The 144,179-nt window shown below is 45.9% G+C and overlaps 4 protein-coding genes across 4 annotated transcripts in view; 2 read left to right on the plus strand and 2 right to left on the minus strand.

Moving 5' to 3' along the window:
• Positions 1 to 1,787: 1,787 nt before the first annotated feature.
• On the plus strand, positions 1,788 to 59,276 carry LOC143989935 (uncharacterized). Its single transcript, XM_077490206.1, has 9 exons — positions 1,788 to 1,847; positions 3,952 to 4,071; positions 4,160 to 4,283; positions 4,400 to 4,497; positions 4,587 to 4,808; positions 4,928 to 5,069; positions 6,316 to 7,375; positions 58,031 to 58,084; positions 58,253 to 59,276. Exons 3-9 carry the CDS (start codon positions 4,199 to 4,201, stop codon positions 58,971 to 58,973), a joined length of 2,382 nt encoding a protein of 793 aa, XP_077346332.1. The 5' UTR covers positions 1,788 to 1,847; positions 3,952 to 4,071; positions 4,160 to 4,198; the 3' UTR covers positions 58,974 to 59,276.
• LOC143989749 (uncharacterized) lies at positions 43,710 to 52,515 on the plus strand. Its single transcript, XM_077490021.1, has 8 exons — positions 43,710 to 43,803; positions 50,509 to 50,637; positions 50,765 to 50,899; positions 50,988 to 51,111; positions 51,228 to 51,325; positions 51,415 to 51,642; positions 51,728 to 51,922; positions 52,012 to 52,515. Exons 1-8 carry the CDS (start codon positions 43,717 to 43,719, stop codon positions 52,213 to 52,215), a joined length of 1,200 nt encoding a protein of 399 aa, XP_077346147.1. The 5' UTR covers positions 43,710 to 43,716; the 3' UTR covers positions 52,216 to 52,515.
• An 18,076-nt stretch (positions 59,277 to 77,352) lies between the features above and the next one.
• On the minus strand, positions 77,353 to 114,543 carry LOC143989727 (uncharacterized). Its single transcript, XM_077490000.1, has 3 exons — positions 114,298 to 114,543; positions 113,975 to 114,110; positions 77,353 to 80,286 (listed from the first exon to the last, which is right to left on the minus strand). The coding sequence occupies exons 1-3, from the start codon at positions 114,526 to 114,528 to the stop codon at positions 79,379 to 79,381; spliced, it is 1,275 nt and encodes a 424-aa protein (XP_077346126.1). The 5' UTR covers positions 114,529 to 114,543; the 3' UTR covers positions 77,353 to 79,378.
• Positions 114,541 to 144,179, minus strand: part of LOC143986894 (gastrula zinc finger protein XlCGF66.1-like) — a 373,036-nt gene continuing 343,397 nt past the window's right edge. Inside the window, exons 2-5 of the mRNA XM_077485300.1 lie at positions 115,275 to 115,384; positions 115,013 to 115,147; positions 114,801 to 114,924; positions 114,541 to 114,683 (exon numbers count right to left, since the gene is read on the minus strand). Coding sequence (XP_077341426.1) covers positions 114,541 to 114,683; positions 114,801 to 114,924; positions 115,013 to 115,147; positions 115,275 to 115,370 — 498 coding nt within the window. The 5' untranslated portion in view covers positions 115,371 to 115,384. The remainder of the gene's footprint in view (positions 114,684 to 114,800; positions 114,925 to 115,012; positions 115,148 to 115,274; positions 115,385 to 144,179) is intronic.

Raw genomic sequence — 144,179 nt, forward strand, 5'->3', positions numbered from 1 at the left:
GGACAGCCCGGGAGTAGAAGCCTCAGCCGTTTGCTCCTGAGGAGGGGATGCTGGTTGTTGCGTCGGCATTGTGGCTACCAATTCCGCAAGGGAATCTTTTACTGCTTTTTGAGTAGGTCCACCACTTGCAGACCTTCAGATTCTCTGTCCGCTGCATAGTCCCTAAGGCAATTCCGAAGAATCAGTTTGTCTGGAAGTGGGGTGGCTCCAAAGGCCTGACATCCTGGAGATCTAGGTCTCGGGGAGGTCTTGCCGTTGAATGACGGCGCTTTTTGGCCGATGCTTTCCTGCCACTTCTATAATCCCCATGCCTGGACGACCTGTCTCTGCTGTGACTTGAGTCATCGTCATCTTCATGACGCCTTGAGGTCCTCTTAGACGTCTTCTGGCGTATAGGACTGAAGTACATAAAAGTACCAGCCTCAGTGCACTCTTTTTTTTATATAAACTTACCTGGACGTAGGGCCTTACCTTGGGAGTAGAGTAGGATCTTGTGCGGGTGGCGAATGGCTCATGCTAGGCAGAGGCAGCAGCTAAGAAAAGAGTTAGGAGAAGCATCAACTGGCCATGTCCCGACTTGAAGAAAAAGGGATTACCTCTAAAAATAAAGAGTTGTCTCTTTTTTTTTTCCTGGGACCCCAAATAAACATTTATTTAATTTATTTATTTTATTTATATTAATAATTTTATATATGTATTATTTTATTTATTTATTTTATATTATTTAATTACATTTTTTATTTATTTATTTGCCTTACCTGAAGTGAATGGGTTTCCTTGCCTGGAGCTCTCTAAATGCAGTTCTCCCTGCAGCCACAAGCGTCCCACTGAGGCCGCCAGGGAGATAAATAGGAACAGGAGACCCTGGAACAATGTCCCTGATGCTTTGAGGGCTCAGCCCTCAACCAAAATGGCCGCCGTGGCCTCCGGATTTACCGCACATGCGCCGACCGGCGGAACGAGCCCCCGGAGGACCTGCCCTGCCGGCGCATGCGCAAAACACGGCAGGGAATGCCGAAAGTGCAGAAAAAGCCGACGCTGAGCATGCGCGGCTCCTGGGGAGCCTGGAGGGCGACAGGGGCTAGGAGGGGGGTTTTCTTTGACAAGGAGCGAAGAGGGAGAAAAAAAAAAGAGAGACCAAGAGAAAAAAATGGAAAGTTGGGGAGAGGAGGGGAGGAAAAGAGAGAGAGAAGAGGAAAGAGAAAGGAGGGAGAGAGAGAGGGGAGAAAAAAAAAGGAATGCAGAAATACCTGCTGCCTCTGTAACCATAAGTGAGCTAATGCCTAAATGACCAATTTGCAGATAAAGCTCTTACTTAAGAGACAAACTGCTTGTCCCAAAAGATCCTACAGAAGGGACTTCCAACCTTATAAGCGCGTTTAGCTGCCCAAGAGAAGGAACTGCGTCCGGGAGAGGCTTGAACCCGGACAGAGGCTGCCGAATGCAGAAGGTAAGGACGCTTGACCAGAATTCACTGCCATGAGGTATGAGGGAAAAAAAGGAGAATGCTGGGGCTGCGCTAACCATTTCTTTTATAATATTCACTAGTCCTGAGGGAGGAGCCAAGGCGGAGCTTGTCACAGGTACTGTATGCTGCCATGGATAGGCACCAGGAAATTATTGTTTCTAATGTCTATTGAATGTTTGTTACATTAAAGTTCATTTAAAAAAAAAGTGAAGTGGAGGACACACGTTTCCTGTCAAATATGGAGCTCCACTCTCAGAAGACAGGAAGTGATGTCAGGTACAGACAGGAAGTGATGTCAAGTACAGACAGGAAGTTCCGGGTGAGAGGTGAGTCAGGAGGAAGTACAAAGTAGACGTTGCTGGAAGAGGCAGCAGAGGAGGTAATAAGATATTATTTACACCCAGTAACCCCCCCCGTCATGTTTGTCCTCTTCCTCCATAGTCACTGTGATGTCTTTTATCTCCAGCAGATGATGATACACACATATATAGTGTGTAAATGTAGATTAACCCCTTCAGGGGGATCAGTTGATGATGAATAGTGATGGGCTCCAGTGTGTTGGAAACCCCACATTCCCGATCCCACCAGGAAGCCGACACTGCACAGTGCTAATCACAGACAGTGAGACATTTCCTGATCTGTGCAGCTGGAGACCAGGAAATGTCTCCCTGCCTGTGATTAGCACTGCCGTGTCGGCTTCCTGGTGGGATCGGGAATGTGGGTTTTCCAACACACCCGAGCTCATCACTAATGATTAATATATCTTCCTTCCAAAGCTGGCCATACATGGTTCAGTTTTATCATTCATCCAGCGGGATGAGAGGAAAAAACGGAAGTGATTTCCCCCATCCACACATTGGAGGGGGATGGGGGAATCCTCCCCGCTGCACTATTGTATTCTGACAATGGGGGGCGCTCCTCCGCTCTCAGAATACACAGATCAGTGATGAAGCTATTGGCTGCAGCCACTGATGGAGTGACTTTTATCTGGCAGTGACCACACATGGATGGAAATGTGACCGATCCCTGCTGAACCAGCTGAATTTCCATGTCTCTATGGTCACCATAAGTTAGGGCCCAACAAATCCCAGGTCACCATGGTGTCCTGGCCCCTGGGCTCTTGTCAGTCCATTCTCACTGTTGGTCTGAATAATGTTTCTGCCTGAAACCCGGACACGTTATTCAGACAGGAATGTGGCTCGGAGCGGGGCCAGGCGGGAGAGTGAGGGGAGGAGGAGGAGATGATGGCACCCGACCTGTGAAGTGAGGGGTGGACTGGACAGGACAGCGGCATGAGAGGACTCATCTCACTGAGCTCCCGCTGCCGATCTTTCTTCCACCCTGTCAGGGACTCACCAGGGCCGAATTGCTGAGAGTGGCTTCCCTTGCAGCTGAGTGTAAGATACCCCTGGAGGTGGTACAGTGGGTATTTGGCACAGAGAGGCACGGGTCGTCAGCAGGTAGGAGAAGCTTGCAGGATGGCCTTCTGGCAGAGAGAAGATCCGTGCAGGGCGGACTTGACACTGGACTGAAGAGAAGCCCGGCTGGGGCTCAACAACTAGATCCGGAGATGGAGGCAGGAGCAGAATCAAGTGAGGAGGCCGTGGGTCAAACAAAGAGGTCGAGGCAGAGAGGAAGTCCTGAAGCAAGCCGGGGTCATACACGATGGTCAAGCAGTAGAGGTGTCTATGGAGCAGGCCGAGGATCAAACACAAGGGTCAGGCAGAAGCAGAGTCCAGGAGAAGGCCGGGAGTCAAACATGGGGATCAAGCAAGTAGAGAAGTCCTTAAGCAAGCTCAGATACTGGAGAGATTCAGGAGTGGTCAAGTCAATCTGGGTCATAACAGGTAGGCACAGGTACACAAGCTAGGAACACTAGAAGCTGAGAAGACAAACCAGCAACGAAATAAGGCTCCCTTTTATAGGCCCGCCAGGGGGAACCACGCTGTGCGCGCAATTGCGCCGCATCGCGCACCCACATGAGCCGGCCCACAGTATCACGCACCCGTATGTGCAGACCCGGTGAATTGCGCAACCGTATGCGCAGCTGTGCTACTCTACCCCACAGGGAAGCGCCTATTCTGGCAAGTAGGATTTTTATTATTCCTCTGACACACCCCCCAGCTGCCTGTGTACCTGCAGAGTTCTCCGGCAGAACAGAGAGGAAGTAGCGGGACCGAATCTCCAACATGGTGCCACCTCGGCACTGCCACAAAGATCCCCACAAGGTGCTGAGAAACAGGACTACAGAGTCCTTACAGGAGGAACCAGGACAAGCCTGCAAAGCAGGTGGGACTGCATTGTATGTAATGAACCCATAATGCTTGCAACAAGCTTTTAACCTGTGTAGTGTGGGGGTCCTGTGTGGGTAAATTATACCTCAGTCTTAAATGGGGCTTTAATAAAATGGAGACCTGAATGGACAGATGAGGAGGATTCTGGGAATATCATTTTATTTTACTATTTGTGTTTATATTTTAAAGTTTTTCTCCTGTGAAGTCTGGAGATCATATGACCATCACATTGCCTCCACCTCCCTCCCTGATAGAATAGAGAAATACAAAGAAGATTCTAGAAGTCACCAGAGAGATGATGGAGGAGAGGTGAGGAGGATTCTGGGAATTGTGGGACATTATCCAGTAACAGACAAGGGATGTGTCTGGATGGTGACTGTATCATTGTGTGTGTCAGGTTCCTATAAGGTGTCAGGATGTCACTGTCTATTTCTCCATGGAGGAGTGGGAGTATTTAGAAGGACACAAGGATCTCTACAAGGACGTCATGATGGACAATCAGCCGCCCCTCACATCACCGGGTAAGAGGAGACTTTATTGTAAAGGAGAGAGCAGTACGGAGGCTCCACCTAGATCCCCCATCATCTGATAAACACATAGAAACAATGTATTCAGTCAGTGTGTGTGTTTCCTACAGATGGATCCAGTAATGGGAACCCACCAGAGAGATGTCCCCGTCCTCTGTATTCCCGGGATTCCACACAGGAAGATCACACCATCCCCCACCATCATCAGGTAGATGAGGAACAATCACTGATAGTATCATTAGGATCTGTACATTATCTGCATTGTTACCATTGATGTCATTTATATTATATATTCAGAGTGGAAACCTGAGAGATTCTAAAGTTGAAGTTAAAGAAGAAATAAAAGAGGAGGATGATGAGGATGGGGTGATGGAGGAGTCTCTAAAAGAACACAAAGATCTGTACCAGGACACCATGGTGGAGTCATCCAGCTACAGAAACCCACCAGAGAGATGTCCCCGTCCTCTGTATTCCCGGGATTCCACACAGGAAGGTCACACCATCCCCCACTGTTACAAGGTTGGTGGGACGCAGGATATAAAACACACTTAGAGAGACAAGTGTGGATTTTTATGTGATGTCACAATAATAAAGATTATAGTTTACAGATGATATTTTCTCTCATTTTCTTGGTTTAGAGTGGAGATCCAATGGATATAGAATTTGAGGTGAAATCAGAAGAAGAAGAGAGGTATGTGAGGGATGATCAGCAGTCTATGGAGGAGGATGGAATAACGGGGACATTTATAGAGGAGGACACTCCTACAGAGATCAGCACAGGTGGGTCATTAACACTAAATACATTCCTCCACCCATACTGCTCACTGATTGGTCCAGAGTAGGGCGGGGGCTGGGTGATATCAGCCTGTAATCCCCTGGTCACTTTCCTGAGCTGTGTTCCCCATCCTGTATTCCTGGATTTCTCTCCGATAATCTTCCTTCTCTGTGCTGCCGACACAATTTATGTAACTAGACTGGATTTATGGAGATTCTGGGGATCAGCTGACAGCAAAATACATGTTTGTTTTCACCATAGATGTTAATGGGAGTCTAGTAAGATCTCTGATAGACAATTCTCCCAGGCTCACATGCTCTGTTGTCTGCTGGCTGTGCCGGGTGGAGGGATATGTCTGTATAGTCTCAGACCCAAGTCACCGAGTGCAGTCTCAGGAGATGGGAGGAGCGGTGTGGGACCTCTGCAACTTGTCTCATGTAAACATTTCATCTTCCACTGATTACCAATATTATGAGTCCTGACCCTTACACTGTATACTTTATATTGTATATTACATACTCCTGACCCCTGCACTATATACTCTGGTGTACATTACATCATTCTATATAGTCCTATCTGTTGTATCCTATACAATATGTTGTATATTACATAGTCCTGACTTCTGCTCTCTCCCCTCCCCCCACTGCTATATATACACATAATATGTATTCTCTTTTGTTACACCCATTCTCTACCAGCTGGACATTTTATATCGGATGATGTGATTGGAGCACAGACTTTTACATGTTGATAATAATGTGATAACATCCTCAAACTCTGGAACCTTAAACAGAAGTGATAATGAGGGAGGAGTCAATAACCCAAAGATGGGGGTCTTCAGGATCAGTCCAGTCTTCATCTTGGTTGTTCTCCCATCCTCACTCTCTGACCTCTGGTGGGGCTCAGCCCCGCTGTTATTCATGACTAAATCATGGACTAAATAAGGAAGTGCAGGACTTCTTGTGTTGGGAAGATGGCAATGAGTGATAGAGGGGGAGGGGACACTCGTCCTATAATCCCCTCATCACTGTCACTCCTATAAAAGACAGTTCTCGTTGTTTCCTCACTCTCTGACTAAGGTCCATGAATAAAGAAATGATCTGGTAGGAGATCAGAGGACCCATTTACTAGTTACCTTGAGGGGGGAATTGTAAGATCCTCAGAGACAAAGCTGCCTGATGTGGGCGGAGTCCTGGTTTAGGGGAACCAATCAGCTCATGTCTAGTAATAATCTTTGTATTTCTATTTTAGTAGATGGACGGGAGATGAGGAAAACCTCAGAGGATTGTCTCACTTTGTCTCCAGACTGTAAAGTAGAAGATGAGGACATCACACAGTATAGTCCAGGAGAAAACCCGACTACCTCAAATGTCCATCCGGCACCACACAGTGTAGATGGACCATCGTATTCCTCTTATTCTGAGGAACCTCAGACTGTGCGGGACGGTGCCGTCCTTCCAACAGATAAGAGCTTTTCCTGTACTGAGTGCGGGAAGTGTTTCCATTATAGATCTCGTCTTAATGAGCATAAAAGATCTCACACTGGGGAGAAGCCACATTTCTGTCCTGAGTGTGGGAAATGTTTTTCAAGGAAGTCCAGTCTTTCAATACATCAGAGATCTCACATGGAGGAGAAGCCATTTTACTGTCGTGAGTGCGGGAAATGTTTTATACTAAAATCATATCTTGTCAAACATCAAAAACTTCACACGGGGGAAAAACCATTCTCCTGTACTGAGTGTGTGAAGCATTTCAATTCTAAATCTGAACTTAATGTGCATGAAAGATCTCACACAGGGGAGAAGCCGTATTCTTGTCCTGAGTGTGGGAAATGTTTTTCACAGATATCCCATCTGTACTCACATCAGAGATCTCACACAGGGGAAAAACCATATTCCTGTTCTGAATGCGGGAAATGTTTTGTACAAAAACGAGATCTTTTCACACATCACAGATCTCACACAGAAGAGAAGCCGTATTCCTGTCCTGAGTGCGGGAAATGTTTTTCAGCGAAGTTCCATCTTGACACACATCAAAAATTGCATTTGGGGAAGAAGCCGTATTCCTGTCCTGAGTGTGGAAAATGTTTTCCAATGAAGTCCCATCTTTACAGACATCAGAGTTCTCACACGGGGGAGAAGCCGTATTCCTGTCCTGAGTGCGGGAAATGTTTTTCACGCAAATCCAATCTTTACATACATCAGAGATCTCACACGGGGGAGAAGCCGTATTCCTGTCCTGAATGTGGGAAATGCTTTTCAGTGAAGTCCCATCTTTACAGACATCAGAGATCTCACACAGGAGAGAAGACGTATTCCTGTCCTGAGTGAGGGAATTGTTCCTCACTGAAGTCCTATCTTCCTGTACATCAGGGACCCCACACTACCCTTGAGGTGTATTAGTGCCTTGAGTGCGGGAAATGTCTTCTATATGAATGTTGCTGGACATCACAGCTCTCATGTGGGGAAGAAGCACACCCTGATATACACCTCAGATATACTCCATGGCTGATCTTCATCATGTAAGAAACAGTTGCTAAGGAGATCAGAGATCACCAAAGACATGGATGAAGTGTTGTACCGTGTTGACCATTGATAGCAGGAGAAAAATAAAATGGAGTCATTACTTTTCATTGGCTGAGTACATTGTGTGATGTAAGATTTCACAAACACTTAGCCCTTGTACACACAGTCGGAAATTCCGACGGAAAATGTCCGATCGGACCGTGTTGTCAGATAATCCGACCGTGTGTGGGCTCCATCGGACTTTTTCCGTTGGAATGCCTGGCCAACAAAGTTTGAGAGCTGGACATAAAATTTTCCGACAACATGATCTGATCGTTTGTAGAGAATTCCGATCGGACAAAGTGCCACACATGCTCAAATCAAATTACGAGACCAAAGCTATTGGCTACTAGCCTGAACGTAGTGCCGTCGTAACGAGCGAACATCATCACTTTCTGAACGATCGGATTTTCCGACAACTGTGTCTGACCATGTGTATGCAACACCAGTTTCGGACAAAATCTGTCGGAAAAAAACCGACGGATTTTGTTGTCGGAATGTCCGACCATGTGTACAAGGGCTTAGAGGTCTATTTCAAAACGTGTTGAATGAATGTGACCAGCCGTGACGATTGTTGATAATATTTTATTTCATATGATCATTTGCTCCATCTAGTAGTCATAATATCATATTGCACTATTTCTACTGATGGGGATATTTCAGGAAAATTACCCCATTATGGCCACTAGATGGAGCTGACAGTGATAGGAAATCACTGTGTTAAAATGGTTGTAAACCCTTACAGATCAATTTTACCCACAGGTAAGCCTAGATTAAGGCTTACCTGTAGGTGCATGAAATATCTCCTAAACCTAAACGGTTTAGGAGATATTTGCAAAAGACAGGCACCGCTGTCTACGGCGCATGCGCCATAGAGAGCAGCACGCAGGCGCACTGAGCGTGCCACTGTTAACGGCAATCATGCCGTTAGTGGCGGCCCCCCCGCACATGGGCAGGAGTGACTTCATTGCGGCTCCTGCCAATCACAGCGCCAGAGCCACGATACCCGGAAGGAAGATGGACGCTTCCTGGAAGAGGGGACAGCGGTGACATCGCTGGCTCCTGTGTCAGGTAAGTGACACATAATGGACTATTATGCGATGCATAGTAGCCCATTATGCTTTACCTTTGCAGGGAATCAAAGAGGCAGTAAAACATAGTTAGTAAGGTTGAATAAAGACACCAGTCCATCCAGTTCAACCTGAGTGAGTGTCTACAATTGTCCCTATCCCTGTACATTGCACACTCACATCAGCCCCTACCCTCGAAGAGCCCACAATCGAAGGTCCCCATTCATATACTAGGGCCAATTTTTGGACAGAAGCCAATTAACCTACCCGTGTGTCGCAGTGTGTGGTCTTTTCTCTGCATGTGTGTATATTGCAATGCTGATGTTTTTTGGCTCTCATTTGAACAATAAGAACATAAAAACATTGAAAAGCAGATTCTGAAGAAGCCCTCTATTAGGGCAAAACAGGTCGATACATATTTCCTTCGCTATCTACTAATGCAGAAATGGTTGTTTTATGCATCTAAAGTTATGAGATATTACCTTTTTATGGAGTCTTTACTCCTTCTTTTTTAATTTTGAATACAACTATTTGTCATTTTATACACTTTGCTACTTTGGTTACTAACTTTAGGTGCTTTAAAATGCCCATTCCATACAGTCTCCCTATGTGGAGAAACACGGGCATTATCTCTCTTTTGATTAAACCAGCCATTCATTTAAAACGTAAAATATCACAGCCAGTCGTTGTGGAGCTAGGTATAATAGGAACTAGCGCCATCTAGTGAACAAATGCAACAATTTCCATTTAAAATCAATGGAAAACTTTTGACCAGCTCATCAAATAGCCTAAGAACATTTGTTTAATACGCCATTCACACAGAAGGCATGTACATGCATTTTCACAGGGAAAACTGTTATGCAGTTTTTAATAGACTCCTAAATGTAAGGAATTGTTTATTTAAAAGTGGAAGGAATGTAGCAGCTAAATATTCCTCCTGGAAATGTTATGTACACCCTCATAGTTAGGTGCTAGGCTGTTAGGAAAATGTATTCCCTTTTTTGTTTTGCTCCTCTGTAATCAGTGGGGCTGCTGCTGGTTGCTTTGGACTGATCAGGCTGCACACTTGATTGCTTTTCCCTGCTTTCTGGAAGGCACCAGAACATAGGAGTGGAGCAGCCTGCATATATATGAGGTCCCAGACAATCCTTAAGGGGGTGTGTTCAGAGGATAGCTAGAGAGAACATCAACAGTCTGGGGCTGCATCAGTCTAGGTCTTTGTCCAGTAAGAGACCCTCTGAGGTCACCCTGCACCTTTACCAGGATCCCAGTGAGGCCCCCGCCTACTGAAAAAAGCTGGGGCCCTATCTTCAGAGTGACTGCAATCTAGAGAAGGGTGATTGACCGAGTCTGGAGACTCCACTACTCAGCTGTTTGCCTAATGCTGAAAATAGTCCCCATCACCCAAGGACTTATGAGTATAGACCTAAGAGCAGGGTCTGGGCGAATGTTAACCCTGCTGTTTCCCTAAGACTGAGGTTTGCCAGCCTGGGACATTGCTTTGGTGCCCAGAGCTGTCCACTTCCCAAGAACTGTGTCTAAGGGACTTTTCAAGAAGTATTAGTTGCAAAGAGATGGCGTTCCCCTACTTCTGATCAACATTATGGAATATCCCACCGCTCTGCCCTAACCAAGTTACACTGCAATAAATTCAGAAAAAGCAATCCCCTAGATTACTTATTGAGCCAGAAGTGTGGATAATCCATGTGCCTGGCTACACTTACAATGTGGATCTGGGACAAGGTAGTGAGACTAGCCAGAGTATTTGCACTACAGTTATTACCAGGCTCTCCTGAGTATGGGGATGCTACATATGTGAGGCTTTTTTGGAGCCTAGTGATTCAGGTATAACTTGCAGTGCCTGCTGTAAGCTGAGACAAAGACCTCCTCGCTGGTTCCAGTGAAGGGAGCAGGTACCTAAGCACCATTCAGGGGTGTAGAAGCAGAAGAAGAGAAAGGAACACCGCTTACCGAGCCAATGCATGAATATGTGAATATAGTGTGGCCTCAGCCAGTGCTGCTCCAGCCACGCCCCCTCTGACATGTTTTGCCCCGCACATCGGGAACCTGGTGCCATGCAGTTTGTATATGTGGAATTATACCCTAAAACACATTCTGCTACTTCCCTGAATATGGGGATGGTTCGATATCACGTACGGGACAGGAAATGTTGTAACTAGTTGCCATGTTGTTTGGAACGCAGCCATGACAGCTTGGCTAACCTTGTAACATTACAGAAGATTCTGAACTCCCTCCTCCCTCGTCTTAGGAATCCAAAGCTTTTAAAATTTCAAAAGGAAAGATAGGTTATCTCAGCAAAGGAAGCAGAACCAGGCTAGGTCAGTAAACAGGGCTCATGTTGCCTGGCAGGGTATTCAGTAGTGATGGACGAACTTCCGACGGGACGTTTCGCGAACGCGAAACGCGAACGGACACAAACGTTCGCGAAAACGACCGTTCGCCGCGGGCTCCATTGACTTCAATGGGAGGCGAATTTCGCAAACCTTTAGGTCGAATTTGCGGCCACGGGGTAATTATTAGGGGGTAGCACGTAGTCCCACCACCTGGACAATAGCATAATACATGTATGAGGTGAATTTGGGATCGATAACTACAAGCATTTTTTTTTTATTTGGGAAATTGTTCTGACAATTCAGGACTATGGAGCTAATGAAGGCAATGGAGGAGAGGGAAGGTCAGGGACCAGGGTAGGCAAACAAGAGGGTGCAGGAGATACAGAGCACTGACAGCAGCACCGTAATACAGAGCACTGACATCAGCACCGTGACATACAGCGCTGACAGCAGCTCCGTGACATACAGCGCTGACAGCAGCTCCGTGACATACAGCGCTGACAGCAGCTCCGTGACATACAGCGCTGACAGCAGCTCCGTGACATACAGCGCTGACAGCAGCTCCGTGACATACAGCGCTGACAGCAGCACCGTGACATACAGCGCTGACAGCAGCTCCGTGACATACAGCGCTGACAGCAGCTCCGTGACATACAGCGCTGACAGCAGCTCCGTGACATACAGCACTGACAGCAGCTCCGTGACATACAGCGCTGACAGCAGCTCCGTGACATACAGCGCTGACAGCAGCACCGTGACATACAGCGCTGACAGCAGCTCCGTGACATACAGCGCTGACAGCAGCTCCGTGACATACAGCGCTGACAGCAGCTCCGTGACATACAGCGCTGACAGCAGCTCCGTGACATACAGCGCTGACAGCAGCTCCGTGACATACAGCGCTGACAGCAGCTCCGTGACATACAGCGCTGACAGCAGCTCCGTGACATACAGCGCTGACAGCAGCTCCGTGACATACAGCGCTGACAGCAGCTCCGTGACATACAGCGCTGACAGCAGCTCCGTGACATACAGCGCTGACAGCAGCACCGTAAGCAGCCCCAGGAGGAAGTCAGCACAGCACAGGGATGGTGTGATCCCCTCATAATAAGAACCCCCAGGAGGAAGTCAGCACAGCACAGGGATGGTGGGAGCCCCTCATAATAAGAACACCCAGGAGGAAGTCAGCACAGCACAGGGATGGTGGGAACCCCTCATAATAAGCAGCCCCAGTAGAAATATGACACCGCTCAACCTCTTCAAAGAGGAGGGTAGGGGCATATAGTACGGTGTGCTTTTTTGGGTCAGGGAAGTGAGCCAAATGAATTAAGAAGGTCTGTGTGCTTGATTCCAAAAATTGTTTATAGACATATACATGGTCTACTGATCACATGTGTTGAATTCCTCCGAGATCCATGCCTCATTCATTTTTAGAAATGTGAGGTAGTTAACACTGTGGTGAGCTAGGCGAGTACGCTTATCGGTCACAATCCCCCCTGCTGCGCTGAACGTCCTTTCGGACAGGACACTGGATGAGGGGCAAGCCAACAGTTCGATTGCAAATTGGGCAAGCTCTGGCCAGAGGTCAAGCCTGCCCACCCAGTAGTCTAGGGGTTCATCACTCCTCAGAGCGTCCACATCGGCCGTTAACCCAATGTAGTCGGACACCTGACGGTCTAGGCGTTCCCTGATGCTGGATCCGGATGACACCTGTCGATGGGTCGGCTGAAAGAATGACCTCATATCCGAAGTCACCAACACATCTTCAAACCGGCCTCTTCTTGCAGGCGCTGTTGGATTGGTACCCGCAAATCCTTCTCTGGGAGTGGGAATTGCTCCTCTGCCAGCGCACGCAAAAGCAGAATGCAGCATTTCTCGAAGCAAGGCCTGGAAGTGCTGCATTCTGACAGCCCTCTGCGACGGCGGTAACATTTCCGCCATTTTGTGTTTGTACCGGGGGTCTAAGTACGTTGCCACCCAGTACTGGTCCTTGACCCTCATGCTTTTTATACGGGGGTCCCTATTAAAACACTGGAGCATGAAGGCCCCCATTTGCACTAAAGTGGAAGCGGTGTGGTGGCCTGGCTCCTGCTCATCATCCAGGATAATGTCGTCCTCTTCATTCTCCTCTCCCCATCCTCGCACAACAGGGATCCCAGAAAGGTTTAAAGCATGCTCTTCTTGCTCCTGCTCATCCGCCCCGGCACCATCCTCCTCTGACTCCTCATCAGACTCCTGTTGTTGACTTGTCTCAGATAGAGTAGCCCCCCCTGGGAATTCATCCAGCATTGCGACTTCCTCATCTTCCCGCTCCTGCTCCTCCACAGCCTGATCAATGACACGACGCAATGCACGCTCCAGAAAGAAGGCATAAGGTACCATGTCACTGATGGCGCCATGGCTGCGACTGACCAGTTTGGTGATCTCCTCAAATGGCCGCAGAAGTCTGCATGTGTCGCGCATGAGCAGCCACTGGCGCGGTGAAAAAAAACCCAGCTCCCCAGAACCGTTTCTTTCGCAGAGTTCATACAGGTAGACGTTAACTGCACGTTTCTGCTGGAGCAGCCTATCAAGCATATAGAAGGTTGAGTTCCATCGCGTCGGGCAATCGCAAATAAGACGTCTGACCGGCAGATGGTGTCGCCGCTGAATGTCAGCAAGGCGAGCCATGGCCGTGTAAGATCTTCTGAAATGGGCCGAGATTTTCCTTGCCTGCCGCAAGATGTCCTGGACCCCAGGGTATTTGACAAGGAATCGCTGCACGACCAAGTTTAAGACGTGTGCCATGCACGGCACGTGCGTGATTTTGCCCTGTTTCAATGCGCTAAGCAGATTGGCACCGTTGTCACACACCACTTTACCAACTGTCAAATTGAGCGGTGTTAGCCACTCATCTGCCTGTGAACGCAAAGCTGAAAGGAGTGCCGGGCCAGTGTGGCTCTTTGCTTCCAGGCACAACAGACGCAGCACGGCATGGCAACGTCTCACCTGGCATGTGGAATAGGTTCTGGGGAGCTTGGGCGGTGCAGTGGAAGAGACGCTAGCAGCGGAAAAGGAGGAGGCAGCTGAGGAGGAGAGGGAGGAGGATGGAGTAGGAGGAGGAGAAGAAGAGTCAGGCCTGCATGCAATCCGTGGCGGTAAAACCAAATCTACACGGGTGCCACGGGTTACATGCTTGACGGCCGTCAGAAGGTTCACCCAGTGGGCAGTAAAACTGATATACCTTCCCTGCCCGTGTTTGCTAGACCACGTGTCTGTGGTCAGATGTATCTTGGCACCGACACTGTGTGCCAGAGATACATTCACTTGCCGCTGAACATGGCCATATAGCTCTGGGATGCCCTTCTCTGAGAAATACTTCCTTCCTGGGACCTTCCATTGTGGTGTTCCAATGGCCACAAATTTGCGAAAGGCCTCCGAGTCCACCAGTTTATATGGCAGTAGTTGGCGGGCTATGAGTTCTGACAAGCCAGCCGCCAACCGTTGGGCAAGAGGGTTATCCGGCGTCATCATTTTTTTACGCTCAAACATTAGGCCCACGGAAGCCTGCCTTTTTGCAGAAAAATGTGAGCTTGGCGTGATGGAAGGTGGAGTGGAGGACAATTGTGAGGAGAGAGGAGAAGGAGAAGTAGAAGACGAGGCTGGACGGTGAGAGCCTGCAGTGTGGCTTTGTGTGTTCCGTTGCTCCCACTGGGCTCGGTGATGGCTGCTCATGTGCCTTCTTAAGGCGGTCGTCCCTAGGTGAGTATTGGGCTTACCGCGACTAACGCGTTGACTGCAAAGATTGCAGATGGCAACGCTATTGTCAGCAGCGGACACGTTAAAAAAAGCCCACACTGCGGAGCCATGTGCCGGTGTCCTGGGAGCGCCAGATGTGACCGTACATGGTCGATGACTCGCTCCTGATACATTTGCAGTCTGCTTTGTCCCTGCTGTGCAATGTAAGTCATTGCTGCTTCTCCTCCCTATCTGCTGGTCCATATCTCCCTCTGAACTCCCCTCCTCTTCCTCTCTTGTGGGCACCCACGTGACATCACTAGACACGTCATCATCAACGTCACCTTCCCCACCGCTATAAGTAGAGTAGGCAGCAACACCGGGGACCAACCTCCTCCTTGGGCTGATCTGGGTACTGGCGTCAGACTGCTGAGTAGCGCTTGTTGCTACCTCCTCTTCCTGATCCAATACCAAGAGTGGCTGCGCATCAGAAATGTCCTCTTGATATGGATCGGAAAATAATTCCAGTGACTCAAGCGGAAGGTATGTGGTGGTGGTGGTGGTGGTCGTGTTGTTGGTGGTAGTGTCTTTGGGGGTGCACATAGCAGAGAGTGAAGAAGAGGGTGCAGATCGAGAGGATGAGGAGGGTGCAGAAGAGTAAGGCTGAGCGAGCCACTCAACCAAGTCTGGTGCATCCTTTAAAGTAATTGAACGCACCTTCTGCAACTTCCCACTTTGGCTCAAGCCTGTTGCTCCTGCCCTACCCCTACCACCCCTGCGGAAGGGCCTGCCTCTTCCTCTGCATGTCATTTTTTAAATGACCCTGTGACAAAACTCTTAGTCCCTATACCGCTGAAGGACTGCTGCAGTATAGGTGAGCGGTCAGCAGTGGTGCACGTCAACCCTATCTATTGTGGACCTATAGCGGTCCTTACAGAACAGCAGACTGTACCGCACTCAAGCCTATGTACCGTAGCACCCTATACCAAGTTACCAGTCCTTATAAGAACTTTTGTGGACCAAGCAGGTTGTGTATTAGTGTTTAGCAGACTGTACGTCAGTCCCTATACCGCTGAAGGACTGCTGCAGTATAGGGCAGCGGTCAGCAGTGGTGCACGTCAACCCTATCTATTGTGGACCGATAGCGGTCCTTACAGAACAGCAGACTGTACCGCACTCAAGCCTATGTACCGTAGCACCCTATACCAAGTTACCAGTCCTTATAAGAACTTTTGTGGACCAAGCAGGTTGTGTATTAGTGTTTAGCAGACTGTACGTCAGTCCCTATACCGCTGAAGGACTGCTGCAGTATAGGGCAGCGGTCAGCAGTGGTGCACGTCAACCCTATCTATTGTGGACCGATAGCGGTCCTTACAGAACAGCAGACTGTACCGCACTCAAGCCTATGTACCGTAGCACCCTATACCAAGTTACCAGTCCTTATAAGAACTTTTGTGGAACAAGCAGGTTGTGTGTTAGTGATTAGCAGACTGTACGTCAGTCCCTATACCGCTGAAGGACTGCTGCAGTATAGGTGAGCGGTCAGCAGTGGTGCACGTCAACCCTATCTATTGTGGACCGATAGCGGTCCTTACAGAACAGCAGACTGTACCGCACTCAAGCCTATGTACCGTAGCACCCTATACCAAGTTACCAGTCCTTATAAGAACTTTTGTGGAACAAGCAGGTTGTGTGTTAGTGATTAGCAGACTGTACGTCAGTCCCTATACCGCTGAAGGACTGCTGCAGTATAGGTGAGCGGTCAGCAGTGGTGCACGTCAACCCTATCTATTGTGGACCGATAGCGGTCCTTACAGAACAGCAGACTGTACCGCACTCAAGCCTATGTACCGTAGCACCCTATACCAAGTTACCAGTCCTTATAAGAACTTTTGTGGACCAAGCAGGTTGTGTATTAGTGTTTAGCAGACTGTACGTCAGTCCCTATACCGCTGAAGGACTGCTGCAGTATAGGGCAGCGGTCAGCAGTGGTGCACGTCAACCCTATCTATTGTGGACCGATAGCGGTCCTTACAGAACAGCAGACTGTACCGCACTCAAGCCTATGTACCGTAGCACCCTATACCAAGTTACCAGTCCTTATAAGAACTTTTGTGGAACAAGCAGGTTGTGTGTTAGTGATTAGCAGACTGTACGTCAGTCCCTATACCGCTGAAGGACTGCTGCAGTATAGGGCAGCGGTCAGCAGTGGTGCACGTCAACCCTATCTATTGTGGACCGATAGCGGTCCTTACAGAACAGCAGACTGTACCGCACTCAAGCCTATGTACCGTAGCACCCTATACCAAGTTACCAGTCCTTATAAGAACTTTTGTGGAACAAGCAGGTTGTGTGTTAGTGATTAGCAGACTGTACGTCAGTCCCTATACCGCTGAAGGACTGCTGCAGTATAGGTGAGCGGTCAGCAGTGGTGCACGTCAACCCTATCTATTGTGGACCGATAGCGGTCCTTACAGAACAGCAGACTGTACCGCACTCAAGCCTATGTACCGTAGCACCCTATACCAAGTTACCAGTCCTTATAAGAACTTTTGTGGACCAAGCAGGTTGTGTATTAGTGTTTAGCAGACTGTACGTCAGTCCCTATACCGCTGAAGGACTGCTGCAGTATAGGGCAGCGGTCAGCAGTGGTGCACGTCAACCCTATCTATTGTGGACCGATAGCGGTCCTTACAGAACAGCAGACTGTACCGCACTCAAGCCTATGTACCGTAGCACCCTATACCAAGTTACCAGTCCTTATAAGAACTTTTGTGGAACAAGCAGGTTGTGTGTTAGTGATTAGCAGACTGTACGTCAGTCCCTATACCGCTGAAGGACTGCTGCAGTATAGGGCAGCGGTCAGCAGTGGTGCACGTCAACCCTATCTATTGTGGACCGATAGCGGTCCTTACAGAACAGCAGACTGTACCGCACTCAAGCCTATGTACCGTAGCACCCTATACCAAGTTACCAGTCCTTATAAGAACTTTTGTGGAACAAGCAGGTTGTGTGTTAGTGATTAGCAGACTGTACGTCAGTCCCTATACCGCTGAAGGACTGCTGCAGTATAGGTGAGCGGTCAGCAGTGGTGCACGTCAACCCTATCTATTGTGGACCGATAGCGGTCCTTACAGAACAGCAGACTGTACCGCACTCAAGCCTATGTACCGTAGCACCCTATACCAAGTTACCAGTCCTTATAAGAACTTTTGTGGACCAAGCAGGTTGTGTATTAGTGTTTAGCAGACTGTACGTCAGTCCCTATACCGCTGAAGGACTGCTGCAGTATAGGGCAGCGGTCAGCAGTGGTGCACGTCAACCCTATCTATTGTGGACCGATAGCGGTCCTTACAGAACAGCAGACTGTACCGCACTCAAGCCTATGTACCGTAGCACCCTATACCAAGTTACCAGTCCTTATAAGAACTTTTGTGGAACAAGCAGGTTGTGTGTTAGTGATTAGCAGACTGTACGTCAGTCCCTATACCGCTGAAGGACTGCTGCAGTATAGGGCAGCGGTCAGCAGTGGTGCACGTCAACCCTATCTATTGTGGACCGATAGCGGTCCTTACAGAACAGCAGACTGTACCGCACTCAAGCCTATGTACCGTAGCACCCTATACCAAGTTACCAGTCCTTATAAGAACTTTTGTGGAACAAGCAGGTTGTGTGTTAGTGATTAGCAGACTGTACGTCAGTCCCTATACCGCTGAAGGACTGCTGCAGTATAGGTGAGCGGTCAGCAGTGGTGCACGTCAACCCTATCTATTGTGGACCGATAGCGGTCCTTACAGAACAGCAGACTGTACCGCACTCAAGCCTATGTACCGTAGCACCCTATACCAAGTTACCAGTCCTTATAAGAACTTTTGTGGACCAAGCAGGTTGTGTATTAGTGTTTAGCAGACTGTACGTCAGTCCCTATACCGCTGAAGGACTGCTGCAGTATAGGGCAGCGGTCAGCAGTGGTGCACGTCAACCCTATCTATTGTGGACCGATAGCGGTCCTTACAGAACAGCAGACTGTACCGCACTCAAGCCTATGTACCGTAGCACCCTATACCAAGTTACCAGTCCTTATAAGAACTTTTGTGGACCAAGCAGGTTGTGTATTAGTGTTTAGCAGACTGTACGTCAGTCCCTATACCGCTGAAGGACTGCTGCAGTATAGGGCAGCGGTCAGCAGTGGTGCACGTCAACCCTATCTATTGTGGACCGATAGCGGTCCTTACAGAACAGCAGACTGTACCGCACTCAAGCCTATGTACCGTAGCACCCTATACCAAGTTACCAGTCCTTATAAGAACTTTTGTGGAACAAGCAGGTTGTGTGTTAGTGATTAGCAGACTGTACGTCAGTCCCTATACCGCTGAAGGACTGCTGCAGTATAGGGCAGCGGTCAGCAGTGGTGCACGTCAACCCTATCTATTGTGGACCGATAGCGGTCCTTACAGAACAGCAGACTGTACCGCACTCAAGCCTATGTACCGTAGCACCCTATACCAAGTTACCAGTCCTTATAAGAACTTTTGTGGAACAAGTGAGTTGTGAATGTTTAGCAGACTGCAGCAGAAGGGCAGCAGTCAAGTATAATATCCTTTCTATATTTGGAAGAAAGAATATTATACATGTACAAGCCTATTACTGTACCACTGATACCAGTCCTGAAAAGAACCTTTGTGGAACTAATAATAACAGCAAGTCTTTAAAATTACCCTCACTGCCTGACAACACTGCTTCCTTCCTGTCCCTATACAAATTGGCAAAAAAAGAGAACGATTAGTGGTTACTGGAACAGCTCTTTTGTGGACCTTGATAGTAACAGCTAATGATGATGATGATGATGATGATGATGAAAGACTAATCTGGCTGTCCCTGTAGCATACACCGTCCTTTCCCTTTCTCTAAACTAACAAAAGACACTCAGGCTGCTGCAAGAATCAGCAGCACAGCAAACCTATCAACACCTAACACCTATACCAGTCCTGAAAAGAACTTTTGTGTACCAAATAGCTAGTGGTTTATCTCTCCCTACTCCACACAGGAACCTGTCCCTATCTTAACAGAAGAAAGAATGTAAAATGGCCACCGGATCGGGTGTATTTATAGGTTAGGGGGAATGTACAAGTGTCCATGTGCTGTCATGTCTCAATTGGCTGTCCTGTATCACATGATAAACGTGTCACCAAAGGTTAAAGTTCTTGTATACATTAAACACGTAAGTCCGCCGCGGCGAACGACGGAAAAAGGCGTTCGAACGTGCGGACCGCGAATGTCGGAAATTCGCCGCGAAACGACCGCCGGGCGAACCGTTCGGCCATCACTAGTATTCAGGCCTGTCGTAAAACTGTCACCCTCTCCATTCAGAGAACCAACAGATACCTGTCGTAAATACCTCAAACCACATAGAGTGCAGACAGATTAGTATGGTTCTGAAACTTCAGCATGTTTCATAACTTCCAACGTAATCATAGCACAGCCATAATATGGACATATTTAGTTTCCTCAGATAATTTCTAACATTTCAAGTCCAGACACCCCTATGTCAGGTCATATGGGAAGCCACTGGGACCCCTTACTCCTCCTAGGTAACCCTGGAATGGGAAACCTGTCGTGTGTACTTGTTTTGAAGCAAATATCATGCTGATCACTAAAATGGATATCTGCAGTCTATAAACAGTAGAGAGGCAAAGATATGAATATGTATCAGAAAGTGTACCTGGGACAGGGTCATGAGTGTAGACACCTCCCAGCAACCAACCCCTAAACAAGATGACTAGACGATTGGTCGCTGTCAACACCCCCTTTCATTTGACAGAAAATAGGAGAGGCCAAGGCAATGGTCAGTTCTCCTTTTACCATCCAAGTAGGAACATCTGCCCAGCTTGAGACCCGATTACCTTTGCTCATCGATCAAACTCTGATCAACCCTCGGACATTAATTGCAAGTATTCTTCCTTCCCAGTTCTACCTTATTTCTTTGTGGCTGTATATTGTCTTTATTTTTTGAAACATCCCTTTTCTGTAAATGTTTTATTCGCACCAACCTTGACCTTTTCATAATAAACCCTTATGTTGAAAAGTGTTAACCTTGTCTTTAAAGCTCGTGATGCAAGCTATAAACGAAAAGGCGCTACTGTTGTAGAGTAAGGCTACTGAGCAGACCTGTGTGTGTTGCAGGCGCTTATTCTAAAATTATAATTGGTATTGCTAAAATGATGAGTCCTCCCAGCTCTGTCTTTTTAAACGGGGGTGGTGGCAGTTAAAGGGTTAATTGTGTAATTAGCCCAGTGACAATCGCTCTCAGGCTGCCTGCACCTAGATTGTGGTCCCGCAAGCTGGAAAATCTTTGTGCTGGGCGCAGCTGAGTGTGGCATTGTTACGTAAGTGACAGCGGGGTGTCAGGTTGGCCGATCCTTCGTCGCCAGTGTAATGGAAATTTGTAGGTTCTGTATATAATTGTATTCTATTTTATATGTATTGCACAATGCCCTCACTGTGCACACGGCACTAATAATGTTTTCAGTACCGGGCGGAAACACCACCTGAAATGGATATTTTGATGATAGGCAACTCCTATCCTCATATTGATTAGTGGTTCCAAATTAATAACTACTGCAGTAGGGAACAGACACAAAAGATACGCTCAGCATCTTTCCAATAACCGTTCTCCTTTATTATGACGCATGTGAAGGTTTTTATACACATGATTACGTAGGTATCACATTAATATTACAATTGTACGTTTATGGTAACAAGGGGCGTTACATAGGCAGGCTTATTCTAATCAAGACTCGAAAGAATGCAAAACGTACTGAAAACATTATTAGTGCCGTGTGCACAGTGAGGGCATTGTGCAATACATATAAAATAGAATACAATTATATACAGAACCTACAAATTTCCATTACAGTCTCCTCTCTTTTGATCAATATTTTGATCACTAACCATACCTGCTCTCACCTTTAACCTGGAACCTCCACACGCTTAGGTGGAGGTAGTCCTGGCCAAAGAGGCAAAAACTCCATTGTGGAGAAAATAATAGCTCAGCAGCTTTTTTCATTACAAAATGACTTTTCATTGTGAAAAACAAATGATTGATAAGACATATTTAAAGAGTACTGGCTGTACACTCCTATGGCCAGAATGGCCTTCTAGCTTAATTGTTGGTATGCTGACTTATCAGCACATGTAAACACAGACAATTCTACATAAAATGGAAGCGGTACAAAAGACAAATATGACTTCAACATGGCTAAACTACTTTTCAAATATATATATCCTTTACAATTAAAGTAATTGAATCAAAAAATACCCTAGACTGTGATCGCAAGAGGTAAACAAATCAAACACAGAGATTTCTTTAATGTAGGCATTTTTTCACTGTCTGGTGTGGATCCAGGTGACTTTTCCTTCAAGTTTTGCAAAACTGTACATGAAAATAGATGCTGTATTGAGTCTCCAAACATTTCCTTATATATAAATGTCTCTTAACAATCCACAAGTCAACTGGCTTTAGTTTTAGATCCTTCCAAACTTTTAGGATCTGGAATTGGGGGAGAAAACATATAAATAAGTTTGTCAAAAACCTTAAAAGATCAGCAACATTCTCTGTGAGATCCGAATGGAGGACTTCAGCTGCTGAGACAAAATATAATCAAGTGAGTAACACACTCCCAAACCAAATCCCATCGGGAGAGAGTCCAACATCCCCCTACGGGCTTGATAAAAAATAATAAAACATTCAGGCAAAAGTTTTCTAGTTTCTTACTCTACTTTGTCCGCTACATTGTAGACAATAGGGGGTGTAAAAATAAAACCTGAAAACTTCTAGTAAGGACTCCTATAAAAATGATTTCCTCTGTTACTCTCTATAGATTCTGCACTCTGTACTTAAAAACTACTTCTGATAACACTTTTTTTACTGTGGCCGTTGCAGTAGCATTTGCCACTGGACATCCAGAAAACATGTCCATACAGACTAAATGCATACTCGTAAGATCCTGACTTGGGCATTTGGATATATCTTTTTGTTATCTCTGGAAGGGATGTTCAGCTTTTGGTAACACCTTTGGTAACAGGTAAAACAAGAAGTGGTATGTTATAAAAACAACTGTGGAGAACCCTGGCTCTATCCCACGCTCATTTACTAAGGCAGCCATAACTACTTGTGACTGATGACACGGTCCATGTGTCAAGCTGGAGGGAAAAGAGTGTCTGGCAGACAAATGATCACCTTTTCCAAAGTCTTGTTTCGTAAGAAGTTGCCCTCTGTGGACCACTTGTGCTTCTCGTTCTGGGGTCCTTAAAGTTGAATTATTAATCCCAGCTATACTGGGCCAGAACTAGGGTGGAATCTGTGAGTTGCACAGACCCAGCAAGTGTCCAGGGCTGTAAATGCAGCATCCTTAGAGTCGCCTGGTCTGCTTCCATATGTGAGTTTTACTGTTAGTATGGCTACCTCAGCAAGAACCTGGAAGGCTGAAAACAGCCGATCAAATTAACTTGGCATGCTTGATTGGTTTACCCGCCGAAGTAAAAACAAACTTCTGGCCCTTCAAATGGAACCAAAAGCTCTCTATATCTTGACTATCTATATAAATATATACTCTCTTTATAGCTCACAGGCTTTTCTAAAACATGGAGCTCTGCTTCTTGAGATGGGGGGAAAAGGATCCATTGACTCTGAATACAGGGAATCATTCTGGGTGATAAACTTCATCCTCGGTATAAAACCAGGAATAACACTACAAAAAAGTAAATACTCGGGTCTTCAGGGAGTGTGTCCTGCACTGGGCTCACAGCAGCTGATTCCCACGTCATCAATTTAACACGTGTGCTTTTTCTTTGTTTCCAGCCTCCTCCAATAGAGGCAATAAGGTGGCTGGATTCAAATGTACACATTTCTCATTGTTAGATTTGTACATAAACACACAAAACAAATTCATATTTTGAACCTTTCATTAGACAAACATTTAGTTATATATTTGCTGTGCAGAATGTTGGACTATTAAAAATTAAATATTCAACCAAAATAATATCTGTAACTTTGTCTAATAGCAACTTTGCATAAAGCTACAGCTCTGATAAATCGGAGTGAACCCTTCATTACTGGGTCCAGCTTGCATAAATATAACAATGATTTGTTTGCTATCATGCTGTTTGTGTAAGAACTCCAGTTTCATGTTTCAAAAAGACAACTTTTTCCTGACAATATTATAATAAATGATAAGAATACCCTGCAGTCATGCAGAGATGTCCATAAATCCTAAATATTCTTCTACTTATACCCACTGCACTTACAAGTAAAAGGGGCACATCATTTCACAATCCACACATTCTGCTTTGGATTTCAAAAATAAAAATACATAAAAACAAAAGGACCAACAATATGTATGACGGACCAGAAACCACTTGGCCATCAAAAACTATAAACCAACTGGCTGCAGGCAGCAGCTATCCTAACAGGGTGTGTGGACTTGATGTGATGGGTCTGTTATATTTACATTTTATTTATTATTACTCTCACATCATGGACCGCACATTAAGTTATTATCAGACTTTAAGATTTCATTTCTGTAGAAAAACTTCCTTATGTATCCCATTCATCTTGGCTTTGTTAAACATTATTGCAGCTGTATTCAAATTAACAACCTCACCTTAATCTTTTTTTTCTTTCCACTTAATAAATGTAAAATTACAAAATTGTTATCTTAATCTAAACTAATTCCTTTTTACCAATTTCCCCATTAACCTGAATTTCATTTCCAACCAAAGGTTGTCTAAACCAGTTTCAATATATATATATTTATTAATAAAATTGTTAAACTCATATTAGAAATGAATACTCATATGATAATTTCAATATCACACACTAATATATATGCACAGATAAATGTCCTTAAAGGGGGACATATTACTTAATTTTACTCAATTTCTCTCTCTTTTTTTTAAATGCACTGTTTCCACTATCAAAAGATATTCAATTAGTGTAAGACATGGTTAAATGTAACCTTGATTTTACCATGTTTGGAAAACAGATTCAAAAATAATTGTGATCACATTGTTTATCATTAGATTCGTTAACCCGGCACATTTTGTTATAAATGTTTTGTCTAAAAAACTGAAATTGGCATGGTGTCCTCCCAGCTTATCACCAACTCTCATCCCAGCTACATTCTTTGAGGAGAGCACAAAGGTGGAGGTCACATCTGCGTACATGACACAAGCAAGCGAACTAAAGGTTCCAGCATTTACAAACATACTCAAATATATCTCTAAAATTGCTTACATTATTCCCATTTGCACACAACACATGCATATCATTCTCTCACTTTCTTTTAACGCTTTTTTAATACTTCCTTGCTTAAACTTCTGCTTTCTTTATTTTGTTCTGATATCCTTTGCATCCAATGTATTGTAATTCCATACTTCACATACTGTACCTTCTATGATCAGACGGGCAGCCAAAGTGCTCATCCCATCTTCCCTCACTGACAACATATAAAGCATTCTGTTTTAACTCTCATTACTGTTTCTTGACTTTACTAGTTGTTGTGCCTGACCCCAAATTCATCCCTCAACTTAACATCAAAAAGTCCCTTTCTGTCTAGTGTTAATGTCACTCTTGATCCATCCTGCTCACATAAATAGCTGTTTCTCTAGCTGTATACTCTGCATGATTCTTTGTCCCTATGGACTTTGGTGGTAACCCAGTTACCCTTTGTGGATCCCTGTCCACTTTAACCATTAATCTAGGGGCTCAGTATAGGCGGAACCGCACCTTCGGTTCATATATAGCGCTCCTCTTGCGCTGGGCATTTTTGAGGGTCTCTTACCCATCATTCCCTTACTTAATTTAATGCCCATAATGACTGGCCAGTCTTCTCTACGTGTGCCTATACCCTCTTGCCTCTAAACTACTTTATCTAGCAGATGTACTACATTATACTCTGTGAACAGCACTATTCTTCTCTTTCTCTATAACACTCTGATGGACAGTAGACAGTGACAACATAACATATAAACACTAATCAATACAGTTCGATTAAGGGGAGTAAAATAGGTACCCTTTGTCCCGAAAATGCCTTACCGATCAAGGAAGTCTGATAACTCAAATGTAAGCAAAAGGCTTACCTCAGCCGGCTGATTATCAGAAATTCCCGGATCGTCTCAAGCTCCTCGTTTCGGATACTCAGGGTCACCTGATAACCCCTCCTGGCTGGCTCGCCACCTGAAATGGATATTTTGATGATAGGCAACTCCTATCCTCATATTGATTAGTGGTTCCAAATTAATAACTACTGCAGTAGGGAACAGACACAAAAGATACGCTCAGCATCTTTCCAATAACCGTTCTCCTTTATTATGACGCATGTGAAGGTTTTTATACACATGATTACGTAGGTATCACATTAATATTACAATTGTACGTTTATGGTAACAAGGGGCGTTACATAGGCAGGCTTATTCTAATCAAGACTCGAAAGAATGCAAAACATGTACTGAAAACAGCTTGCGGGACCACAATCTAGGTGCAGGCAGCCTGAGAGCGATTGTCACTGGGCTAATTACACAATTAGCGAGGAGGGCAGGGATTTGACACCCGCGTTCGTCACATATTGGGTGTCAGCGTAGCGGGATAGTTTTGCATTAAGAGCATTCAGTGCATTGTTAGGAATTAGCTCTGCACTCAAGGATTGTAACCTTTGTGGAAACAGTCCTTAGAGACAAGCTGGTGCACGTTTTTTTACTTGTTTTTTTTTTTAAAGAGAGATATACAGCAACAGCTCCTTTCTACACCTTCTTCCTATCTCTGCTTTCTGTTCTATCTTTTCTGCTTGCAACATGTCTGTATTATCAGCATATAAAAAGATAAGCAAAAATGAGTTGAGTGCACAGAAAGAGGAATTGATGTCGGTGGCAAAAACCGTGAAGGCTTGATACATGCCCTACAGGAGTTTGATATCCGTGCAGACCAGAACCTGGGGGAAACTGGACCAGAAAAGGTTTCCGCTACTCCAGAGCCCAGTGGTTCAGAGGCAGCCTCACCAGATGGGCAAGCAGAGACTGACCCCGGAATACCACGGATTGTTACCTCCCAGGCAGAGCAGGCCAGCATCAGATTGCTTGGAACCAGCATAGACTGTCCTCAAATGCAGGAAACGCTACAACACCTCAGGGAGATGGATCCTGTGGTGTACCTGCAGTTCCTCGAGTGTCAGGCTGAGAGAGAGAGGCTGCAGAACGCAGGGCTGCGGAACGCCAGGCTGAGAGGGAGACTGATCGTCGGCACGAACTGGAGATGGCTAGGCTCCAGCAGCAGCGACAGGCTCAGAACCTCGGAACCCTAGAGCACATGGATGCCTCTCTGCCAGTGACCTCAGCAGCCAAATTTCCAGTTATGGAAAAGGACAGTGAAATTGACGTGTATCTACTGTCGTTTGAAAAAACTTACCGTCAGTACCATCTGCCCCCAGCAGAATGGGCCCGGTACCTGACACCAGGGCTACGAGGCAAGGCCCTGGATGGTTATGTCGAACTGTCAGAAGAGCAAGGCGGTGATTATGAGGCCCTAAAGGCTGCAATCATCCAAAGGTTTCAGCTAACCCCAGACGTGTACCAAAGTAGCAGCAGGACTGGCAGATACCTATATCCACTCTCGGGTATCTGACCATCGCAAGGCTCCGCCGAATGGCTGGAAAGGAGGGAAATCACACATAGCAACCCCTCCTCTGCCTACCAACCAAGTTCCTCAGCGGCTGGAATCTGCAGCTCCTGGAGCCAAAGCCTTTGTGACTGACAACCGCAAATGCTGTAACTGTGGGAAAGGCGGACATCTCCGGACACAGTGCCCTGAGCAGAAGAAGACAACCCCTGGCCATCTGGCCAGCAACCCTTCTGCTGTGCTGCTCATCAGTGGGAAACCTCCAGGAACCAATGCCAACTTGCAGCCAGTCATTGTAGGCCACCGAACTGTAACGGGCTTTCGTGACACCGGAGCTGAAGTCACTTTGTTCAGACCAGAGGTGATAGAAGAAACAGACATCATCCCAGAGAAGTACCTTACCCTGCCCGGAGTTGGGGGAACCCGTTCCCATGTACCCCGTGCCTATGTTTTCATCGATTGGGGTGCCGGAAGTGGGATGAGAGAGGTGGGTGTCTCGGAGGAGATCCCCACTGCTGTGTTGTTGGGTTCTGATTTGGGTACCCTTGTTTCTTACTATGCCCCTGCTAAGAGCACCCAGGAAGCTCCCACGGAACTCTCTGGACCTACCAAGGTACTGTTTACAGATGTTGGGGTAATATCTGGGCAACCTGTGGATGGACAGAGGGAGGGGGAGAGTGGAGTTGAAGTGCAAGGTCCTCCTTCTTCAGAGACAGGAGAGGAGGCCCCCTTGCTAGTGAAGGTAACTGATGTATGTTCCAATGATGCTGAACTGATAAAGGTTAAATGTGCTGATGATGATGATGATGCAATGCCAGTATTGGTGGTCACTCGCAGTGCTGCAAAGACAGCCGATGTGCAGGCACTGATCGCAGAACAGCAGGAGGTCTGCGGGCCCTCTCCCTGTTCTGACCCAGTGGACTTCACCTCTGTTGAGCCTCAGCAGCCGTCCTTGTTTGCCACTAGTGATGGACAAACTTCCGACGGGACGTTTTGTGGACCGCGAACGCGGCCGATAGTTCGCGAACTGGAACGTTCGCGCTGGGCCCCATTGACTTCAATGGGAGGCGAACTTCGCAAACCTACAGGTCAAATTTGCAGCCACAAAATAATTATTAGCTGTGCAAACATAGTCCCACCACATGGCCAATGACATAACACATGTATGAGGTGAATCTGGGATCGACAACTACAAGCATTCTTTTTTTATATGGGAAATTGTTGTGACAATTCAGGACTCTGGAGCGCATGAAGGCAATGGAGGAGAGGGAAGGTCAGGGACCAGGGTAGGCAAAGAAGAGGGTGCAGGAGATGATCACCAGCAGCGTGACATACAGCAATGACACCTGCACCGTGATAGAGTCATCTGACAGCAGCACCGTGATACAGAGCACTGACATCAGCAGCGTGACATACAGCAATGACACCTGCACCGTGATAGAGTCATCTGACAAGAGCACCGTGATAGAGAGCACTGACATCAGCAGCGTGACATAAAGCACTCACACCAGCACCGTGATATACAGCACTGACAGCAGCACCGTGATATACAGCACTGACACCTGCACCGTAAGCAGCCTCAGGAGGAAGTCAGCACAGCACAGGGATGGTGGGAGCCCCTCATAATGAGCATAGCACAGGGATGGTGGGAGCCCCTCATAATAAGCAGCCCCAGGAGGATGTCAGCATAGCACAGGGATGGTGGGAGCCCCTCATAATAAGCAGCCCCAGGAGTAAGTCAGCACAGCACAGGGATGGTGGGAGCCCCTCATAATGAGCATAGCACAGGGATGGTGGGAGCACCTCAAACTATGCACAGCAGAGGTACAGCCCCAGGAGGAAGTCAGCACAGCACAGGGATGGTGGGAGCCCCTCATAATGAGCATAGCACAGGGATGGTGGGAGCACCTCAAAATATGCACAGCAGAGGTACAGCCCCAGGAGGAAGTCAGCACAGGGATGTGGGAGCCCCTCATAATATGCACAACAGAGGTACAGCCCCAGGAGGATGTCAGCATAGCACAGGGATGGTGGGAGTGCCTCATAATAAGCAGCCCCAGTAGAAATATGACACCGCTCAACCTCTTCAAAGAGGAGGGTACGGGCATATAGTACGGTGTGCTTTTTTTGGACAAGGAAGTGAGCCAAATGAAGAAAGAATGTCTGTGTGCTCGATTAAAAAATTGTTTATAGACATATACATGGTCTACTGGTCACATATGTTGAATTCCTCCGAGAGCCATGCCTCATTCATTTTTAGAAATGTGAGGTAGTTAACACTGTCGTGAGCTAGGCGAGTACGCTTATCGGTCACGATCCCCCCTGCTGCGCTGAACGTCCTTTCGGACAGGACACTGGATGAAGACAACAGTTCAATTGTAAATTGGGCAAGCTCTGGCCAGAGGTCAAGCCTACCCACCCAGTAGACCAGGGGTTCATCACTCCTCAGAGCATCCACATTGGCCGTTAACCCGATGTAGTCAGACACCTGGCGGTCTAGGCGTTCCCTGATGCTGGATCCGGATGACACCTGTCGATGGGTCGGCTGAAAGAATTACCTCATATCCGAAGTCACCAACACATCTTCAAACCACCCTCTTCTTGCAGACGCTGTTGGATTGGTACCCACAACTCCTTCTCTGGGAGTGGGAATTGCTCCTCTGCCAGCGCACGCAAAGGCAGAATGCAGCATTTCACAAAGCAAGGCCTGGAAGTGCTCCATTCTGCCAGCCCTCTGTGACGGCGGTAACATTTCCGCCATTTTGTGTTTGTACCAGGGGTCTAAGTACGTTGCCACCCAGTACTGGTCCTTGACCCTTATGCTTTTTATACAGGGGTCCCTATTAAAACACTGGAGAATGAAGGCCCCCATTTGCACTAAACTGGAAGCGGTGTGGTGGCCTGGCTCCTGCTCATCATCCAGGATAATGTTGTCCTCTTCATTCTCCTCTCCCCATCCACGCACAACAACAGGGGTCCCAGAAAGGTTTAAAGCATGCTCTTCTTGCTCCTCCTCATCCGCCCCGGCACCATCCTCCTCTGACTCCTCTTCAGCCTCCTGTTGTTCACTTGTCTCAGATAGAGTAGCCCCCCTGGGAAATCATCCAGTATTGCGACTTCCTCATCTTCCCGCTCCTGCTCCTCCACAGCTTGATCAATGCACGCTCCATAAAGAAGGCATAAGGTACCATGTAACTGATGGCGCCATGGCTGCGACTGACCAGTTTGGTGATCTCCTCAAATGGGCGCAGAAGTCTGCATGCGTCGCGCAAGAGCAGCCACTGGCGCGTTGAAAAAACCCCCAGCTCCCCAGAACCTGTTCTGCCGCAGAGTTCATAGAGGTAGACATTAACTGCACGTTTCTGCTGGAGCAGCCTATCAAGCATATAGAAGGTTGAGTTCCATCGCTTTGGGCAATCGCAAATAAGACGTCTGACTGGCAGATTGTGTCGCCGCTGAATGTCAGCAAGGCGAGCCATGGCCGTGTAAGATCTTATGAAATGGGCTGAGATTTTCCTTGCCTGCCGCAAGATGTCCTGGACCCCAGGGTATTTGACAACGAATCGCTGCACGACCAAGTTTGACGTGTGCCATGCATGGCACGTGCGTGATTTTGCCCTGTTTCAATGCGCTAAGCAGATTGGCACCGTTGTCACACACCACTTTACTAACTGTCAAATTGAGCGGTGTTAGCCACTGATCTGCCTGTGAACGCAAAGCTGAAAGGAGTGCCGGGCCAGTGTGGCTCTTGGCTTCCAGGTACAACAGACGCAGCACGGCATGGCAACGTCTCACCTGGCATGTTGAATAGGTTCTGGGGAGCTTGGGCGGCTCAGCGGAAGAGACGCTAGCAGCGGAAAAGGAGGAGTCAGCTGAGGAGGAGAGGGAGGAGGATGGAGTAGGAGGAGGAGAAGAAGAGTCAGGCCTGCATGCAATCCGTGGCAGTAAAACCAAATCTACACGGGTGCCACGGGTTACATGCTTGACGGCCGTCAGAAGGTTCACCCAGTAGACAGTAAAAGTGATATACCTTCCCTGCCTGTGTTTGCTAGACCACGTGTCTGTGGTCAGATGTATCTTGGCACCGACACTGTGTGCCAGAGATACATTCACTTGCCGCTGAACATGGCCATATAGCTCTGGGATGCCCTTCTGTGAGAAATACTTCCTTCCTGGGACCTTCCATTGTGGTGTTCCAGTGGCCACAAATTTTCGAAAGGCCTCCGAGTCCACCAGTTTATATAACAGTAGTTGGCGGGCTATGAGTTCTGACAAGCCAGCCATCAACCGTTGGGCAAGAGGGTTATCCGGCGTCATCATTTTTTTACGCTCGAACTTTAGGCCCACGGAAGCCTGCCTTTTTGCAGAAAAACGTGAGCTTGGCGTGATGGAAGGTGGAGTGGAGGACAATTGTGAGGAGAGAGGAGAAGTAGAAGACAAGGCTGGACGGTGAGAGCCTGGAGTGTGGCTTTGTGTGTTCCGTTGCTCCCACTGGGCTCAGTGATGGCTGCTCATGTGCCTTCTTAAGGCGGTCGTCCCTAGGTGAGTGTTGGGCTTACCGCGACTAATGCGTTGACTGCAAAGATTGCAGATGGCAACGCTATTGTCAGCATGTTAAAAAAAGCCCACACTGCGGAGCCATGTGCCGGTGTCCTGGGAGCGCCAGATGTGACCGTACATGATCGATGACTCGCTCCTGATACATTTGAAGTCTGCTTTGTCCCTCCTGTGCAATGTAAATTATTCCTGCTTCTCCTCCCTATCTGCTGGTCCATATCTCCCTCTGAACTCCCCTCCTCTTCCTCTCTTGTGGGCACCCACGTGACATCACTAGACACGTCATCATCAATGTCACCTTCCCCACCCCTATAAGTAGAGATCTCGGAGTAGGCAGCAACACCGGGGACCAACCTCCTCCTTGGGCTGATCTGGGTACTGTCGTCAGACTGCTGAGTAGCGGTTGTTGCTACCTCCTCTTCCTGATCCAATACCAAGAGTGGCTGCGCATCAGAAATGTCTTCTTGATATGGATCGGAAAATAATTCCTGTGACTCAAGCGGAAGGTATGTGGTGGTGGTGGTGTTGTTGGTGGTAGTGTCTTTGGGGGTGCACATAGCAGAGAGTGAAGAAGAGGGTGCAGATCGAGAGGATGAGGAGGGTGCAGAAGAGTAAGGCTGAGCGAGCCACTCAACCAAGCCTGGTGCGTCCTTTAAAGTAATTGAACGCACCTTCTGCAACTTCCCACTTTGGCTCAAGCCTGTTGCTCCTGCCCTACCCCTACCACCCCTGCGGAAGGGCCTGCCTCTTCCTCTGCCTGTCATTTTTTAAATGACCCTGTGACAAAACTCTCAGTCCCTATACCGATGAAGGACTGCTGCAGTATAGGGCAGCAGTCAGCAGTAGTGCACCTCAACCCTATGTATTGTGGACCTATACCAGTCCTTATAGAATAGCAAACTGTACTGTTAAGGAATCCAATGTACATAATGATAATCAGAAAATGTCTATTTGCTTATGTGTATACATGTTCCTTACTTATTATGTAGTATACAGATTGACTTTATGTTCGGAGCCAAGATGGCGTCTACCCCCCACATCCCCCGCGTTAGAAGAATTCATTTGAGATAACAGAACCAGTTTCAACCAAACTTCAAGCATCAAGTTTCTTCATTTCTCTTGTATTGTAACCAATAAGATGTACCAATTAGACTGACATGGTAATGACGTATCTTTCTGTATAAAATATTAACACCGCCCACGAATAAATCAGTATTTAGAAGTAGCCGAGCTGAACATGTCTCAGAGAGTGTTTACTTCTAATGTGCATGCACATTTATACTTTTTAATTAGGAATAGCAGCAGATAACCAAGAACTGATTTATAGTTCTAATCCATTTCAACTGGCGCCCAAATCTGTGGGGGCTTTCAGGCTTCAATCGAAGGGAGACCGCATTCCAGGACTGAACGGCTGGCCAGATCAGAGAAGGGGGTTAAGCGCGCAGCCCTAGGAGTACGGTAAGCATATTTATCCTTACCATTTGTACGACTTCTCTGGTTTGCCTGGTTGATTTGGTCTTGTTGGCTCCTTTCGATTGTTCAAAGAGGCAGGTAACTTATTTCTCGCCTGAAGCCGTTTTAACGAACCTGCTAATGGTTTTCTGCTGACTATTATCTGTTCAGTGTCTGTCATTCTGAAGGGCTGCAGATTTAGCAGACTGAAAGTGCAGCTGCAGGCGTGTGTCCATCCTCACCCCTAGATTGTATCTCTGGTGGTGGGGTGGAATTCTGCAGGCATTTATAGACGGGGTTACTCGAGGTTGGCTGTGTAGGACCTCTGAGGGTTAATCTCAAACTGTGAATGAGGGCAGTTTGAAAGAAGACTTGCGGATGTGGCAGTCTTGCGAAACGTCTATGAATGTTCGGGAAATCTTTCCTGAGGGTTTATCTCAAACTGTGAATTAGGGCAGTTTGAAAGAAGGCTAGCTGGAATTTGGCAGTCTTGTGACTCAGGTGAGCTTTTCCCGAGAGCTATCTTTGCAGTTCAAAGAGTGTCAGGTGTCATGTCCTGTGTGTGTATTTGTCCATTACTGTTTGATATACACGAAGAGGGTGACAGTGAGAGAAAGTGGCTACCTGAAGGATCAGTTGGGCCATAAGCCACTGCTCCACACCACCTCTGACGTGCTAGTTTTGACCCTCGAACAGTCAGGAGTGTGCGAGGAGACAGATCTCTCGCAGGGATGCGAGCCCCCACCCTAGGAATTCTTTGATAAGACAGCAGTCAGAGGAGTATTAACCAATTTGTTGCCTGTATTCTCCTCTTGAGCCGTCCGAAGAAAGAAAGAAAGAAAAAAGAGAGAGAGAGAGAGAGAAGGGAATGCTAGAATGTGATATTAGAAGAGGAGAGAAGATGTTGCAAGAAGCAGAGGAATGGCATGTGCTGATAAAAAAAAAAAAAAAAGAGGCGCTATGTGTGATAACGGCTTATTGGATGTGGCAGAAGCATGGTTCAGGATGGCAAGGACATTGCAAAGAGGGTTGGGTAGAAGAGGAAATCAAGAAAGATGATGTATGTGTATCACAGAGTTAAATGTGGCTGTACCGCCCCCATATACAAAAAAAACTGGAACGAAGGAGGAGAGGGACAACTAACGCCCACTCCCTTCTCACCACCCCAACCCGAGCATAACCCACTGTGACCACTCCCAGGCGGCCATCTTGGTACACCCAAGCCCTCGCTTCAGGCACAGCCCAGTGCACTTACTGCCGGCGGCCATCTTGGTACACCCAATAGGCCCAGCTGTGGCATATAACCAGTTCTTCCCATTTAAACCAGGATGGTTCCTACCACACACCTGTCTTCCCTAATATGGAAGCACTACCTTCACAGGCCGGATATGTTAATGATGAAGAAGCGTCCGAGTGGGAAGGCCAACAACAGGCAGCAAGGCCACTTGCTGTCTTAACCCCTAATCTGGCTCCGGACTCACAGTTCCGAGAGGATCTCAAACATATGCTGACAACCATGAGAAACAGTGCCCATTCTCAGCCCCCCCGCCTCAACACCAGTCTCGGTTACCAGAAGGGGCACTGGTGATGTATGTCGCTTTTACCCCATCACAAGCAGCAACCTTAGTGACAAGTCTGCCTGACCCAGAGAAACAGCCAATGCTCTTTTACCGCAGGATAGTGCAGATACAAGAAGCTTACTCAGCTGCCTGGAGAGACTTGATCAGCCTATGCCAAATTAAAGCAGGACATGTCTTTTGGCCAGTCATGCAGACAGCCTTCAATGATGCCTGCCTGGCAAGTGCCACTTCTTATACCTCAGGCTTGGAGTTCTGTGCACAACTCCGCGACTGGGCAAAGGAGAAATTGGCAGATCAGACCACCACAATCCAAGATATTGCCCAAGATAAAGGGGAGTCTGTGGAGAAGTATCATGCTAGACTCATACAGGCCTTTGAACATCTGGGCTTCTCCCTCTATGAAAAGACACACACACACGTGTTATCATCTGCTTTTGTCTCAGGACTCAGACAGGATATCAGAAAAAAGCCTGATGGTGGCCCGCCCTGAATATCGCTCAATGAAAATGTCCAATTTACTGTTGGTGGCCAGAGGGATAGAAAACCAAAAAGGAAAAAAAAAACAACGCCCCTCATGGTAACACAAGACGAAGATCCTGCCTACACTCGTCCACCACCACTGCCCAATACCAGGGAAAAGATCATCTGTTACAACTGTGGGAAGCGGGGTCACATCAGAAGAGTACGCAGAGCCCCAAGACATCTGAGACAAGACAGGGATCCCACGAAGTGCAACGTGGACATGAACCTCCACCACCACGCCCCAACTCACGCTAGGAAATGAGAAAACCCGTGTCACCCCTTATGACAGTGTCCTCAAATGAGACTGGGGGACCCCTAGCAAAGGTCACGTTACCTATACAAGGAAAACCTACCACTTGTCTCATTGACATGAGTGCAGCCAGGAGTGTGTTGAGGGCTGAGGACCTGCCTGATAATTCTTTCCTTTCCACTATTGATGTTTCCTGCGTGGGAGTGGATGGGGTGCCCCGCTCCAGTCCACTCACTGAGCCTCTCCAAGTGGGGACATTTCCTGATTTGCTTACCAGATTTGTGGTGTCCTCTACATGTCCCTTGAATCTACAAGGAGCTGATGTGCTGTCCAGACTACAGGCGTCAATCATTTTCACACCTATAGGGGGGGTGAAGTTACATACTCCCCTATCCTTGGAAGACTCATCTGCTTTGTATTCTCTGCCTCTCCTGATGACACTTCATGAAGCAATAACTCCAAGTTCAATACCAAAAGAAGTACTTGACAGAATTCCTGCGTGTCTATGGTCCACAGGCCCGGAAGACATTGGTCACTTAAAAGTGCCACCAGTTTCAGTCAAGCTCAAAGAGGGCACATCATTGCCCCGGAAACCATAATAACCCCCCTAAAGTTAGCTCATTCTGCAGCTATTTTGAAGCATGTCAAGGCCCTCGTGTCAGATGGAGCCCTGATACCCTGCGCATCTCCATGCAACACACCTCTGTTCTCTAGGAAGAAGAGAACCCCTAAAAGAGAACAAGCTGGTTGCGGGGGTGTCCCTGACTGCAAAGTACCTCACAGTGGTGGACCATGCAAACGCTCTCTTCAGTGTCCACCTTCACCCCTCATGCTGGTACCTTTTGCATTCACCCACGAAAGAAACAGTATACCTGGGCAGTTATGCCAGAAGGGTCACAGAACTCTCCAAGCTAGTTTGCAAATGCTACGGCTATCATCCTTGACACATAACAAGAGGATCACCTGGAAGTGATTCTCCTCCAATATGTTGATGACCTTCTCCACTGTGCAGCTGACTTACCCACTGTTGAAGTCACCTCAGAAAGCCAGTTGTGCTATCTTGCCAAACAGGGCTGCAAAACCTCAAAGCCCAAATTGGAGTGGTGCTCAACATCTGTAATTGTTCTTGGACACTGTCTTGTCCCATGGGACAAGACACCTCACTGAAGACAGGGTGAAAGCAATCTCTGACATCCCACTGCCACAAGGCCAGAAGCCCCTTCATTCCTTCCTTGGACTAATTTCGTATTGCAGAGCATGGATTCCAGAAGGCTCCCTACTGATGCAAGCTTTGTATGATACCCTGAAAGCAGACCCCTTCCAGATGTTTCCTGAAGCAATATCCAACTTTGAGGCCTTCAAGCACACCATCTCTGGCGCTAGGGCTCCCAGACTACGACAAAACGTTCAAGCCCTTTGTATCCGAACATCTGGGACATGCTACAGGTGTACTCGCCCAATCACACGGCATCTGCCTACGCCCTATAGGATATTATTCCTGTCGGCTGGATGCGATAGCAAGAGGAGGCCCATCGTGTCTGTGAGCTGTCTTTGCTGCACAAGCCTTGTTTGACAAAACTTCAAACTTGGCTCTCGGACTCTGCCTTGTTCTGCTTGCTCCCCATGACATTGCTCCCATACTCCACCAAGATCCAGCCGAAACATCTGTCCATTGCCAGACACTTGAGACTCCTGTGTTTCTACCTTCTAGACAGCATTACTCTATTACGTTGTCAAACACCGAAACCTACCACCCTTCTTCCACTTCTCGAGGGGGGTAAGGAGGAGGAGCCGAGTCTTGACTTGTCACCCCATGACTGCATGAAATACCCCTGTAGAATCCAGGTCACCGCTGAAAACTCGGTTCTCCAAACTGAAACCTTACCGCCGGTGATGTCTGCACAGGTGGCAGAGCTGCAAGCACTTACTACAGCATGTAAATTGGCAGAGGGAAAAGGAGCCAACATTCATACGGACTCAAGATATGCTTTCAGCGTTGCCCATTATTTTGGTGTCATCTGGAAGGACAGAGGGTTCCTGATGGCTGCAGGAACACCTGTGAAACAGCTCAGCCATCAAGGACTTGGACGCCCTGCTTCTCCCAAACCAAGTGACTATTCTAAAAGTAAAAGCACACGACAAACTCAACTTGAAGGAAGCTCGAGGCAATCTAGCCGATTCAGCTGCCAAACAGACAGCCAATGGTCCACGGGCAGTGGACAGCAGGGTGGTAGAAGAAGACCACCCTGTGCATACCCTACAGACTCTCCCAGTGGACAGAGTTTATCTGAAATAATTACAGGAAGTAGCAAGTCTGGATGAGAAGAAAAGCTGGAAAACGGAGAGGAGGAACTCTCAGAGATGGACTATTCGAGTGCAGCAAGAAGCCTTGTCTACCCAGGAGTATGTACCCAGCCATGGTGCAATGGAACTGCCCACTTGACAAAGACTCTTATGAACTTATGAGTTACTTCATTGACCAACAACTTCTGCAGATCATGCACTATCTGCAACAAATGTAACCCAGAATGTACAGAAAAGGCACAGAAGAAGCACCTGGCAAAAGCTCTTATACCCCTTCCAGAGGATACAAATTGATCACTCCCAAATGTCAAAGGAGTGACAGATTCGAATACGCCCTAGTGGAGGTGGACATGACTGCCAGGACCACAGCTAAGGAACTACTGAGTGAGATAGTATGTAGATTTGAGGTCCCAGAGGTGATAGAGAGCGATCAGGCCCAGCCTTCACAGCAACCCTTACAAAAGATTAGGGCAGCACTGGGGGTTCAGTTGGCTCTACACACCCCTTACCACCCTCAAAGTAGCGGGAAGGTAGAAAGGATAAAAGGGACACTAGAAAAACAGGATGTTAAAGATGGCCCAAAAGACTAACATGAGTCGGCCAGACAGTTTGCCCACTGCCCTGTTCAGTGTCAGACACACCCCGGGGGAAATATGCCCTATCTCCTTATAAAATTTAGTTTGGTTCAGCCCCCAGACTTGGCTGTCACTTTCCACAACAGTTACAGTTGCAATCTGATGTGTTGACTAATTATGTGACCTCATTATCAGGAGAATTAACCCAAATGCATGTCCAGGTGTTTTCTTCCATTCCAGATCCTGAATTAGATACAGGAACACACCAACTACTACCTGGAGATTGGGGGCTGGTAAAGAAATTTGTGAGAAAACATTCTCTTGAACCCAGATATGATGGTCCATTCCAAGTTTTGCTGACCACAGCCACCTCAGTGGAATTGGCCGGGAAGAATACCTGAATACACGCCTCCCACTGCAAGAAAGCTCCACCCCCAAGGACAAGATCCCGCCCACTTCATGACGACCATGCTGCATATCCTTTTTCTGTTTGGTCTAGGGGGGGGCCCAGGAGGGGGTCATCACAAAAAATGATAACATAATTACATTTTGGTACAACTCTTCAGGGACACATGTGACCACCTTTACCTTTGATTACTGTGACATAGTGCCTTGTCCGTTTGACTCTTTCCTGGCAATGCCATTGGTACAGTGACATCCCTGTTGGTAAGGTGAGAGATCCCTGATGGTAATATGTGTGTTTTACAGACAGTTACTGGGGCCAGAATTGTGGTTCCTGGGAGGGACAGTGGGTTGGAACATAGGACCAGATTAGAGGGTATCTGGACCGGTGAATGTGCCCTGAAAAGGTGATTACGCCCCTCCATATCCTAGCAGAAGATACCCCTGATACATACACTGACCCAGCACACAGTCAGAGGAGGAAGCGAGCAGCTCTCTCCGGAAGCTTTGACCCTCATGTGTACATAGATGCTATAGGGGTCCCAAGGGGGGTCCCTGATGAATTAAAAGCCAGGGAATTGCTGACCAGTTAGCCCCCCACTTCCTACATGACATTCCAGAACCGGATGGCCTTAGACATGCTGTTAGCTGAGAAAGGAAGTGTCTGTAAAAATAGAAAAAATGGGAACCTGTTGCACCTACATTCCTGATAATACCGGCCCAAATGATAAAGTAACTTTAGCTATAAAGAAATTAGAAGATTTGTCATTGGAGTTGAAGAAGAACTCCGGTATTACAGACCCATGGGATCAATATTTTAGCTGGATGAGTGGGTGGCAGAAGGTGCTCGCCCAGATAGGGGTAACGGTACTAATAATCCTGGTTCTTTTACCCCCCCGATTGTATGCTGTATTCTACCTTTCGTAAAGAAGTTAATGAGCAAGGCTGTAGACAACAGCCCACCTACATTTCTCCACTAAGAAGAAGAGGACCCTCTTATGATGGAGGGTGACAAACCCTTCACTCCTCTACAGTCACTCCCTGTCCAAAATCTCACAATCCTCTAGGGTTATAGGGGTAGATAGCACCTGATTGCCCTTCTCCAGCTGTATCGAGGGGGGTAGTGAACTAGTTGCTGCCCAACTCTATATACAGCTTAAAAAGAGTTGCTGAGGAGAATGGGCCAGGTGAGTAGGACCTTTAGATGAGGGACAGAAGAAAATAGCCATTTTAGGGGGGACTGTTAAGGAATCCAATGTACATAATGATAATCAGAAAATGTCTATTTGCTTATGTGTATACATGTTCCTTACTTATTATGTAGTATACAGATTGACTTTATGTTCGGAGCCAAGATGGCGTCTACCCCCCACATCCCCCGCGTTAGAAGAATTCATTTGAGATAACAGAACCAGTTTCAACCAAACTTCAAGCATCAAGTTTCTTCATTTCTCTTGTATTGTAACCAATAAGATGTACCAATTAGACTGACATAGTAATGACATATCTTTCTGTATAAAATATTAACACCGCCCACAAATAAATCAGTATTTAGAAGTAGCCGAGCTGAACATGTCTCAGAGAGTGTTTACTTCTAATGTGCATGCACATTTATACTTTTTAATTAGGAATAGCAGCAGATAACCAAGAACTGATTTATAGTTCTAATCCATTTCAGTACCTCACTCAACCCTATGTACTGTAGTACCCTATACCTTACCAGTCCTTATAAGGACCTTTGTGGAACAAGTAGGTTGTATGTGACTGATTAGCAGACTGTACGTCAGTCCCTATACTGATGAAGGACTGCTGCAGTATAGGGCAGCGGTCAGCAGTAGTGCACCTCAACCCTATGTATTGTGGACCTATACCAGTCCTTATAGAATGGCAGACTGTACCTAACTCAACCCTATGTACTGTAGAACCCTAGACAGACCAAGATACCAGTCCTTATAAGGACCTTTGTGGAACAAGTAGGTTGTGACTGATTAGCAGACTGTACGTCAGTCCCTATACCGATGAAGGACTGCTGCAGTATAGAACCCTAGACAGACCAAGTTAACAAGTAGGTTGTGACTGATTAGCAGACTGTACGTCAGTCCCTATACTGATGAAAGACTGCTGCAGTATAGGGCAGCGGTCAGCAGTAGTGCACCTCAACCCTATGTATTTTGGACCTATACCAGTTCTTATAGAATGGCAGACTGTACCTCACTCAACCCTATGTACTGTAGAACCCTAGACAGACCAAGTTACCAGTCCTTATAAGGACCTTTGTGGAACAAGTAGGTTGTAACTGATTAGCAGACTGTACGTCAGTCCCTATACTGATGAAGGACTGCTGCAGTATAGGGCAGTGGTCAACAGTAGTGCACCTCAACCCTATGTATTGTGGACCTATACCAGTCCTTATAGAATAGCAGATTGTACCTCACTCAACCCTATGTACTATAGCACCCTACACCAGGTTATTACCAGTCCGTATAAGGACCTTTGTGGAACAAGTAGGTTGTGATTAGCAGACTGCAGCAGAAGGGCAGCAGTCAAGTATAATATTCTTTCTATATTTGGAAGAAAGAATATTATACATGTACAAGCCTATTACCATACCACTGATACCAGCCCTGAAAAGAACCTTTGTGGACCTAATATAGTAACAGCTACTGATTAAACTGACCCTCACACACTGCTTCCTGCCTGTCCCTATATAAACTGACAAAACAGAGGCTACTGGAACAATAACTGGAATAGCACTTTTGTGTACCTGATAGTAACAGCTAATGACTAAACTGACGGTCCCTACAGCAGACACACCGTCCTGTCCCTTTCTCTAAACTGACAAAAGACACTCAGGCTGCTGCACCAATCAGTAGCACAGCAAACCTATATACACCTAACACCTATACCAGCCCTGAAAAGAACTTTTGTGTACCAAATAGCTAGCGATTTGGGTCACTGCAATCTCTCCCTGCTCCACATAGCAACCTCTCCCTATAGTGACAGAAGAAAGAATGTAAAATGGCCGCCGGATCGGGTGTATTTATAAGTTAGGGGGAATGTCCAAGTGTCCATGTGCTGTAATATCTCAATTGGCTGTCCTGTACCCCATGATAGATGTGTCATCATAGGCCAAAGTTCTTTTACACAGTAAACACGGAAGTCCGCCGGGCAAACGGCAGCAATAGTCCGCCGATCGGGCGAATCGCGAACAGCCGAAATTCGCCGCGAAACGACCGCCGGGCAAACCGTTCAGCCATCACTAATGTTTAGCAGTGGAAAACACTTTTTGATAGTGTAGCACTAACCCCCGAAGGAGCTGCTGGTTAGATTGGGCTTACCGTTACCTTCTTTCTCCTCACTTCACGTCTAGGGGTGTCCCGTGGTAGATGGCCCAGTTACTTGAGAGTCTGACGACAGATCCACTTAAATGAATTTTATTTGCAAAAAAACATAGACAATGAACAGTCTCTTAAAATAGGATCAGAGGGTTGGAAAGGAAATTCAGGTACTCTTAGTGTCAAAGTCAATATTGAAGAACTCTCTTACTTTGACTGCATCCAGAAAATAGCCATTCGCAACTGGATGTTCACTCTAGTTGGACAGTCCCTCTCTCACAAGGCCTAGCAGCCAACAAGGTGCTCACTCAGGAACAAGTCTCTGCTACAGACGTCATTGTAGAACATACAGGGATAAATCTCTGCCACAGACGTTGTTGTAGAACACGTAGGAAAACTAAACTTGAAGAACACTCATGTGATACCTGGATCTTTCAGCCAGCTTGGCAATATCCACGTGATCGGATTTTCTTGGGTACTTCAGCTCCTCCAGGCTCTTACTAAGAAACCAACCCGTACGTGGCCTTCTTCTGAAGAGTCCTCCCCTGGATAGCGTGAAGTCACTGGGTCTCTCCCAAATCGGAGATGGCACCCAACCACCTCAGAATCCTCCCTTAGTTTTCTTGCCTCAGGCTAGCCAGCCCCGAGACAACAAGATCGAGTGGATCCGCACCGCAGGCCATAGCCTTCCTGGGGGCTGGTCAGGAGGACCAGGGCCATGAAGTCAGTACATTCTTCTGGACCGGAACCCTGAACCACGTGACAACCGCATCTTAAATACCCTCTCCCAGAAAGCACAGCAAGAGCCCCACTCCCACTGGGTGGGCTCCGAGAGAGAGTAACTTAAGCACCCAACCAGACCATAGTTCCACACCTGCCAGAAAAGACAGTTCCCCCTGTGGCCAGGCTGAACATCTCATAGTCCAGTCATACTAAAGTCCAAATTTAGACAATTGTACCCAAACCAAACTGTAGTTCAGGTGTAACCTTAAATTTGAAAAACACATAGCGCGTGCTCTTCAGGAGCCGGCGCTACAATAGATAAAAAGTGCATTTTATATACACCCATGTAGATCAGACCAAAATGAGGGACAAATGAGGAGGGATGAGGGACATTGCTTCAAATCATGGATAGTCCCTCGAAATCAGGGACAGTTGGGAGCTATGCATACACACACAGCACAAAGCCATATTCACACTATGAGAGGTTTCTCGGGGCTGCAGTTTCTCTGCGTTCCAAAAGACGGTGATCTCAGTTCTACCCAGACAGGTCATCTCTATGGAATACAGACAGGAAGTGATGTCAGATACAGACAGGAAGTTCCAGGTGAGAGGTGAGTCGGGAGGAAGTAGAGAGCAGACATTGCTGGAAATGGCAGCAGAGGAGGTAATAAGATCTTATTTTCTATTTACATTCAGTAACCCCCCGTCATGTCCGTCCTCTTCCTCCATAGTCACTGTGATGTCTTTTACCTCCAGCAGATGATGATACACACATATATAGTGTGGAAATGTAGAATATCCCCGTATATTACAATGAGGGGATTTCTGGTCTGTACCACGAGGGGAGTTATTGATGTCAGTAAATGTCGGTTGCAGACATTGTATGTGGGGGGAATGAAATGATAATAAAGGTCGGGATTAGGGAAGATTTCTGTAAGATTTTACACAGGAATGATCAGCGATCCCTCCAGAGACACTTTGATGAGTCTCACTATAGGGGTCTGAAAGGGACGGGATTTTGGGGGGATGAGATGGTGAACCCAGAGTGTGGGGAGGAGGGGGGCAATGTTATCAAAAAAGACGTCCAGATGGGAATCAAAATGGATTTTTCAGCTGAATACAATTACTCCGGCTGAACTGAATATTGATATTGAGCTGTTTGTTTTTGATTCACCTGTTTCATACATTTTTATAGTATTTTTATATTGTTTTACCAGTTATTGATGATTATAAGTAAAGTTTTGTATTTAGTGATGTAGCACTAACCCCCGAATAAGGACGAGGTCAGGCGTGTTCGCATGGAACACATGCAGAGCCCGCCAGGAAGTCGGCGCAGCGCTGCGCTAATCACAGGCAGTGAGACATTGCCCCGATGTGCGGCTGCAGAGATCAGGGCAATGTCTCATTGCCTGTGATTAGCGCAGTCCTGCGCCGATTTCCTGGTGGGCTCTGCACGTGTTCCATGCGAACACGCCTGAGCTCATCCCCACCCCCCGAAGGAGCTGCTGATTATTTTTGGGCTTACCGTTACCTTCTGTTCTCCTTGTTGCACCTCTAGGGGATGTCCTGTGGTAGATGACCCAGTAACTTGAGACTGACAATAGATCCACTTGAATGGATTTTAGTACAATGGTGGGGTGCAGGGGTCAGGAGTATGGAGCATAGAGCCCCTTACATTGCTGGTCAGGAGGTAGAAAACATCCCCCAGGCTGCCATGAAGAACATGTCCCTTCATTGGTGTTGATTTTTTCAGTCAGCTATTGTGCGCAGGCGCCGTCTCTCCGACACAACAGCTGATCATAAAATCAGCTGTTGTGCTATTGCGTACGGAGTATGCGCAGTTTGTCCCGGGCACTATTCAAAAGCGGGCACCTTGCCAGAACACTGGCTCCTAATCCAGGGTCCTGTTGCCACCTCAGGGCGGAAGATTTTGTCGTTCTCAGGGTGCCCTGCCACCTGTGATGAAGTCAGGACCCGATAGGAGGAGAGGATTCGGGAGGCAGAAGATCAGGCCACCAGTTGACTCCCAGGAGGAGTTGTAGTATTTGTAGAGTGTGTGTGTGGGGGGGGGTTGGTATTTGTGGAGTGTTAGCCCTTGTACACACGGTCGGAGATTCAGGCGGAATGTGTCCTATTGGACTGTTTTGTCGGATAATCCGACTGTGTGTGGTCTCCATCAGACTGTTTCCATCAGAGTATCCGACGGACCAACTTTTCCAACTTGTCCGTAAAATTTTCCGACAAAATGCTCCGATCGCACATACTCCGATCATGTGTAGCCTAATCCGACGGACAAAGTGCCACGCATGCTCAGATCAAATTCCTAGACCAAAGCTATTGGCTACTAGCCTGAACGTAGTCCCGTCATAACGAAATAACGTCATAACGAAATAACGTCATCACGTTATGTACTATCGGATTTTCCGACAACTTTGTCCGACCGTGTGTATGCAACAGTTTTGGACAAAATCCAACGGATTTGGTTGTCAGAATGTCCGACCGTGTGTACAAGGGCTAAGAGGGACATTTGTGAAGTGGAGTGTAGGAGGTAATGCTGGTGGTTAATATTGCATCCCCTGACACCAGTGCTGGGGGTTAATATTGGGTCCGCTTACACCAGTGCTGGGAGTTGATATTGCATCCGCTGACACCAGTGCTAGGGGTTAACATTGTGTCTGCTGACACCAGTGCTGAGGGTTAATATTGCATCCGCTGACACCAGTACTGGGGTTTAATATTGCGTCCGCTGACACCAGTGCTGGGGGAAAGGACAGTTTGCATGTGGCCCCCACTGGATGTGAAAATTTGTCCTGTGGCCCTTAGGTAATTTGGGTTTGAGGCCCCTGAACTAGAACCTTGAGGGAATTGGTACAAGAAACCATGAAGCGTCCTCCTGATTACCCCCACCGATCTCGCACACACAGGGCTCACTTCCACCAATCTCACACACACAGGGCTCACCTACACCGATCTCGCACACAGAGGGCTCACCTCCACCGATCTCACACACACAGAGGGCTCACCTCCACCGATCTCACACACACAGTGGGCTCACCTCCACCGATCTTACACACACAGAGGGCTCACCTCCACCGATCTCACACACAGAGGGCTCACCTCCACCAATCTCACACACGCACAGGGCTCACCTCCACCGATCTCACACACACACACGGCTCACCTCCACTGATCTCACATGCACAGGGCTCACCTACACCGATCTCACAGACATACAGGGCTCACCTACACTGATCTCACACACACACAGGGCTCACCTACACCGATCTCACCTACACCGATCTCACACACACACAGGGCTCACCTACACCGATCTCTCACACACACACAGGGCTCACCTACACCGATCTCTCACACACACACAGGGCTCACCTACACCGATCTCACACACACACAGGGCTCACCTACACCGATCTCACACACACACAGGGCTCACCTACACCGATCTCACACACAGGGCTCACCTACACCGATCTAACACAGGGCTCACCTACACCGATCTCACACACACACACACAGGGCTCACCTACACCGATCTCACACACACACACAGGGCTCACCTACACCAATCTCACACACACACAGGGCTCACCTACACCGATCTCACACACACACAGGGCTCACCTACACCGATCTCACACACACACAGGGCTCACCTACACCGATCTCACACACACACAGGGCTCACCTACACCGATCTCACACACACACAGGGCTCACCTACACCGATCTCACACACACACAGGGCTCACCTACACCGATCTCACACACACACAGGGCTCACCTACACCGATCTCACACACACACAGGGCTCACCTACACCGATCTGGCACACAGGGCTCACCTACACTGATCTCACACACACACGGGGCTCACCTACACCGATCTCACACACACACAGGGCTCACCTACACCGATCTCACACACTGGGCTCATCTACACTGATCTCGCACACACACACACACAGGGCTCCCCGACACCGATCTCACACACACACAGGGCTCCCCGACACCGATCTCACACACACACAGGGCTCACCTACACCGATCTCACACACAGGGCTCACCTACACCGATCTCACACACACACAGGGCTCACCTACACCGATCTCACACACACACACAGGGCTCACCTACACCGATCTCACACATACACAGGGCTCCCCTACACCGATCTCACACACACACAGGGCTCACCTACACCGATCTCACACACACACAGGGCTCACCTACACCGATCTCACACACACAAACAGGGCTCACCTCCACCGATCTCGCACACTGGGCTCATCTACACTGATCTCGCACACACACACACACACACACACACAGGGCTCCCCTCCACCAATCACTTCCCACAGCAGCCAGCGAGGTTCTCTGTGACTCCAAACATGGCACAATGCAGCCACTGATGATCCTAAGTGATGACAAAGGGTGGGATAAGGTATAGGAATGGAGGAAGGGGGGTCTGAACTAGGGTGGCAGTCAGAGGAGGGTATGGGCAGGGGTGGCAGAGGGATGTGATGTGGAGGATGGATAATTATAGGTGGGGCAATAATATGTGCAGCAACTCTCCGATTACCCCCTCACATCCACATCCTTTTATTGTTTGACCAATAGGGATGAGCTCCTGTTTGGTTTGCATGAGAACATACAGAACAAGCAAAAAATTTGGCAGAACAAAGAATAGGGATGAGCTCCGGCGTGTTCGCATACGCCACGTGCAGAGCCCGCCAGGAAGTCGTGCTAGTTTTAAAGGCTTAGTTATTGTTGTAAAAGTGTTTGGGGACCCGGGTAATGCAGGGGACATGTTTCAATGCAAACATTTTTTTTAAAAACCACCCTTTTTTCGGGAGCAGGGATTTTCTTAATGCTTAAAGTGAAACAATAAAAATTAAATATTCCTTTAAATATCATGCCGGGGGTGTATATAGTATGCCTGTAAAGTAGCGCACTTTTGCCATGTTTAGAACAGTACCACAGCAAAATGACATTTCCAAAGGAAAAATTGTCATTTAAAACTGCTCGTGGTTGTAATGAAGTGTGGGTCTCGGCAATATAGGTAAAACTCATTGAAAAGAAAGAGCATGCCCCCCCCCCCCCCCCCCAGTCCATTACCAGGCCCTTTGGGTCTGGTATGAATATTAAGGGGAAACCTGAACCAAAATAAAAAAAATAATTGAATGAGGGTCCCACTAAAATCCATACCAGGCCCTTCAGGTCTGATATGGAAACCTACGCCAATTTTTTTTAAAAATATGGCGTAGGTGGTCCCCCCAAAATCCATACCAGACACTTCAGGTCTGGTATGGATTTTAAGGTGAACCCTGCACCAAAATTTAACAAGGGGACCCCCATATCCCGGCCTCCAGCCCTGTGGGAAATGGTAACGGGGTACAAGTACCCCTACCATTTCACAAAAGTTTCAAAATGTTAAAAACGACAAGACACAGCTTGGGAAGTCCTGGATTAAAAAATAAAAAATAAAAATGTCCCACAATGTCCATTCATCTTCATCTATCTCCCCTCGACAGAACGAGAAAAAAAATCCACAACCGACCCACCTCTATGGGAGGCTCCCGCCGCGTGACTCTTCTTCTATGTGACAGTTCTTATATAACTGATGGAGAAGCCACCCGGTGATGTACCTGGGTGACCCCGCCCCCCTCTGACGCCACAGGGAAGCCATAGGGAAGTCCCCGTGGCATCGGAGGGGGCGGGGTCACCCAGGTACATCATATAAGAACTGTCACAAGTGAAGAACCGTCACACATGGCGGGAGCCTCCCATAGAGGCGGGTCAGTTGCGGATTTTTATTTAATTTTTATTGTTCGGTCTGTTGCGGGGAGATAGAAGTAGATGAATGGACATCGTGGGACATTTTTTTTTTCTTTTTTTTAATAAAGGTCTTGTTGTTGTTACTTGTACCCCGTTACCATTTCACACGGGGGGAGGCTGGAATCTGGGGGTCCCCTTGTGAAAGCGGGCTTCCAAGCCCCCCACCCGCAGACCCACACAACCATCGGGTGAGGGTTGTGGGGGTGAGGCCCTTGTCCCCATCAACATGGGGACAAGGGCCTCATCAGGGCCCTCTGCTCCTGCTTACCTGAGTCTAGCTGGTGTTAGTGGCTCCTGCCACTGCCATCTGCTCTTCCATGTTGCCGAGGCTGTAGCGACGCCCGGCTGCTTTTGTTTGAATTTTCCCAGTCCTTTTGCTGCTGCGAGGACTGGAAATTGGCACCAGCTTGAAGCCGGAACAGAAGCCGCGTCACGACACCGGAAGTCCCGCCCCCAGCCGGAATGACGCACTCGCCACCTGGGACCCGGAAAAACATGGAGGCCGAAAAGACAGAGGAGATGCTGCTCTCACCTCTGTGAAGCATGCCCCTCTTTTACAGCCCACAGCTGCCGGTCTGATGAAAGCAGGACCCACTGCAACCTGAACCCTCGCTGGGTATGAAGGGGAGCAGACACCAGAGAATCCCCCTCATGTAAGGGGAGATGCTGGGCTGGCCTGCCTGAAAAAAAGAAAGAGTACACAGGTATGCCTCATATTGTTTCCACCTGATGAGAGCGTAGCACACCCTTGGTCCCTTGTAGCGCTTCCACCATGGTCGGAGGAAACACTACAACAGAGGCCATGGTGGAAGTGTCCAGTCTATAAAGAAAACTGACTACAGTGTTTCCTGAGAAAGTGGGTGAAGCTGCGCTCTCTCCAGGTGCTGGGCTGAAACATGAGGTGAGAATTTTTTTTTTAATTTTTGGGCTCGGGTTCCCCTTTATATTCATACCAGACACAAAGGGCATTGCCGAGACCCAATATTGCCAAGACCCGACAATTCATTACTTGCCGCAAACAGTTTTAAATGACAATTTTTCCTTTAGAAATGTAATTTTGCTGTTGTATTGTTCTAAACACGAGGAAAATGTGCCACTTTACAGGCATACTATAGACACCCCCCAGGCATGATATTTAAAGGAATATTTCATCTTTATTGTTTCACTTTAAGCATTAAAAAAACACTGCTCCCGAAAAAAAGATCCTTTTAAAAAAAAAGTTTTAATTGATACATGTCCCCTGGAGCAGGACCCAGGTCCCCAAACACTTTTTATGACAATAACTTGCATATAAGCCTTTAAAATTAACACTTTTGATCTTTCATGTTCGTGTCGCATAGACTTTAACGGTGTTCCGGCGGCTTTCGAATTTGCCCTGAACACCGCAAATTGTTCGGTGTTCTCAGAACATGCGAACAACCAAAGTTCGGCCCGAACTTATGCTCGGGCCAAACCGTTCGCCCATCCCTAGTGACCAGTACCATACAAATAATTCTTTCTTTCGTTTCCCAAAGTTATCTGTCTACAAGGAGACCTGTACAGATCAAATAACGGCACCAATGAGGATGGAGGAGGACCGGAGTCACATGACTGAGAAGATAATAAACCTCACCCTGGAGATCATCTACCTGCTGACCGGAGAGGTGAGGAGGATTCTGGGAGGTCACATGACAGCACTCTTATCTCTATTAATAAAACACAGACCTGACCGGAGAGGGGAGGAGGATTCTGGGATTCTAACATGATATTCCTATTGGTTTCTCAATACAGAGATTTCCTCTTGTGAAGTCAGGTGATCATATGACCATCACAGTGCCTCCATGTGACTCCCTAAAACCTGAGAGACACAACATGGAGAAGATTCTAGAAGTCGCCAAGAAGATGATGGAGCTGCTGACAGGAGAGGTGAGGAGGATTCTGGGAATTCTGGGACATTATCCAGTAACAGACAAGGGATGTGTCTGGATGGTGACTGTATCATTGTGTGTGTCAGGTTCCTATAAGGTGTCAGGATGTCACTGTCTATTTCTCCATGGAGGAGTGGGAGTATTTAGAAGGACACAAGGATCTCTACAAGGACGTCATGATGGGCAATCAGCCGCCCCTCACATCACCGGGTAAGAGGAGACTTTATTGTAAAGGAGAGAGCAGTACGGAGGCTCCACCTAGATCCCCCATCATCTGATAAACACATAGAAACTATGTATTCAGTCAGTGTGTGTGTTTCCTACAGATGGATCCAGTAATGGGAACCCACCAGAGAGATGTCCCCGTCCTCTGTATTCCTGGGATTCCACACAGGAAGATCACACCATCCCCCACCATCATCAGGTAGATGAGGAACAATCACTGATAGTATCATTAGGATCTGTACATTATCTGCATTGTTACCATTGATGTCATTTTTATTATATATTCAGAGTGAAAACTTGAGAGAGTCTAAAGTTGAGGTTAAACAAGAGATAAAAGAGGAGGATGATGAGGATGGAGTGATGGAGGAGTCAGAGTTTCTAAAAGAACACAAAGATCTGTACCAGGACACCATGGTGGAGTCATCCAGCTACAGAAACCCACCAGAGAGATGTCCCCGTCCTCTGTATTCCCGGGATTCCACACAGGAAGGTCACACCATCCCCCACCATCATCAGGTAGATAACTGATAATTATTGGTAGTTACAGTATGATTAACACACATCATGTCTGTTACAATTAATACTTCATTATATCTTTTAGGCTGGAATCCTCTGGGATGATAATATTCATGTTAAAAATGAGTATGAGGAGTATGGAGTGATGGAGGAGTTTTCAGAAGGACACAAGGATATGATGGAGCCACCTAATGCCAGGAACCCACCAGAGAGATGTCCCCGTCCTCTGTATTCCCGGGATTCCACACAGGAAGATCACACCATCCCCCACCATCATCAGGTAGATGAGGAACAGTCACTGATAGTATCATTAGGATCTGTACATTATCTACATTGTTACAACTGATGTAATTTTTATAATATATTCAGAGTGGAAACCTGAGAGATTCTAAAGTTGAAGGAAAATCAGAAGAAGAAGAGAGGTATGTGAGGGATGATCAGCAGTCTATGGAGGAGGATGGAATAACGGGGACATTTATAGAGGAGGACACTCCTACAGAGATCAGCACAGGTGGGTCATTAACACTAAATACATTCCTCCACCCATACTGCTCACTGATTGGTCCAGAGTAGGGCAAGGACTGGGTGATATCAGCCTGTTGCCACTAACTACTGCATACCAATACCCTTACACTATATACTCAATCTTGTACATTACATCATTCTGATACTGTGTAGTCCTAACCTTTTGATCCCATATAATAAGTTGTATATTACATAGACCTTACTTCTTTTGCACCCATTTTCTACCAGCTGGGCATTTTAAATCTAATTATTTCATTGGAGCACAGACTTTTACATGTTTATAATGATGGTATAACGTCCTCAAACTTTGGAACCTTAAACAGAAAGTGATAAGAAGGGAGGAATCAATAACCCACTGATGACCCAAGTCTTCATCTTGGTTGTTCTCCCCCCATCCTCACTCTCTGACCTCTGGTGGGGCTCAGCCCCGCTGTTATTCATGACTAAATCATGGACTAAATAAGGAAGTGCAGGATTCTTGTGTTGGAAAGATGGCAATGAGTGATAGAGGGGGTGGGGACTAGGGATGGCCTTGCGGTTTGCCCGGCGGTCGGTTCACGCCGAATTTTCACTAGCTATTACTATTAGGTCCACAAAGGTCCTTTTTATACCGTTCCTGGTATAGGTGTACAGTATATAGGGTTGTACAGGTATAATATACTTTCTTTCAAATATAGAAAGCCTATTATACTTGACTGCTGACCGATTCTGCAGCTGTCTTTTATAAGTGTAGGGACTGAGGGACAGTCTGCAATTCACTAGCTACTAGCTAGCTACTATTAGGTCCACAAAGGTCCTTTTAAGGACTGGTATAGGTGTACTATTTGGTGTGCTGTATATAGTGGTGTAATACACGTATAAAATACTTGCACATATAGAAAGCATAGTATAGTGCATTTCCACTGTGCAGCATTGTGACTGCTGAGCGGTTCTGCAGCGATACTACAAAGAGTGACAAACGCAATAAAAAAAAAAGTATTATAAGTGGTGTGATAGACCAGTGGCCCCCAAAAACGACAGATTGAAGCGGGGTGTTATATACCTTCTTCCACATACATACTGCACTTCTCTACAGACTTTTGTCACAGGGTCATTTAAAAAATGACAGGCAGAGGAAGAGGCAGGCCCTTCTGCAGGGGTGGTAGGGGTAGGGCAGGAGCAACAGACTTGAGCCAAAGTGGGAAATTGCAGAAGGTGTGTGTGATTACATCAAAGGACGCACCAGACTTGGTTGAGTGGCTCACTCAGCCTTACTCTTCTGCACCCTCTTCATCCTCTCGATCTGCACCCTCTTCACTCTCTGCTGTGTGCACCCCCAAAGACACTACCACCACCACCACTATATACCTTCCGCTTGAGTCACAGGAATTATTTTCCGATCCATGACAAGACATTTCAGATGCGCAGCCATTCTTGGCATTGGATCAGGAAGAGGAGGTAGCAACAAACGCCACTCAGCAGTCTGACGACAGTACCCAGATAAGCTGTTGCTGCCTACTCCGAGATCTCTAATTATGGCGGTGGGGAAGGTGACGTAGATGATGACGTGTCTAGTGATGTCACGTGGGTGCCCACAAGAAAGGAAGTCAATAGTGTTGCCATCTGCAATCTTTGCAGTCAACGCATAATTCGCCGTAAGCCCAACACTCACCTAGAGACGACCGCCTTAAGAAAGCACATAAGCTGCCATCACCGATCCCAGTGGGAGCAACGGAACCCACAAAGCCACACTCCAGGCTCTCACCGTCCAGCCCCGTCTTCTACTTCCCCTTCTCCTCTCTCCTCACAATTGTCCTCCACTCCACCTTCCATCATGCCATCCTCACGTTTTTCTGGAAAAAGGCAGGCTTCCGTGGGCCAAATGTTCGAGCGTAAAAAAATGATGACGCCGGATAACCCTCTTGCCCAACGGTTGACCGCTGGCTTGTCAGAACTCTTAGCCTGCCAACTACTGCCATATAAACTGGTGGACTCGGAGGCCTTTCGAAAATTTGTGGCCACTGGAACACCACAATGGAAGGTCCCAGGAAGGAAGTATTTCTCACAGAAGGGCATCCCAGAGCTATATGGCCATGTTCAGCGGCAAGTGAATGTATCTCTGGCACACAGTTTCGGTGCCAAGATACATCTGACCACAGACACGTGGTCTAGCAAACACGGGCAGGGAAGGTATATCACTTTTACTGCCCACTGGGTGAACCTTCTGACTGACCGTCAAGCATGTAACCCGTGGCACCCTGGTAGATTTGGTTTTACCGCCACGGATTGCATGCAGGCCTGCCTCTTCTTCTCCTCTTACTCCATCCTCCTCCCTCTCCTCCTCGGCTGACTCCTCCTTTTCCGCTGCTAGCGTCTGTTGCGCTGCGCCGCCCAAGATCCCCAGAACCTATTCAACATGCTGTGCTGCGTCTGTTATGCCTGGAAGCCAAGAGCCACAATGGCCCTGCACTCCTTTCAGCTTTGCGTTCACAGGCAAATCAGTGGCTAACACCGCTCAATTTGACAGTTGTTAAAGTGGTGTGTGACAATGGTGCCAATCTGCTTAGAGCATTGAAACAGGGCAAAATTACACACGTGCCATGCATGGCACACGTCTTGGTCGTGCATCGATTCGTTGTCCAATACCCTGGGGTCCAGGACATCTTGCGGCAGGCAAGGAAAATCTCGGCCCATTTCAGAAGATCTTACACGCCCATGGCTCGCCTTGCTGACATTCAGTGGGTGACACAATCTGCCGGTCAGATATCTTATTTGCGATTGCCCGACGCGATGGAACTCAACCTTCTAGAGGCGATTCAGTTCGCATTGCGCGCTATATAAGTATTTCATTCATTCATTCTATATGCTTGATAGGCTGCTCCAGCAGAAACGTGCAGTTAACGACTACCTGTACGAACTCTGCGGCAGAACAGGTTTTGGGGAGCTTGGTTTTTTTTCACCGTGCCAGTGGCTGCTCATGCGCGACGCATGCAGACTTCTGTGGCCATTTGATGAGATCACAAAACTGGTCAGTCGCAGCCATGGTGCCATCAGTGACATTGTACCTTATGCCTTCTTTATGGAGCGTGCATTGCGTCGTGTCATTGATCAAGCTGTGGAGGAGCAGGAAGATGAGGAAGTCGCAATGCTGGATGAATTCCCAGTGGGGGCTACTCTATCTGAAACAAGTCAACAACAGGAGTCTGAAGAGGAGTCAGGAGGATGGTGCCGGGGCAGATGAGGAAGAGCAAGAAGAGCATGCTTTAAACCTTTCTGGGATCCCTGTTGTTGTGCGTGGATGGGGAGAGGAGGACGACATTATCCTGGATGATGAGCAGGAGCCAGGCCACCACACCGCTTCCACTTTAATGCAAATGGGGACCTTCATGCTCCAGTGTTTTAACAGGGACCCCCGTATAAAAAGCATAAGGGTCAAGGACCAGTACTGGGTGGCAACGTACTTAGACCCCCGGTACAAACAAAAAATGGCGTAAATGTTACCACCGTCACAGAGGGCTGTCAGAATGGAGCACTTCCAGGCCTTGCTTCGAGAAATGCTGCATTCTGCTTTTCCGTGCGCTGGCAGAGGAGGAATTCCCACTCCCAGAGAAAGAGTTGCGGGTACCAATTCAACAGCACCTGCAAGAAGAGGGCGGTTTGAAGATGTGTTGGTGACTTCTGATATGAGGTCATTTTTTCAGCTGACCCATCGACAGGTCTCATCCGGATCCAGCATCAGGGAACGCCTAGACCGACAGGTGTACGACTACATTGGTTTAACGGCCGATGTGGACGCTCTGAGGAGTGATGAACCCCTGGACTACTGGGTGGGCAGGCTTGACCTCTGGCCAGAGCTTGCCCAATTTGCAATGGAACTGTTGGCTTGCCCCTTGTCTAGTGTCCTGTCCGAAAGGACGGTCAGCGCAGCAGAGGGGATCGTGACCGATAAGCTCACTCGCCTAGCTCACGACAGTGTTGACTGCCTCACATTTCTAAAAATGAATGAGGCATGGATCTCGGAGGAATTCAACACATGTGACCAGTAGACCATGTATATGCATAACTCTATAAACAATTTATTTAATCAAGCACACGGACCTTTTTTCTACCTTTGGCTCACTTCCTTGTACAAAAAAAGCACACCGTACTATATGCCCGTACCCTCCTGTTTGAAGAGGTTGAGCGGTGTCATATTTTTGGGTCCCGCAGCGAGTTGCTGGTATCAGTACTGCTGTCAGTGCTCTCTATCTCGGTGCTGGTGTCAGTGCTCTCTCTCTGTCTCAATGCTGGTGTGGTGTCAGTGCTCTCTATCTCGATGCTGGTGTGTTGTCAGTGCTCTCTATCTCGGTGCTGGTGTCAGTGCTCTCTATCTCGGTGCTGGTGTCAGTGCTCTCTATCTCGGTGCTGGTGTCAGTGCTCTCTATCTCGGTGCTGGTCTCAGTGTTCTCTATCTCTGTGCTGGTCTCAGTGCTCTCTATCTCTGTGCTCGTCTCAGTGCTCTCTATCTCTGTGCTCGTCTCAGTGCTCTCTATCTCTGTGCTGGTGTCAGTGCTCTCTATTATGGTGCTGGTGTCAGTGCTCTCTATCATGGTGCTGGTGTCAGTGCTCTCTATCTCGGTGCTGGTGTCAGTGCTCTCTATCTCGGTGCTGGTGTCAGTGCTCTCTATCTCGGTGCTGGTGTCAGTGCTCTCTATCTCGGTGCTGGTGTCAGTGCTCTCTATCTCGGTGCTGGTGTCAGTGCTCTCTATCTCGGTGCTGATGTCAGTGATCTCTATCTCTGTGCTGGTGTCAGTGATCTCTATCTCAGTGCTGGTGTCAGTGCTCTCTATCATGGTGCTGGTGTCAGTGCTCAGTCTCTATCGCGGTGCAGGTTTCAGACAGTGAGGGAGATAGTAACGGAGAAGCCAATCAGCAGGCAGTGCCAGCACCATGGCTGAGGATCAGCACTGGACTAGCACCTCCGGACCACCGCAGTGGAGCCCTGCATAGGTGGGGGTAAGGGCCGGGCAGAGGGAGGGGCTCAAGCACAGGTTGGCACACTGGGACACTGGACTGTGCTGCCCTGATTGTAGCACTGATCATCTCCTACACCCCCTTTCATAGCTTGCCCTGACCTTGCCTCTCCTCCATGGCCTTCATGCGCTCCTGAATTGTCAAAATTTCACCGATAATAAAAGAATAATTTTGGCGTTGTCAATCCCAGATTCACTTAATACTTTTGTTATGTCAGTGTCTATGTGGTGGGAGTATGTGTGCACAGCTAGTAAGTATTTTGTGGCTGAAAATATGACCTGGAGGTTTTTAAGGTTCGCCTGCCATTAAAGTCAATGGGTCCGCCGCGAACTTTGCGGTTCGCAAACTTTTGGCTGCGTTCGCCAAACGTCCCATCGGAAGTTCATCCATCACTAGTGGGGACACTCATCCTATAATTCCCTCATCACTATCACTCCTATAAATGACAGTTCTCGTTGTTTCCTCACTCTCTGACTAAGGTCCATGAATAAAGAAATGATCTGGTAGGAGATCAGAGGACCCATTTACTAGTTACCTTGAGGGGGGAATTGTAAGATCCTCAGAGACAAAGCTGCCTCAAGTGGGCGGAGTCCTGGTTTAGGGGAACCAATCAGCTCATGTCTAGTAATAATCTTTGTATTTCTATTTTAGTAGATGGACGGGAGATGAGGAAAACCTCAGAGGATTGTCTCACTTTGTCTCCAGACTGTAAAGTAGAAGATGAGGACATCACACAGTATAGTCCAGGAGAAAACCCGACTACCTCAAATGTCCATCCGGCACCACACAGTGTAGATGGACCATCGTATTCCTCTTATCCTGAGGAACCTCAGACTGTGAGGGACGGTGCCCTCCTTCCAACAGATGAGAGGTTTTCCTGTACTGAGTGCGGAAAGTGTTTCAGTTTTAAATGTGGTCTTAATGTGCATAAAAGTTATCACACAGGACAGAAGTCACTTTCCCCCCCTGAATGCGGGAAATGTTTTTCACAAAAGTCCAGTCTTCAAATACATCAGATGTCTCATATGGGAGAGAAGCAATATTCCTGTTCTGAGTGTGGGAAATGTTTTTCACGGAAGTGTAATCTTTACAGACATCAGAGATCTCATACAGGGGAGAAGCCGTTTTCCTGTCCCGAATGCAGGAAATGTTTTTCAGTGAAGTCCGATCTTTACAGACATCAGAGATCTCACACAGGGGAAAAGGTACATTCCTGTCCTGAGTGTGGGAAATGTTTTTCACAAAAGTCCAGTCTTCAAATACATCGGAGGTCTCATACGGGAGAGAAGCAATATTCCTGTCCCGAGTGCGGGAAATGTTTTTCACAGAAGTCCAGTCTTCACACACATCAGAGATTGCACACTGGAGAGAAGATGTATTCCTGTCCTGAGTGCGGGAAATGTTTTTCACAGAAGTCCAATCTTTACATACATCAGAGATCTCACACTGGGGAGAAGCCGTTTTCCTGTCCTGAGTGTGGGAAATGTTTTTCAGACAAGGCCAATCTATACAGACATCGGAGATCTCACACAGGGGAGAAGCCATATTCCTGTCCCGAATGCAGGAAATGTTTTTCAGTGAAGTCCCATCTTTACAGACATCAGAGATCTCATACGGGGGAGAAGCCGTATCCCTGTCCTGAGTGCGGGAAATGTTTTTCAGTGAAGTCCGATCTTTACAGACATCAGAGATCTCACACAGGAGAAAAGGTGCATTCCTGTCCTGAATGTAGGAAATGTTTTTCACAGAAGTCCCATCTTTACAGACATCAGAGATCTCACACGGGGGAGAAGCCGTATTCCTGTCCTGAGTGAGGGAATTGTTCCTCACTGAAGTCCTGTCTTCCTGTACATCAGGGATCCCACACAACCCTCGAGGTGTATTAGTGCCTTGAGTGCGGGAAATGTCTTCTATATGAATGTTGCTGGACATCACAGCTCTCATGTGGGGAAGAAGCACACCCTGATATACACCTCAGATATACTCCATGGCTGATCTCCATCATGGAAGAAACAGTTGATAAGGAGATCAGAGATGACCAAAGACATGGATGAAGTGTTGTACCGTGTTGGCCATTGATCGCAGTATAACAATAAAAATGGAGTCATTACCTTTCATTGGCTGAGTACATTTTGTGGTGTAAGATTTCACAAACACTTATGAGGTCTATTTAAAAAAAAATAATAATAATTGAACAAATGTGACCAGCATTATGATCATTGGCTCCATCTAGGAGCCATAATGAGGAAATGTGTTTTTTTTTTTTTTTTTTTTTTTTTTTTTTTACTGATTGAGGCAAAATGTCTTATTATGGCCACTAGATGGAGCTGATGATCATAGAAAATCACTGAGTTAAATTATGGCCAGAATTTGTAATGACTGGATGAATGATTGTCACATTTGTGCAACAAATTTTCTTTAAGTTTCTTTAAGTAGACCCCTTAGTTTGTTGGGAATGGTTTCATATTAAGTGAGATCATACTCATGCACTAATAATTATACTAGACATTGCAGGATGTAAGTTATTTAAACCAACAATATTAATTGATTCCTGTTCGGCCTAAAGTACAATAACAGTGGGACTGCTATTGTTCTGGGAGGACATCATATGATGTCCTCCCATTCTTGCCATGCATGCGTGCACACGGAGCGAGTAGCGTGCCGATCAGTGGTGTGCTGTGTCCCTTGGACAGTGCATATCACTGATTGTGGTAAAGAGCTAATGATGTAAGTTTCACTCGAACATCGGGTGTTAAGTTTGTTCGTAGAACAAATGAACATATGGGGCGCTCGCCAGTGAGCGCCCCATAATGCACTGCGAGATCGCTGTGGATTGATGGCTGCTGATTGGGCAAAGCATGCACTTGACCAGTGACCTGTATCCTTTGGCCAATCACAGCGCAATGTGCTATGAGAGCTATGATTGGCCAAAGGCAGGGTGCCTTTGGCCAATCATGGCTCAGGGGCTAAGTCCACACCCCACACTATATAAGGCCTCCTTACATGGAGGCTGTATGTAGTGTGTTGGAGTGGAGAACTTGAGATAGATTAGGTTAGTTAGTGGATAGAGCGTTTAGTCAGTGTAGTATATATACAGAGTGCAGGCAGTGTACAGTATATAATACAGTGCAGGCAGTGTGCAGTATATAATACAGTGCAGGCGGTGTACAATATATAATACAGTGCAGGCGGTGTACAATATAATAATATCGTGCAGGCGGTGTACACACTATATAATACAGTGTGTACAGTATATAATACATTGCAGTCGGTGTACAGGATACACACAATATAATGTGTACAGTATATAACACAGTGCAGTCGTGTACAGTATATATTACAGTACAGTATATAATACAGTGAAGGTGGTGTACACAGTATATAATACAGTGCAGTCGGTGTACACAGTATATAATACATTGCAGTCAGTGTACAGTATATAATACAATGCATGCAGTGTACACAGTATATAATACAGTGTGTACAGTATATAATGCATGGCAGTCAGTGTACAGTATATAATACAGTGCAGGTGGTGTACAGTATATAATATACAGTGCAGGCAGTGCACACATTATATAATAGTGTGTACAGTAAATACAGTGCAGTCAGTGTACAGTATATAATACAATGCATTCAATGTACAGTATATAGTGCAGTGCAGAGTATACAATACAGTGTAGTGCGGTGTGAAAAAAAAATCCCCATCATGTCTGGAAGGCCACCAAGGAGAGGCAGATGCTCATAGAAAAAGAAGGCAAGCAGCCTCTGTATCTACAGTGGAAAGTGGTGGTAGCGGATATGGTGCATACTCTGCAGGCAGGGCACGCTTGTTATCCTTTTTTTCTGCTACTGGTGTTATTGAGCCACATGCAGAAGAGTTGGTGGAGTGGATAACTAATCCGTCCTCATCCTCACCCAGGCTTATATTAGTTTGCCTTCCAATGCAGCTGCCAAAGTGGACTATTCCACTGGCTCCTTGTCCACAGATACTCCTTCCATAGCTCCACCATCATGCATGGAGTTATTCGACCATAGTGTCGGTTACATACTGCTGGAGGATGCGCAGCAATTTGAATGCTCCAATGTTTATTCCTAGGTTGAGGAAGGGAGTAACATGAGCCTTCAGAGAGGGGGTGCCACAGAAGGACAAGAAACTAGCAGACATGTTCCCCCAGCTGCAGCATACTGCCAAGTTTGCTCCAGTGATGAGGAGGGAGGGGGTTGATGAGGTCACTGACTGTACTTGAGTGCCTGAGAGAACAGAGGAGGAGGAGGCACAACTTCAATGAGGCGAGAGGTTCTCCAGGGGCTGGATTGAGGGCAGCCACACTATTGCATCACATCACAGAGCTCCACAAGTGCAGGGCACTGCTGATTCCCTACTGAATTCCAAAAGTTCATTGGTGTGGGCTTTTTTCAACACATGTGCAGTAGATTGCACCATTGCTGTGTGCAATATCTGTCTGAAGCGGATCAAGTATGGCCACAACACCAGCCGCTTGAGCACCACATGATTGACAAGACATATGACGACCTGCCATGCAGTCTGTTAGCAACAGCACCTGAAAGACCCACATCATAAAAAAAAAGACTTCTCCTTGCTCCTCATCTGGGATATCAAGTCTTCTCAAAAACCTGCACTGAGAGGAATGAAGGTATAGCAATAGGTGCCACAAATACTTGCACCCACTCTGCTAGCAGTACACCACCTGTTGATTTCACCAGGTAAATTTTGCTACCCCAGCTGCTGAACCATAAAAAAAAACACTGTCACAGCCATCCACATGCTCAGCATCTAAATGCTAGCTTGGCCAAATTGCTAGCACTACAACTGCTGCCTTTTGATCTGGTAGACTCTGCCCCCTTTTGTGAATTTGTGGAATGTGCTGTACTACAGTGGCAGGTTCCAAAAATAAATTTATTTTCACGTAAGGTCATTCCAGCTCTGTACCGTCATGTGGAAGGCAATGTTTTGGCCTCGTTGGACAGGGCCATAAGCAGCATGGTTCACATTACTGCTGACTCATGGTTCGGCAGGCATGGACAAGGACATTACATTTCCATCAACAGCACACTGGGAGAACAGGAATAGCAGTGCTCCCTAAGCATTCAAGATTTGGTATACACATGTACTTATTTACATATATATATATATATATATATATATATATATATATATATATATATATATTTTTTTTTTTCAATAGAACTATACCAACATGCTACCTTTTAACCCGTGAAGAAGGATATGGATACACCATTAATTTAGCCATGTTGGCTTCATTTTACGAAACACGTCGGGTTTTGTTGCAACCATCACCTACATCTGACCATTGGTCAGGTATATCTGTGTGTCTCAACATTTTTGGTAGTTGGTACATCATGCATTCTATTTTATGTTACAAATTATATTAGATGTGTATTAATTTTATGTATTTAGTACTTTAATAAAAATCTCTTCATACTTTTATATATATTGTTAATCTACTCTTTCCTCTATAATTCTGTCATTTCTTTTGCCCACACAATCCGTTGGGGCAACCCATACCAGTTTTCCTAAGCGTTCAAGGGGCTCCGCAAGCTGTCAGGCTAAAAGATGTCAATCGGTGCTTGAGTTGGTCTGTCTAGGGGACAGGAGCCACACTGGGGAAGAATTTCTGTCATCGCTGCAGGGGCAGGCTCAGAGGTGGTTGACGCCACGGCAGCTTGAGCCAGGAACGGTTGTATGTGACAGCGGCAACAACCTTCTCTCCTCCTTCTGACAGGGACACATGACATATGTCCTGAATTTGGTGGTGAAGCATTTCTTGACCAAGTACCCAGGCTTACAAGATCTTCTGTGGCAGGCCAGAAAAGTCTGGGGGCATTTCCAGTGGTCACACAATGCCAGGGCACAGCTGGCTGATATTCAACGGGAATTCAACCTGCCAACAAGGGGGCTTATGTCAACCACTGAAGCCAACAATGGGAGATTAATTTTTCCCACTGACAACAACAATGGGATTTAACTTATCTCACTGACGTCAACAATGGATATCAAGTAAATGTACCAAAAGAGACAAAATGGGAATCCCACTAATATAAGAGGGTAGTACACACCCTATAAATGAGGGGGTGTTGTCTAAAGTAACTACTATGAATGAATGAATGAATGAAATACTTATATAGCGCACAATGCGAACTGAATCGCCTCTAGGCGCTGTGGCGAGCTTTGATCATCTGCTAAAAGAGGAAGGTCTTGAGTTTTTTCCTAAAAGCCAGGTGATTTTCTTCCAGGCGGATGTTGATTGGTAGAGCATTCCATAGCCGAGGCCCTTGGACAGCGAATCTCCGATCACCCTTGGATTTATACCGGGCTTTGGGCACGAGGAGGAGGTTTTTGTTGGCTGATCGAAGACTGCGGTTTGGTGTGTAATGATTTATTTTCTCCATTAGGTATTGCGGAGCTTCTCTATGCACGCATTTGTGGGTGAGGCAAAGGGTCTTGAACGTGATCCGATTTTTTACGGTTAGCCAATGTAAGCTCCTCAGTGAAGGAGAAATGGATTCCCAGGGTTTTTTTCCTGTTATCAGCCTTGCCGCCGTGTTTTGGATCAGTTGTAATCGCGCAAGTTGATATTGTGGTAATCCTATGTAAAGCGAGTTTGCGTAGTCCAGTCGTGAATTAATGATTGTTCCAACTACCACTGCTTTGTCATTCTTTGGGATAAAAGGGATGAGTCTGCGAAGCATTCGCAGCAGATGGTGAGATCGACTGACTACAGATCCTATTTGCGCATCCATTGACATTTGTGCGTCTAATATAACCCCGAGACTCTTCGCTTTGGTCTTTGGGGAGATAGTCTGCCCAAAGACGGTTGGTGGAGACCAGGAGGTTTTGGTTGCGGGCTTATGATTTGGGTGTAAGATAAGAAGCTCTGTCTTTGATTGGTTCAGCTGGAGGGAGTTGGTGGTCATCCAGTCCTCTATTGATTTGAGGCAGTTTTCAAGTTGTTGTTGGTGATCTTTTTTTCCATTGATCCGGAAATAAAGTTGCGTGTCGTCAGCGTAAGAGTGGAAGCAGAGATCTGAGCATCTGATGATTTGAAGGAGTGGGCGAATGTAAATGTTGAAGAGAACGGGTGACAACGGAGAGCCTTGAGGGACTCCGCAGGTGACTGCCCGAGTTTTGGAGAGGAATTTTCCTAGTTTCACTGTCTGTGACCGATTTCCTAGGAAGGACGCGAACCATTGGAGATCTATGTCTTGGACTCCGGCTACTTCTGTGAGGCGGACGAGTAGAGTATTGTGATCTACTGTATCAAACGCTGCACTTAGGTCTAGCAGTACGAGGAGACACGGCTCTCCGTCATCTGCTGCTTCGAGGGCGTCATCCCAAATCTTGAGGAGAGCCGTTTCTGTTCCATGACCCGGGCGGAAGCCTGATTGCAGCGGGTCCAGGAGTTTGTGAGTATCCAGGTGAAGTTGTAGCTGATGTACTACAGCTTTCTCCATGATCTTAGAAATGGTGTTGAGGCTTGTAATCGGCCTACGGTTGTTTGGATCCTGAGGGTCCAGGTTTGGTTTCTTGAGTAGAGGTTTGACGATGCCTTGTTTGAGGATGCTGGGAACAATCCCTTCGTGGAATGATCGGTTTATGAGGTGGGTTATGGTTGGAGCCACGATGTCAGAGCATTCTTTCAGTAGTTTTGTGGGGATGATGTCAATAGGTGAGGTACTGTCACGCAGTTTATTAATGATGTTTTTTGCGGTGTCTACGGTAATTGGGGATAGTGAAAATTTTGGCGGTTGCGGTATGTTGGTGCGGACATCCTCTTTATGTATTTGCTGGCTGAGGTTGGATGTTTTCTTCTGACAAATTGTTTCCCTGATGGTTTTGACTTTATCGATGAAAAAATCAGACAGTTTGTCACAGTAATCCTGGGATTCGCTTTCTGGGGGTTCTAGGCACACCGGATTCATTGATTGATTAACCAGTTTAAACAGTTCCTGTGGTTGGTTTGCGGCCGTTGAGATTGTATATGAGAAGTGGTCCTTTTTGGCTTTGAAGATTGCTTTCCGATAATTCTCTGTCAGACCTTTGTAGTTAAATAGGTTTTCCTCGGTGGGATTTCTTCTCCATGTTCTTTCCGCTCTTCTGCGTTCTTGCTTTAGTACGGAGAGGGAGCTATTAAACCATCCAGCATTTTTCTTCCTGTTGAGAGCCCTGCGTTTTGGTGCTACCGAGTCTGCTGATTGCAGTAATGCCTTGTTCAGGGAGTTGAGTGTTTCCTCCGTAGAGTGGTTTAAGGTTATTGTAGATATTTTTTTGGACAGAGTGGTTTTGAAGGCTTCGGAGTACAGTTTTTTATGCGATCTGGTCCAGTGCGTTGTTACAGGTTTCCGTTTTGCGTTGGTGATGTTGGTAGTGATTTTGAATTTGATGGCGTGGTGATCCGTCCATGGCAGAGTTATGTTGTCGAGTATGTTGACGTCGATGTTCTGTTTGAAAATGAGGTCCAGGGTGTGTCCTGACCCATGCGTGGGAGTCTTTATCAGTTGCTGTAGACCCAGTTCTTCTAGTTGATTGATGCAGGCAGTTGCGATGGGGACTTTAGGCTCGTTTGCCCAAAGGTTGAAATCTCCGAGTGCCAGGAAATTTTTGAATTTTAGGGTGTGCATTGCAAAGGATTCCGTGAGGGGTGAAAGAAGATTGGACTTTGGTCCCGGTGGTCTGTAGCACAGTAGAATATGAGTGGTGTCATGGGGTGTTGTTTGAAAATGTAGCGTCAGGGTTTCCATAAAAGACACTGGGTTCTGAGATGATGGTTTAGTGAGATCCAGGTGACCTTTAAAGATCACTGCTAGGCCTCCTCCTTTTTTCCCTATCCGGTGTTCGGTTAGGATCCTGTAGTTTTCCGGCACCAATTCGGTGAGGATGGTGTTGCAGTCAGAGGTTAACCAGCTTTCGGTGATGAAGAGGCAGTCTACATTGTTCTCGATGATGAAGTCGTGTACTTCCAGTCTATGTTTGACTGCAGACCTGGCGTTAATCAAGGCGCAATCTAATTGTAGTGGTCGAGTAGATGTCTTCCTGTGGTTGGGAGCTGCTTGTCGTCCGGTTTTTAATAGTTGTTCTCTTTGAAGTATTTTTTGTATGGAAGATGGCAATGTGGTGTTGATGTTCCTTAGTCTGTGCAGAACTTCAGCTGAGTATTTGAAGTAGCACATGGTTTGTGGATGCTGTTGATGGTACTATGGGCCTAAGATGATGATCCTGATCAGGGTATTGATCCTGAGGTGGGGCTAGGTATCAGACTTGCCGCCGTGCTTGAGGCTATTAGCGCGCAAGTTGATCAGGGGATGCCTATATGGATGCGGAAGGAGTTGTTGTATTCCGTTGCTGGCTGTTCCAGTTGCCTTTACTTAAGGTGGAGGTCTCCGCTTAGAAAAGAAGTCTGGCTGTGATCTGGAATAGTCGTCCTAGGATAGCGTAAAAATGGAAAGGAGGCCGGAGGTAGGGGTATGCTAACCTATGGTTGTTCCAGAGGAAGGCGAAAAAACCCCTGACAGTAGCAGCCAAATGCACCAGTGGGCAAAAATTCCTTCCTGACCCCCGTAGGCGGTCGGACGGAGTCCCTGGAACAATCACTGGGGGGGGGGGGGGGAGTGGAGGTGTGAGCTTACCTGGCTGCGGTTGTCCCCTTTAAACACTCTGGTTCCGGTGAATCTGGCTTGCTGTCAGCCTGACATTTCTGGAAAGCTGTCTGGTTGCCCCTTGCAGTGGGATCTTTAAAATGGAGGGGAGGATGGAGGTAGGATAGAGGTTAGAGACTCCTGTCTTAACTCCTGTTTTCAACTCCTGGTTATTAACTCTCCACTTTAGTTCAAAAAAATCCACTTGTGTTCAGAAAATCCACATGCAAGCCACAATATTAAATATGAAAAACAAAAAGACACTACACACCTAAATGTGTAAACTACAAAATTTACTGAGTCATGGGCTCAAGATCAACAGCATAAATACCTTAGCTATCCCCATATAATCCTAATAACCCCCTTGGGTCCCCCTATTAACCACTTCACCGGACCAATTGTCAGCCTAAGGACCAGAGGTCTTTTTACAATTTCGCACTGCACTGCTTTAACTGGTAATTGCGCGGTCATGCAATATTGCACCCAAACGAAATTTGCGTCCTTTTCTTCCCACAAATAGAGCTTTCTTTTGATGGTATTTGATTGCCTCTGCGATTTTTATTTTTTGTGATATCAATGGAAAAAGACCGAAAATTTCAAGAAAAAAATATATTTTCTTTTTGTTATAAGAAAAATCGAATAAACTCAATTTTAGTCATACATTTAGGGCAAAATTTATTCAGCCACATGTCTTTAGTAAAGAAAATGTCAATAAGCGTATATTTATTGGTTTGCGCAAAAGTTATAGCGTCTACAAACTAGAGTACATTTTCTGGAATTTACACAGCTTTAATTTATGACTGCCTATCTCATTTCTTGAGGTGCTAAAATGGCAGGGCAGTACAAACCCCCCCCCCCAATGACCCCATTTTGGAAAGTAGACACCCCAAGGAAATTGTTGAGGGGCATGTTGAGCCCATTGAATATTTTTTTTTTGTCCCAAGTGATTGAATAATGACACAAAAAAAAAAGTTTACAAAAAGTTGTCACTAAATGATATATTGCTCACACATGCCATAGTTATATGTGGAATTGCACCCCAAAATATATTCTGCTGCTTCTCCTGAGTACGAGGATACCACATATGTGAGACTTTTTAGGAGTCTAGCCACGTGCACGGCACCCCGAAAACCAATCACTGCCTTCAGGATTTCTAAGGGTGCAAATTTTTGATTTCACTCCTCACTACCTATCACAGTTTCGAAGGCCATAAAATGCCAAAATAGCACAAAACCCCCCCAAATGACCCCATTTTGGAAAGTAGACACCCCAAGCTATTTACTGAGAGGCATGTTGAGTCCATGAAATATTTTATATTTTGCCACAAGTTGCAGGAATTTTATAGAAAAATTTTTTTTGCACAAAGTTGTCACTAAATGATATATTGCTCTCACATGCTATGGGCATAAGTCAAATTACACCCCAAAATAAATTCTGCTGCTTCTCCCGAGTACAGGGATACCACATGTGGGGGACTTTTTGGGAGCCTAGCCACGTACGGGACCCCGAAAACCAAGCACTGCCTTCAGGATTTAAATATAAAACGCTACCAAAAAAAACTGTTAGCGATCGCAGGGATCAGGCCTGACTCTGCGATCGCTGCAGTTATGTGTTTAGTGTTTTGTAAGTGACAGTGATCGATCGATACTGCACTTGGGTGGGCTGGGCGGAGGGGCAAAACGCAGGTGCTAGCAGGTATCTGGGCTGATCCCGCTAACAATGCGTTTTTTTGGAACCCTAAACTGCTGGGGATGCTAGTATAGATCTGATCAGATCAGATATTGATCTGTTCAGATTCTATACCACTACAGGAGGTGTATGCTTTGCGTGTGGGTGTTAGCGGTACTGGCACTAACCTAAGGCTGCCTGGGGCGACGCAGACCCTGACCCTAAAACCTAATTGATATCACCCGCCGGGTGATCAGGGGGTTAAACCTTTATTGGGTAATAAATGGTGCGTGCACCTGATGCTATAAAAAGCAAACTAACTAACCAGAGTCACCCGTAACACTTATACGGTGATCACTGGTGAAAGGGTTAACTAGGGGCAATCAGGGGGTTCAAATTTTTATTAGGTAGTATATGGGGGTCCCTGGCGCTATATAAAAACCTGGCGGGGAACCTAAATAACTAACTGGCTAACCAGCATCACCAGTGACACTTATACGGTGATCGCTGGTGAAAGGGTTAACTAGGAGCAATCAGGGGGTTAAAACCATTATTGGGTAGTATATGGGGGTACCTAGCGCTATAAAAACCTGGCGGTGAACCTAAAAAAATAACTAGCTACTTAGCGGCACCAGTGACACTAATGCAGCGATCAGAAAAACGATTGCTTAGTGACACTGGCAAAAGGGGGTGAAAGGGTTAACTCTAGGGGCAATCAGGGGGTTAAACCTTTATGGGGGGTAGGGGGCTACCCTGGGCCTAACACTAACTGCCCTGACACTTTTTACTGTCACAACTGACACTAAATGCAGTGATCAGTAAATAAATGATCACTGCAATCAGTGACACTGTGACTGGGAGGGAGGCGGGGGGATCGGGGGGGAATTTGTGTGCCTATGTGTACCTACGTGTCAGTGTAGTATTGGTGCACTTACTTTCAGTGTTCTCCTTGCAGTCCGGTCAAACAGACCACCCCGAGAAGAATGACATCACTTCCTCCCTGCCTGTGTTTACTATACACAGCGGGGGAAGCTTCTCATTCGCCAGGAGCGATCGAGACGGGATGGCCAGAAACCAACGGCCATCCCCTCATCCCGGATCGCTCCTGAAGCGAAACGGACCGCCGCATCCAGCGCGATGGGGTCCGATCGGACCCCCCCACCCGCTGGAAGGCGAGCACGTACATGTACATGCTTGTGCCTGTCGGTGCCATTGCACCGACGTACATTGCCATGCGCCGGTCCTAAAGTGGTTAACCACTCCAAGATTGGAGCCATGGACCATCCTTACAAAAAAGGAAGACTACAGTCCCAAAGTGGAGCTGAGCCCACCCTCCCCTAAACAAAAAACTGCCCCACGCCAAGGGACCCTGAGCCACCCCACCAACAGGCAGAGGTAACACTCATTACACCAAGTACCGTACACCTTGAAGCCACAATGGGCGAATGAGGCATCAGCACTAAGTGGGACAGAGAAACTGGCTGGTTTTGTGGGTTTGTGTTTTCATGTATGCAGCGCCATTTGGGCAGGTATGCTTCTCTGTCCCACTTAGTGCTGGTGCCTCATTCGCCCATTGTGGTTTTAAGGTGGGGCTCTCCACTTGGTGTAACAAGTGTTACCTCTGCCTTTTAGTGGGATGGCTCGGGGTCCCTTGGTGTTAGGGAGTTTTTTGTTTAGGCTCAGCTCCGCTTTGGGACTGTATCCTTCCCTTTTTGTAAGGATGGTCCATGGTTCCATTCTGGGAGGGGTTAATAGGGGGACTCGGTTGTTCGGATTATATGGGGATAGTTAGGGAATGTATGCTGTTGATCTTGAGCCCATGGCTCAATGACATTTGTAGTTTACTCATTTTGGTATGTAGTGTCTTTTTGTTTTTTTATATATTTAATATCAAGGAACTCATGCCCATGGTGGCTTGCTAACTTGAGAGAGAGTCTTGATTGGTGGATGAGGAAAGAGGGAAGATAAAACCAGCTATGATACAGTCCTCACAGCCTGCAATACTGCTGACCACCACTGGAGGGAGACTCTCCCACATTTATCTGGCTGGACACACACAGGCAGATATAAATCTTTCATACAATCTAAGGAGTGTGGAGCAGACAAGTGATCCCCACACACTTCAAAATATCCTCCTAGGAGATCCTTCAATCTAGAATCCTGGTGTGATGACTTCTTACACTGCCCCCCCCACCCCCGCACACATGATTTAGGGCAGATTGGATGAAGTGTGTGGTGTGCCGGGCAGTGATACACACACACATACACATCCCTGTCTGCCAGATACAATCACTTCCACACACTGACAATAATCTACATTGGGGAGGAGCTCCATGTCTGAACAGAAGATTGGATGAACACTGGCTCCGCCCACATTCTTCTGAACATCCAACGTTTACGGCATTTGGTGCGGATGAATGTGACGGCTTCTGGCTGTCACTGGTTTCTAAGGAAGCAACGGCTGGCTGCAAGAGCTGTGTCCTTAGCAACCACTGACTTTACCCCGCCCATTCCCTTACATGGCCACATAGGCAAATGGGTGGGGCATAAATCATGACATTATTGTCTGAATATGACCATATATGGGCATTGATGTCACCATTATCCCCGCCCCTTCCTTTTATATAGCTGATGACAGCTCAGGACGCTATCGGTCAGCCAGTGTTACTGTCGGAGATCGCTCCTGTGTAGTGGGTCATTGGAGGGTTGTTGGTGAGTCAGTGGGAGGTTGGCATCGTGACTGATGATGGATTTACAGAGAGAATTTTCTGGGGGATTTTTTTTTATAAAGGACATTGAGTGTCTTTACTATTTTATTTCCTTTTTTGGTGAATGAGTAAGGGTGCTATGTATTATGTACCCCAAACTCATTCATTTAAGGAGGGGCGGTATCTGTGGGACCCCTTATATTAAAGAAGAGTTCCAGGCTGTGATAAGCCCGCCTATCCACAGACCCCCCACATCCACCAGGCCAGGGTTATTGGGATGAGGCCCTTTTCATTATCAACATGGGGACAAGGTGCTTTGACTTGGAGAGTCCTCCCTGATAAGGCACCCTCATGTTGAAGGCACATGGCCTGGTGTGGTTCAGGAGGGGGGGGGGGGGTTACATGCTCATCCCTCCCCCTTTCCTGGTCAGCCAGGCTGAATGCTTGGATTAAGGGTCTGTTATGGATCTTCTGGGGGCACACACTTTTGTGTGAGGTCCCCCCTTTAATATCCATCTTAAACATAGAATGTCTGGTATATATTTGGGGGCTCTATACATTTATTTATTCTTGCTGCAGGACGGGCTACAGAAAAAGTGACATTTACAAAGAAAAAAATAATCATTTTAAATTGCCAGAAAATTACATTTGATTTCTGGATTCTTCTTTTTTTAAATCACACAGACCCTCCAAAACCTTGGAGGGGGTCTCTCTGTGCTGTTTTGGCAATTTTTCCTTTCTAAATGTCAACACAGCTGCAGCACTTTCTGTAAAACACAGATGTCCCTTCACAGGCAGGATTAGGACCCCCCAGGATTATAACCCCCCCAGTATTAGGATCCCCCCAGACATGCTATTTAACCAGTTGAACTCTTTGTAGGTACATGGTACACCCAGAGAGTGAAGAGTTAATCAAAAGCTGATGGCGGCAGTTAGCAGTAAAGCCTCGTACACGTGATCGGATTTTTGGCAGACAAAGCGTCAGACCTTTGTCTGAAGGGCGTGTGCTGTGAACTTGTCTTGCATACAAGCGGTACACAATTGTTGACCAACAAACACGAACGTAGTGACGTACTGGACGTACAATGAGCCGATAAAGAGGAAGTTCAATTGTCAGGCGCCACCCTTTGGGCTCCTTCTGCTAATTTCATGTTAGTAGAAGTTTGGTGAGCGTTGATTTGCACTTTTCAGTTTGTGCTTGTCAGTTTGTTTCTGAACGGCCGTTCGTCAACCAGCCATGTTGCGGAGTTATTGCTTTGACCCAAGTCCAATCCAGAAACGGGAGGAGGAGGAGTTCTTGGGCCAAAAATGTGTTGCTTAATCGTGACCAGTTATGTCATATGCTTTTGCTGCGGGAGCTTCAGGAGAATATTCCAGATGATTTTCGGAATTGTCTCCAGATGACAGACCCCTGCTTTCAACAACTCTTGGCTTTGGTGACCCCCTATATTACGAAGCAGGACACATGCATAATGCATGAGATTTGTCATCACTCCTGAGCAAAGGCTCATAGCCACCTTGCATTATTTGGCAACAAGGAGAAGTCTCCAGGACCTCAAGTTTACCACTGGGATCCCCCCCAGGCTCTGGGACTCATTATTTCAGACACCTGCTCAGCTATTATTCAAGTCCTGCAGAAGGACTATATTCAAGTAAGTTTTTACCTTTAAGATCACATTCTATTTGTTAATGTTTGCTAATGTATTGGCTTAATTTGTTGATTACATCATTTTCAATATTGTAATATGCTGTGAATGTCCTCTTTGTCCTCATGCATGTTGTAAGCTTTTCCTGCTCCTTTGTTGGCTTACATGCATATTTTCCATAACTAACCTCCCCAGCATGCTATCCTGGGCCCATACACACCTTGCCTTGTAACTTCACAGTGTTTTTTTGTCAGCTAAATGTTGGGGCTTACCCAAAACAACCCCTAAAATGTGTACAAATGTTATTGTCATCAAATTCAGGCGTGCAAGAGACCAATTTTTTGGGGCACAAACTCATTTGAAACCCTCTCTCCCCCCCAAAAATTCAACACATACAAATACTCTATCTGCTGACTTTGAAAAACCCATACACACTATCCCTATTTTGTGTTTAAATTTCCGTCTAAATTCACCCAACCATGTAGTGCAAGGGGGCCTGCCTGATTACTTATAAATTGTAACATAGACAGTTTTTGTCTCCTATTACATTGATAGGTATTTTCAGAATGTCAAAATGTGCTGCAATTTGGACAGTGTGGATCCATATTTTTTAGATTATGACACTTCTTACCTGTCCACTGGGCTGACGATAGTGTAAGTAAGGAGGGGCTGGCTAAAGTATCCCCGATTATTTGTGCAAACAGCTCTCATGGAAGTGGAGAGGGTTACCTGTCCAAAATATCTCCCCATTTCCTCCCCCCACCATAAAATTTTGCTAATGGGTCACCAGAGGGAGAGATGAATGAGATAGGTTGACCTTACCCTTTTGTCTTTGAATACTTATTTAAGTTTTCTCCTTATGTTGGCTAAGCAAGTTTGTGTCAAACCTGCATGCAATATTATGCGCAGTAGTAATTTTCCTATGGACATTTTTAGGTACTGTAGTATTTTGCCATGTCACAGGCACACACAATTTTATTACTTGACATGTTTGGTATCTATTTACTCATCACAACCTCATCTTTTATATTTTACCCAAAAAATTCGTTTAATGTGTGTGTGTTCCCACCCATGAAAGTGCGGGGCATATAGTTCCGGTGAGTGGTGCCCAGTGGGGGGAGGGGTGACATTAGCACAAGTGGTGTGTGTGTATATATATATAAGGAAGTGGGGTGATTTCTTCTTCACACTTATTAATGGACTTTGAGGAATGTTTGGAATGTAATGTTTGCACATCTTTTCACTTTTTTTACTGTTTTCATATTTTCATCGTGGCGCCAATGTGAATGCAGAGGTGGTGTTGTGGTTATTACACAAATTTTCCACTATTTTATATATAACAATGTATTGTAGAAAAGATCACACCATAGAAAATGGGGGGAAAGTAGAAAATAAACCCCGATATGAAGGCAATATTTGTGTACGAGGTACACCTTAACAATTACCACCATTTTATTCTCCAGGGCCTCTGCTTTCAGAAAATCTGTTTGGGGGTTTTATCTATCTATCTTCAGGCCCAAAATCTGCATTTTTTTCCATGTGTGCAAAAAAGATGGAAAACCGGCTCTGGCAGTGAAAGGGTTAATGTGAGCTAGATGGGATCACTCTGCTGTGGTCACACTCTAAACATTAGAGCTCCCCCTAGCTGCAGCCTGGTAATAACATTGCTAGGAGGTCTATTCATTTATCTGCTACAAACTTCCCATCTTTATATAAACGTCTCCTGACATTTAGGGGTCTATTCATAAATAATATACATAACAATCTGCCCGGTGACAATCAGTGATGTAAGTAACTGAGTTAAAATAAACTGAGTTATGTACCGAGTAATCTATCCCCGCATGGTAACTCAGTTCCCATTACTTGGGCAGTTACCTCAATTACATCTACCGCCCAGGAGGCCCCGCTGTAGCCGCACTGCCTGGTCGTTCGTTCCGCCGCGGGGAAGGGGGCTTTCGCCTGCTGAGCTGAGAAGAGGCTGAGACTCAGAGAGACGGTCTGGACCGCCCCATCCCGCCCCGCCTATCCAGAGAATGTAAGGAGGTGGGGTGGACACTGAAAAATGAAGTCAGCTGACCAGCTGACACCAATCGAGTGAAGGGGAGGGTCTGTCTCTCTCCCCATGAGGAAAGGCATCCTTCATGTACCACTACCGCCACCCCTCAAGTATGACCGCTGCCACCCCCCCTCAACATTTGGGTTCAAATAAATACCAAATGTTCTAAAATACTGTATATAGTGTTTTTATTCTTCAATCAGTTAATATAAACATCTTTGATATTAAAGCTGTTATAGAACGTAATTGCATTATAGAATATTTTAAAAAGTCACAGTTACTTTGCTGAGTAACTAATTACTTTTCCAATGTAGTAATTGAGTTACTAACGCAATTACTTTTTGGGAGAAGTAATTTGTAACTTAACTAATTACTTTTTTAAAGTAAGATGACCAACACTGGTGACATTGCATGTACAGTAAAACCTTGGATTGCGAGCATAATTTGTTCCCGGAAACATGTTTGTAATCCAAAGCACTTGTATATCAAAGCAAATTTCCCCATAAGAAATAATGGAAAATCAGATGATTCGTTCCACAATTATTTATTCGTAGGTCTTTCAGTTTATAGTCCATATAAAAAGATCATAGCAATGTGATGGGTTGTGTAACTGAGTGCTCCAGTGGTGCAATTGGTCAGCGCGCGGTACTTATATGGGTTGTGTAACTGTAAAACGTCCATCCACAAATGGAAGCCTCCACAAGGGGATTAGAAGCAAAATCCAGCAGGAGCTCCAGAGTATAAAAGAGGAGAGAGACGCCTTTAAGTATAGCAATATGGTTACATTTAATGAAGGTCCAACATTTAGCAACTCACATGGTTGAATAAAACAGGCACATCTAAATTATGCAAGCATCCGGGGTAAAGCTGTCCACATAGACCGTCCTCCTCACCGCCTGCTCTTATTGCTGTCAGTTTGCAATCGTGACCATGAACACTACCCTGCAGTGGAGCGATCTGAAAGCAGGGCTTGAACCGCAGCCCGGAAGGAACGATTTTGATGGTGGCGAGGAGTACGGTCTATGTGGACAACTTTACCCCGGAAGCCTGCATAATTAGATGTGCCTCTTTTAAACATCAACCATGTGAGTTGCTAAATGTTGTACCTTCATTAAAAGTAACTTTATTGCTACACTTAGAGGCGCCTCTCTTCTGTTTCATACTCAGTTGTGACATGACGCTGCTTGTATATCAAGACATCGCTTGTATATCAAGTCAAAACTTATGGAAAAAAACGTTGCTTGTCTTGCAAAACGCTCTCAAGCCAAGTTACTCTCAAACAAAGATTTTACTGTACATCCCTTCTGTGTGAATGGGGGTATTGAAGGAATGAAGCGATCTGCTGAGCTGGTTGAAAGTTTTCCATGGAATGAAAATAAACAATGTTACATTTGTTCATTAGATGGCGATAACTTCTATGAAAATTAGCGCCATCTAATGGCCAAATGCAAATTTCCAGGTTTAAATCAATGGTTGGTTTAATATTGTTGCTTTGAATAACTTTTATATCCCTCAGTGTGTTCTGTACTCACCAGTGTATGAGGACTTCAGTCATCTGTATGAAGACATGTCTGATGAAGGAAACTTCTAGAAAATTCATTGGACGAATGTGACAAAGATTCATCCAGCCATTACAAATTCTGGCCATAATGTAGCAAAGTGATTTCCTATGATAGTCAGCTCCATATGGTCAGTGACCATATGTCAGGGCTGGCCTAGCCCTTCCTTCTCTGGGCTGGCTGCTCAGCTGTCGGCTAATTGCCAGCTCTCATCTCTCTCCACAGTCACCCAGCTGTCCCTGATCCTGCTCGTCTGATCCGCCTACTTAAAGCTGTCCAGCTCACTTCACCTCTGCCTTCGCCTTGGTCACATCACAAGAAACCATCTCCTGCACTTCTGTTTAAAGACTGGTTTTCTGACGTCCCTTCTGGCTCCTTATCCTGCTTTCTGTGGCTCCACTTGGATCCCTGACTTCTGGCCTGGCTGATTACCCGATCTGGTTATTGAACTCTGGACTGGCTGACTACTCGATCTGGTTACTGGACTCTGGCTATGCTTTGACTACGCTTACTCTATTTACCTTTTTATTTTTATTTAATAAACAAGTGTGATTTAATTGTACTTCTGTCTCGGCCTGGTTCATGGTTTCTGACACCATAATGGGGTATTTTTCCTAACATACTTCCATTAGTAAAAATAGCACAATACCGCATTGTGACCACTAGATGGAGCCAAGGAAATCAGCGTATGGAATAAAACACATCCAATATTCATCACAGCTGGGTGAATGGCGGACACATTCGTTCAACAATTTCTTTTTTTTTTATACTTAAAAAAAAAAAAGAAAGATTTGGCTACTATAAATGTACCACATCCAATATCTATATCATTTCAAAAATAACCTTGTATGGCTTTTATTTGTAGGAAAAATACACAATTTCCATAAAATATAAATCTTTATTACAAATACTAAAATGATGTGTTAAAACCACATGGGAACAAATCCATCAAACATTAGGCCATATATTCATATTGACTAATTAAGCTTTGTTGAATTGTCCAAGAGTTCGACGCGTTTCACATCAATAAGCTTCTTCAGGACCTTTTATGCCTTGGCAGCAAAGAAAATCAGCCTAACTAATAAAACATACAAAATATGAATACATAGCAATCTCTTAATTTTCTAACATTGTAAATGATCATCTGTGCCACTTACACAATGCTTGGGGGACATAGAAAGGAGACGGTGATAAATGGCAGTATCAAAGTAGCTTGCACAGCCAGCTGGTCATGAGTTATAAAGATTAGTGGGATAATAGTCATGTGCATGAAAAAAAGTTAAGTTACACCCAAGCACATAAAATCCTCCCCCTAAAAATTCATGCCCCCCACCCCCATATATACACACTTACAAACATAAAACGCACACGTTGGAGCACCTAAATACTTAGATTGCGACACACATGATACATATCGCCGCACACTAAAGGAATGAGAGAAATAATTCTAGCATCAGACCTCCTTTAAAACTTTGCCTATAGAAAATATCGGGTACTGAAGTTTTGTCACCATTTCACAGGTGCATACAAATTTAAGGTTTGACATGTTGGGCATCTATTTACTTGGTGCAACCTCGGATTTTATAATTTTCCAAAAAATTGGGTAACTAATTGCATTTTTGTGCCCCCTATAATGAACTGTGTTTTTTACTGATATTTAGTAGTAGACTTTTGCGGTAATATGTGACATAAAAATTTGGAACTACTACTATTCTCTAGGGCAGGGATCTGCAATTAGCGGACCTCCATCTGTTGCAAAACTACAAGTCCCGTCATGCTTCTGCCTCTGGGTGTCATGCTTGTGGCTGTCAGAGTCTTGCTATGGCTCTTGGGACTTGTAGTTATGAAACAGCTGGAGGTCCGCTAATTGCATATCCCTGCTCTAGGGTGTCTGCTTTCAGAAAATATATCATGGTTTGGGGGTTTTATGTATTCTTCAGGCCTAAAGTTATTTTTTTTAAACATGTGGGCAAAAATCCACAAAATCAACTCTGGCAGTGAAAGGTTTAAAGGATAAGTTCCCCTTTGGGAACATGTTATATGTTCCTGTTCCTGCAGTGCCTCAGTGATCCAAGCACTCTGTGTGACAGCGGTGCGGGGTGAAGTTCCCTGTACCGGCTGTCACTTTATGAAAAGAGGGCGGCCGTGCCATTCATTCACAGAGTTCTGTCCTTTGATGTCGGCTTGTGGTTTTCAATGAACTCCCACACCTCTGCTGAGCTCTCTGGTAGATGATTGGTTCTGTCACTGTAACTGCCTTCCTGTATAATGTACAGGCAGACAGATTACACGGACAGTCTGCAGGAGTCCTGCATAGCACCAGCCATCAGCACATCATGGCTGCAATGCATTCCAGGCTCCTAAAAAAAATGTAAATTCATTTTTTTTACTTGCAGAAAATGTGCATTTATTATTTTTTTTATAAAAGGTGAACTTTTCCTTTATTAGGGCGGACACCGAAGCATGTCGCTTGTACTGAGCACCCAAGTTATAAAAGCCCCCGGCATTCCTAAAAGCACCTCAGATTTATATACGGTTTTGGTTAAAATAATTTTTTATCTTATCAGAACAAGGAGATTGTCATAAAGTAGTTTTTTTTAAACATTTCCACACCCCTTCTTACATGATGAAGATCAGCCATGGAGTATATCTGAGGTGTATATCAGGGTGTGCTTCTTCCCCACATGAGAGCTGTGATGTCCAGCAACATTCATATAGAAGACATTTCCCGCACTCAAGGCTCTAATACACCTCAAGAGTTGTGTGGGGTCCCTGATGTACAGGAAGACAGGACTTCAGTGAAGAACAATTCCCTCACTCAGGACAGGAAAGTGGCTTCTCCCTTGTGTGAGATCGCCGATGCATGTAAAGACTGGACTTCAATAAAAAAAACTTTTCCCACACTCAGGACAGGAATACGGCTTCTCCCGTGTGTGAGATCTTTGATGTGTGTAAAGAAAAGACTTCTGTGAAAAACCTTTTCCTGGGGTCAGGACAGGAATACGGCTTCTCCCCCGTGTGCAATCTCTGATGTGCGTAAAGATTGGACTTCGCTGAAAAACATTTTCTGCACTCAGGACAGGAATACGGCTTCTCCCCCGTGTGAGATCTCTGATGTATGGAAAGACTGGACTTCTGCGAAAAACATTTCCCACACTCAGGACAGGAATATGGCTTCTCCCCCGTGTGAGATCGCTGATGTGTATAAAGATTGGATAGCTGTGAAAAACATTTCCCACACTCAGGACAGGCATACGGCTTCTCCCCTGTATGAGATCTATGGTGCATGTAAAGATTGGACTTCAGTGAAAAACTTTTCCCACACTCAGGACAGGAATACGGCTTTTCCTTTGTGTGAGATCTCTGATGTGTGTAGAGATGGGACTTCTGTGAAAAACAATTCCCGCGCTCAGGACAGGAATACAGCTTCTCTCCCATGTGCAATCTCTGATGTGTGTAAAGATTGGACTTCTGTGAAAAACATTTCCCGCACTCAGAACAGGAATACGGCCTCTCCCCCGTGTGAGATCTCTGATGTATGTAAAGAGTGGACTTCTTTGAAAAAATTTTCTCACACTCAGTACAGGAAAAGCTCTTCTCTGTTGGAAGGATGGCACCGTCCCTCACAGTCTGAGGTTCCTCAGGATAAGAGGAATACGATGGTCCATCTACACTGTGTGGTGCCGGATGGACATTTGAGGTAGTCGGGTTTTCTCCTGGACTATACTGTGTGATGTCCTCATCTTCTACTTTACAGTCTGGAGACAAAGTGAGACAATCCTCTGAGGTTTTCCTCATCTCCCGTCCATCTACTAAAATAGAAATACAAAGATTATTACTAGACATGAGCTGATTGGTTCCCCTAAACCAGGACTCCGCCCACATCAGGCAGCTTTGTCTCCGAGGATCTTACAATTCCCCCCTCAAGGTAACTAGTAAATGGGTCCTCTGATCTCCTACCAGATCATTTCTTTATTCATGGACCTTAGTCAGAGAGTGAGGAAACAACGAGAACTGTCTTTTATAGTGACAGTGATGAGGGGATTATAGGATGAGTGTCCCCTCCCCCTCTATCACTCATTGCCATCTTCCCAACACAAGAAGTCCTGCACTTCCTTATTTAGTACATGATTTAGTCATGAATAACAGCGGGGCTGAGCCCCACCAGAGGTCAGAGAGTGAGGATGGGGGAGAACAACCAAGATGAAGACTGGACTGATCCTGAAGACCCCCATCATTGGGTTATTGACTCCATCCTCATTATCACTTTCTGTTTAAGGTTCCAACGTTTGAGGATGTAATCACATTATTGTCAACATGTAAAAGTCTGTGCTCCAATCACATCATCAGATATAAAATGTCCAGCTGGTAGGAAATGGGTGCAAAAAAGTAAGGCCTATGTAATGTACATAATGAACTTTGTAGGCATGTATAAAAAATAAAAAAAATGTAATATTTCACATAAAATTCATAAATATCCCTTTGAGGACCAAGGGACATATTTGTCCCATGTTTTTAATTGCCTGTATCATCTGATTAAGAACTTAAAATACTTATTTTTTTGGTTTAAGTGAAAATATTAGTTCTTAACAAATGGATCTAGCTTTTTACCAGTTATTTCATGAAATGGCTTAGTTACAGCAACTGAAGTGTACGAACTCAAAAGAGGGGGCGTGACCGGACATGAGTGGGAGTGTGAATAAGCGAGGAGTGAGAGCATGGTGTAGCTCTCCCCTTCTCCACCCTGTCTTGACGTGTGCTAGCTGCTTTTGACCCCTCACTACCTGGGCTGCTGACGACTGGAGGAGTAGCTCCTTACCTTACCTTTGGGCGTCCTTCCTTGTCCGTGCGGGTGCCGCTCGTCCGGCCGTGCTCCGTCGCTTCCCGGGTTCCGGGATTTGTTCGGTCGGAGTCGGTCTCATCGACGTGGGTAAGTTATTGGTGGAGAATAGCCCGTGAGCCTCGCAGGAGATATCGCGAGATTTCGAGCACCACCTGCTTCCTAGTCACATTGTTTGCTGCTGCCACCAGGAAAGGAGGACTCCTCAAGCTGCCATCCTTTAGCTGCAGAGGTAACAACTTGTGCTATTTGTTCTGTTGGCTGGTGTGATATAGGCCGAAGCTGAGTTGAGGACTGTCCATAGAGAACCCCGTGGTCTGGAACTTCTTTGTTTGTATATCTGGATGGAACTTGATGCCTGATTCAATTAAATTAATTGATTAAATAACGTACAGGAGAGTGGAACTAAACAGACCGTGGGTATAGATCTTAATGCTAGCTTATTGCTACCCCTTTTTTTTTTTTTTTTTGCTGGACTACATCGCCTAATCTGATTGTTCGGTGTTTATAATGCTAGCTTCCATATAACTATTGCATATATCCTCTCTTGCTGCTCGAGATATTCTATCAGGGGTAAAAGTGGTTGGAGATTTTCTATCTATTTTTTATGAAATGTTTATACCTCTGCATATTTGTTTGTAGTCTTGCACTTCTGCACTGCTGTTTCCTCCGTTTTGCTTTCCAAAAATCAAGTTTGGATCGCATGCGATGCGTTCTATATAGGCGCTTCACATTTTTACGATCGGACAGTGCTGAGGAGTTTTAAGCTTGTGGAGATATCCCACAGCTAATCACTTTTTGCCTCTCTCCACCTAAAGAGCAGGCTACTCCTGGAAATTTTGGGTGAGAGCGACACGGAGGTGTATTGAAGCCCTAGTGGGAAAAATCCTGGTATTTATCCAAAGCTAATTATGTTTAGGAAAAGGTCTCCCGAAGAGCAACCTCCTTTGGAGGGGTCTCAAACCACCCGCTCGGCTAAGGATAAAGCCAATCATATGGCTTCAACTGCGGCTGCAAAATTAGAACGATACGCACACTCGGGCCTTGCCTCACCCCCTAAGACAAGTAGCCAACAGAATATTTTACAGAATAAAGATTCGAAAAACTCGTCTGGAGACAGAAAGAGCCAAGGTCATTCTGCGATTAACCCTCTCACCCCATTGGTTTCTAAATTTGGAGGTACTAAGGGATCAGGGGGAGGAAAAACTGTAATGGTCAATGCAAATATAGTGCCGATACGTCAGCCAGTAACAATACACCTACACCTGATACGCTGGAGGGGGAGCTTACATTAAGGGACATACTAAATGCGATCAAAGAATGTAAAGTCTCAATATCTAGCTTTGATAGCCAGCTGAGATCCATTAAAGAGGAACTACTATCTATGAGACAAGAATTAAATAGGACTATTTTAAGGACCTCCGATCTTGAGGAACGTGTAGGTGCGATTGAGGATGAGCTGAGTCCTGTGAAGCAAGAAGTCGCATCTCTTAAAAATATGGTTGATAGCCAAGCAGCCAAATTGGACGAGATGTAAAATAGGAGCCGAAGAAACAATATTAGGGTGTTAGGCCTCCCCGAGCAATGTGAGGGCGCTAATTTAATAGGTTTTCTAGAGGGGTGGTTTCGGAATCTCTTTGGGGCCACCGCTCTCAGTCCCCTATTCGCAATAGAACGTGCACATCGAACTCCAGCTAAGGTATGCCGCATGGGGGACCATCCTAGGCCTATACTGATCAAAGTGCTTAACTACGGTTGGGGGGTGTGACCGGATGTGGATGGGAGGGGAGGTGTGTGGAGAGTGAGAGCATGGTGTTGCTCTGTCCCATGCTGCCCGGCCTGCTTTGATGCCCTCGCTTTGATCCTCCCTGGGCTACCTGATGCCGCCTAAAGCCCTCAGTATACAGCGCTTGTATGGTAGTATAGTTGTTAGGCTTCTATGCCTACTCATATATTGCTTAAATGCTTGACATTTTAAACTGAGCCGCTGTGGCTGTTACCTTTAAGCCCGAGCGTTCCTTTTTTTTTTTTTTTTTTTCCTTCCTCTTCCTGCCTTTTCGGAGCACGGGGGTGGCTGCTATCTGTGTCGGGCTGTCTGAGCAGGAGCCGAGAGTGTCGCTGGAGATCTCGCGAGATTTCGTGTGGCTCCGGGTTCCTTGGGACGCCGTAAAGTCTCTCCCCCTGCTCCGAACGAGCTTGGTGTGCAGTCACGTGCGGCGGGCCTAGTATCTATTACAGGTTCTGGGCAGCTGGTTGCTTGGCGGATGTATAGGCGAGAGGAGACTCCTGTGTAGAGCTCCCCGCCCCCCTCCTCCTTCGTTTGCTGCTCGTTACCTCTCAACCAGACTAGCTGTTAAGTGAAGCGAAACGCATACTGACAGCGCTGCTTGCCCGAAAGTTCTGGAGGGGAGAGAGAAAGATTTGGACAACCTGGATACCCTGCACAGACCGGTTAAACGCTGTATGACTACGGACCAGCACTAAGATAAGTGGCAATAAATATACAACTGCATTGACTGCTTAACCCTATGGGGAAGTGAGAGGAAGTTCTGAATACCCTGTTACTCTTCCTATGGTTTTATGAGGCTATGTACTGGCAACTGAGATAATTGCCTCTCTTCCTTTGGTCTTAAATTACAAACGAAGTAAAACCACCAACTGTTTTGCTCTACTTTGATTATATATTGTGAATATAGGCATATATAAGCATATATACATAAGTATAAATATATCAATATACGGCAATGAGTCTTTGGCGGTGGGGCTGTCTGCTGAGGTTGGAGGCCAGCTGTTGATTAATATTGCCCCCTCTGATAAATGAGGGAGTGTCATCTACATTAGGAGTGACGCCATAACATCGTGGTCCCCTTTTCTTTGAAAAAATCTTTTTTTTTTTTGACTTGTAAGGCAGGTTTTTACGTGGCCATATAATTTGTTTAACCTAACTATGTCAAGAAAAAGATCTCCTGAGGTGCAAACACCCTCAGAGGGTCAACAAATCACGCGTGCCGCCAAGGACAAAAGTAACCAAATGGCCTCGGCATCAGCGGCGGAAAAACTGGAGCGTTATGCTCACTCTGGCCCAGCTTCACCCAGCAAGTTAAGCTCTCAGCAGACAAATCTACATAATAAAGACATTAAAAACTTCTCGGCCGACAGAAGGAGTCAAGGCCAGTCTGTGGTTAACCCCCCCACCCCAATAGCTGCTAAATTGGGGGGCAGCAAAGGAGGGGGGGGGAAGTAAACTAGGAATAGTGACAACAAATCCAGAAACAACCAGCTCCCATTTACCAATGACAGGTAACCTGGATGAGGAACCTACATTAAGAGACATTTTCAACGCAATTAAGGAATGCAAAGATTCGATATCAAATTTTGATGTGCAGCTAAGACATATAAAAGAGGAACTATTGACTATGAGGCAGGAATTGAATAGGACTATATTAAGAACTACTGAGCTTGAGGAACGTATGGGCACAATAGAAGATGAGCTGAGACCGGTGAGGCAGGAAGTTGAAGCACTTAAGAAAATAGTCACTACACAAGCGGATAAACTCGATGAGATGGAGAACAGAAATCGTAGAAACAATATCAGAGTGCTAGGCCTTCCTGAACACTGTGAGGGGACTAACTTGATTGGTTTCCTTGAGGGGTGGCTCCGAGAACTTTTTGGGACCGCAACAGTTACCCCGACATTTGCAATTGAACGGGCACATCGTACCCCGGTAAAAGCTTGCCAGGTGGGGGAGCGCCCTAGGCCTATAATGCTTAAGATCCTCAATTACCAGGATAAAGTGTCCCTATTACGAGAGGCTAGAATGAGGGGAGACATCAGATATAAGGGAGCCAGGGTCTCCCTGTACCCTGATTTCTCCCCTGACCTCCAGAAAAGAAGAGCCGAATTCATACCAGTCAAACGAGAAATGGTTAAATTTAAGTTAGATTATGCGCTCCTATATCCAGCGCGTTTAAGGGTGAATGCATTAGGGAAAATGCTCTTTTTCAATACGCCAGGAGAGGCATCTCAATGGTTAGATGAAACAAAAAAGGATCTATAAATGTACATTGTAGGGTAGTTGGGTGGATTTCAAAGGACTTAGGGGCATATATTTTGGGGGGGTAGGTAGAAATAGGGAATGTATTAGTTGTAAATTTGCTATATCTGGTATATTGCACAATGTAGGTGGGGGCTGGGGTTGAGCAATAAGGGTGTGTTGAGTGTAATTAAGCATTTGTAGTGGGGGACAAGAGGTCCCCATGAGTGGGGGTAGATTCTGGGTGAAAGCACCCAGTAGGATTGGTATGGGTGAGTGGTGGGAGTGTCGTGAGAAGGTCACAATTATTCCCCTAGGGGGTAGCCCTATGGGGCGAGGGGGGGAGGGGTGGGGGAGGGGGTTTGGTAAAAGGGGAGGAGGGAGAGATGGGACGGGAAGGTGGGGAAAGGGAAGAGTAACAAAAATAATACAAGGATACACAAATCTTGAGATGCACTATTACGTAGAGTATGTAGAATATAGGATACACATATGTAAAACTAAGGGGAAAAAGGGAGAGAGAGAATTTTTTGGTATTATCATGTTTGTACACTTTTCACTCTTTTCTTTTTCTCCTTCCTTTTGCTTTTCTTGGTTTAGACCACCCAATGTGCGGGTTGTTGACTGGCAGGAAAGGGATAGGAAGGGGGAAGGTCTTTTTTGGTGTCAATATACTTATATATTTTTATTTTTATTTTTTATTTTTTCAATGGTTTTTGAGAAATCTGCCCAATTTACAGATCGCTAAGCGGTGATGCAGGCGAAAAGAATTAAGATAGTATCATGGAATGTGCGGGGTCTGGGAGATCCGACCAAAAGGAAAGTGGTTTTGTCAGCTTTAGAGGGCAAAGGACCCGGACTATTGTGTCTTCAGGAGACGCACTTAACAGGTGACACGATTCGGTGTCTGCAAGGTCGGAAATACCAGACCCAGTTCCATTCCGTATTTTCAACCTATGCAAGAGGGGTTAGTATTCTTGTCGATAGGGCGGTTCGGTTTCTTTGCCATAATAGTTGTATAGATGCAAAGGGTAGATATGTTTTTTTATACTGCCAAATTGAGAATAATCCCTACGTGATAGCCAACATATATGTCCCTCCTCCATTTAAATTAGAGATTTTATATGAGTTATTATCCTTTGTAATAGATAAACCTGGTATCCCTGTGATAGTAGTAGGGGACTTTAATGAAGTGTTGGATAAATCTATGGACAGGTTCCCAATCGTAAATACACCAATAGTGAAAGATTCCACGAGGTTAGCCCGCTTCTTAAGTGAGGCAGGTTTATACGATGCATGGCGCACTCGGTATCCGAGGGAGCGACAATACTCTTGTTACTCAGCTTCCTTCTCTACACTATCGAGACTCGATATGGCTCTGTTAAATAGTAGTGCGATGCCGCGAGTGGATGAGATAGAATATGGTCCAAGAAGTATCTCGGACCACTCCCCCCTAATACTGACACTTTGTGTTGGTAAGAAACAATACTCTGGCCAATGGAAAATCGACCCTGTTTGGCTGGAATTAATGAAAGATACGGACCGGGTGACAACTGACCTAAAGGAGTTTATTAATATTAATGTAGGTACAGCGCCAGTAGGAGTTGTTTGGGATTCTTTAAAAGCCTTTTTAAGAGGTCTTTTTATCCAATCAACTGCTAGGAACAGGGCCGAATTGAAAAAACAGGAAGAGGAAGTTACTAAGGCGGTGCTAGAGACAGAAAGACAGTATACTATAAACCCGAACCCTACTACCCAGAAGGCTTGGCTTGATAAACAGCAAGAATTCAAGATAATTACTAGGCGTAAGATGGAAAATAGATGTATACTGCAGAAACAAGCAAACTTTGGGGAGGGAGAGAGAGTGGGACGAATGCTGTCCCTGCTGATCAAAGCAAATACGGCCCCTCCAGCGATATTGGCGATTAGGACCCCAGAGGGGGAGACTACGTCTGAAACATCCACTATTAATAATGTATTTTATCGTTATTACAGTTCACTATATAAGTCCCAAGGGGGGAGTGAAGGGGGAGCTATAGCTGCTTTTCTGGGGAATTTGAATATGCCAACAGTAACAGTAGAAGATCTAGCAGTAATGGAGGCCCCGATTACTATTGAGGAACTCCAAAGTGCGGTGGCAGGGATGACTAACTTAAAAGCACCAGGACCTGATGGTTTGCCAATCGAGGTCTACAAGAGATATGGAGAGGTCCTGTTGCCACAACTGCTGGAGACATTGAGGCATTCCTTCGAGTGTGGAGCTCTGCCCTCTTCGATGTTGGAAGCCACAATAGTGGTTATTCCTAAAGAGGACAAAGACTCTATGGACCCGGCCTCATATCGCCCGATCTCGTTGCTGGGGTCGGACGTAAAAATTCTAGCAAAAGTGCTTGCAACACGTTTAAAAAGAAGTGTCCAAAAGCTCATTCATTCCGATCAGTCGGGTTTTATCCCGAATAGATCTACTAGTGTCAACATACGTAGACTTTTTTTGAATACACAGGTTTTGGTGGACAATGGGGGCTCCAGAGCAGTTTTGACTCTGGATGCAGCCAAAGCATTCGACAGTCTCGAATGGGCATACCTATTTAATGTGCTTACTAGATTTGGCTTTGGACCAAAATTTATTAAATGGATAAAACTGTTATATACGGATCCAAGAGCGAAAATTAAAATTAATAATGAGCTTTCTGAAACATTTCTGTTGGAACGAGGCACGAGGCAGGGGTGCCCCCTCTCCCCCCTATTGTTTGTTATGGCGGTGGAGCCGCTAGCCATCGCCATTAGGGCCAGTCCTGATATACAGGGATTTAGAAGAGGACAGGTAGAGGAAAAAATGGCATTGTTTGCCGATGATATTTTACTTTTCCTAGGGGATGCTCAAGCCTCACTGAAAGTGGTAATGAAGATGATCAGAGAATTTGGTTATATATCAGGATTAACCATCAATTGGGATAAATCGGCTATATTACCACTGGAAAGTGGGTATATCTGTGCTCCCCAGGACATCGGGAACCTGAAACAAGTCGAGAAGTTTAAATATCTGGGGGTGTGGATTACTAGGGATGTAAACTCTTATTTAGATGATAATCTATCCCCCCTTCTAGTAAAGTTAAAACAAAAGGCTGATATTTGGAGTCGCCTCCCCCTTTCAATGGCCGGCCGCTGCAACTTGATCAAGATGGTATGGCTTCCTCAAATCTTGTATGTCCTCCATAATTCACCTTTATGGATCGGGGAAAAATGGTTCAAGAAAATAGAATCTTTATTTAGATCCTGTATATGGAAAAAGGGTCCACCGAGGATTAGTTTGCGAACTTTGCAGCTGCCGCTGGAAGAAGGGGGGTTGGCGATTCCACATCCCAGACTTTACTACCTAGCGGCTCAACTGCAACACTTAGCTGGAGCAATAACAAAAAATGAAGCCAATCCCTGCCATAGGCTATTAATGTTAGGGTGCCCACATAACACGCTTATGGAAGCGCTTGAAGCAAATTCGTTTAATATGCGTTGCCCAACGATTACCCAGATTGTTAAAATCTGGAAAACAGCTAAGGCCCTGTTGGGATACCAACAGGTATCCGTGTTGGCTCCCTTATGGGACAATAGGAACCTAGATGAGCTATTTAAAGTGGAAAAAAGTAAGGAGTGGGTAAACCAAGGGATAGATAAACTAGCGCAATTGCTCCAGGATTCGGATATCAGATCATTTGCGGACTTAAGGTCTGAATTCTCTATATCGAATCACTCGCTTTATAAATATTTTCAGGTCAGACACGCAATCCAGGCCCAATTTAGATCACAGGAGATACAGTTGATTGAGATCCCGGTGTTATCTCAAATTATGTCCAGGGACACGCTCAAAGGATTGATTTCATTCCTATATAACAGGCTGGGAGATAAATTGCTAGACCGAAGCGGTATGATTAAAAGTAAAGGGAAATGGGAGAGAGATGTGGGTCCGTTGTCCATACCGGACTGGGACTGGATAATGGAACAGGGAACCAAGGTCTCTATTTCTCCGGCACAGAAAGCCTCTCAACTTTTTTTTTTCCACCAGGCATATTATACGCCTAGGAAAATGTTTAAAATGGGATGGAGGGATAATGATCAGTGCCCCAGATGTGGTCGGGTTGGGGATTTCATTCATATGTTTTGGAGGTGTCCGAAACTGTTCAGATACTGGACACAAGTTATAGATCATGTGAATGAAATATTTGGGTTGACATTAGAGGCAACAGTGAGGACCTGCTTGTTGGCTATACCGGAGGGATATAAAATCCCTAAAAATATATTTGAACCAGTTACTAGATGCCTTTTTCAGGCAAGGAAATTAATCGCCCAGAATTGGCAGGCATTCTCTAGTCCACTATCAGATATATGGTTGGATAATATAAGGAAAACTATTGGTAATGAAAGGGTTTTCTTTATTAAGCAGGGTAACGGTAAGAAATTTTAAAAGATATGGGGTTCTGGATTGGGAAGATTGGGGATTCCCCTATAAAGTATTGTGAACAGGCGTCTCTTAGCCTATATAGCTCCTTTATTTATTTGTACTAGGCATCCTTTGCTAGATGTGTCTTCTAATAGATTGGGGATAGGAGGGGGGGAGGGGGGGTGGGTGGAGGGGAGGAGTAGGGAGAGAAAAAATTTGTATTAGACACGGAATACCAGGATAATAGATACTGGCATGGTGTGTAGCCCGTAAATACTAGGGGATTTTTTATTACTTTTGTACTTCAATTAAATGTTACAAAATCCTTAGGTGATTATACTAAGCTTAAAATTTGAATAACTAAATATGCTACGATGATGTGGAATGGAAAATGAGACACGAGTGAGCGATAAGCTGAACCTAGTCTCTGGTATAGAAACACTGATGTGGCAAAAAAAAAAAAAAAAAAAAAAAAAAAAGTGCTTAACTACCATGACAAAGTGTCCCTACTCCGGGAAGCCAGGGAGAAGGGTGACATCAGATGTGAGGGGGCTAGGGTCTCTTTATATCCTGATTTCTCCCCAGATCTCCAGAAACGTAGAGCTGAATTCATTCCAGTCAAGCGCAGTATGATCAAGTATAAGTTAGATTACGCTCTCCTCTATCCAGCCCGACTGAGGGTAATAGCACTAGGTAGGACGCTTTTTTTTAATACACCGAGGGAGGCAACCCAATGGTTAGAAGAAAACAAAAAAGAGTTATAGACCTATGTAACTGGGTTGGTTTTCATGATTCAATAACTTTATTTTTTGTAATTTGCTGTGTGGGGGATGAGGGGGGTAAAGATAGGGTACGAGATATTAATTATTTGCAAGTTCACTATGTGCATAAAAAAGAGGCGGGAGAACTGTACTTTGAGGGATTGAAGATAACAGAATACTTATGGGTGAGTGTAGAGGAGTGCATTTGTGCCCCTCGTTTTGGGTTTGGTTGTTGATTGATGCACTAAGTAGAGATAGTGCAAGTAAGAGGTGGATGAGGTGTAGGAAGGTCACGGGTCAACCCCTAGGGGGGAGCCCTGTAGGGCGAGATGGGAGGGTGGGGAGGGGGGTGATCCTAAGTTTAGGGAAAGGGAGGGGTAAGGTGGGAAGGTTGGGAAATAGAGCACTAATATATCTATACACAAGATTAAGGATTTACCTCTTGGGAGGAGGTGAGAGGAGGTACCACAATTGGGGGGACAATAATCACATTTATGTATTTGGGAATGACACGAACGTAATTATGTGGGAAGGAGAAGGTCTTTTTTTCTTTCCTCCTTCTCTATTTCTTTTCTTTTTTTCTGTTTTTTTTTGTCGCAACCTGCTCATTACATAGGTTATTAGCACGTGATGCAGCCAAAAAGAATTAAGGTAATGTCATGGAATGTCCGGGGTTTGGGAAATCCGACCAAGAGAGCTGTAGTGCTATCAGCACTAGAGGGCCTAGGACCCGGATTGCTTTGTTTACAGGAGACACATCTGACCGCTGAGACGGTCCCGCTCCTGCGTGGCCAGAAATTCCAAACCCAATTTCATTCGGTGTTTTCTTCATATGCAAGAGGGGTGAGCATTTTAATCGATAGGGAGGTTTTGTTTTCTTGCTATAACAGTCGTATAGATGCAAAGGGTCGTTACATTTTTTTATATTGCTGTATTGAAAATAACCCATATGTGATAGCAAATATATATATTCCACCTCCATTTAAATTGGAGATTTTACACGAGCTAATATTATTTACAATAGATAAATCGGATATCCCCGTAATAGTAGTGGGGGATTTTAACGAAGTCTTGAATAAGTCCTTAGATAGATTCCCAACGGTAGTTTCAACAACGGCAGGGAACGAGACGAGATTGTCTCGCTTTCTGCAGGAAGTGGGATTATGCGACTCGTGGCGTACCCGGTACCCGCTAGAGCGACAATATTCCTGTTTCTCAACGTCTTTTCTTACTTTATCTAGATTAGATATGGCCCTGGTGAATAGCCAAGCTTTGGCCTTGGTGGAGGCAGTACAATATGGCCCAAGGGGGATTTCAGACCATTCCCCTTTAACATTGATGCTTATTGTGGGGAATAAGCAATACCCTGGGCAATGAAAAATTGACCCTTCATGGTTAGAGATGCTGGACAATCCAGAGCGTTTAATAATCGAACTGAAATACTTTACTTATATTAATGCGGGTACTGCATCGGCGGGAGCAATTTGGGACTCACTAAAAGCTTTTCTAAGGGGACTCTTTATCCAGCAAATTGCTGGAAATAAAGCTAAGATGAGGAACCAGGAAGAGCAGGCCAGGAAGGCAGTATTAGGGGCAGAACAGCAGTATATTATTAGCCCAACCCCATTTACTCAGAAGGTATGGATAGAAAAACAGCAAGACTATACGATGACTATCAGGAGAAAGATAGATAATAGATGTATACTTCAGAGACAGGTGAATTTTGGGGAGGGCGAAAAAGTGGGTCGCTTATTGTCTCTATTGGTTAAAACAAACACTGCCCCTTCAACGGTACTAGCGGTCAGGACCCCACAGGGGGAGATCACTTCTAATCCTATTATGATTAAAAATATATTTCACCATTATTATCGTTCTTTATATAAATCTCAGAGGGGGGGGAGAGGGGGGAACGGCGGTTAAATTTTTAGGAAATATAAGTATACCAACATTATCAGTAGAAGATATGGCAATGGAGGCCCCAATAACAATTGATGAACTTCGTAAAACGGTGGCGGAGATGCCCAATCTAAAATCACCAGGACCTGATGGGTTTCCTATCGAGGTTTATAAGAAATATGGCGAGGGCCTGCTGCCGGAGTTGCTGGAGGCATTGACCCAGGCTTTGGAGGCTGGGACGCTTCCTCCCTCAATGCTGGAAGCTAATATAGTGGTTCTCCCCAAGGAGGGGAAAGACCCTATGGATCCTGCTTCGTATCGTCCGATTTCGCTGCTTTGCACTGATGTAAAGATCCTAGCGAAAATACTGGCAACACGTTTAAAAAAGTTTATTCACACGCTCATTCATCCTGACCAGTCGGGATTTATCCCGAACAGGTCTACCAGCATTAATATACGTAGAGCCCAGTTGAATGTCCAGATTCCGGTAGACAATGGAGGCCCCAGGGCAATACTAGCCTTGGACACAGCCAAGGCTTTTGATTGTCTTGAGTGGGAATATTTATTTGAAGTCCTTACTAGATTTGGGTTTGATCCAACTTTTATTAAATGGGTAAAAATGCTCTATACTAATCCAAGCGCAAAAAAATAAAAATTAATAACGAGTATTCTGATGCGTTTCAACTGGAACGAGGAACGAGGCAGGGCTGTCCCCTTTCCCCCTTGCTTTTCGTCCTGGCAATGGAGCCATTGGCCATAGCTATTAGGGCTAATCCAGACATTCAGGGATTTAGGAGAGGTCAGATGGAGGAAAAGATCGCATTATTTGCCGACGATATTTTGCTTTTTTTGGGAGAGGCTCAAGCTTCTATGAAAGCGGCTATGAAAATGATTAGGGAATTTGGCCAAGTATCTGGATTGACTATCAATTGGGATAAATCGGCATTACTCCCGATAGATATGGGGGCCATCAATGCAATACAAGATACTTTTAACTTGAAGGTGGTGGAGAAATTTAAGTACTTGGGGGTTTGGATGGCAAGGGATGTAAATGGGTATCTGGAAGATAACTTAGCCCCTCTTTTGTTGAAACTTAAAGACAAGTCAGATATTTGGAGCCGCCTCCCCATATCGATGGCGGGACGCTGTAACTTGATTAAGATGGTTTGGCTCCCCCAAATTTTATATTTTCTCCATAACTCGCCGGTATGGATTGGCTCGCGGTGGTTTAAGAAAATAGAATCTGTTTAGAGATTTTATATGGAAAAAGGGGCCACCTAGGATTAGTCTACGAACGTTGCAGCCACCGTTGAAGGATGGGGGGATGGCGGTTCCACATCCTAGGCTTTACTATTTGGCAGGAAAAGATGCAGCATATAGCAGGAGCAGGAATATTAAGCGGGGGCTCGCCACGCCATAGCCTATTAATGCTAGGATGCCCCCACAATACACTTATTGAGGCCCTTGAGGCAAACTCGTTCGGTATAAGTTGCCCGACAATCAACCAGATTGTTAAACTCTGGAAAACAGTTAAGGCTATACTAGGATACCAGGGGGTATCCGTATTGGCCCCTTTATGGAATAATAGAAATCTGGCCGAAATAGCTAAAGTTGAAAGATGTAGGGAATGGGTGAACCAAGGTATAAACCATCTAATTCAAGTATTCCAGGGTTCAGAAATTAAATCATTTAATAGCTTAAAATTGGAGTTCTCATTGTCGAACCGTGCCTTTTATAAATATCTCCAGGTTAGGCATGCAGTCCAGTCACAATTTGGACCTCAAAAGGTTCAATGGATTCAGATGCCTGTGCTGTCACAGATCATGTCCCAGGACACGCTCAAGGGACTGATTTCTTATATGTATGCTAGATTAGGGGATAAAACGTTTGATCATGAAGCTTTGCTTAAAAGTAGGAAAAAAATGGGAGAATGATGTAGGCCCTCTGTCTAATTCCGATTGGGATCGGATAATTGACTATGGTACTAGAGTCTCGATCTCCCCTTCCCAGAAAGCTTCTCACCTTTTTTTTTTTTTCTCCATCGGGTGTATCATACTCCTAAGAAAATGTTCAAACTAGGATGGAGAAACAACAACCACTGCCCTAGATGTGGCATGACTGGTGATTTTATCCATATGTTCTGGAGGTGCCCTAAGTTATTTAGGTATTGGACGCAGGTTATAGACCAGATCAACAGAGTCTTTAATTTAACACTGAAAGCAACAGTCAGGACCTGTCTTTTGACTATTCCTGAGGATTTTACAATTCCCAACGTTACTAAAAACACCAGTGATTAGATGTCTCTTCCAAGCAAGGAAATTAATTGCTCAACAATGGCACTCACATCTAGGCCCATCAGTTGAAACTTGGACGGCAAACATAAAAACGACAATTGCTAGCGAAAGGGTTTTCTTCACTAAACAGGGTAATAACAAGAAGTTTAGGAGCTTATGGGGGTCTAGTCTGGGGAAGTTGGGTATTCTACTATAGGTGGACAGGCTGTAGCTTTTATACGGAAAATTGGTTCTCCCTATGAACGTCCGTTGTTCCTTTTTTTTTTTTTTCCCTTTCTTTCTTTCTTTATTATTTTTATATTTTTGTTCTTTCCTCCCTGCTGGCCTCTCCAGGAACCTGATAGTTAACTCGCGAATGTTACTGGTATAGAACTGGAGAGAGGCGTGAGGAGATCATAGTGTAATCATGTGTATGTGGGGATCTTGCGGGGATGGAGGGGGGGAGGTGGGGGATAAAAAAAATTTAAATTTAGTTAGGGGATGCCAGGGAAATAGGTATAGCTACGGCATACACTATGAGAACGTTTATTTACTTTACTTGTTTGTATTTTATTAAATAATATGACATTTTTATGTGATCACAAGGAATTTTTTGCGAAAATTTATGTAATTAAATAAGCCACGATGATGTGAATTTATGAACGAGACATTAATGAGCGGCAAGCTGAATTTAGTCTCTGGCAAAAAATTACTGATGTGGCAAGAAAAAAAAAAAAAGAAAAAAAAAAAAAGAAGTGTACGAACTTACGAAAATAAAAATTGTTTTTTTTTTTCCATAAAAAGTAACCTAAATAGTCAGATGTTATTGGATCATAATTCCTCCCCCAAAAATGACACAAGTATGGAAATGGTTTTATTTATTGTTCAAATACATTCTTAAAGGGAAAAAAAATATATTATTTTTATATTGATGATGGTAATCTTATGGTCCTCAAAGAAACAACACAGTCATTTATAAAAAGATATAGGACACAGTGTTTTTTTCCTTGAGGATATACTGAATCATATACTTCCTGTGGGGCAATACTAGAAGAACTTTGGTTTATGGCATTTTGGTACATTATGTAGTGTATATATATATTTTCTTCTTTCCTCTCACCTATGACCAGGGCTTTGACTGCAGTTCCTTCTTTAGCCACCGGGAGCATGTGCTGGGCGATGTTCAGCATAGCCGGGATGTGTGGTCGCCAAAGCCGGTGGGGTTGCGGCCCACTCTCCCCAGTCCTATGGACCGGCGACAGTAAGGGCATGCATCCACCCGCGGCAACCAAGGAGACACTCTCCATCTTGTGTCTCCTAGGTCCACCACGGCCACCGCAGATGGCGGGCACTAGGACCGGCATGTCCGGTATTCTAGTGCGCATGTGCCCGTTGGCGCATGCACGGTGCACCGGGCTGAGTGACGTCAGACACCAGTCTGACCGAGCTCAGTTGGGATGCACAAATAGTGAGGTGAGGACACCATTTCCCAGATGCTCTGAGGGAAATGGATGTCCATTACACCTCGTAACGTCAAACAGGCAGCCCTACCCTCGGAACCACCGCAATTCCAGGTATTTTACTATGCACCGCGCTTCGGTAATAGCAAAGCGCCAACTTAAGCACAATATATATATATATATAAACATTTTCCTGTCCTTATGGCATCCTTTTTTCCTTCACCCTCTAGGAAAGTGGATTTAAGAGCTCTGTATGCACACTTCATTTGTGTGGACACACCACTGTGACTGAATCCCTTTATCCCGAATCAATGAACAGCCAAGGTATTTTTGATTTTCTGTTAGTTACCCTCTTTCTTTAAATAAAAGTTAGTACTTATTGTCGATCATTAAATGGTTAAAGACCCTGGGAGGACAAACGCTATGGTTTTTTTCTATAGACAGGCAAGAACCAGGCTTAAGGTGATGTGAGCAGTAGTAACTATATATCAACTGATATGCGAGTATGGGACCCAGTATCGTAGTTTACCCAAACACCAACTGAAGCATTTACTAGTACTTATATACATTTTACATCCATAGTTACACATCCCGACGTGCTGACTCTTGGCTGTCGTTCAGCATTAGGGTCATCAGTCATTACCTTTCTTCTGGAGGGGGCCTCTCTGAGGTCACGATTTCCCTGCCATAGGCAAGTGTTGAAACTTCTTGCTAAAGCACTATATCATTGGCGAGTGCAGGTATATTGTGTATACATATGCACAGCTGTACTTTAATACTTTAATTAGAGTGCAATACAAATTATAAGTAAGTTCTTCTGACTAGAAACATTGAAGCCCCTGAAGAAGCGACAGTTCAGGTGGCAAAACATGTAGAGCGAGCAATTCTTTCAATCTATGAGGATTGTGGGAACAACCAAGAGGAATACATACACCTCTGTGTGGGCATGTTCTTGATATTTCTAGTATTGCCCCACAGGAAGTATACGATTCCCCACAGGAAGTATATGACTCCCCACAGGAAGTATATGATTCGGTATATCCTCCAAGAAAACGTGTCCTATATCTTTTTATAAATCACTGTGTTGTATATGTATGAATTTTATGTGAACTATTAAAATGTGTTATTATTTTTATACGTGCCTACAAAGTCCATTATTCCCAATTCCAGTATTTTCAGATTATGTAGGATGTGGCACATTTATACTAAAGGTGTTTGATTGCCACCTCAGGGCATTGCAATCAATTGAATTTTGCCTATGTAATGTACAACTTATTATATAGGATAAAAAATTTAGGACTATACAGTATCAGAACGATGTAATATATAACAGAGTATATAGTGCAGAGGTCAGGAGTGTGTAATGTACAAAATAGAGTATGTAGTGCAGGGGTCAGGAGTATGTAACGTACAATATAGAGTATATAGTGTAGGGGTCAGTTGTATGTAATGTACAACATAGAATGTAATGTAAAATATAATTTATATATTGTAAGGCAGTGTTTCTCAACTCCAGTCCTTAAGACGCCCAAACAGGTCACGTTTTCAGGATTTCCTTCAGATGAAACGGCTGTGGTAATTACTAAGGCAGTGAAACTGATCAAATCACCTGTGCAAAATAATGGAGGGGCTGAAAACATGACCTGTTGGGACACCTTGAGGACTGGAGTTGAGAAACACTGGTCAGGACTCATAATATTGGTTTTCACATCACAGGAAGCATCCTCATGGATAACAGAGGACAGAATTAAAATTTGACTTGGGAAACTTAACATTAATAAATCACCGGGACCAGATGGCTTGCATTCGAGGGTACTTAAGGAACTCAGTCAAGTACTTTCCAGACGGTTGTTCCTAATTTTTACTGACAATCTACTGACTGAAATGGTACCAGCTGATTGGAGAAAAGCCAATGTAGCACCAATATTTAAAAAGGGCACAAAATACATCCCCTGAGAATTACAGACCAGTTAGCCTAACATCAATACTATGCAAGCTCTTGGAGGGGATGATAAGGGACTATATACAAGATTTTAGTAATGAGAACGGTATCATTAGCAGTAATCAGCATGGATTCATGAAGAATCGTTCTTGCCAAACCAATCTATTAACCTTCTATGAGGAGGTGAGTTGCCATCTAGATAAAGGAAGGCCCGTAGACGTGGTGTATCTGGATTTTGGATTTGAATAAGGTCCGTTGGCATTGACCATAGGGTGAGTACATGGATTGAAAACTGGCAACAAGGGCGAGTTCAGAGGGTGGTGATAAATGAGGAGTACTCAGAATGGTCGGGGGTGGGTAGTGGGCTCCCCCAGGGTTCTGTGCTGGGACCAATCCAATCCTGGAGGATGCGGTAAACAGTTCAATCTCTGTATTTGCGGACGATACTAATCTAAGCATGGCAATAATGTATCTGCAGGATGTGGAAACCTTTCAAAAAATCTGAACAAATTAATGGGGTGGACAACTACATGGCAAATGACGTTCAAGGTAGAAAAATTTGCATTTGGGTGGCAAAAATATGAATGCAATCTATACACTGGGGGGAGAACCTCTGGGGGAATCTAGGATGGAAAAGGACCTTGGGGTCCTAGTAGATAGGTTCAGCAATGGCATGCAATGCCCAGCGGCTAAAAACAAAGCAAACAGAATATTGGCATGCATTAAAAAGGGGATTAACTCCAGAGATAAAACGATAAATCTCCCGCTCTACAAGACTCTGGTCCGGCCGCACCTTGAGTATGCTGTCCCGTTATGGGCACCAGTCATCCGGAAGGATGTACTGGAAATGCAGCGAGTACAAAGAAGGGCAACAAAGCGAAAAAAGGGTCTGCAGGATATTAGTTATGAAGAAATGTTGTGAGCAATGAACTTATTCTCTCTGGAGAAGAGACGCTTGAGAGGGGATATGATCTCAATATGCAAATACCGTACTGGTGACCCCACAATAGGGAGAAAACTTTTTTGCGGAAGGGAGTTTAACAAGACTTGTGCCCACTCATTAAAATGAGAAGAAAAGAGGTTTAAACTAAAACCACGTAGAGGGTTCTTTACTGTAAGAGCGGCAAGGATGTGGAGTTCCCTTCCACAGGTGGTGGTCGCAGCGGGAAGCATCGATAGTTTAAAAAAACTTTAACCAGTTGCGTTATTTACGCAGCAATTTTTTCAAATGCATTAAAAAAATCAAACTTTTATGAATTAAAAAAAAAAAAAAAACACGAAACTTAGCCCAAAACAAAATCAGCAGTGTTTACATGTGTCGGCGCTGAAAGTGACATCATGACGTTGCTTCCGACCTCCGAGGGTCATAGAGCTGGCCGGGGACCATATGGTCCCCAGCCAGCTCTATAGTAAATCACCGCCGCCGGTTTCATTCTCTGGCTCGGCGATCACACGGACGAGCCGGGAGAAGCACTGGAGGGCGGTGGGATGTCCCTTCCCGCAGCCTGTAAAAGCAATCAAGTGGCTAAACAGCCACTATGATGGCTTTTACATTGCAGGGAATCACGGGCTGAAAAAATGATATCTAAATGATGCCTGCAGCTGCACCCATTATCTAGATATCACCACTTCAAGTACCGGACATCATAGGACGGCCTGCTGGCGGAAAATGGATAACTAATAATATCATTTTAAACATTTCCTATGTTGTATACCCAACATATCCTATAGAAAATTATAATGTAGACCCCAGTAACAACACATATTATGTCAGTGTATGTAAAACGGTCACTTAACTAGGGATGGCCTGGCAGTTCGCGGCAAATTTTGCGCGTTCGCGATTCGCCAAACTGGCAGACTTCTGGGGCTGTTCGTGCGTCGGACATATGCGTTTACATTGTGAAAGAACTTTGACCCATGATGACACATCCATCATGGGGTACAGGACAGCCAATTGAGACATTTCAGCACATGGACAATTGGACATTCTCCCTACCTTATAAATAGACCTGATCTGGTGGCCATTTTACATTCTGTCTTTTGTCAGTGTAGGGAGAGGTTGCTGTGTGGAGCAGGGACAGATTGTAGTGACACCAATCGCTAGCTATTAGGTCCACAAAAGTCCTTTTAAGGACTGGTATAGGTGTACAGTATATAGGGTTCTGGTGCACTGCTGCTGACTGCTGTGCTGGTGATTGCCGAGTGCACTGCAGACCGATTCTGCAGCTGTCTTTTGTCAGTGTAGGGACAGGACGCTGTGTGGAGCAGGGACAGTCAGTTTAATCACTAGCTATTACTATTAGGTCCACAAAGGTCCTTTTAAGGACTGGTATAGGTGTACAGTATATAGCAGGGGTAGTGAATTAAACTTCACGGGGGTCCGGTCAGAAAATTTTTCTTCAAGCGGGGGTCCGAGTGTCATATTGGTGCTATGAATCCACATGATATCCTCCACATCACAGGCCCCTTATTCACAAACCCCCCCCCAAAGACTGACCCTCATCACAGACTTATCCCATCATTCATCGGCTGACCCGCCTTTACAGACAGGCCCCCCGTAACAGACTGGCCCCCCGTAACAGACTGACCCCCCGTAACAGACAGGTCCCCCGTAACAGACAGGTCCCCCGTAACAGACAGGTCCCCCGTAACAGACAGGCCCCCGTAACAGACAGGCCCCCCGTAACAGACTGACCCCCCCCATCACAGACTGACCCCTGGCCTCCCATCACAGACTGGCCCCCCATCAAAGACTGGCCCCCCATCGCAGACTGGCCCCCCATCGCAGACTGGCCCCCCATCGCAGACTGGCCCCCCATCGCAGACTGGCCCCCCATAGCAGACTGACCCCCCATAGCAGACTGACCCCCCATAGCAGACTGGCCCCCATATCAAATACTGACACCCCATTAGAGACTGACACCCCATCACAGACCCCCATCCGATCGATAGCAGACTCCTGTCCTGCACAGCACTCTCCCCTCCCCACAGAGCCCTACCTTAATAACACAAGACAGAAAGCACGGCAGCCAAGGACAATGGGTGGGACTTTTCACATTATAAGTGAGTGATTGATTGCTGAGACCTCCCCGCTGCGTAGCAACCAATCACCTGCTTCTTAACTTAAAAAGTGCAACTTTGCAGAGCCGCTGCGCTTCTCATCTTTTGTGTATAAGACAGGCAGTGTGAGGAGGGGGCAGGGCAGCGATCTGATACTGAAGGGACAGACCCGTGCACGCTGCACCTGCCATGCTGTGAACATAGGAGCACAAGGCAGGCAGGCGAGTCGGCGGCGGGGAGAGGACACACAGGCAACTATTTGGTGAGGCTGCGGTCCAGGAAATATGTCTGCTGGGGCCGGAACCGGACCGCGGTCCGCCATTTAGTGATGCCTGGTATATAGGGTTGTGCATGTATAATATACTTTCTTTAAAATATAGAAAGCCTATTATACTTGACTGCTGACCGATTCTGCAGCTGTCTTTTATCAGTGTAGGGACTGAGGGACAGTCTGAAAATCATTAGCTACTAGGTCCACAAAAGGTCCTTTTAAGGACTGGTATAGGTGTACTATTTGGTGTGCAGTATATAGGGGTGTAATACACGTATAAAATACTTGCACATATAGAAAGCATAGTATAGTGCATTTCCACTTTGCAGCATTGTGACTGCTGAGCGGTTCAGCAGTGATACTACAAAGAGTGACAAACGCAATAAAAAAAAAGTATTATAGCTGGTGTGATAGACCAGTGGCCCCCAAAAACAATAGATTGAAGCGGGGTGTTATATACCTTCTTCCACATACATACTGCACTTCGAGAGACTTTTGTCACAGGGTCATTTAAAAAATGACAGGCAGAGGAAGAGGCAGGCCCTTCCGCAGGGGTGGTAGGGGTAGGAGAGGAGCAACAGGCTTGAGCCAAAGAAGGTGCGTGCGATTATGTCAAAGGACGCACCAGACTTGGTTGAGTGGCTCACTCAGCCTTACTCTTCTGCACCCTCCTCATCCTCTCGATCTGCACCCTCTTCTTCACTCTCTGCTGTGTGCACCCCCAAAGACACAACCACCAACACCACCACCACCATATACCTTCCGATTGAGTCACAGGAATAATTTTTCGATCCATCACAAGACATTTCCGATGTGCAGCCATTCTTGCCATTGGATCAGGAAGAGGAGGTAGCAACAACCGCCACTCAGCAGTCTGACGACAGTACCCAGATCAGCCCAAGGAGGAGGTTGGTCCCTGCTGTTGTTGCTTACTCCGAGATCTCTAATTATAGCTGTGGAGAAGTTGACGTTGATGATGACGTGTCTAGTGATGTCACGTGGGTGCCCACAAGAGAGGAAGAGGAGGGGAGCTCAGAGGGAGATATGGATCAGCAGATAGGGAGGAGAAGCAGGCGGAACTTATATTGCACAGGAGGGACAAAGCAGACTGCTAATGTATCAGGAGCGAGTCATCAACCATGTACGGTCACATCTGGCGCTCCCGGGACGCCAGCACATGGCTCCACAGTGTGGGCTTTTTATAACGTGTCCGCTGCTGACAATAGTGTTGCCATCTGCAATCTTTGCAGTCAACGCATAAGTCGCAGTAAGCCCAACACTCACCTAGGGACGACCGCCTTAGGAAGGCACACGAGCTGCCATCACCGAGCCCAGTGGGAGCAAGGGAACCCACAAAGCCACACTCCAGGCTCTCACCGTCCAGCCTCGTCTTCTACTTCTCCTCTCTCCTCACAATTGTCCTCCACTCCACCTTCCACCATGCCGTCCTCACGTTTTTCTGCAAAAAGGCAGGCTTCTGTGGGCCAAATGTTCGAGCATAAAAAAATGACGCCGGATAACCCTCTTGCCCAACGGTTGATGGCTGGTTTGTCAGAACTGATAGCCCGCCAACTACTGCCATATAAACTGGTGGACTCGGAGGCCTTTCGAAAATTTGTGGCCATTGGAACACCACAATGGAAGGTCCCAGGAAGGGAGTATTTCTCACAGAAGGGCATCCCAGAGCTATATGGCCATGTTCAGCGGCAAGTGAATGTATCTCTGGCACACAGTGTTGGTGCCAAAATACATCTGACCACAGACACGTGGTCTAGCAAACACGGACAGGGAAGGTATAAAAAAACTTTTACTGCCCACTGGGTGAACCTTCTGACAGCCATCAAGCATGTAACCCGTGGCACCAGTGTAGATTTGGTTTTACCGCCATGGATTGCATGCAGGCCTGCCTCTTCTTCTCCTCCTCCTACTCCATCCTCCTCGGCTGACTCCTCCTTTTCCGCTGCCAGCGTCTCTTCCGCTGCACCGCCCAAGCTCCCCAGAACATATTCGACATGCCAGGTGAGATGTTGCCATGCTGTGCTGCGTCTGTTGTGCCTGGAAGCCAAGAGCCACACTGGCCCTGCACTCCTTTCAGCTTTGCGTTCACAGGCAGATCAGTGGCTAACACCGCTCAATTTGACAGTTGGTAAAGTGGTAAAATGGCTCGCCTTGCTGACATTCAGCGGCGACACAATCTGCCGGTCAGACGTCTTATTTGCGATTGCCCGACGCGATGGAACTCAACCTTCTATATGCTTGATAAGCTGCTCCATAAACGTGCAGTTAACGACTACCTGTACGAACTCTGCAGCAGAACAGGTTCTGGGGAGCTGTTTTTTTTTCACCGCGCCAGTGGCTGCTCATGCGCGACGCATGCAGACTTCTGCGGCCATTTGATGAGATCACCAAACTGGTCAGTCGCAGCCATGGCGCCATCAGTGACATCGTACCTTATGCCTTCTTTATGGAGCGTGCCTTGCGTCGTGTCATTGATCAAGCCGCGGAGGAGCAGGAAGATGAGGATGTCGCAATGCTGGATGAATTCCCAGGGGGGGCTACTCTGGGACAAGTCAACAACAGGAGTCTGAAGAGGAGTCAGAGGAGGAGGGTTTCCCGGGCGGATGAGGAGGAGGAGCAAGAAGAGCATGCTTTAAACCTTTCTGGGATCCCTGTTGTTGTGCGTGGATGGGGAGAGGAGAACGTTATCCTGGATGATGAGCAGGAGCCAGGCCACCACACCGCTTCCAGTTTAGTGCAAATGGGGGCCTTCATGCTCCAGTGTTTTAACAGGGACCCCTGTATAAAAAGCATAAGGGTCAAGGACCAGTACTGGGTGGCAACGTACTTAGACCCCCGGGACAAACACAAAATGGTGGAAATGTTACCACTGTCACAGAGGGCTGTCAGAATGGAGCACTTACAGGCCTTGCTTCGAGAAATGCTGCATTCTGCTTTTGCGTGCGCTGGCAGAGGAGGAATTCCCACTCCCAGAGAAAGAGTTGCGGGTACCAATCCAATAGCGCCTGCAAGAAGAGGGCGGTTTGAAGATGTGTTGGTGACTTCTGATATGAGGTCATTCTTTCAGCCGACCCATCGACAGGTCTCATCCGGATCCAGCATCAGGAAACGCCTAGACCGACAGGTGTCCGACTACATCGGGTTAACGGCCGATGTGGACGCTCTGAGGAGTGATGAACCCCTGGACTACTGGGTGGGCAGGCTTTACCTCTGGCCAGATGGCTTGCCCCTCGTCCAGTGTCCTGTCCAAAAGGACGTTCAGCGCAGAAGGGGGATCGTGATCAATAAACACACTCGCCTAGCTCACGACAGTGTTGACTACCGGACATTTATAAAAATGAATGAGGCATGGATCTCGGAGGAATTCAACACATGTGACCAGTAGACCATGTATATGCATAACTCTCTAAACCATTTATTTAATTGAGCACACAGACCTTTTTTCTACCTTTGGCTCAATTCCTTGTACAAAAAAAGCACACTGTACTATATGTCCGTACCCTCCTGTTTGAAGAGGTTGAGCGGTGTCATATTTTTGGGTCCCGCAGCGAGTTGCTGGTATCAGTGCTGCTGTCAGTGCTCTCTATCACGGTACTGGTGTGGTGTCAGCGCTCTCTATCACAGTGCTGGTGTGGTGTCAGCGATCTCTATCACGGTGCTGGTGTGGTGTCAGCGCTCTCTATCACGGTGCTGGTGTCAGTGCTCTCTATCACGGTGCTGGTGTCAGTGCTCAGTCTCTATCGCAGTGCTGGTTTCAGACAGTGAGGAGGAGAAGCCAATCAGCAGGCAGTGCCAGCACCATGGCTGAGGATCAGCACTGGACTGGCACCTCCGGACCACCGCAGTGGAGCCCTGCATAGGTGGGGGTAAGGGCCGGGCAGGGGGAGGGGCTCAAGCACAGGTTGGCACACTGGGACACTGGCACAGGACTGCCCTGACTGTAGTACTGATCATCTCCTGAACCCCCTTCATAGCCTGTCCTGACCTTGCCTCTCCTCCATGGCCTTCATGCGCTCCTGAATTGTCAACATTTCACAGATAAAAAAAAAGAATGCTTGTCGTTGTCGATCCCAGATTCACTTAATACATGTGTTATGTCAGTGTCCATGTGGTGGGACTATGTGTGCACAGCTAGTAAGTATTTTGTGGCTGAAAATATGACCTGTAGGTTTTTAAGGTTCGCCTGCCATTAAAGTCAATGGGGTCCGCCGCAAACTTTGCGGTTCGCAAACTTTTGACCGCGTTCGCGGTTCGCGTTACGTCCCGTCAGAAGTTCGTCCGTCACTACACCTAACATTATACAAATTAGTCACTTGGTACAGAATAAATAGTCAGAGTGTAAAAGTAACCTACATTATCTGTTTCTAAATACAGGAATGATGGACGTGCGAATACAAAGCAAATAATGTTACATGATAACTTTATACTGGAAGACGACTGACCCTAAACCCATGTCAATTGGGGATATAATCAACAGGGACATGTAAATGTGAAAAACTGAAAAACAGAAGATGGGGAGAAATGAAAGGAGGGTGCTTATTTTCCAATCATTCATTTAGGCCAGCAGCTGCCATACTGTTTAGCTGGAATATCCAATATGTTTCTCTAAGAGAATCTCTCTGCCTCAGGAAGAGTGGCAGGAATTGCCTCCATGCCAAAGAGGGACAACCTTTCATTCTTTATGTTGTGATGTACATAGAAATATCGGGGTGCACTGTTTGTCCACGCCCTACTCAATAAACCTCCGATGTTCCCCAATTCTTGTGTGCACGGTGTGGATAGTGCGTCCAACATAAAATAAGTTGCACAACCATGTAAGACCGTACGCCACAAAGAACGTGCAATCATTTATAAACTGTTTGACTGGAAACTATCTACTATATACTCCAACAAAGTTCATTTGGCCATGCGTTATAAACGCACATGCTTTACAATTAGTCTGTTTACATTTGTTTTGTTAATATTCAATTTTTTCCAATACAAAATTCAATAACACAGTAATCATTACAATAGTAAAAAGGGGCAAGTATAACAGTTGCATTTTCGTATTCCAATGCATCACATACATTCTCTCCCCCTCCACCCACTTTTTTCCCCAACCCATACTAAATATGTATATAGTCTCTCTCTTCATTAGCTATTTTACTCTATTGGTTTTGTTCTATTCTCATACCTTCCCCTTTCTAGAGTTTAGAAGGGAAAATAGATATATTAATTCCATATTTAGCACTTTGCTTTCAGTGGTTCACCAATCTGACCATACCCTCTCTCCTCTAAGGGGGGATCCCATTTTTCCCAGCCAGGGCCTCCACATCCTCTCATGTTCTCTAAGATTTTCTCTCTTTACATATAGTTTCACTTATAACAGTGATCCAGTCCCTTACTGTCGGGGGTGTCCTCGACTGCCATCTTATCGCAATGATTTTTCTGGCTTGGAATAAGCATCTCAGTATCGCTGCTTTTGTACTTTTCCTCTCCCCAGGTTCCTTCCTATATCCGAGTATACACAGTCCAGCTTCCATCTTCAGAGTTATACCATAGATCTCACCCATAGTACTAAGAACCCCCTCCCAGTAGCTAAATAACTTTGGCCATCTCCATACCATATGGATGAGATCTCCAGTCCCTGGGCATCTATCATATGATCTTCTGCCATACTTAAACAGCCTCTTAGGAGTATAGTAAGCTCTATAGATCAGCATCAAATGAGATATTTTCTGCGAAGGTGAGACCGAAACCATCGGTCCCATCTCCAAAATCCTCCTCCACTGATCCTGAGAGATTTCCCCTAATTCCTCTACCCATCTCTCTTTATCCTTATGGGAATCCAAACCCGTATTTATTCCTTTACATAGCTGTCCATATAACTCAGAGATAAGTCCCTTAGTTGTACCTGCCTGGGGTATATTTTGAAAGAGAGGGGTTTTGTTCCATTCTAATGCTTGTGTCCTAAATTGGACTTCTGCGGCATGTCGGATCTGTAAATATCTGAAAAATTATTGTTGTGGTATATTAAAGCGGAGCTCCACCCTAATGCTCATTGGAACCCTCCCCCCCTCCGGCGCCACAATTGGCACCTTTCAGGCGGGAGGGGGGGGTGCAGATACCTGTACAGTACAGGTATTTGCACCCACTTCCGGCATAGATATTCGCAAAATCAGCGGATCCTCCGCTGTCTGCTGGGAAACACATGGATCCCAGAGGCAGCGGGTCCATCCTTATTGCGCAGCGCGACTCGCGCATGCGCAGTAGGGAACCGGGAAGTGAAGCCGCAAGGCTCCACTTCCCGATTCCCATACCCAAGATGGCGGCGGCAGCACCCGAGAGACGATCGAGAGATCGCCTTCGGGTGCCGACATCGCAGGCGCGCTGGGCGGGTAAGTGTCCTTATTTTAAAAGTCAGCAGCTGCAGTATTTTGTAGCTTCTGACTTAAAAAAAAAAAGGCGGACCTCCCGCTTTAAATTCCCTTCTCAAATCCCCCAAAAAATGTCAGATTATTACCATTATACAACTGCATCAATCTATTAATACCCTGTATTTCCCACTCTTTGACCTTTTCTATCAGTAGCACTTCCTGCAAATTCTTGTTGTTCCATTATTTTCATATAATCTGGTATATCCCATCTGCTTTTTAACTGTTTTCCATATTTTGATTATCATTTTTATTATCAAATTTTTAGAACAAAAGGGGTCCACTTCTAACGCGTCGATAATTGTATTACACAAGGTTCCTGAAAGCATTATCCTTCCTTTAGGGGTGCCGCCTCTCGGAATCTCACATCCCATTAGATGTTGCAGTTGTGCTGCCAGGTAACTCTTGGGATGCGGCACCGCCAAAACCTCCCTCTCCGGTCGGGAGCTGCATAGTTCGGCGTCGGATCCTAGCTTGTCCCCCTTTCTAAATGAACTCTCTGAAGAGGGTTTCAATTTTTTTTAAACCATTTCTTACATAGCCACACTGGAGAATTATGCAATAAGTATAGTAGCTGTGGCATCCATTTCATTTTGATTAGGCTACATCTACCGGCTACCGATAGAGGAAGCCGTTTCCAGATGTTAATTTTTTGTTTAAATTTAGTTAATAATGGTATTACGTTTTTACTAATAAACTGGTTAGGGTCTTTCGTCAGTAGTGTCTCCAGATATTTCAGCGTATCTACTACCACCAGTTGAGGCATTCCTGTTAAAGTGGAACCACTCGCAGGTTTCCAAGACTATGATATTCAAATGCAGGACGGGATGGGGAGAAGATATAGGTCCCATATCAGACGAGGAATGGTCTAATATAATGGAGAATGTACCCAAGGTGTCCCTCTCTTCTTCCCAAAAACTCACACAACTATTCATTATACACTGAACTTACCATACCCCACATAAATTACACAAATGGCATAGAAGGGATGACCCTTTTTGCCCTTGTTGCAAGGTAGATAACGGTACCCTTATCCACATGCTCTGGAAGTGCCCGAAACTGCAAAGGTACTGGTCTGAAGTAATTAAATTTATAAACAAAATATGGAATCTTACATTTGCAATGGACCCCAAGCTGTGTCTGCTGGGATTGTTAGACGAGGAACTATATACGCCACACACATACATAGCCACCCTTAGAGTCCTGTTTATTGCCAGAAAACGGCTTTCGTTGTCGCCGCCAACGCACACAGAGTGGGTTAATGCCATAAAACGAACATCCTATTGAGGGAGAAGTTGACATACCAACATAAAGGCAGCCCAACAAAATTTGAAAACATATGTGTAGCACTAACCCCCGAAGGAGCTGCTGGTTACATAGTTAGTCAGGTTGAAAAAAGACAAGGCCATCTAGTTCAACCACAAAAAAAATAATAATAATATCATACAATCCCATATACCCAATTCTATACCCACAGTTGATCCAGAGGAAGGCAAAAAACCCCAGCAGAGTATGATCCAATTTGCTAAAGCAGGGGGAAAAAAAAAATTCCTTCCTGATCCCCTGAGAGGCAATCAGATTTTTCCCGGATCAACTTTACCTATAAATATTAGTACCCAGTTATATTATGTACACTTAGGAAATAATCCAGGCCCTTCTTAAAGCAATCCACTGAGCTGGCCAGAACCACCTCTGCAGGGAGTCTATTCCACATTTTCACAGCTCTTACTGTGAAGAAACCTTTCCGTATTTGGAGATGAAATCTCTTTTCCTCTAGACGTAAAGAGTGCCCCCTTGTCCTCTTTGTTGACTGTAAAGTGAATAACTCGGCACCAAGTTCACTATATGGACCCCTTATATTTGTACATGTTGACCATATCCCCCTTAATCTCCTCTTATCAAGAGTGAATAAATTCAGTTCCTCAAATCTTTCCTCATAGCTGATCTCCTCCATGCCTCTTGTCAGTTTGGTTGCCCTTCTCTGCACTTTCTCCAGTTCCCCGATATCCTTTTTGAGAACTGGTGCCCAAAACTGAACTGCATATTCCAGATGAGGCCTTTATTCCAGATGAGGTCTAGATTTGGGCTTACCGTTACCTTCTGTTTTCCTCATTGCACGTCAAGGGGTGTCTCGCGGTAAATGGCCCAGTAACTTGAGAGACCGACAACAGATCCACTTGAATGGATTTTATTTGCAAAACGTAGACAATGAACAGTCTCTTAAAAGGAAGTTCAGGTACTCTAAGCCCTTGTACACACGATCGGAGATTCCGATGGAATGTGTCCGATTGGAGCGTTTTGTCGGATATTCCGACTCTGTGTGATATGCATCGGACAGTTTCCGTTGGAATAAACCGTCGGACCAAATTTTCTAACTTGTCGGAAATATTTTCCGACAAAATGTTCCGATCGGACATACTCCGATCATGTGTAGAGAATTCCGATCGGACAAAGCGCCACGCATGCTCAGATCAAATTCCTACATCAAAGCTATTGGCTACTAGCCTGAACGTAGTCCCATCGTAACGAAATAACGTCATCACGTTCTGAACGATCGGATTTTCCGACAACTTCGTCCGACCGTGTGTATACAACAGTTTTGGACAAAATCCAACGGATTTGCTTGTCGGAATCTCCGACAGTGTGTATAAGGGGCTTAGTGTCAAAGTCAAAATGTTGAAGAACTCTCTTACTTTGACTGCATCCAGAGAATAGCCATTCACAGCTGGATGGTCACTCAGGTTGGATAGTCCCTCTCTCACAAGGCCTAGCAGCCAACAAGGTGCTTAACTCAGGAACAAAGTCTTTGCCACAGACGTTGTTGTAGAACGTACAAGATAATGTCTCTGCCACAGACGTTGTTGTAGAACACACAGGGAAACTTAAGCTTGAAAACACTTGTAGGATACCTGGATCTTTCAGCCAGCTTGGCGATATCAAGACCGGATTCTCTTGGGTACCTCAGTCCTTCCAGGCTCTTACTAAGAAACCAACCCGTACGTGGTCTTCTTCTGAAGAGTCCTCCCCTGGAATGCTTGAGGGTCCCCTGGAATGCAGTGAGGGTCTCTCCCAAACAGGAGACGGCACCCAACCACCTCAGAATCCTTCTTTAGTTTCCTTGCCTCGGCTAGCCAACCCCGCGACATCAAAATCGGGTGGATCCGCACCCCAGGCCATAGCCTTCCTGGGGGCTATGAAGTCAGTACATCATTCTGGACCAGAACACCGAACCACCTGACGTCAGCATCTTAAATACCCTCTCCCAGAAAGCACAGCAAGAGAGCCACTCCCACTGGACGGGCTCTGAGAGAGAGTAACTTAAGCACCTAACCAGACCATAGTTCCACGCCTGCCAGAAGAGACAGTGTCCCCTGTGGCCAGGCTGAACATTTCACAGTCCAGTCAGACTGATGCTTAAATCTAATTTAGATAATTGTACCCAAACCAAACTGCAGTTCAGGCAGAACTTTTTTTCACATAACTTTGAAAAACCGCATAGCGCATGCTCTTCAGGAGCCGCTGCTACATATGGGATCCCTGGTTGGAGGCACCCTGGTTTAGCCCCCTTCCAACTAGTCCAGAACAGAGTAATTGGTGGTAGGACATAGATGCCCACCCCCCCTTATGAGGTGAGAGGTTGTTTATATTAGATGGGTAAGGGATGAGATGGTGACATGGAGACATGGAATGTGGATCGGGTTGAAATAATATTCCTTATTAGAAGATGTCTTGCTCTGCGGTGAAGAGTTATATGGTTCACGTATTTATAACATAGTTGTGGATTAACACTAAAAATCCTCCCCCCAATTGCTCTTTTTAGGACCGGGAGTACCGCACACTAAAAAGGACACGTTTACTAAAAATGGAAATATACAAAAAAAACATGGTAGACGCATGTATATACATGTAGAGATTTGTCTTCTTAAATTGACTGTAATTTCACATTCACATACAATAATGTTGCAGGAGAAGCAGATCCAACTGGCTGTACAATCAGATAACAATATGTCCTTTGCAATGCTATTCGATGTATGCTTTTGTTTAATGGAAGAGTTTTTCTCTTCCTATGTTCGATCAATAAAAAAAAAAAAAATCTGATTAAAAAAAAAAAAAGTGGAACCACTCCTGGGATCCATCTGTAGAAACTCTGATTTCTCCCAGTTTATCACTAATCCTGTAAATCTACCAAATCTGTCCACTATACCCATTGCTTTAACCAAAGATTGCCCCGTATCCCCCAGGAAAAGCAGAACATTGTGCGCATATAGGGCAATTCTTTCTTCTCCTGTCTTCCTCTGGAATCCTTTTATCTCAGGGCATGATCTTATGGAAATGGCCAGGGGTTCCATCGCAAGGGCGAAGAGCAGGAGTGACAATGGGCACCCCTGTCTCGTCCCCCTCTCCAACTGGATCCTGTCCGAAAAGTCATTATTAATTCTTATGCCCCGTACACACAAGCGGAATTTCCATCAGAAAAATCTTGGATGGTTTTTCCGACGGAATTCCGCTCAAGCTTGGCTTGCATACACACGGTCACAAAAAAGTTCTCTGAACTTTCGACCATCAAGAATGTGGTGACGTACAACACTACAACGAGCCGAGAAAATGAAGTTCAATGCTTCCGAGCATGCGTTGGATTGTTTCAGAGCATGCGTAGGAATTTTGGGCATCGGAAAAATAAAGAACCTGCTCACAATCTTTTGCTGGCAGAAATTCCACCAGCAAAAGTCCGATGGGGCATACACACGGCCGGAATTTCTGACCAAAAGCTCTCATCGCACTTTTGCTGGCAGAAATTTCCGATTGTGTGTATGGGGCATAACCCTGGCGCTAGGATCATTATAAAGCATTTTTATCCATCCTATAAAAGAAGGACCAAACCCGAGTCTCCCCAGAACCCACCAGATATAACCCCACTCCAAGCTATCAAAAACTTGGGTCACATCTAGTGACAACACAGCTCTTGATCCCTCATTTTCTGACGGGGTCTGCAGATTCAGGAATGTCCTTCTAATATTCATACTAGTGGATCTATTAGCAATGAATCCCGTCTGATCTGGATGAATTCATTTTGAAGCGATTTTATTCAACCTAACTGCCAAGACCTTAGCTAATATTTTAGCATCTGAGCACAGGTGAGAGATTAGTCTAGATTACACTGTATCCAACGGGTCCTTCCCCTCTTTATGTATCAGCATAATCATTGCATCTAGCATCAAGACGGGCAATCTTCCCTCCATATCTGCTCCTCTCAACGCTCTACACAACTCGGGGAGTAATATTTCTCTGTAATATTTATATGTCTCCATCGGAAGCCCATCTGGGCCAAGAGATTTTTGATTTGCCATCCCAGCTACTGCCTGTTGGAGTTCTGCGAGAGTTATTGGGGCTTCCAATTCTTCTCTGTCTGCTTGTGTAATGGTCGTTATCTCTAGTTTCCCCAGAAAATCATCCATTAGTCCCTCCTCCCCCACTCTCTGCGAGGTATAAAGTTTTTTTTTATAATAATCTCTGAAGATAGCTAATATCTCTGAGGTACAGGAAGTAACCTCTCCTCCTGTTGCCCTAATTGTAAAGATGGCGGAGGGGGGAGAATTGGATTTCACCAGTTGTGCCAGCATTCCTCCCATGTTTTCTCCCTCTCCAAAAGCACATTGCTTCTGTTCTCAACCTTCCTTGTAATTACTATTTTATAGTTTTGTTGTTTATCTAGCCATATTTTTACTTTCCCGGGTTAACACTTGTAAACGCACAGTGTAAGTAACCCTGACCAAGATCTTGCTAGACCCGGGCATGGGGTTGAAGACCTAGGAGACTGTCCCAGATGACTTGGTCAACTAATGTCTATAGTGAAAAATCCAAATTTTTCTGCCAGCCGAACCCCAAAATCTCCATAAATCCAGTTTAGATACATAAATTGTGTCAGCAGCACAGAGAAGGAAGATTATCGGAGAGAAATCCAGGAATACAGGACGGGGAACACAGCTCAGGAAACTGACCAGGGAATTACAGGCTGATATCACCCAGCCCCCGCCCTACTCTGGACCAATCAGCGAGCAGTATGGGTGGAGGAATGTATTTAGTGTTAATGACCCACCTGTGCTGATCTCTGTAGGAGTGTCCTCCTCTATAAATGTCCCCGTTATTCCATCCTCCTCCATAGACTGCTGATCATCCCTCACATACCTCTCTTCTGCTTTAGCTTCAAATTCTATATCAATTGGATCTTTACACTAAATCAGGAAAACGAGAGAGAACAACATCTGTAAAATATAAGTTTTATAATTGTGATATCACATAAAAAATCCACACATTATTATTATTATTATTATTCAGGATTTATATAGCGCCAACAGTTTGCGCAGCGCTTTAACACATGGTCTCCATGAGTCTGTGTTTTATAAGCTCCGTCCCACCAACCTTGTAACAGTGGGGGATGGTGTGATCTTCCTGTGTGGAATCCCGGGAATACAGAGGACGGGGACATCTCTCTGGTGGGTTCCTGGTATTAAGTGGCTCCATCATATCCTTGTGTCCTTCTGAAAACTCCTCCATCACTCCATACTCCTCATCCTCCTCTTTATACTCTTCTTTAACAACAATATTATAATCCCCGAGGTTGCCTATCTGCATATATAATAAAACATTCATTGTAACACAAAATTATTCTTTATAAGTTTTAACTATCAGTGATTGTTCCTCATCTACCTGATGATGGTGGGGGATGGTGTGATCTTCCTGTGTGGAATCCCGGGAATACAGAGGACGGGGACATCTCTCTGGTGGGTTCCCATTACTGGATCCATCTGTAGGAAACACACACACTGACTGAATACATTGTTTCTATGTGTTTATCAGATGATGGGGGGATCTAGTTGGAGCCTCCGTACTGCTCTCTCCTTTACAATAAAGTCTCCTCTTACCCGGTGATGTGAGGGGCGGCTGATTGTCCATCATGGCGTCCTTGTAGAGATCCTTGTGTCCTTCTAAATACTCCCACTCCTCCATGGAGAAATAGACAGTGACATCCTGACACCTTATAGGAACCTGACACACACAATGATACAGTCACCATCCAGACACATCCCTTGTCTGTTACTGGATAATGTCCCAGAATTCCCAGAATCCTCCTCACCTCTCCTGTCAGCAGCTCCATCATCTTCTTGGTGACTTCTAGAATCTTCTCCATGTTGTGTCTCTCAGGTTTTAGGGAGTCACATGGAGGCAATGTGATGGTCATATGATCCCCGGACTTCACAAGAGGAAATCTCTGTATTGGAGAACCAATAGGAATATCATGTTAGAATCTCAGAATCCTCCTCACCTCTCCGGTCAGGTCTGTGTTTTATTAATAGAGATAAGAGTGATGTCATGTGACCTCCCAGAATCCTCCTCACCTCTCCGGTCAGCAGGTAGATAATCTCCAGGGTGAGGTTTAGTATCCTCTCAGTCATGTGACTCCGGTCCTCCTCCATCCTCATTGGTGCCGTCATCTATGAAGGTTTCCCTATAGACAGATAACATTGATAACAGAGAATTATCTGGATTGGTTGTACAATAATAGGATGAGGATATCAGGAGGTAAAGAAGGGCAATATTTATTTAAGCACTATGGTCCCCAGGGAGAACATATTTAATCTGGACAGTTTAGTGTTTGGTTTGATTCTTGCAATCCGAGAGTCTTGTAAAATTTTGCCTCCTGGATCACAAACTCCATTCTCTATGTTGGGTGTGAGATGAGGAGGAGATCCACAAAATCAGGATAAAGGTCAGGACAAGCAACAGATGAGCGCATCCAACAGAAAATCAATCCAAGGAAACATCAGGCAGGACGAGGAATAGCAAGAAGGAGCTCAGAGACAAATGAGAATATTGCTCAGCCAATGGGAGATGATCTCAGCATGACTTAATGAAGGAGATGAGGGGGAGGGGAGGAAGTCACTTAACTACTTGCTGACTGCCGGCCGTCAAATGACGGCCAGGCGGCGCACCTAATGTGGCGAGAGGCCGTCATATGACGGCCCCCCGTTTAAACAGGGAATGCGCGCGATCGTGCGCGCACATCCCTGTTTCTTTGGTGGTGGCGTGTCACGGAGACACCGCTCGCCACCGAAGGGGGTGAACAGCCATTGGTTATGGCTGTTTACCACGTGATCGGCCGTGATGAAGTCACGGCCGATCACAGATGGTAACACCCCGACTGTGCACGGCGCATGCGCGCGATCGTGAGCGCGCTGCGTGTGCACGGCGGTGGCGGCGTGTTCCCCGGGAACACTGCTCGTCACTGACGCTGGTAAACAGCCATTGGCCGGCTGTTTACCCACGTGATCGGCTGTGATCCTTTCACAGCCGATCACTAAAATGTAAACAAACCGCGGTAACGAGATGTTACCGGGTTCTCCTCCTCATACACCGATCATGTGTGAGGAGGAGATTGCGGTAACATCTCGTTACCGCCTACAGTGTACACCAATCACACTGATTGCCCCCCCCAATAAAGAGTCACCACCCCTCATAGTACCTATCAATCACCGTCCATCAGAGTACCTGTCACAGTCCATCAGAGTATTTGAGTACCTGTCACAGTCCATCAGAGTACCCGAGTATCTGTCAAGTCACATCAGAGTACCTGTCACGGTCCATCATGGTACCTGAGTATCTGTCACAGTCCATCATGGTACCCGAGTATCTGTCACAGCCCATCAAAGTACCCGAGTACCTGTCACGATTCATCCGAGTACCCGAGTACCTGTCACAGCCCATCAAAGTACCCGAGTACCTGTCACGGTTCATCCGAGTACCCGGGTACCCGTCACCAGGCCATCAGAGTACCCGTCACCAGGCCATCAGAGTACCGGAGTACCTGTCACCAGGCCATCAGAGTACCCGAGTACCTGTCACCAGGCCATCAGAGTACCCGAGTACCTGTCACCAGGCCATCAGAGTACCCGAGTACCTGTCACCAGGCCATCAGAGTACCCGAGTACCTGTCACCAGGCCATCAGAGTACCCGAGTACCTGTCACCAGGCCATCAGAGTACCCGAGTACCTATTTGCAGCCCATGTCTCATAGAATATACGTTGGGGTGTTTGCTTTCCAAAATGGGGTCATTTTGTGGGTAATTTCACTGTCCTGGTGGTCCAGGACCTTCAAAAGTGTGATAGGTAGGAATGAAATGAGATGTATCATTTATGCTCCTAGAACGCCTGAACGTACTACTTCAATGTTGGTGCTCTCTATGTGACCAGGCTGTGTAAAAGTCCAACACATGTGGTATCGCCATACTCGGGAGGAGTAGCAGAATGTATTTTGGGGTGTAATTTTTGCTATATACATGCTATGTGTTATGAAATATCTTATAAATTGACAACTTTGTTTAAAAAAAAGTGTCTTAATTTTTTTCCACATATTCCAAAAACTTCTGGAAAAAAAATGAACCATTCAAAAGACTCATTATGCCTCACAGATTATATGTTGGGGCAATTTTATGGGAAATTCCATTGTCCTGGTACTCCAGGGCCTTCAAAAGTGTAATAGGTGGCTGTGAAATGAGATGCGTCATTGTTGCTCGTAGAACGTCTGAAGGTACTACATCAATGTTGGTGCTCTGTATGTGGTCAGGCTGTGTAAAAGTCTCACACATGTGGTATCGCCGTACTCGGGAAGAGTAGCAGAATGTATTTTGGGGTGTAATTTATTGTATGCATATGCCGTGTGTGAGAAATAATCTGATAATATGACAATTTTGTAAAAATAATAATAAAAAAAAAAATCTTCATTTTGCAAAGAATTGTGGGAAAAAATGACAACTTAAAAAAACTCACCATGCTACTTACTTAATACCTTGGGATGTCTACTTTGTAAAAAGGGGTCATTTGGGGGGTATTTGTACTTTCCTGACTTGTTAGTGTCTCAAGAATTGAGATACACCTGATGTACTGAAGGCCTGATCAGAAGTGATCAATTTTCAGTGATTGGCACCATAGTTTGTAGACTCTATAATTTTCACAAAGACCAAATAATATATACTAATGTGGGTTATTTTTACCAAAGATATGTAGCAGTATAAATTTTGGCCACAATTTATGAAAAAAATTACTAATTAGCAAAAATTTATGACAGAAACAAAGAAAAAGCCATTTTTTTCACAAAATTTACGTTTTATTTTATTTATAGCACAAAAAATAAAAAACCCACTAGTGATTAAATACCACTAAAAGAAAGCTCTATTTGTGTGGAAAAAAGGACGCAAGTTTCATATGGATACAGTGTTGCATGACTGAGTAATTGTCATTCAAACTGTGAGAGAGCTGAAAATTGGTCTGGTCAGGAAGGGGGTGTAAGTGCCCTGTATTGAGGTGGTTAAGGTGGTTGTAAACCCCTCTGTGTAGCTCTTACCTATAGGTACGCCTAGAATAAGGGAGCCTCATGTCCTCCCCCTGTGGGCGCTCAGGAACTCACACACCAAATTATGGAGATAAGCTGACTGTGTTACACATTGCATCTGGATTAGAGATTGTTAATTTTATAAAACGTGATAAAAATTTAAATATCCAATATTTCTGACCTACATCACAGTGACTATGGAGGAAGAGGACGGACATGACGGGGGGTTACTGGGTGTAAATAGAAAAGAAGATCTTATTACCTCCTCTGCTGCTTCTTCCAACAATGCCTCCTCTCTACTCCCTCCCAACTCACCTCTCACCTGGAACTTCCTATCTGTACCCGACATCACTTCCTGTCTTCCATAGAGACTTCCTGTCTGGGTAGAAGTGAGATCACCACCTTGTGGAGCTCAGAGGAACTGCAGCCCCGAGAAACATCTCGTAGTGTAAACTCGGCCTTGTGCTGTGTGTGTATGTACTGTATAGCCTTATAGATGGAGTCATCTCCACTCCCACCAAGGGGGATAGAAATATATTACTGCTCAGGGGAGAAATTTTGGCACCTCTGATTTTGCAGTAAAATTTATTGCAGATTTAGTCATGTAGAATATGTATGCAGTAATGAAGTTATATGGATGCAGATCCGCGGTGTCTGTGCCCCCTTGGAGTGATCGCCTTAGGGGAGTTCTTAGTAACACTTGGGTGTGGGACCCCCCTCTTTGAAAATAACTCACGGTCACAGTCACCAAAGCTTTTTCTGCACTGCGCTTCTTAGGGCCTGACCTTTTGGCTGAGTCCGGGGGCAATATTTGCTTACCAGGGCCTAGGCCAATGCTCAATGTGGGCATGGCCACCTTTTTTTATTATTATTTATTTTCTCCTCACTGTTTGTCACTTACAAATTTTGTGTGCGTTTTTTCATTAGATGAAGGGTGTGAATCTTTGGACTTACCCTGACATTTAGGGAGAGGATGTGCGGCCTTCTGGTTCCTTCCTCCCTTACCTCTGGGGGGGGTCTTTCTTTGGGAGAGCTCCCCTGACCTAGTATTCAGGGACGGCTTTGGCTGTCCTAGAAGAAAGGAGTCTGCCAGACTTTCTGGCTAGGCAGACTACGTGAACCTATGTCCCCGTCAGGAACCTTGCGAACCGGGGGCCAGGGTACGAGTCCTACTCCTTCAGCGGTGGAAATGTCACTTCCGACTCAATGGTCTTCAAGGGGAATTTTTTTTTTTGGTATGAAGCTGAGCAGGGGCCATCTTTCCCTCACTTGGCATCCAGCATCACAGGGTAAAGGACGCAATCGTCTCTGCTGCTACAGGCGGGTCCAGTAAGCGGCGTAGACAACCGAAGCATGGCGGGAAGGGGGCCTCTCCCACCCCTGATAAAAGTGATCTTGTGGCGAATCTGTCATGGAGACCACTTTTATCAGATGGACCATCCGCCATTGAGGATACCGGGTTATGGCAGCTATCTGCTGCCGTATAATGATGGCAGTGTGGGGCGTGGCTGCGACATGAAGGCGACTGGATGTGCATGAGCTGAGCTCCATCCGACCCGCTCCTAATCACCACTCCTGCAGCAGCTAAAAGGCAGATGCAGCCTGCCTGAAAGGATGCCTTCAAAGCGGGGAACCATCCCAGCAATCTTGGTGGACTCCTCAGCTCTGGTCCAGCTCCCTGGAAGCATTCTTCAGCGGTGGCAACAAGCAGCGGGATCCAAGATGGCGCCTGGTGAGTGCTCCACAGCCGCACGTTTGCTGTCCCTATGCCCTCACCGTGGCTGCCGTCCACCACACCTCCTCCCCCCCTCCACTGGGCTCCCTTGGCAGCTTCTCCAGCAGTATGGACCCCAGTGAGACCCAAGAGGGTAGTGGCCTGGCCACACGCAGGACCCCCTGGTATGCATCAGCGGTGCCACCCCCACAATATCCATCCACCTCCCGATACCCCCTCTCATCATCAGGGAGCATGAACCTAGCAGAGGCCATAGGGGACAGTGACTTATGGTCCCATATTCTTGCCCTCCCCACCAGAGTTGATTTAGAGGGATTTATGCAGGCCAACACAGCCCATATTGGGGGTAGAGTGGAGATCCTGGATGCTTCGGTGGAAGACTTCACCCCTGCACTGCAAGCCCTGCAGACTCATTGCCAAGTACAGGATCAAAGAATTGACTCTTTGCTTGACCAACTGATGTGGAAAATTGCAGCCGCAGGTTTAACATCCGCATCAGGGGCCTGCCAGAAGCTACAGCACCTAGGGACATAGTCCCCACTCTAGAGGGTATGTTTAAATGGATCTTGGGCAGGAAGGCCCCCGACCACATAGAAATTGATCGAGCTCATAGGGCCTTAAGACCCCCCTCTGATGATCCAGATAAACCCCAGAGATGTCATATGTAAGCTACACAAATACTCCCTGAAGGAACGTATTATGTACCATGTCAGGGAGGTCCATCAAGTGGACTTTGATGGAGCTAAGCTGTCCCTGTTTCTGGATCTCTCCAGACGCACACTGATACAGAGCAGAGCCCTGTCAGAACTATTAGCCCTTGTACACGCGGTTGGAGATTCCGTCGGAATGTGTCCGATCAGACAGTTTTGTCGGATATTCCGACTGTGTGTGGTCTACATCGGACTGTTTCCGTCGGAGTATCCGACGGACCAAGTTCTCCAACTTGTTGGTAAAATTTTCCGACAAAATGCTCCGATCGGACATACTCCAATCATGTGTAGTGTTCCAAAGTGCCACGCATGCTCAGATCAAATTCCTACACCAAAGCTATTGGCTACTAGCGTGAACGTAGTCCCGGTGTAACGAAATAACGTAATCACGTGGGATTTTCTGACAACTTTGTCCGGCCGTGTGTATGCAACAGTTTCGGACAAAATCCAAAGGACAAAATCCAACGGATTTGGTTGTCGGAATCTCCGACCGTGTGTACAAGGGCTAAGGGTTAAACAGAATTAATTCCTAAGGCCTCCATATATCGTATATTTTTAATATATGTTTTATGAACAACTCAGAAGCCACCTTGTTCCTATTTTTTTTTTTAAAGAGGTCAACTTAAGTTCATTGTGTTTAAAACTAAGAAACCCTCACAAGAAGGTTTTAAGTGTCTTATTTTAAGTTCTCTCAGATTGTAAATTCTATTTCTGTCAGACAGAAGAGATAAGGCTAAAGTGAGACTAGAGACTCATATTTCAAATGAGCTGACAGACATATTTTTTTTCTTAAATGAGAGAAGGGAATGGGGCTCATTCAAAAATTATTTTACAAAACAAGCTGTACCTAAAATGTATTGCAATTTTCACAGCAGGTAATTATATTAGCCATAATTTCCTACTATATATTATTACATTATAATAGGGTAAGTATTTGCTTACTTAATTGAACAATGTCACATATTTAGTTTTTTATAACATACATATATATATATATATATATATATATATATATATATATATATATATATATATATATTTATATATATATATATATATATATATTAGTGTATCTCACAAAAGTGAGTACACCCCTCACATTTTTGTAAATATGTTATTATATCTTTTCATGTGACAACACTGAAGAAATTACACTTTGCTACAATGTAAAGTAGTGAGTGTACAGATTGTATAACAGTGTAAATTTGCTGTCCCTTCAAAATAACTCAACACACAGCCATTAATGTCTAAACCGCTGGCAACAAAAGTGAGTACACCCCTAATTGAAAATGTCCAAATTGGGCCCAAAGTGTCAATATTTTGTGTGGCCACCATTATTTTCCAGCACTGCCTTAACCCTCTTGGGCATGGAGTTCACCAGAGCGTCACAGGTTGCCACTGGAGTCCTCTTCCACTCCTGCATGACGGCATTACAAAGCTGGTGGATGTTAGATAACTTGCGCTCCTCCACCTTCTGTTTGAGGATGCCCCACAGATGCTCAATAGGGTTTAGGTCTGGAAACATGCTTGGTCATTCCATCACCTTTAGCCTCAGATTCTTTAGTAAGGCAGTGGTCGTCTTGGAGGTGTGTTTGGGGTCGTTATCATGTTGGAATACTGCCCTGCGGCCCAGTCTCCGAAGGGAGGGGATAATGCTCAGCTTCAGTATGTCAAAGTACGTGTTGGCATTCATGGTTCCCTCAATGAACTGTAGCTCCCCAGTGCCGGCAGCACCCATGCAGCCCCAGGCCATGATACTCCCACCACCATGCTTGACTTTAGGCAAGACACACTTGTCTTTGTACTCCTCACCTAGTTGTCACACACACTTAACACCATCTCAACAAAATAAGTTTATCTTGGTCTCATCAGACCACAGGACATGGTTCCAGTAATCCATGTCCTTAGTCTGCTTGTTTTCCGCAAACTGCAGGCTTTCTTGTGTATCTTCTTTAGAAGAGGCTTCCTTCTGGGAAGACAGCCATGCAGACCAATTTGAGGCAGTGTGCGGCGTATGGTCTGAGCACTGACAGGCTGACCCCCCCACCCCTTCAACCTCTGCAGCAATGCTGGCAGCACTCATACGTCCATTTCCCAAAGACAATCTCTGGATATGATGCTGAGCACGTGCACTCAACTTCTTTGGTCGACCATGGCGAGGCCTGTTCTGAGTGGAACCTGTCCTGTTAAACTGCTGTATGGTCTTGGCCACCATGCTGTAGCTCAGTTTCAGGGTCTTGCCAATCTTCTTATAGTCTAGGCCATCTTTATGTAGAGCAACAATTCATTTTTTCAGATCCTCAGAGAGTTCTTTGCCATGAAGTGCCATGTTGAACTTCCAGTGACCAGTATGAGAGATTGAGAGCGATAACAGCAAATTTAACACACCTGCTCCCCATTCACACCTGAGACCTTGTAACACTAACAAGTCACATGATATCAGGGAGGGAAAATGCCTAATTGGGCCCAATTTGTACATTTTGCTGTCACATGAAAAAATGTGAGGGGTGTACTAACTTTTGTGAGATACTGTATGTATATATATATATATATATATATATATATATATATATAATATTCATTATCTATTGTTGAATATTAATCATGGATATAGTAATAATGAATATAGCATGTTTATAACAGTATGAATATTTTTAAATTTATTGAGTTTCTGGGAGTAATGCCACGTACACACAATTGGAAATTATGCTCCATCAGACTTTTGCTGGTGGAATTCCACCAGCAAAAGATCAAGGTGGCTTCGGCATGAAGGAGTGAGGGCGCTCGTTTCCAGAGCTCCCGGTCCGTGACCCCTCCGCAGCCCTATTTCACAGTCTGGCCGCATATTTTGGCATCGCCGACATCACTACGCTACAGCGGAGCACAGCCAGCCAGGTGGGGATCGCTATTGCCGGCATGGACAGGTACCTGGTCCCGCTGCAGCCTCCGGCCTCCACGCCAGATCCAGCCAAGATGCTCCCGGACAAACAACACTGAGGGAAGGTGAGCAGACCGCTGTGCAGGGGCACGACATGCCTCCGTTCTCCCCGCCTAGTGACTTGTCCCCATGTCTCCCCGCTCGCTGTCCATGGCCTCGCTTGGCAGCCCAGACCATAGCAGCCTGCCACCCTGGTTCCCCCACAGCTCCCAGCTATCCCAGAGACCCTCCCGCAGTGGAACCCTCACCCCAGAGCCACACAGCCAGGCTGCATTCGCCTCAGACACGCAGAGGGACCCACCGCCGCCACCAGCAACAGCGTTGTTGGGGGACAAGACCATATTGACTTTACTCCAAAACCTTCCTACTAAGGAAGACTTTAGCTGCATGGCGGCCAGGATTGAGACGACCTTAAGACATGAAATCGCAGGGGTCAAACGTGAAGTGTCGGCCACGAACGAACGGGTGACTACCCTAGCATCGGATGTGACTTCCCTGACCACTGATGTTGTAGGCCTGAAAGACGCACATGATACCCTCACAGAGTCGCATAGTTGCAACTTCTAGTGGATGACCTTGAGAATCGCAACCGCAGACGCAATATAAGGATCAGAGACTTGCACGAAGCCACTGGTCAGGCCGACCTCAAGGCCACAGTCACAGCCATATTTAACGCCTGTCTGGACCGCGCTGCTGACACAGAAATAGCCATTGATAGAGTCCACAGGACCCTGGGACCCAGGAGCCCCACTGAGAACCGGCCACGTGACGTTTTATGCTGTCTCCACAATTACTCAGTGAAGGAGGATGTCTTGCAAGCAGCATGGCGCAATGGCAGCATCGACTTTGACGGGGCCCAGGTCACCCTTCTGCCAGATGTCTCCCGGAAGACCCTTCAAATGAGACGCTGTCTGCGGCCCCTTCTGGAACAACTAACTGAACGGAGGATCCCCTACAAGTGGGGTCACCCATTTCACCTCATAGTGCGCAAAAATGGCAGACCCCTTGCGCTACGACACCCTTCGGAGGTCCCGTCCTTTTTGGAGGCCATGGGCCTACCCCCGGTTCAGGTCCCCAACTGGTTGGCTCTTGTTGTCCCCCAGGGAGCTGTGGCCCCGACGAACAACCCACCAACCAGGCCGCAGAGAGTGAGGCGACACCGTCGATCCCAACGTCAGAGGTCGCAGGCCCCTCAAGATCATGAACCCTGAGAGAGTACAGTATTTTTCTATTATTTTTATTTTTTTTATCTACCAGCTTTGACGACTGGAGTATACAGCTTTTTGTTAATTGTTATACTCCGGGCCATCGACCCCACCACCCCCGCCACGGGGGAGAGAAGACATGGGGAGAGTAGGCTTGGACTCTGCACCCCCTGGAAAAGGCTCTGAGCTGATGGCAGTGCTATATGACCTACTAATTACTGTTTATCTACAGGCGTCTTAGACTCAATGCGCTTTTTTTCTTTCTTTTGGACTGACTGGTGGTGCTCCTCAGATGCCCCCATGCGGCGTTCCTGCTCCCTCCCCCTCTCCTTTTTTTTAGGGGGGGGGGAGGGGCAGGTACCTGGGTAATATAAGGTTATGTGTTCTCTGTGTTGAACGGTTTAATACGTTTGTCTACTTTTACATTGTTATACTGTTGTTAACTGCCCGATACTGGCTGAAGTGATGTTTTATGCTGCGTTTGATGCCGCAGTTGAGATGCCAAAGAAGCTCCGTGCACGCCCGATTGAGGCTGCATGGACCATGGGATGCTGGAGGGGTACTGCACCGGCGAGTTCCTCCCTCTGCAGTGCCCTACCTCTTCCCCCACTAGGCCCCTCTGCCCTAACCCGCAGGTTCTCTCCGATAGGAGCATTAGAAATTCCCCGACCCATCCTCACCCCTCTTGCCCTCCCCCTCCCAACTAGCCCCAGACCTTCTCCGCTTCTTTACTACTTTTCTTTTCTTACCTGCTCTTCCTTTGTGCTTGGACTCTATTTTTACCCCTGACTCTGGTGGGGACCGTCGGACGGGTACAGCGGCCGTCATGGCCCTGAAACTGGTTTCCTGGAATGTGAAAGGGCTGAATGTACCTAAAAAAAAGGTCCAGCTGCCTAACAGAATTGTGGCGGATGAGGCCCCAAATAGTTTTCCTCCAGGAGACCCATTTCAGGACAGACCAAATACCACGGCTTTACAGTAAGCACTTCCCCCTGGCCTACCACAGCACGTCCCCTACTTCCAAATCGAGAGGAGTGTGTATCCTTCTTGCTAAAAACTTGCCGTGGCGCCTGTTAGCTGTCCAAACCGATAGTGAAGGGAGATATCTCTTCATTAAGGGAACTCTCCACTCGCAAACTTTTACTCTTGCTAACTTATACATGCCGAATGTGGACCAGCTGCCGGCCTTAGAAGCATGCTTGGATGCCCTGGCTGCATTCTCGGAGAGAACCTTGATCGTTGGAGGGGACTTTAACCTCACCTTGGACCCCCGCAGAGACTCATCCACGGGCACCTCCGCGATATCTGCGAGAACGCGTTCACACATAAGAGAACTGTTACACTCTCACCGACTGATAGACGTGTGGCGCACACTTCACCCACAGGATAGGGACCATACGTTCTTTTCCACCGCTCATGGTTCTTTCTCACGTATAGACATGTTTTTAGTCGCCCACAATGCTATACCGGCGGTCACTGACGCTCAGATAGGACATATAGCCCTGTCTGACCATGCCCCGATTTCCTTGATACTGAAGCTACAACAGGAATCGCGTGGTCAGTCCTGGTGGAGGCTGAATGAGTCTCTCCTGAAGGATCCTGAGACCCACTCAGACCTGCTTAGGGAACTAGAAAGCTACTTTGATAATAACCGTGATTCGGTCTCCAACCCCCTCATGATATGGGCAGCTCATAAATGCTACATTAGGGGCATTCTTATTAAACATGGTCATAGACTCAAAGTTGCCAAAACTGAGGCTCTCTCCCAACTTATCGCCAAATTACATGCGTGTGAACAACGACACAAATCCCAGCCGACTGATGCTCTGGAGGTGGAGGTGAGAGATCTTAGAGAGCAAATCAGAGATTTCTCTCTCTTTCAGGCTAAAAACAGACTTATGTGGGTTCGCAGAACATACTATGAATACGGAGACAAATGCAGTAGGTCCCTAGCGAACTCCCTGCGTAGCCAACGCAACGCGTCCTTCATTCCGACCATTACCTCCCCTTCGGGAGCCAAACTTCATGATTCGCGAGAGATAGCGGAGTGCTTCCGATCCTTCTATGAACCCCCCTATAACTTGCACCCCCAGGACTCGGGAGACGCCCTCCAGGCCGGCTCAGCGGTCACCAACGCATATTTAGCTTCGGCAAACCTCCCTTTGCTTACACCGAAAGAGATTGAGCTGCTCTCGCAGCCGATCTCCCCGGAGGAATTGTCTGCGGCGTTAGTGGACTCACCCAAAGGCAAAGCACCTGGCCCAGATGGGTTTACGGTCCCTTACTATAAGGCCTTCCTCTCCCTGTTGTCCACGCCGTTTGTGTCAGCCTTCAACGCCCTATTGGAGGGTCAGACCTTTCCACCAGAGCTCTTGCAGGCAAGCATTTCGGTCATACCCAAGCCGGAGAAGGACCCGCTTCTCTGTGCTAGCTACAGGCCCATCTCCTTATTGAATTGCGACCTTAAGCTCTTTACCAAGATACTGGCGGAACGGTTGGCATTTGACAGGGTGAGCTGGCCTTTTTTACTAGCCACCCTGCGACGCCTGGGTATTCCCCCCCCCATGCTTTCATGGGTTATAGCTCTTTATTCATCACCGATGGCGATGGTTAGGGTCAATGGGTTTGCCTCGTCACGTTTCACTATTGCCAATGGAACGAGGCAGGGATGCCCGTTCTGTTTGTGCTATCGCTCGAATCCTTGCTACACCACATTAGACAGAACATAGACATTAAGGGACTAGACACCCCCTCACACCACCACAAAGTCGCTGCCTTTGCAGATGACCTCTTGTTTTATGTCTCGGAGCCCCACATTACGTTGCCGAATCTCTTAGCGGAAATAAGACATTATGGAATTCTGTCAGACTTTAAAATTAACTTACAGAAATCGGAGGCACTTAACGTCTCCCTGTCTACCACCGCCCAGAGGAGTCTAAGCACTAATTTTCCCTTTCGCTGGGCAACTAGGGCTATACAATATCTAGGAACCAAGGTTCCCCCAGACCCACATCTTGTTTTCCAATTGAATTTCCAGCCTCTCCTGAAAACCTTTACCGTGGATCTAGAAAGATGGTCAAAGTTGGCAACCTCTTGGTTTGGGAGATGCAATGTGCTCAAAATGAATGTAATGCCAAGGCTCTTGTACCTTTTACAAGCCTTACCGATAAAAATCCCCCAATCATTTTTTAAAGCCCTGCGCTCCGTCTTTATTCGATACGTGTGGCAGGGCAAGCCTTCAAGACTCAGCCGAGCATTACTACTCAGACCAAAGGACAAGGGAGGGATTGGCCTCCCAGACCCGGCATGGTACTATACAGCGGTACACATGAACAGAGTAGTGGACTGGTGCAGACACCTGAAGGATAAGCTGTGGGTGTGTCTGGAACATGAATCCATACCATTCCCACTTGAAGGTTTGCCCTGGAGTGGACCGGGCTGGTCATGAGTAACACAGGCGCACCCACTCATTGAACCAACATTGCAAGAACTAGACAGATATTTCACACTGACGGGCGTGCCCAGTTTCCCTTCGCCCATGACCCCTGTTATTGGACACCCGCGCTTTGAACCCGGCATGACAGACAAGTCTTTTCGCCTTGACCCCGACCGGGACCTGGTGCGAGCCTCTTCTTTCCTTGGCCCTAGGACGTGGAAGACTGTCTCCACTATGTACGAGACGTTAGAAACCACGGCCCTGGGGAAGTGGAGGCTTGCCCAACTCTCCCACTTCCTAAAATCTTTACCAAATAGTGGCGAATTCCGCAGACCTCTAACGTCGTTTGAAGAGGTGTGCTCAGGAGAGGGACCGACCCGGGGGTCTCTTTCCCTTTCGTATCGCATCCTATTGGACCACCTCTCCCAAGGTGATCTGTTGTTCATGGAAAAATGGGAGCGGGACCTGAATGTCAAGCTCTCGTCAGACCAGAAGAATCGCGCACTTCTTTTTGCGCACAAGTCATCCTTATGTAGTAAATACCAGGAAATCGCTTATAAAATTTTGACCCGCTGGTACAGGACTCGCACTGTCCTGGCAGCTATGTTTCCCGGTCACAGCCCATTGTGCTGGAGATGCGGTATGTTACTGCATATCTTCTGGGAATGCCCTCAACTGACCCATTTCTGGAGACAGGTTCTCAATATCATTTACGACCTCACAGCTATCGATCTTTGTAATAACCCGGCGGGGATCTTTCTCAATCTGACCCCGCTTTCGAGCAAGAAGTACCATAAATCTCTATTAAAACATCTTCTGAGTGCGGCCAGGGCATCTATACCTAGCATGGGGAAGCAGCAGGCCGCCCCGACAGTGTCTCACTGGCTCGCAAGAGTTTGCGACATCTACCGCATGGAACAGCTCACATCAGCGCTGGGCGACAGGGAGGAAGAACACACTACTCGATGGTTGCCTTGGAGCCTGTTCAGGTTTTCCGACGCATACAGATCCTATCTGTAAGCTCTGGCAGGAGAGCGGAGGGAAGGACCCGGCCGTAGGAAACCACCAGAGTCTTCTTTCTTTCTCTCCCTTCTCGTGGAGCGCTCTGGCCCACTCTCACCCCCTTGACCCCCTCCTGCCTCTTGGTACTGTTAACCCGCTCTGTCTTTCTTTCTTTCTACCCCTATCCCCTTCTCCTGCCCCTTTGCTCCCCCCCTCTTTTTTCCTTTCCCCTAACCCCCAAGTATAATTAAAATATAATAAATGGTGATTGCCAGGACTTTATCATTCTGTTCTCTCAGTTTCCCAGCCAGGGATTGGCGGCCCTGGAGGTGATCCCGGTTGAGCTCTATAATCTATAGAATGAAGGTGACCGATGATGGAGGCCCCCCAGATTGGGCCTAGAGGGGGATCGCCCCGGGGACTGCCCTGGCTAATAAATGGTCACTGGGGAAACGGATCATTGGCGTGGGATAATGTTGTGGTCTAGACATGATTGGGGCCACTGCTGCCATAATTTGATAGGTTTCCTCCGGTCCCCCACGAAGTACTGACTGTGTATTTTTGTTATATTGGAAAACTGAGTGATTTGTGTCTTTTACAGTTTGTCTCTGTATTACCTGCAATCTGTAAATAAAGAATAAAAAAAAAAAAAAAGATCAAGAGCAGGTTCTCTATTTTTCCGTCGGAAAAAGTTTCTATCGGAAATTCTGTTCGTCTGTATCCAATTCCGATGCACAAAAAAAATGCATGCTCGGAAACAATTTGACGCATGCTCAGAATCATTGAACTTCATTTTCTCGGCTCGTTGTAGTGTTGTACGTCACCACGTTCTTGACGGTCGAAAGTTCCGAGAACTTTTGTGTGACCGTGTGTATGCCAGCAAAGCTTGAGCGGAATTCCGTCGGAAAAAACATCCAAAATTTTTCAGACGGAAATTCCGCTCGTGTGTACGGGGCATTAGAATTCTCCTGAAATTACACATAAGGTTTTTGAGTACCTCATTAATTTAAAGTGGTTTGGTACCTAAAAATGAAAGTTCATGTTATTAAAATCAACAGATAGCATACTTACCTAAACGAACCCTGAAAAAAAAAATATCATTTCCTTACCTTTTATTTCTGATGTTTCAGCTGACTTCCTGGTTGTCCTCCCGTGGGAGTAGGTGTGGCTATCGTCCTCGCAATGGTCCCTGGGAAATTTCCCAAGAATCCATGGGGGACAATGAAAGTTTTTCTTTCCTTGTCACTGCTCTCACTGAGCATGTGCAAGATGGAGCGGAGCATGCTGGGAGCCAGACGTCATCATATACCAGGAAGTAAATGCCTGTGGGCTTCAGACGCCCACAGTTAAAATGGAAAATGCCAGGGCAGGTTTTTATAAGTCATCCTGAGGAAAAGATTCGTGGCGCCGGGGGTCAAATAAACGCCGGACGTGGATGCCAATCGAAGGTAGCACTCACCCACCAGTGAGACAGGTAAGAAAAAAATAAAAAAAGAGTGGAATCCCGCTTTAACTCAAGGAATTTTAAAGATGAAGCAATTAGTGTGGAGTGTATGTTCTCAAACCCATATATCTCATAGGTAGAGACGAAAGACTGGAAGCTTTGACACATAAAAGACAGTTCTTGATATTTTATATTGTTTTTCTAAGCTTAAAGCGGGAGTCCGCCATTTTTTTTTTTTTTAAAGCCAGCAGCTACAAATACTGCAGCTGCTGACTTTTAAAATAATGACACTTACCCGCCCAGCGCGCCCGCAACGTCGGCACCCGAAGCCGATCTCTCGATCGTCTCTCGGGTGCTGCCGCCGCCATCTTGGGTATGGGAATCAGGAAGTGGAGCCTTACGGCTTCATTTCCCGGTTCCCTACTGCGCATGCGCGAGTCGCCCTGCGCAATAAGGATGGTCCCTGCTGTCTCTGGGATCTGTGTGCTTCCCAGCAGGCAGCGGGGGACCTTCGGAAAGAGGCGTAGATTCTGCGGAAAGGGGCGTACCTTCTGCAGAATCTACGCCGGAAGTGGGTGCAGATACCGGTACTGTACAGGTACCTGCACCCCCCTCCTCCCTGAAAGGTGGCAATTGTGGCACCGGAGGGGGAGAGGGTTCCAATAAGTGGAAGGTCTACTTTAGGGTGGACCTCCGCTTTAAGTCAAAAAGTTATTCAGGAATAAATAAAGTACATTTTCTATACAACACTTCCACCTACTGGCCACTGTGAATAAAGGTTCAATATTGCCCCTATAGATTTTTGGGCAGAAAATGACGTGTGTTTGGCGTCACTTACAACATGAAAGGCATTTCCGCACCCATTCCTGTGGGGGATATAGACTGGAGACATATAACCGAAGGGGATCTGGAAACGGGGGGGACGAGAGGAGAAAAACAGTGTGGAGAGATAGGAGGGTAAAAGATATCCTTTGGGACACCCAGCAGATATCTCTCCAAACAAAAGAGTCTTAAAGTGGTTGTAAACCCTTACAACCAACTTTGACCTACAGGTAAGCCTTGATTAAGGCTTACCTGTAGGTCCAAGAAATATCTCCTAAACCGTGTAGGTTTAGGAGATATTTGCCGAAACACTGAGCGCGCCGCGGTCAGCGGCGATATGCCGCGAGTGGCGGCTCCCGTGCGCATGCGTGGGAGTGACGTCATCGCGGTTTCGCCGAATGACAGCGGCGGAGCAGCGAGACCCACCGAGAAGATGGATGCACCGGACTACAGGGGACAGCGGTTACTTCGCTGGCTCCTGTGTCAGGTAAGTGACACGTAATGGACTACTATGCGATGCATAGTAGTCCATTATGCTTTACCTTTGCAGGGAATGAAAGAGGAAGTAAACTCATCAGGGTTTACTTCCTCTTTAATCTCTGGTAAAGTATTAATTTATATTTTTACTTTTTTGGTAATTTAATTTGTTTGAGCATATGCTTAAAGTGGAGGGCCACCCTGAAAACAAAAAAATATTAAAAATTACAAAAAAATATAAAAAAAATAAAATGAAAATTTTTTTTTTTTTTACTTACCAGAAATGCCTGTTGCTAGGCACTTTCTCCTAATCTTCCTCTTCCTCCTCTTCTGTCTTCTCTCTTCGTCGCGGCGTCTTCTGGGTAATGGGTCGCGCTGTGTTCTGGGAACTGTGTGTTCCAGAACACAGCGCGTCCCATTCAGAAAGCGCTGCGGGACTCGCGCATGTGCAGTAGCTGCGGGACTCGCGCATGCGCAGTAGGAAACGGGCAGTGAAGCCATAAAGCTCCACTGCCTGTTTCCCTTAGAGGGAATGGCGGCGCCGAGACCCGAGAGCCGAGGGACGGGTTGGCCTCGGGCGGCCGACATCGCGGGCGCCCTGGACAGGTGAGTGTGTTTATTAAGTCAGCAGCTGCAGTGTTTGCAGCTGCTGACTTTTTTTTTTTTTTTTTTTTTTAAACGGACCTCCTCTTTAACTAACCCAACCAATGCTGGTAGTGTCAGTTTTGAAGTGGATTGAATTCTAACTGCAGTACGAATTTGTTTTGCTTTTAAACAAAAAGAGATACATATCTTGTTATAGCGCAACAAAACTGATTTCCAAGTCTTAGAATTGGATAAGTTATAGTATGTGTTGAACCATAGATTCATCCTAAATGTATCTTTATTTAAAATAAGTCTTGGTTAAACTACCAAGTTTATATATGGTTAAAGCGGGAGTCCGCCGGGACTCCGCGTTTTTTTTTTTTTAAAAGCCAGCAGCTACAAATACTGCAGCTGCTGACTTTTAAAATAGTGACACTTACCCGCCCAGAGCGCCCGCGATGTCGGCACCCGAAGCCGATCTCTAGATCGTCTCTCGGGTCCTGCCGCCACCATCTTGGGTATGGGAATCAGGAAATGGAGCCTTTCGGCTTCATTTCCCGGTTCCCTACTGCGCATGCGCGAGTTGCGCTGCGCAATAAGGACGGTCCCCGCTGCCTCTGGGATCTGTGTGTTTCCCAGCAGGCAGCGGGGCACTTGCGGAAAGGGGCGGGCACTTGCGGAAAGGGGCGTAATCTACGCCCCTTTCCGCAGAGAGCTATCCCGGAATTGTGGCACCGGAGGGGGGGAGGGTTCCGATGAGCGGAAGGTCCACTTTAGGGTGGACCTCCGCTTTAACAAAATTGTCCATATACTGTAAGCCCTTGTACACACGGTCGGACATTCCGACAACAAAATCTGTCGGATTTTGTCCGAAACTTGTGTTGCATACACACGGTAGGACAAAGTTGTCGGAAAATCCGATCGTACGTAACGTGATGATGTTATTTCGTTATGACGGGACTACGTTCAGGCTAGTAGCCAATAGCTTTGGTCTAGGAATTTGATCTGAGCATGCGTGGCACTTTGTCCGATTGTAATTCTCTACAAACGATCGGACAAAGTCTGATCGGATCATGTTGTCAGAAAGTTTTATCGCCCAGCTCTAAAACTTTGTCCGTCGGATATTCTGACGGAAACAGTCCGATGGAGCCCACACACAGTCGGATTATCCGACAACACGGTCCGACCGTGTGTACAAGGGCTAAAAGAGGTTTAAGCTTGAAGGTCTTTGTTTTGAGAATAAATCACATCTTAAATTCAACACCTAGTTTGTTTTCATGAGTCTGTAAAGCCACGGAAACTATTTACTAAGCCGTCATGAAATGTAGACATGGTATTCTGTAACAAGAGCTTACGGTAACATTTTTCATCATCTGTATCACCAATATAATTGAGTTTTGAAATTATATCTTTTTGTATATCACCAATTATATCTGATATTATTTTACACTGAATTTTTAGTTAATAAATATATATATTTTAGCATCGATGTATTTATTCTTGTCTTCAAACTAGAATGGATAAACAAATTTGAATTCATTTGTTTGGTTTGTGAAAAGACGTGAAAATCTCCTAAACCATAAAGTTTTGCATAATTACATAAATATAATACTGTTAATATTTTAGTATAAACATTTGACAGCCCTTAAACCCGTGTTGGAAGTTTTGCAGGAGGCCCATCTGATTTACCGTTGGGGATTTCCCTTCACCCACTCTATTACTAAAAATGGCCATCAGGTTACCCTGTGGAACAAAAAACGGATCTACCTCATTTTCTCTCTCACCTTGGTCTGTCTATGGTGGACATTCCAGACTGGTGTACCTCCTCACAGACTCTGACACCAGCTCGTCCGGTGACATGGCAGCCAGTACGACGCACATGCCGCAACAAGCCACACAGAGGTTCCACTCATCCTGCCGAGCAGAGGCCTTCTCCCTTGGCTTCCCCTTGACTGACTGTTCCAGATCCTGCTGACTTTTTCCCTTTTTCTTTACTTTAATCCTTTTTTAGGATTGCTGCTGTAGATCGTTAGCCTGCACATCCAAATGTTGGCTGTGCCCTATAACTGGAGCGGGACCCCGGCTGAATTCTCACCTGATGCCTTGCCACTCACCCACAATAGGTGAATTTCTGTGAGTTATGTTCCCCGGTTGGGGATATCTTCGGTGTTCGGGTTGCTCTCCCCTTTTTGGTCCATTTGGCCTAGGGGTGGCTCCTGCACCATCAATACCAGTGTTCTTTATTCGCCCCTTGGGCGATCTGTTCTTTATTTGTTTTATATCTCTGATGTGTTTTTTACTCTGTTGGTGATAAATTATGCACTTTGTCTCCTCAACACTCATTTGTTTCTGGGTCGGTCTGCTGCAGGTCTCTCTCCATCCCCCCTGGGTTCCCGGTGCTACACCGCCTGCTGAACCGCTATGACTTCCCTGAAGATTGTATTTTAGAATGTTTGTAGCCTGAGCTCTCCGTCTAAATGCAGTAAGTTGTGGCTTGAGACAAAGAGACTGTGGGCACACATTCTACTCTTGCGGGAGATGCATTTTCAACCTGATTCGGTCTCCTGCCTTCCCACACACCTCTATAACCAGTGGTATCTCAGCAATTCACCCTGACCAAAATCTGGGGGAGTGGCGATTGCGATACATAAACATTGCCCTTTCGCCCCCCTCCCTAGATCATTACACTGACCCAGAAGGCAGATTTGTCTTCCTGAAAGGTACCTTATTTGCACATAAGCTTACACTCGTAGCCCCTTACGCACTGAATACCCATCAGTTGACATTCTTGGATAGGGTCTTGGATTCTCTCTCCGCATTCCGTGAGGGACAATTGGTCGTGAGGGGGGATTTCAACATTAGTCCTGACCTGCAGATAACCTCATCTGATCCTTGCATGCACTCCTTTGGATTTCTCAAACATTTTTGTAAATCCCTACATGACCATCATCTGATTGACTGCTGGAGAGTGCTCTACCATAAAGGATTTTAGTTACTATTCCGCCACACATAATGTGTACACCCGAATAGACCTCCTGATGATGGACCAACACTTTCTGGAGTCACTCTACGGTGCGTCCATCGGATCACTTACCATTTCTGATCATGCACCTTTATCTCCCTCGCCCCTTTGTCTCCTGATGTACGACAATGGACTTGGCGAATAAATGAAAACCTGCTAGATGATGCTGTGGATCAGAAGCGGGTCTCAGATACTATTTCTTTTTATTTCAAAGAAAACTTGATATGGGAATGGGGTCCGTGTGGGAAGGGCACAAGACAGTGGTTCATGGGGAACTTATTGCTCAGGGGTCTAGGCTAAAAAAGGCATGCAATGGGGAACTACAGTCCCTGTTGGTGAAACTGAGGGCTGCAAAGCTTAAACATAAACACCAAATGACTCTGACCCTGCACGTGGACCTTTTATCCCTTAGGGAGGATCTGTCCACCCTATTGGAGACCTGCATACGGGATAGACTGTGACATGTTTCACACAAATTCTATGGGCCACTCCAGATGACGTCCCAGTGTTGAAACGCATAGGGCAGGACTAACAGCGTTATTGCATCACTTCCGGTTTCGAGCCCTGGAGCGCAGATTGCTCCGGCTTCCTGATTTAATTTTTTTTTGCTTCAATGATTTTTATTAAATGTTAACAGGAAGGAGACCACTTACATCACAGACAAGGAGGCACTTTGAGGATACAGGACAGGAAGTTTTCCTACTCCACAGGCTGCACAGTGGCTCATACTGTGAATTACCTCCTTGTGGGGTGAAAAATAGCGGCGAGTGTGTTTCTTATGGCGCACTGTTTTCTAAGAAGCATAGAACAATTTGAAGGAGCACATTGTCACTTTATTATTGGACTTTTTTTTATACATCAGGGTTTAAAGATGGTGTATGCATGTTTCTAAGCCCAGTTTCACAGCAATACTATATACCAGTCATATATGTTGTATTTTTTTGGCACAGAAATGTTACTTTGAATTGCAGATTTTGCACAGGATTGTGGATTTCACACAGGAAAAGTTAGTGCTTTTCTATTTGTTTTTTTCATTTTTATTTCTCATTTTATTTTTGTTTGAATGCACATAGCTTCTAACAGTATGCATTATAAATAAGTGACAAGGAAGTTTACACAGTAGGATATCCTTTACATTTCTTATTTTTTGTCCTTTTTTTTCACTTTTTGCACTACCCTGTTTCCCCTAAAATAAGACCTAGCCTGATTGTCGGTGTTGGCTGCAATATAAGCCCTACCACCCAAATAAGCCCTACCCTGTTTCCTCAAAAATAAGCCCTACACTGAAAAGAAGACCTACAAGGACTTTAACTAGGGCTTATTTGGGGGTAGGGCTTTTATTGCAGCTATCACCGACAATCACACTAGGTCTTATTTTAGGGGAAACAGGGTATATGTATCCATGGTATACACACCTCTCAAGTATTTAGAGGTTGCAAATTACCTCTTAATAAGAGCAGCGCCATATCTATCCTTTCCCTTTTTTCACATTTCTCTAGATTTACCTTAGGGTAAATTTATTGATAGAGGCTGCAGCTCTTCACATATTTTACATTTAATTTTCATTTGTACCATAAGTGCGGTAGTCAAATCTTTCACAAATTCTATGAGTTTGGAAATAAATGCAGGAGACTCCTAGCCAGGGCCCTTCGATTTCAATGCACATCCGGTCACAGCCATAAACTTCAATCCACCTTGGGATCTCAAATGGTGCTGCACTCTAAAATTGCAGCTGCCTTTTTGGACTATTATGCCCAACTGTACCAACTTCCTGCCACGCTCGCCGGTCAAACACCTCTGCAGAAAACAGAATCCCTTTGATATTATCTTGACGAGGTGCTAGCCCCTAAACTGATGATAGGCCTATCTCTTTGTCAGAGATTGAGTTGGTGATTAAAGACCTGCCCTAGGGTAAAAGTCTGGGTCCCAACGGTTTTACCAATGCCTTCTATCAGAGGCTCTCCCCCCCCCATCCTTGCTAATCATATAGTTGCGCATTTTAATGCCCTAGCTTCGGGAACTTCTATCCCGAAGGAAGCACTCTTAGCCCATATCACAGTCCTCCTGAAGGAAGGGAAAGGCCCTACTTCCCGGGTAGCTATAGACCGATCTCGTTGTTAAACACTGATATTAATATCTTAGCGAATTGGCTAAAGCCCATTATGCCTATGATGATTCACTCCGACCAAACAGGCTTCATAGCAGGGAGGGCAGCAAGGGACGATTACACCCGAGCTATACAGCTAATCCATTGGGCAAATTTACAACAGACCGGCTCACCCTGCCTTCTACTGTCTACTGATGCCGAGAAGGCATTTGGCAATGTGGACTGGACATGTCTTCAGGCAGTATTGTCAAAATTGGGCCTTGGCCAAAACATGCTTAGGTGGATAGGCTCCCTAAATAGTTCTCCGGAGGCTTATATTTGTCCTTACCCTGGAAACCGCTGTTAAATATGGTCTGGCTAAACCCTATAATAAAGGGGTTTAAGGTGGGGATGACAGAACATAAGCTGTCAGCGTATGCCGACAATGTTCTAGTCTATGGTGCGGACCCGCTGATTTCCCTTTCCAACATAATGGCTGAGTTACGGAGATTTCAATCCCTTTCTAACTTTAAAATTATTGCAAGTCAGAAATTCTCCCTCTTGCTATCCCTCCTGCTATGCGTTCCCAGCTGCAGGCATCTTTCCCCTTCACGTGGTGATTTTTCTCCCGGCCACGTTGTATACCTGCAACAATTCCCCCTTGCTTTCCACAATTAAAGCGGACCAACTGAGATGGGACCGTACTATCTTTTCCTGGATGGGACGAGTCTGTAACCTAAAAATTAATGTTCTACCGAGTTCTATTTTCAGATGGTACCTATTTCACTACCCAGGTCCTTTTTCTCAGGCCAACAGCCTGTTTTTAAAGTTTATCTGGCATGGTCGAAACTCCCGTCTCATCCTACGCACTCAGCAGCATCTGAAATGGTTGGGGGGACTTGGGGTTCCTTCCATGTGAAAGTATTATGAGGCGATTGCTTTGCAGTGGCAGCATCACACCGCCACCCAATCCTGGGTCCCCCTTGAGAAATTTTTAGCGGGAACACAACCTGTCTCATGTTCCGTGGCTCCCCTAGGAATGTCGGGCCTTTCAGACTTCATGTCCCCTGTCTTTGTCCATGTCCATGTCTTGCAGTTGTGGGACACATTGAATGCTATGGGACTGCACCCACTTACAACCTTGGGAGGCTTCTCATGGTTCACTCCAGGGGAACACCTCTCCTATTTTTGCACATGGGCAAGGGATGGAGAGACATGGTGTGGAAGGTTCATACATGAATGGGGCCTAGTCTCCTTGGCCTGGCTCAGCTCTCAGTTTGGTTGATTTCCGATGGATGAGTGGTGCTACAGACATTTAATTGAAAAAATATGATAAGCGCTAATATCCACACTATGTTTAAAATCCAACCTGAATGCTCAAAGAGACTGGATACAATTTCACACAATGGCAGCTATAGCAATGGCATATAAATAACAGCAATGGCTTAAAAAAGTCCATATAGTTTGTGAAAATAGAGGCTTTAGAAGGCAGCCCGTTGGAAGCATAAGGAGTAATCTTCTGTGAACACTGTAGATAAAACAAAAAGCGCCACTCTAAGTGCAATAAGTCTGGTTATTTTAATAAAAAGCTAAAAGCATGGTACTCACAAAAGTACAAACATGTTGTGCATATAGGCATATAATGCCGGATGTCCGTGGAATGGATGGACGTCATGCACTGGATGGCAGCAGTATCCAGCTGGCTGGAATGAATGCAAGCCGACAACCAGGACCACAACATCACTTCCGGGAACAACAGCCAATCGGCAATGCGTTTACGGAGCTATGCTCCTTCCTCAGGCCTAACATTGGCTGTAATTGGACCGTTTTTATGGGGCCAGAGATCAGTTCCAATAGGTTAACAAGACAAGCGGCCCATTGGACAACGCCACGGTCATTCACAGCATAAAAACACTGACATAATTATTCTTATAATTAAAATTCTAATTCTTTCTTAAAACTATATATATCATCTAATTAAAGGAATGAACTGGAAGAATAACAGCAACAACCCAAAGCGCACAATTTGGAAGAATATATTCTTATCTGATCTTGAGCTTGTGTAAAATGATCATGTGAAAACCAATATAAGTGGGAAATTAAAAATGAGAATATGTGCATTAAAACTAGTTGTAAATTGGTTTACTGATATTTTTGATATATACATGATTGATTTTAATTTCATGATTGATTTCAGTTTTAGTTTTGCTATTACAGGCTGAATACGATACGTACTAACATTATTCTAAAGAAATAGTGTATAACAGAGAATAACAGTAAAAATAATAATAAAAATAAAAATGGAAATGGAGAAAATGAGTGAATGAATGGAAACAAAAATTAATACAAGTAAAAATAAAAATGACATTTTTAATAAAATAATTTATTGGGCCTGTACTTCCACCCCCAATGATTTGGCTCAACCTGCTTGACACACAGCTGTGTAACAGTGTTGGTGCAAAACCCAATAATAAAAGGCAGTTTAATAGTCACAGATTATATTCACTTTACCTGTGTTGTCACCTGGGTATACACTGCTAAACCTGTTTGGAGAATGAACAGACCTCACAATAGACTGTGTTAAATCAAAGTATACGTTTACTGGAACTGGTTTGAGCATTCAACTTATAAACCGTATTGTCATACAATTCTAAAACAATAATGAAACAATTGGTTGTGAATGACTATCACACAAGGGTTAACTGAATTGCCCCTGCAGGCGTGTCTCCAAGTGGGACTAATGCTCAGCAATCTCAGCCTGGGCACCTTCCCACTTCCAGTACACTGTGCAGACACTATGAGCTCTGTAATGGGCTACACAGTATTTAAACAGAATGATAAGACAATATAATTACTCAATATTCCCCCTACAGTCTCTAGTAGGTAATAGCAACACTGTAAGGCCTTACAGTAAGGAATGTAGTCTCTTCTTTTCTTTTCTTCAGCTAGCCATTTATACTGCAGTACTTATAATCCACAGGAATTTCCACCAGTAAAGCAGTGTAGAAAAACATAAAGCTTTAACTTCAATTGTGCAAAGTATTTGTGAACTCCTTCCCTGGGAATATACTTCCAGTGGCAGTTACTTGGTAATGAAATCAGGCTTGAGGCCTATGTGAGTGTAACTATGGAACTGAACTGGTCCATGGGACTACCTGTCCCAGCAACACTATGCAAAGTGCCACGCATGCTCAGAAAAAATTTGGAGACGAAAGCTATTGGCTACTGGCCTCTATGTAGCCCCGTCCTTCGTGTATGATGTCACTTCGTTCCGAATGATCGGATTTTCTGACAACTTTGTGCGACCATGTGTATGCAAGACAAGTTTGGGCCAAAATCCGATGGAAAAAATCCAACGGATTTTGTGGTCGGAATGTCTGACCGTGTGTACAGGGCATTAGAGTGTGAAGTGCGGTACAAACTTCTGGGCAACAGCCCTCTCACCACACCAGGCCTGGATAGATGGATGTCTCAGCTCAGACGGTCTCCATCCTGCTGCCAGTCAGCTATGCAATGCTGTACTGCTCCACAAGACGACCGGGACCTCCGTCTGGCTCTGTGAGATGTCTCTGGATCCTCCTCGATCTGACCACGCCGCTGCTCCAGCAGGCTGTAGTGTAGACTGTCTCCGGTGGCTTCAAATGTTGCTCCGCACCGAGCAGGCCGCAGCTCTCTGGAACACCTCCTTACAGATCCTTGTATGCAGGCCACACGTCCAGAGTTGAAAGAAGAAGGCTGCGCTGGGCCTTTTATTGCCTACCCAGCATGCAGTTCTTCCACTCAGTGTTCATGGGTAAGATGAGTGGGCATTCTGGGTAGGGGAGTCTTTTTCTCAAGAAAAAACAAGCCACTTCCTGTTACGCTTTCCCTATGCTCTTGAAATGGAAAATAAACAAAGTCCATTTTACGTTTATACTACTAGAGGGAGCCAAATACCAATTTATAGCATTGTCCATTGTTTAGCATTACAGGCAAAATACCAGCGCTACATAAAGATTATATAAAAAAAAAATAATGATGGCGGGCGGTCTGCAAGTGGTCAATGGCTCTGCACAGGAAAGGTAAGCATTTGAACCCAGAGATAATTTATTATAATATATATGATATAAGATATATTTGTTTCACTATTTCACAGTATAAATGAATCCCTAATTCCGCGTACACACGACTGGACTTTGACAGCAAAGGTCTGACGGAACGAATCCAGCGGACAATTCGATTGTGTGGGGGCTCCATCGGATCTTTGCTGTCCAAAAATCTGACGGACTTTAGAAATAGAACATGTTTCACATTTTTTGACCAGAACTCCGCCGGACCCAGTTCCTATCGAGAAATCGTGTGTATGCTAGTCCGACAGACAAAAACCAACGCTAGGGCAGCTATTGGCTACTGGCTATGAACTTCCTTATTCTGGTCTGGTCGTACGTCATCATATTCTAATCCATTGGACTTTGGTGTGATTGTGTGTGGCCAAGTCCGTTCATTCGGAAAGTCCGTCGGAACTCCGCCGAAAGTCAGTCGGAAAGACCGTCGGACCTAGTCTGTCGAAAAGTCCGCTCGTGTGTACCCGGCATTAGAGTAGTGATTATCTTCTGTTTTGTACTATAAAGGACTATTTCTTTAACCCCATCATAACAGATGATTAAAAAAGAAAATCATTCTTCCATTTTTTGTACATTCGATGTATGGACAAAGGTAGTACAAAAATTCTACTTGCATTTAACATTCAATTTTAAAATTAATGTAACTTCTGAGCAAAAACCACATACACTATATGAAAATGTGTTCGATCGAGAAAAGTTTTCTGTCCTGATCCTTGGAATTTTCCCGTTACTGTGGTTGAAAATGAACGCCGGTTTGACCCTACTAATGGTGAGAGATTTGGATGAATTTTTTTTGAAAGAAAAATGAGTTTGTGTACAGCCAGCTGTGACAGAGGCTTTTGGAGAGGACTGAATGCTAGCCTCTTGCCTTGCGATTATGGGCCCCGGCATTTGGGGAACGGTGCTCTTTGTGAGCTGTATGCCTGGGGACCCCTGAGGTGTTGCTTTGGATTCAGGCCCATGTTCCCCCAAGACACACTGAGAACCCTTTATATGCCATATTAGCAATAGTGACTGATTCGTACTGTTGGGACACATACTGATAGATGCTAATGTTATCAATTCCAGCCACCTGTCTGTTGTCTTCTATAATGTAAATGAGTCTAGTATGGCTTCTAAGAGTCTTTCACCCATTGTTGTTTGTGCTAATTAACCCTGCTATTGTATGAAGGAGTTCTGTGTTGATATATATGATAATGTGTAGCGTAGTTAGGGAGTCACATCGGCTGCTTTAAGGGATTAGTTAATTAGGTTTCTCGTTACGTTTTATTGTAAGCCTGCTGTATATATTTTTGTATCATCTCACAGAGCTCTGCACTTAAACTCATGGAAGACATGGTCAAAGGCCTTCTCCTGGTCAAGACTGACCAGGGCCGCATGCACACAGTGGCCATGAATGTACTGGAATGTGTCCCGGACAGACGCTAGGCTGTCCGTAATCCAGCGACCAGGAATGCCACAAGTCTGATCCGGGTGGATGATCTGTCCGATGACAGACCTCAGCCTGCTGGCCAAAACCTTAGTGAAGATTTTGTAGTCTACGTTCAAGAAAGAGATCGGACGCCAATCCTTAATAATACTTACCCTGCCAATACTTACCTTGCCAATACCCAGCCATACCCACCCAAGCTCAGCCAATATTACATTGGGGGAGATGACATGGATATTACAGTGGGGGAGATGTATATTACATTGGGGACTATATGGTGGTGGCCTTTTTAACAGGTTTTTGCAAATTCAATTATTATTTGCTGATCCGAAAAATGATCCGATCCCTGACTCTGATCCGAGGAACGAGCCGATCCGTGAGTTTTTTGATCTGTTGTAGCTGTCCTAATGGAAGCCCACACCCGCATTCCATCATGTATACCACCCCAATAGTATCACAAGTTATAAGTTGTTTAGTGTCATACTCTTTATTGGTAGCAGATGCCAAGCATTTCTTCCTTTTCTTAATATTCCCCTTTGCATGTTTACAAGGTACACACCTTCCACATGCATAAAAACCACCTAAGAATGAAAACAATCTATTTTCTCTGGGGATAGGGGGATTAAGAATTATAGAACTATAGAATCTATAATTTTATAATCTGTCTGGACACACACAGGCAGATACAAATCTTTCATACAATCTGATACAATCTAAGGAGTGTGGAGCAGACAAGTGATCCCCACACACTTCAGAGGATCCCCCAATCGATCCTTCAATCTAGAATCCTGGTGTGATGACTTCTTCCACTGCCTACCCCCACCCCCACACACATGATTTAGGGCAGATTGGATGAAGTGTATGATGTGAGTGGTGTGCCGGGCAGTGATACACACACACATACAGATCCCCGTCTGCCAG

The sequence above is a fragment of the Lithobates pipiens genome, unplaced genomic scaffold (assembly GCF_037356315.1).
Source record: "Lithobates pipiens isolate NorthernLeopardFrog02 unplaced genomic scaffold, aLitPip1_a1.2 Scaffold_18, whole genome shotgun sequence".
Classification (NCBI taxonomy): Eukaryota; Metazoa; Chordata; class Amphibia; order Anura; family Ranidae; genus Lithobates; species Lithobates pipiens.

Bases quoted from the DNA above. Each gene is read 5' to 3' on its own strand.
- LOC143989935 (XM_077490206.1), top strand. From the start codon at position 4,199: ATGGAGGAGTGGGAGTATTTAGAAGGACACAAGGATCTCTACAAGGAC. The intron at 4,498-4,586 runs GTAGATGAGGAA...TTATATATTCAG, and splicing joins CCATCCCCCACCATCATCAG to AGTGGAAACCTGAGAGATTC. The intron at 4,809-4,927 runs GTTGGTGGGACG...TTCTTGGTTTAG, and splicing joins CCATCCCCCACTGTTACAAG to AGTGGAGATCCAATGGATAT.
- LOC143989727 (XM_077490000.1), bottom strand. From the start codon at position 114,528: ATGAATGTTTTATTATATATGCAGATAGGCAACCTCGGGGATTATAAT. The intron at 114,111-114,297 runs GTTGGTGGGACG...TTCCTGATTTAG, and splicing joins CCATCCCCCACTGTTACAAG to TGTAAAGATCCAATTGATAT. The intron at 80,287-113,974 runs GTGGGTCATTAA...TTTCTATTTTAG, and splicing joins TCCTACAGAGATCAGCACAG to TAGATGGACGGGAGATGAGG.
- LOC143989749 (XM_077490021.1), top strand. From the start codon at position 43,717: ATGTCAGATACAGACAGGAAGTTCCAGGTGAGAGGTGAGTCGGGAGGA. The intron at 43,804-50,508 runs GTAATAAGATCT...CGTTTCCCAAAG, and splicing joins TGGAAATGGCAGCAGAGGAG to TTATCTGTCTACAAGGAGAC. The intron at 50,900-50,987 runs GTGAGGAGGATT...TGTGTGTGTCAG, and splicing joins TGGAGCTGCTGACAGGAGAG to GTTCCTATAAGGTGTCAGGA.